Raw genomic sequence first — 144,179 nt, forward strand, 5'->3', positions numbered from 1 at the left:
CACCCAATGAATCAGCACAAGGGTCTCAGGAGGTTTTTTTTGTTTTGTTTTGTTTTGTTTGTGGTATGCGGGCCTCTCACTGTTGTGGCCTCTCCCGTTGCGGAGCACAGCCTCCGGAGGCACAGGCTCAGTGGCCATGGCTCATGGGCCCAGCCGCTCCGCAGCATGTGGGATCTTCACGTACCGGGGTACGAACCCGTGTCCCCTGCATCAGCAGGCGGACTCTCAACCACTGTGCCACCAGGGAAGCCCTCTCAGGAGTTTTTGAAGGGCTCTCTGACAAGTACTCACTCAGACCAACAATGCACAGCTCGGTGGATCTGACAGGATAAGAGGACAAGCTGCTTCCCATGTTAAAGCAAGCATAAAAATAATGAGCAAAGAGAGTTCATAGATACCATTATGATAGTTGGAGCTAAATAATGTATGGCATTAATGGCTTGAATTTAGCACAGCTTCCTATTAAAACCTCTTCTTTCCTTGAGGGATCCGGAAACAATAAATTATGAAACCTTTGGTACATAAAGCATTAAAGGCAGATGGGTGACTTTACTTTTAATTTGTGGGTGGATGAAATTCTATCAAAAATCTAATGAGCTTTAACCATCCAGATAGTTGTAAATTAAAGAATTTTTAACTTGGCTTTTATAACTTTACAACTTCAGAGCCCTCTGTTTTTGAATGTGTAAGCTTTTTGTGAAATATAACTTTGAATAATTGTCTTTCTTCATAATTATATCATGTGATTTCATGGATAATCAACAACTGGAATGCGAAACACTCACTACAGTCAAGTGAACTAAACATTTTTAACTTCTTAGGCCCATGAAGCACTCCATCACAGTGTACCTAATGGGTAGCGTAAAATATCTGAACAAGGATGTATATTATGGCTAAATTTTTTATTTTTAAACCTCTTTTGTGTTCATGGTGATTAACAAAATGCCTGCTAAACAAATGGACACTCAAAATGCAAATTAACAAATAAAAGAAGGAAATAAAAAGAAAATGTTTTTTTTTTTTTTGCGGTACGCAGGCCTCTCACTGTTGTGGCCTCTCCCGCTGCAGAGCACAGGCTCCGGACACATAGGCTCAGCGGCCATGGCTCACGGGCCCAGCCGCTCTGCGGCATGTGGGATCTTCCCAGACCGGGGCATGAACCCGTGTCCCCTGCATCGGAAGGCGGACTCTCAACCACTGAGCCACCAGGGAATTTATTTATTTAACAAATATTTATTGCATACCCAGTCTGTCACATTCTCTTCAAAGCACTTTGGGTATATTAGGGAACTGGCAAAGAGTCAATGCTATGTTCCTTATTTTGATACAGATAGTGTCAATACTGTCAACAAAGTAATGTTTCTGAGTTTTTAGAATGAATTCCATGGTCCTATGGAAAATTTACTTTGTTACCCATGGAATGGGAGGCGTTAGTTTACAAAGCTACCATATAATATAATGCAAGTGTGACTTTTATGAAAAAATGGACAATGTTAAAGGAATTCCTGTTATGTAAATATGGCTAAAAGATTGAATAAATGACTAAGCTTCACAGTCACTAGCAGAATTAAAGCAGTAGAACTACACTAATAGGTTAGGTAGGGTTTAAAATAAAAGTAAGAAATGTTATATAACTTTAAATCAAAGAAAATTTTGAACATAGTCATAAATTCTCATATTACTTTCTTTAAATCATTATAAAATTCTACTTACTGTGATGGTTATGTGCATATTTATTTGAAGGGTTTTTTTTGCTTTTGTTTTTTTTTAGTTGTAATTAGGTTTCCCATTCCTAGGTAAGTATAAAGGTAATTAGAGTAAAACTAAAAGGGTTATACTAAGTCAATAACTCTATGTAAAATAATTTAGAATTTGTGAAAATATAAAAATATTATGATCTGATGCAAAATCAGGTATGGCTCATCCAAGCTATTTAGTTTATACCTCAATATAATAGAATATCAGCATGTAAATATCATAAATATAAAATAACTGAGTCATTGAATTCAAATTAGGATTTTTAAATCCAAAAACTGATAATTATGAAGCTGAATGGTACACCTCCATGTAAAATTCTAAGTAAATCCTAATCTCTGAGTACAATTTTGATAGAAAATAAAATTGGGTTAGCACAAGGTTTCAGACATGTGATAGTGCTTCTATAATCTTTTTTATCTCCTCTTGATGACAGAGAAACCCTAAGATCATCACTTTGTCATAATTCAATTACTCTTGAAACTCTTTCTTAAAATCATGAGTTACCTGGTCGGGAGACTACAACTTTGAATAGTTCGGTAAGCAAAGCCAAGTAACTTGCTTTTGCTATACACTAATTTTTCTCATTTATAAAATACATACTAAATAGAACTTAATTTAGAGGTTTCTATTGGAATTACATAAATAAATTCTTAATACAGTTTCTGGAAGTTAAAAATGGGTCAAGAAAAGGCAATTATTATTAAAATTATTTACATGATCATTATTGTTAGTATTAGTTTTATCAATTTACTTTTTCTAATGAAAACCTTAAGGCAGAAGCATATTGAATTATAATCCATAGAAATTGTTTTAAAAATATAAGAATTGTTAAAACCATAGGAACTGCTTAAAAACAAGTTCATATATTAGCGAGTCTTATCTATTTACTTTCTTGAAACCTAATGACTCCTAGCCATCCTGAAATTTCTATCACCAAAAATAAATAATAAAAATGCAAGACAGCAAAGTCCTGCAATATATTTGAAAGGAACACTAGAAAATTAATTGCATGTGCTTCTACCTTTTATTCCCACCCCTTCAAAAAATAAAAAGTTTTAACAGAATTGTTCATTTTATATAATATTTTCATGAATTATTCCACCATTTTTTTTCCTGATCTCAGTGTATTTCCTGAAAAAGAGTGGTTTTATAATTTTTTAAATGAAATGGACATTTGTTGGTCATAAATTTAATCTCTCATCCCATTAGAAACAAAATTTGGTAGGTTTGAGATATGAAAGTTAGACTGCATGCATACTGGAGTATTTATAAATACAGAATAGCTAGTAACAAAATCGCCATAATTATGTTTCCAATTGCAAACTCATAGATCCTTTTTAAATGTGCAATCATTGGTTCAATCAATGTTTTTAAGCAATTTCTATGTGACATACCTTTTTCTAGATTTATTACTTTCTTATGTATCAATTTGGAAGTAAGGTGAAAGAAGTAACTTTGGTCTTGATGGGTAAAAGAACGGTTGGTAATGATAATCCATGGTTAGTGGATTTTAATGTCAGAGTTTGAGTTGTCTTTAACTTCAAAAAACAATGGCCAGATTTATAGTGTTTCTAACTCTATAGTCTAAATTAAAACTTTAGTATTCCTTTTATTGATCTTTGTATTACTTTATATCTACACTTCATGTTATAGACCAAAAATCAACTCCTTCATGGGAATTTCTCTGGTCACATTGCTCACCTCTACAAGCTGAATCAACCTGCTCTTTCTCTCATGATACATATCACTTCCAATACCAGAAACTTTCAAAGACAGCCAGAAGAAGCATACTAATGGGGATTTGAGGTGGGACTACACCATATAGTCAACATCATTTTTTATTTCTTTTTAAATTATTTTACAATATTTAAGACATAAGAGATCAGATCTTACTTCCTCCTCCTTACAGGCCATGATGCTTTGATGGGGTTCAGAAATGTATATGACAAAGGGGAAAAAAACACTAAAAAATGATGAGAATGCATCACTTATTTTTTCCAGAATCCATACAGTGAATCATTTTATTGCACTGAAGAGTCACAGTACCACCAGGTTTCGCCAGTGTTAATACCTTTTATTAAAATTGTCTGAATTGACTCTAAAACAACTTGAAAGTTTCTTGATTGTGTTACCTTTGTTTTTCTTTGCTAAAGATAGCTGCTTTGGAGCACACAGAGCTAGGAAACAAAATACCTTAGATACAGTTTTTACATCTGTTCTGGAATGCTCAATTTATAGATTTGCTCTGTTCCTGTTAGTAGTGTCCTTCATACTACCCCCTCCCCATGTGTTTATGAGAATGAATCAGCACATGAATGTTAAAGTACAGTTGATACATTTTCTGTCAGGAAAAAATATTAAGCACTGGAGGTTCCCAATAAATTACTATTACATGTTATTTACCATACAAAATAAAACAAAACAAAAAACTCTCAAGTACTCTAATTCTGCCTATTAAGGAGTCATTTTTTAGAGATGGTAGTGAAGTATGTAGAAGAAAAGTAAATAAAAGACATATAAATGGAAAATCTCAGAGAAGAGCAAAGAAAGTCACAGGTACAGCAGCAGAGCGCTAAAAATGATAATGGTTGCCAAAGACTATAGAACACTTTGATATGCTGTCTTTTTAAAAGATTATCTCTCTAGTTACCCCTTGTTGTGATGTCACTGGGCCAGCCTCGTCACTACTCATCTCAAATTATATTTTTATTTAGCCACTTTGTACACAATGTGGTATAAGAAGGACAGCCATACTTTAAAAAATAACCAAACAAACTGAGTTCCTACAGAGATTCTTAAGTAAAATTTATTAATGTAAAATATAGGCTATATATTTGTCTATTTAGCCTTCTCCCTGGACTTTTTTTTCCACTTAATATCTTATTCTTTCTTTTTAGAGTGTATCTTATATATTTCAATTTGTTCTTGAATTGATTTTATGGAATAGAAGATTTTTTTTTATTGTGCAGAAGTCATCACCTGGAATCGTATTGATATAACAAAAATAATATCAGCTGTTAAGCAAGCACCTAATTTTATTCTTCCCAAGAATTCAGTGGAGTAGATATATTTACTTCCATTCAACGAAGAATCTGAGGCTTAGATAGCTTAAATTCCTGTCCAACATCTCCCAAGTGTTAGTGGTAGAATTTAACTGTAGAATTTAATTAGAAGAGAATCTGTTTAATACATAGGTGCTTATTAATGTTTGTTTAATAAGTGAAGTACTGAAAGAATGAGCGCTAATCTCACATATCAGTTTTACTTTGATATTTGATTTTTTGTTACATTTTGATTACTAGTTTTTTTCTGCCAAAGATGTGGTATGGGAAACTGCCCAATGCCACAGCCCATGCTTTCACTCAGATGCTACACTTTGCACATATATGAGTTGCATATATATGAGTTGATACTGTGCAATTATTTTTTCTAGCAGAAGTTCTGAAATTCAATGCAATAAGCTTGAAATGCAGTGTTTAATTCTTGAAAAGTTTAGGGACATGCCTTGCTGAATTTCAATAACTACAACACAGTATAATTAAAATGGCCATAAGGTTTTAAAAAGCCATTGTCTAATTACAGGAGTGTAAATCTAATTCAGAAAGTAATGACTAAAAGGTGTCATCAATTTTATATTACTTTTTAGACTTCAGAACCGTAGAAATGAATGCGATCTTAGAGGACAGATATTTCAGGCTCCAATACAATGGACCAATCCTTCTAAAATACTCTTGACAGGTCCAGTTATACACTGATTGAAGGCTTCCACTGATAAGGAACTCACCACTTTGCAAGGCATCCTATGCCATTTAAAAAGACCTTAGCTCAATTAGCGAAGGAAACATCTCAACAACGTCATCATCATTATTATTATTATTCTATTTTTTAAAAAGTAATCTCAAGGGCATTTGGGGGATAAAAGTGTCTAGATAAGTATTAAAAATTTCCATTCCCCCCCCAAATTTTTTTAATTAAATAAATAAAAAGACCTTAGCTACTGTCCTTAGTTTTTCATAAGCCTATACCCATAATATGAAATAATGGAATAAAGAGTATGAGTTTCACTTATCTATCTATTTATAATGAATACAAGATATAGCTCTGGACAATTATGCAAGTTGTGGAATGATGTGTGCATTATGATAACTTTTTCACTTTTCATTGTGGTAAAATATACATAAAATAAAATATACATTTTAACCACTGAGAGTACAATTCAGTGGCATTGAATACATTCAAAATTTGTGTAACCATCAGAACATTAATATATTTTATGTTGTGGGGAAAATGTGATAGATGTGTCCTTGTACTTGAATAGTTAAATAGTAAGCGGGAAGGTGTAGTAGCTTAACATTCTCCTAGAATACAGGATAAAAGAAAAAATATGTGAACAAATTGAAACATAACAATACATCTAGAAATCCTTACTTCCAGAAAAAAAAATTATGTAGAAATTTCCCTTTGTTGAAGAAGAAGCCAAGTCCACAACTGAAAAGGCCTATGGAATAATGAACAAGATAAATGAAAAACGATATCTAGAATGACTATGATAAAATTTCAGAACTCTAATAAGGCAAATGTAGCATCCCCAGAACAAAAAGTTCACAACGGCTGATACTTTCTTTTTATTGTTCAATTCTCTCTCCAACTTAAAGAGGAGTACACATAATTTAAGTGCTTATTAATAACGTTTGTTTAATGAATAAAGGAATAAAGAAATGAGTTCCAATCTCACATATTAGTTACATTTTTATATTTGATTTCTGACATAGTTTGATCATTGATTCTTTAGGCCAAAGACATGATGTTGGAGGGTGGGGTTGAATAATGGAAGCTTCTAACAAAGATAAAAAAAAATCTAAAAATTGAACATTCCTATAACTTATCTGTATTGCTTTGGTAAATACTCAAAATACTGTTTTTAAATTGAGTATTCATATGGTAGAGCAGGGTGGTGAAATGGGGTGAGGCAAAAAGTATCATTTGAAGTCAAACCGTTTCACTACAAAGATCCACTTAATTCCACATTAAGTACACTCTAAGTTGTAAAGGGACAATTTTGAAATGGTAGTGAAAATATCTGTAACTGAATTTTAGTAATGATTTCACACCTTATCCTATGGGTACAAGGATATTTCAATATCCACAAATCAATGTGATATACCACATTTACAAATTGAAGAATAAAAAACAAATGACCATCTCAATAGATACAGAAAAAGCTTTAGATGAAATTCAGAATCCATTTATAATAAAAACTCTTCTGAAAGTAGGCAAGAAGGGAACATACCTCTGCATAATAAAGGCCATATATGACAAAACCACAGCTAACATCATACTCAATGGCAAAAAGGTGAAAGCATTTCCTCTATGATCAGTGGACAAGAAAAAGATATCCACACTCACCACTTTTATTCAACATAGTTTTGGAAGTCCCAGCCACAGCAATCAGAGAATAAAAAGAAATAAATGGTATGTAAATTTAAAAAAGAAGAAGTAAAACTGTCACTGTTTGCAGATAATATGATACTATACATAGAAAATCCTAAAGATGCTACCAGAAAACTACTAGAGCTCATCAATGAATTCGGTAAAGTTGGAGGATACAAAATTTATATACAGAAATCTATTGCATTTCTACACACTAACAACAAAATACCAGAAAGGGAAATTAAGGAAACAATCCCATTTACCATCACATACAAAAGAATAAAATACCTAGGAATAAACCTACCTAGGAAGGCAAAATACCTGTACTCCAAAAACTAAGACACTGATGAAAGAAGTTGACAGTGACACAAACAGATGTAAAAATATATCATGTTCTTGGATTGGAAGAATCAATATTGTTAAAATGACAATACTACCCAAGACAATCTACAGATTCAGTGCAATCCCTATCAAAATACCAATGCCGTATTTTATAGAACTAGAACAAAAAATTTTAAAATTTGGATGGAAACACAAAAGACCCCCAAAAGTCAAAACAATCTTAAGAAAGATGAACAGAGCTGGAGGAATAGCACTCCCCAACTTCAGGCTATATTACAAAGCTACAGTAATCAAAAATGTATGGTACTAGAACAAAAACAGACATATATATCAATGGAAAAGGACAGAAAGTACAGAAATAAACCCACACACTTATGGTCAATTAATCTACAGCAAAGGAGGCAAGAATATACAATGGAGAAAAGACAATTTCTTCATTAAGTGACGCTGGGAAAACTGGGCAGCTACATGTAAAATAATGAAATTGGAACATTCTCTAACACCATATACAAAAGTAAACTCAAAATGGATTAAAGACCTGAATGTAAGAATGAAAACCGTAAATCTCCTAGAAGAAAATATAAGCAGAATATTCTTTTAACATAAATTGTAACAATATTTTTTTTAGAATTATCCCCTAAAGCAAAGAAAATAAAAGCAAAAATTTAAAAATGGGACCTAATTAAACTTAAAATCTTTTGCACAGCAAAGGAAACCATCAACAAAACAAAATGACAACCTTCTGAGTGGGAGAAAATATTTGCAAATGATATGACCAATAAGGGGTTAATATTCAAAATATATATATAACAGCTCATACAACTCAATATAAAAAAAAAAAACCTGATTAAAAATGGGTAGAAGAACTGAATAGACATTTTTCCAAAGAAGACATACAGATGACCAACAGGCAAATGAAAAGATGCTCAACATTGTTAATAATTGGAGAAATTGTGAAAATGAAAACAACAAGATGTTACCTCACACCTGTCAGAATGACTATTGTCAAAAATACCACAAATAAGGAATGTTGTCAAGGATGCAGAGAAAAGGGAACCTTCATACACACTTGGTTGGGATGTAAATTGGTGCAGCCACTATTTAAAATAGTATTGAGGTTTCTCAAAAAACTAAAAACAGAACTACCATATGACTCAGAATTTCCACTCCTGGGAATTTATCCAAAAAAAGAAAACACTAATTCAGAAAGAAAAATGCAACTCAGTCTTCGGAGCAGCATTATTTACATTAGTAAGATATGTAACCTAAGTGTCCATCAACAGATGAATAGATAAAGAAGACATGATGTGTATATATACAATGGAACACTACTCAGCTATTAAAAAATAATGAAATTTTGCTATTTATAACAACATGGATGGACTTGAAGGATACTATGCTAAGTGAAATAAGTCAGACAAAGACAAATATGGTATCATTTACATGTTAAATCTAAAAGATAAACTAGTGACTATAACAAAAACAAAACAGACTCACAGATATAGAGAACAAACTAGTGCTTACCAGTGGGGAGAGGGAAAGGGGAGGGGCAAGAGAGTGGTAGGGGACTAAGAGGTACAAACTGCTATGTATAAAATAAGTAAGCTACAAGGATGTGTAATGCAACACAGGGAATATAGCCAATATTTTATAATAACTATAAATGGAATATAACCTTTAAAAATTGTGAATCACTATGCTGTACATCTGAAACTTTCAGAAAATATTGTACATCAACTATACCTCAAAAAAAACACACGACCAGGATTGACCCTCACCCAGGACCCCAAAATTCTTGTACCCTCAAGCTCACACATTCACATTAACAATAATGCACAAATTCCAAGCCCATTTGCCCTCACTGGAGCCCCAACATGCATATATTTGCACAGCCCAGGGATAACCCCCCCACCATGCACACATACATACACACTCAAGTACACACATTCCAAAAACTAACCCACAAATATCCATATGCACACACACCTCAACCCATACACACACTCACACTTAAATTCCCATGAAGCCCAGGAAATGACCCACAAAGAGCAATACATACCTAAACCCCCTAGAGGCCCCCATAGCCACCCCTCTCCCTCCTCATCCCCTAACAGAACAGTCACTGCTCTTCAATCCCAGTCTCCTAGAAACTGCTGGAAGAACACAACTCTGAAGACAGGCAGCCCCAGGTTCCAATCTTGATTCAACCAAGTCTGCTTCTGTCCAAGTCTCTATTTCCCTAACTGAAAAGCAGAGAAGATGATAAAGCCAACCATGCAAGATTGTGGTGAGGATTATGGAAAGTGGCTAGTGCCCAGTAGGCACTGAAGAGTTATCAACTATTTATATGACTGTTTGCTCTCTTCTTACTTAGTTGTCTTGTGTGAGTAGATAGGGTTAGAGATCCAAATGCAGAGTATGGAATCTGGCTGGGACCAAAGCAGTTTACGTGGCAGAGTTCTCCAATAGAGGTAGTATATAATGAAGTACTGTGGGCAGTTGGGTGGGGTAAAACAGGCCCATGCTGAACTAGCCTTAGTTGGGGAACTTTAGCCCCCAAAGCCCTCACTCTTCCCTCACTATCTCTTCCGCATCCTCCCTAGTTTCCATGTTCTCTCCCATATATATTATATTTCTTCAGAGGACATCACATGTTCAGTGTACCTGATCTTCACATACCTCCACTGGCAGTGTAGGGCATCTGCCCCTACCCCTCACCAACCTCTCTCCTGCCTCTTGAGGACAGCCAGCTCCCTAAGGGTAAAGTCAGTTGTCTATCTACCTGAATCAGTGCTCAGGTGCATAAATTTAAAGCTTTATAAATGTCTCTTTCATCTTTAAAATATAAACCCTTAAAAGTTACAGTAGACCAGAGATTTCCAATTCTAGTTATGATACTCCTGAATAGGCCCCATGTGATACACAGATCCTCAGTGGATTTTCATGAAAAGTGATTCTAATTAACTTTAGTTTATTATGTCTAGCTACCTTACCATGTGGTGCTTCTGCAGGAAAGAGGGGTAGTACAAAATAAACTCTATCTTAAGATAATAAATTCACCTTTAAAAGACTTAATGGTGAGAACTGGATGCTTTCCTTGGAGATGAGAAACAAGGCAAGTATTATCCCTCTCAACATTCCTACTCAATATAACACTGGAAGTCCCAGTTAGTACACTAAAATAAGAAAATGGAATACAATGTATACAACTGTAAAGGGAGAAGTAAAACTGTCTTTGTATACAGATGACAGTTATATAGAAAATCGCAAAACAAAAATTCCACAACTAATTAATAAATATATCAAGATCACAGAACACAAGTTTAATATCCAAAAGTTTATTGCTTTCCTATATGTCAGCAATCAGCAATTGCAATTTGAATTTTTAAAATGCAATTGACAATATCACAAAAATGCAATTCTTAAGTATAAATGTAGCAAAATAATCCTGATAAAATAAAAACAGACAAATAAATAAAGACAGTCTCATTTTCATGGACTGAAAAATCCAATATTGTTAGGATGTTAATTCTTTCCAAAATAATCTATAGATTCAACTAAATTCCCAATAAAGTCTCAGTAAGCTGTGTTTTATATGTCAACAAGCTAATTCTAAATTTTATATGGGAAGACAAAAGACCTAAAATAACCAGCACATTACTGAAGAACAAAAAAAGTTGGGGAAATCACATCACAGAATTTCAATATTCATTATTTCAAAGCTACAGTAATCCAGACAGCATGATATTGATGAAAGAATAGATACACAGATAAATGGGACAGAATAGAGAGGACAAAAATAGACCCACACAAATTCAACTTTTCTTTGACAAAGAAACAAAGGAAAACCAAGGGACAAAAGACAGTCTTTTCAACAATTAGTGCTGAAACAATTGGACATTTGTATGAAACAAAAGAGAATCTAGATACAGAACTCATCTCTACACAAAAATTAACTAAAAATGGAATATATACCTAAATAAAAAACACAAAACAATAACATTTCTGGAAGATAACAGGAGGAAATCTACATGACCTGGTTTGGTAATGAGTTTTTAGACACAACAAAAAAAAGCATGGTCTACGAGAGAAAAAATGATTAAACGGACTTTATTAACATTAAAAACTTCTCATCTGCAAAAGACATTGTTAAGGGAATGAAAAGACAAGCCACAGACTGGGAGAAAATATATCTGATAAAGGTCTTGTATTCAAAATGTATGAAAACCCTTAAACTCAACAGTAAGAAAACAACCCTATTAAAAAATAGGCAAAAGATCTGCACAGACATGTCTCCAAATAGGATATAAAGATAACACACATATGAAAAATTGTTCAGTATTATTTGTCATTAGGGAATTATAAATTAACACTAGATAATAACTAGTAGAATGACTGAAATATAAAAATACAAATTGCTGGTGAGGATGCAGAACAGAAACCTTCATTAATTGCTGGTGGGAATCCAAAATGTATAGCTAGTTTGGAAGACACTTCAGCAGTTTCTTGCAAAGCAAACATTGTCTTATCATATGATCCAGTGGTTTCACTCCTAGATATTTACCTAACCTATTTGAAAATTTATGCCCACACAAAAACAGTACTAAAATGTTTACAGCACCTTTATTCATATTTGTCAAAACTGGAAGAAATCAACCCAGCAAACTTCACCTTCAGTGATATTATTCAGTGATAAAATGAAATGTTACCAATACACAAAAAGACAGGGACTAATCTTAAGTGTATATTGCTAAGCAAAAGAAGCTACTGTATGATTTCAGCTGTATGACATTGTTCAAATGCAAAATTACAGAGATGATAAAAAGGTCAATACTGACAATGGTTCAGGGGGAGAGCTGGTGGATTGAGTGGGTGAAGCGTAGGTAATTTTTCAGTGTGGTGAAATTATTCTGTATGATACTTTAATGGTGGATACATGACACTAGGTATTTTTCAAAACACACAGAACTTTAAAAAAATTATTGATGTAGAGTTGACTTACAATGTTGTGGCAATTTCTGCTGTATAGAAAGTGATTCAGTTATACATATATATATATATAATTTTTCATATTCTTTTCCATTGTGGTTTATCCCAGGATACTGAATATAGTTCTCTGTGCTACACAGTAGGACCTTGTTGTTTATCCATCCTGTATATAATATTTTGCATCTGCTAATCCCACACTCTCTTCCCTCCCCCACCACCCCCTTGGCAACCACAGGTCTGTTCTCTGTCTGTGAGTCTGTTTCTGTTTCATAGATATGTTCATTTGTGTTGAATTTTAGATTCCACATATAAGTGATATCATATGGTATTTGTCTTTCTCTTTCTGACTTACTTCATTTAGTATGATAATCTCTAGGTCCAATCATGTTGCTGCAAATAACATGATTTCATTTTTTTATGGCTGAGTAATAATTCATTGTGTGTGTGTATATATATATATACACACATATAGGTATATATATGCCACATCTTCTTTATCCATTTATCTGTCGATGGACATTTAAGTTGTTTCCATGTTTTGGCTATTGTGAATAGTGCTGCTATGAACATAGGGGTGCAAGTATCTTTTCAAATTATAGTTTTGTCTGGATAGATGCCTAGGAGTTGGATTGCTGGATCATACAAAACATACAGAGTTTTATATCACAGAGAGTAAACTATATTGCACATAGGGCCTTCATTCCAAAGAGTATGGGGTGGAAAGGCAGAAAAAAGGAATAACTTTATCATGTAGAAACCTGACAAACACTACTTCCACCAGGTAAACAAGATTCTCATTAGCAGTGATAAGTCATGTAGATAGCACGTTCCCTGATATGCTGCAGTGAGAATGGAACTTTACCTCTGTAGTCTTACTTCCAAAAACTCGTAATTTGAGGCTAATCATGAGAAAAATATCAGACAAATCTCGAAGGAGGGGCATTCCACAAAGTACCCTGACTCCTCAAAACTGTCAAAGTCATCACAAATAAGGAAATTCTGAGAAACTGTTGCAGCCAAGATGAACTTAATGAGGCACAACAACTAAATGCAATCTAGATGAAACCCTGGAACAAAAAAATGATGTTAAGTAAAAACTAAGGAAATCTGAGTCAATTATGGACTTTAATTAATAACTGAGCATCAATATTGATTCATTAATTTTAACAAAATGCATTAATTTTATTAACAAAGATGTTAACAGTAGAACAGATGAGCTTAGGGTATATGGAAACTCTACTATCTTCTCAATTTATTGTAAACCTAAAACAGTTCTGAATGGTAAAGTCTATTTTTAAAAAAGACAGTTACTGAATATACTTGTAGAAATCATATATAAAATCTAACAGATGAAATTATGCATTATAAGACTATTCCATCATTATTTTTAAAAGTTTATCCTAGGACTACAAGAATAGTTAGCCAATAAAAATATATTGATATTACAGATATAAGCATATCTAACATAAAGAGGAAAATTTATTATTATTGCAATAGATGCTCAAAAACATTTACCAAATTCAAAATTTTCCTTAAAAGAATCTGAATGGTCTAGTAATTCTCTTTTGACAAGATTTAAAAATAATAATAAAACAAATGAGCAGCCTGTGCAACACTAAATGAGTCTCATTATAGTGAATATCAAGGGAAGTACAGTATCACTGTAATGTCAAAGTTTGTTTTTGAAGTACTAGCTAATATGCTCAGACACATACATTAAAAGTTAGAAAATAAACTTCAGTTGTCTAACAGAAAATAGAGTTGTCTAAATATACTAAAATCAAATGAAAATTATTAGAACTAATATGATAATTTCATGGTTATATTGATTTCCTAGGGCTGCTGTAACAAAGCATCACAAACTACGTGCCTTAAAACAACAGAAATTTATTATCTTAAGGTTCTAGAAGCTAGAAGTTCAAAATATGTAAAAGTTTTGGCAGGGTCATACTTCCTCTGCAGCATCTAGGGAAGGATTCTTCCTTGCCTCTTGCATTTCTGCTAGCCTCACATGTTCCTTGGTTTGTGGCAGGGAAATTGCAATCTCTGTCTCTGTTTTCACGTGGCATTCTCCTCACTGTGTCTGCTTTCTGTTCTTATAAGGGTATCAGTCATACTGGATTCGGTCTCCTAAGCTAGTATTAACTCATCTTAACTTCATTACACCTGCAAAAACCCTATTTCCAAATAAGTCACATTCACAGGTACAGGGAGTTAGGACTTCAACATATCTTTTTTAGGGACACAATTTATCCTGTAATAGTGGTATAAGAAACAATAAATAACACAGTTTTCTTATACACCAAAACTAAACAATTGAAAGCATATTTGTATGTGAGTATATGTATCTGTGTGTGTGTGTATATATATCTATGTATGTATATAGAGCATATAAAAACAGATTATAGGGCTTCCCTGGTGGTGCAGTGGTTGAGAGTCCGCCTGCCGATGCAGGGGACATGGGTTCATGCCCTGGTCCAGGAAGATCCCACATGCCGTGGAGTACCTAGGCCCATGAGCCATGGCCGCTGAGCCTGTGCGTCCAGAGCCTGTGCTCTGCAATGGGAGAGGCCACAACAGTGAGAGGCCCACGTACCGCAAAAAAAAAAAAAAAGAACATATTTATATATACATTTATAAATATGCATCATAGATAATACATAACATATATTTATATGCTATGTACTTTTACTTAAAAATATAGTGTCTCCATCACTCCATAGCTCTGTGTCCTCAGATGTTCTCAAAAATCTCTCAGTGCTGTTTTCACAGCTATAAAATGAGATAATAATAATATAAGCATCAAGGGGCTATAGCAGTGATTAAATGTGTTACATTTAAGAACAGGGCCTAGCATAGGGCAAATTCATGATATTATCTAATAATTAATTATAAAAAATGCAAGCCCTATATACAAGATCATACAAAATTTTACCACAGTATATCAAGGAATAATTTATTGAATAAATGTTCTTGTTTAGGAAAAATAAAATTGTGAAGATAAACAATTTCCTCAAAGTACAGATTTCTAATGAAAATTCAATTAAAACCCAGCTTCTATTTATAGAAGAACCTGGTAATGATGATCATTATGTCATTTGACACAAAACTGTGTAAGAACTATATAGAAGTTTCTGAAAAATAAAAATAATAAGAGCAGTACTGTAAGAAATTAAAACCTAATTTTTAAGAACTATATAAATTAAGCAGCATGATAACAGAGTATGGATTTATCAGACTTTTGTACTTAAGTCTCATTTGGATCAGTGGATGAAGAATTATACAATATTGCTTCTGAGAAAATCAATTATATATTTGAAAAACATTAAGTTACAGTATGAACTAACATTCAATGGGAAAATAATTTTCAGATGGAAATGACAGCTAACTATATGAAAATAAAAACCCTAACAAATCAAAGACAAACATTAAATTCTCATGGTGGGAAAATATGTGATAAAGTAGTTTAAAAATATTTACCCAGTAATTCCAACTTTTATAAATTTAACAAAGAGAAAAAATACTTTTGAACTAAAATATTTATTGAACTTTAAGAGAAAATAAGTAGAAGTACAGTAAATGCCTAATAATGAGGAAAAGTTTAAATAAATTTAGTACATTAATATAACTGAATTACATTGAATATTACATAACCATTGAAATACATTTTATAAAATATTGAGTGAATAAAAGCATCTTCCTCATACAATTGTAAATGAATTAATGAGAATTAAATTAATGCATTAAAGTTTTCTTTCCATTCTTCACAAATAAATATATAAATAGGTTTGGAGAAATACCAATATAAATATATAAATCAATGTAATTATTTGTTTTAACTATATTCTATAATAAACTTCCATTATTCATATAATCCTAATATAAGAGTAATTTTTTGAAATTTAACATAAGCAATAAAAATTTGATTTACCAGTTCAAGACCCCTTTCAAAAATATACCGCAATTCATGTTCATCTATACCAAATGCGTTAGAATGGTTCTTTATGGCAGCACCCTATAGGCAATCTGCCCTGTTTCCTTTAAAGGGTAATATTTTTCCTCCACTAAATCACAGGCTTTTTACATGACTAGATATGCCATCTGAAATTATGCCAATTTAAATGTTTCTTCATAAAGTCCCAACATTCTGTAGGAATATCAGACAAGAGTAAGTAGAGCTCTTTCACTGTATAACCAGCATTTTATGCTGTATTATAGTGGAGAGCAATTTCTGTCCTTCAGTGTTGAACTTTATGGACCAAAGTCAGTTATGAGCCAAATCCCGTGAGCTCAGTATCAATCTCTAACTATTGATGCTCATCCAGATCTTACATATAGCCACTTATTCTCAATAATGAATAATCACTAATGAAAAACAAATACAAAAAGTCTGCAGAATTCAACAAACTTGAAATAAAGGTAAGGTTTGACAGCTGGTTTATGTCCTTAATACATTACTAGTTTACTGTGGGAGAAAAACATCCTAGCACACAAATTTTATGAAATGCAATATACCTGGGGTAGTAAATAAGAAAACAAAACTGGGGAATTCCCTGGTGGTCCAGTAGCTAGGACTCTGTAGTTCCACTGCAGGGGAAGGGAAGTAATCGATCCCTGGTCAGGGAAGTAAAATCCCACAAGCCACTTGGTATGGACAAAAAAAGGAAAAGAAAAGAAAAATGAAAACAGTACTAGCAGAGAAAGTGTCAAAATATAAATTAATGAAATGTTATATAGGAAAGAAAAATAATAATATACCTATTTTAGGTCATTTCTAAATATCATGTACTTTCAGATCAGAGAAAGTAAAATATGACAATACTGCCTCATGAAACATGATTAAAAATACATTATTGGCTTAAGCAGTGCTTAAATCAAACATGTGAGAAGAGTCTTCAAAGATTTGCTATTACCAAAATGGGAAGACTTTATGGACCCTAATTTAGAAGAGAAGTGAGGGAATTAATTTTTTCGGTACAAGTGAAAATACTGTTTACTGAATTAAATATCATAGAGAAATGAAAGGGGTCAGAGATTAAAAAAAAAGGATAAATATTACATTAGACATTTTTAAAGTATTTTTTCACAATTCAGTTGAAAATTAGTATCTGGAATAGGGGTTTGTTTTTCACCTCAAATCTTTTTCTACAAACAATTCGTTTTCCATTACTTGCTTGGTGAACTTAGTCAATGATAAATTTTCAGTTTCTTCATCCATAATAACTATTGCCGAGTCACTGTCCTGAGGTGGGCACTACTGACATTTGAGGCCAGACAGTTCTTTAAGGGGCTACTCTGTGCATTTTATGATGTTTACCAAGAGCATCTTGGTTTCTACCCACTAGAAGCCAGTGCACACCTCCCCGTGTATTATTCTATTATGTGGACTCTCAATTACAATTGTCATTAGTAAATTTCACAGAACATAAAAGTTATATGACAAGGCACTTCTAGAAGATGAGCAATATTAATCTGGAAAACCAGAAATACAAAGTGTATAATATTTACCCTTAGAAACACAGCATTATCTTTACTTTGTTTCACTCTACATACAATTGTACCTTGGACAGGGGCAAGTTTCTTATATCACACGCATTTTTTATTCAACATTAAATAGGGAAATGATCCAACATACACTTTTCTGCATTTAAAATTATCTATTAAATACAAATTGGCAGATTGTTTTATTTACTTTTCAAAGACTGAAAAAATAATTACATGGAACTTTCAGTTATTCCTTATCTGGCTGGTTTAGTTTTTAGTATGTTGTGCTGTATTAAATATGTAAGAATATTGTGTGATATGTTTTTTCTCGTTTGCTAACATTTACTTATTCTGTTTGATGATTTTCTGTATCTGTTTTCTAAGTGACATTTAATAATATTCTATATTCTTCTCCATGTCTCTGCTGCAGAGTATATTTATCCTTAATTATTTCATAATTCTTTCCTACAATTATGTTGAATGTTCTGTGTTCTTAGAAATTGCTTTTTGTAGGAGAAGAACATTCTTCTCACTTTTAATTATGTTGTCTCTTAGAAGACTATTTCGCCCTCCCTCCAACAGTTGGAACACTTGTTCTCAATGTACCATATGGTTGTCACTAGATTTTTTTTTTATTTCTTCACATTTGATTAACATTCCTGTAGTGTTATGATTAGTAAATACATTAGCTTCTGTCATGTTGTAAGTTTAAATTATTGACCTCTAAGCAAACACTTATGAAAGTCCCTTTATCTTTCTTTTTGATATAAAATAAACAACTCTCCTAAGGAAATGCATACTTTCTCTGTAAGTGTCCAAGAATAAAGCAATTATTTTGGAGGTATTTTAGTTACAACTTCCAGCACTAATTAAGAATCTATATTAATGAAGAATTCCAAACCCAGAATAAGAGACTTAGTTTTTTTCTTTCATTAACTTTTTGGTATTCTTAACATTAATTATGGTTGCATTTATGTGTGTGTGTATATATTACATGTTATATATATATTATATAAATGTTGATTATTTATATGTATATATTTATATATAAAGGACTTTCTGTAACTATGTTTTTTATTTAAAATCACCAGGCTTCCCTGGTGGCGCAGTGGTTGAGAGTCTGCCTGCCGATTCAGAGGATACGGGTTCGTGCTCCAGTCTGGGAAGATCCCACATGCGGCAGAGCAGCTAGGCCTGTGAGACATGGCCGCTGAGACTGCGCTTCCAGAGCCTGTGCTCCGCAATGGGAGAGGCCACAACAGTGAGAGACCCGCGTACCGCAAAAAAAATAAAATCACCACTATTCTGAGTAAATTCTTTACGAGAGTACCAATTCACACTTTCTCTCTCGTTTTCCCTCTCTCTCTCCCCACCCCTCCTGCCCCCCTCTTTCTTTTATATGCTCACAGATATGTATATATACCATTAATTGATTTGGGGAGTCAATTTTTTTTGTTATACAAGACTTCATTTTCTGATTACTTTTTTCAAGCATGAGTTACTTTGTAATCAGGAAACATATTACCTTAGATAAAAATGTGAAACATTTTCATTGCAAACAACAGAAGTTTAACCGAAACTAGTTTAACCTCGTCTGGGAATTTACTGGCTCACACAATAGGAAAGTCCACCTACACAGTGTGGCTTCAGAAATGGCTAGATTTAAGGTCACAAATGATGGGTCAGTTCCCTGTTTCCCTTAGCTTACTTCTCCTCTCTCATAATTTGATTTTCAAATATGCCTGTCCCATGCTCTATGTAATAGGAATTCCAGTAGAAGACGATGTTGGCAAGCATCTTCTCAGATACCCCTAGGATACTTAGAACTCATTGGAACTTTCCATCTGCCAAAGAATTGGACCACCAAACTATCCTCATTCTGTCAGATATACTAAGTCTTGCAAACCTGTGGTACTCAAACTGTGAAACTGATGATGAATAGGAGAATGTCATCACACTAATATCTTACCACTCCTCAGAATCATTAAATCTCAATGTACTCTGCTGTTTTGTGTTTATAATGTGTAAGTTTGATACTTTGCATGCAAAACCATGGATCTTCCTTGCAAAATGTTATGAAATACATCAAGGTAGATTTAACAAAGGATTTCATTCCTAAGACTTTCCCTGTTGTTGAGTGAATGACTAAGTGAATGGATATAAAAGAAAACTTCAATCAGCTGGAATTGAATTTGAGTGAAGATCCTAGTTTCCTTATAAATTAACCAGAAATCCTTTGGTTTTGATACTTTGTGAAACTAAAGTGAATGTAATTAATAACTTTATAAACTAAAATGTATTACTGTCTTTCTGTTTAATCAGGGATTAAATAATGAGACTGAATCTCCTAGATGTTCATAGAACCTTTCTGTGTGCATTACCATGAATCTGAGAATCTGTGATTAGCATTCACAATTTACATGTAAATGTAGAAACTGTTGGATGTTGTGTAGCTCATACAGTAAACACATACTACAGAGATCACACTCCTATAGACAAGTGGTTATATCAGTTTTAAAAATTCTTGTAATTTAAATAATTCTGAAGTCTTTTTTTTTTACCTGATAATAGCACTTTAATAGTCTCCTTATATCAACTTCTGGGTGGGAGTTTTAGTGTAAAATGCAATTAGAATTCAGGGAATTATTTAGAGTCTCTAAAAGAGCAAATGGAATAGAATGTGAGAACTCTGAATAATTAATATAGAAGGATAAGCTATCATATGACTATAATAATAACATAATGAACTGGATAGGACTCAGTAAATTATAGAAATTAATTGAATCCTACATTTGTGTACACAAATGGAATCAGCACATGTCAGACAGGCAAAGTAATTAATGCCTTCTACTTGAAACTGATTAATCCTCTTTTGAAGCTGAAGAGAGCTCAGAAGAGAACAAATAAAGTGTTCAAAGCATTTTAAAAATAAATTGCAGAGTAATTTTTTTTTGATTAATGAAAAGATATTTTACAGAGGAACTTCAGTTAAATGTGCAACAAAGAAGTGTCAGTATTAAAAGTAGATGCAAAAAAAAATCAGAAAAATCTCACTTCAGATATGACAATTAAATTTCAAAATGGGAATAAAGTACTGCACTATTAATGAATGGAAGGAAAATCAACAAATCAGAAAAAAACAAAAAAAAACACACAGTGTTAAATGGTAGGAGGCAAGAAGACCTGTCCTTCATTAGATGACATCATTTTATGTTGTAAATATATATGAAATTTGGGTTAAAACTGTTAGAACTAAGTTTTGTATGGCAGTCAGTGCTTGAGAAGTCTGGGGCAACATAAATTATTCTAATTTAGAAGGGAGGCTTTGACCAAGATCCTGTTTTCTCCAGAGTTTCTGAGATGCTGACTTGATAACACCCATTAACATTCACACAGAGATGCTGTCTGATAAATGTAATTCATGTTCAGTAACTACTTCCAGATTAGGTCTGAAAGATGAATGAAAAAAAATCGACAAATCTTTGGTGTCTTAAAAATCCAAATTAAAATTTGGCTGATTTTCCTAACTTTTCCATGCTAAGTAATGGTTCCTAGTTTTTATTTTATTGCTAGCATTTATTATTTTTAAATTAATGACTAAATGTCCTTAAAATGTCTGAAGGTCAGACATCTAATTTTGATTTTTGTCCTTGTTCTTGCTGTTAAAGGCTAGAATTATATTTGCTTCAACTCAATAATTACTGCTTTCCCTCTCTAAGGAGCTCTTAAAGCTCAAGGCCCTGGACCTAGTTTTTTATTAGGATTTAACAGAACAATGGCCATGGAAGTTTTTTTGCATATCTTCAAGGACTTTAACTGTAAGTACAGAGAAAATCCCTCAGTATTTAATGAAATTCACATATTTAGAAAGGGGCAGGAGGGGAATATATTTTATACTAAACACAATTAATTGCTTAGTTCATCTTCAAAAGTTTGAATGAAATATCTCCATAATTTAACATTTATTTTCATTGGATGATGTAATAAATAATGTATTATGCATTATTAACTAGTTATCTTTTGATCCAGATAAAAATGTGCAAGAACTAGAGAATAAGGTTTATCCATAAAGTTGACTATAGAAAAATAAAAATAATCTTCACATAGAAAAATGGCATAAATAATTCAATTAATACTCTTAATAATGTTGCCTAAGAAATATCAGGGGTGTTAATTGTTTTTTCTGAGCTTAAATATATCACATCAAATTTTATTTCTTTTTATGTCCTTTTGTAAATACCTTTCATGTATGACAAAAAGTTATATAATATCTTTCTTTATAAAAAATAATATCTAGGGCTTCCCTGGTTGCGCAGTGGTTGACAGTCCGCCTGCCAATGCAGGGGACACGGGTTCGTGCCCTGGTCTGGGAAGATCCCACATGCTGCGGAGTGGCTGGGCCCATGAGCCATGGCTGCTGAGCCTGCGCATCCAGAACGAGAGAGGCCACAACAGTAAGAGGCCCGATATCGCAAAAACAAAACAAAAACAAAACTAATACATTATGCAAAACACAGGTATAATACCTTTATTAAACCAAACAAACTACAGTATTTGATATCCTTTCCTCTTACAGCCAACAATTCAGCCCAGTAATTTTTAAGGTATTAGCTTTTATGTCCTAAATGGAGAGTTCTAAGACTAGTGTATTTATTGGTATAGAGAAGAGCTATTTGGCAGTATTTAGAATATTACAGGTTTTCCCTTCTGCAGATATGAAAACAATCACCTATAAAAGTTACTGGAAGAAAAAGAGCTCACTATAAATAATACAGTATAAATCTTAATATTTATCAGATATACTATATTTTTGTACACTTATAGGAGGAGATATGCCATTTAAAACTTTTGTCATCCTTGTTGATTTTACTTAGGCACTCTGTGGATACATGAAACAGAAACATGATTCCAAATAGCTAAACCGTAGAAAAAACACCATTCCATTATTTAAACCCCATTTTCACCTATCCTCTCATGGCTAGAAAAACATCTCCGTAGTTCCTGATTCTCCTTACACAAATAAATTACATGTGTATTTTTTAAATTCTCTTTTTTCACATAAAGAATGTTATACTGAAGATATTCTTTTACACATCACTTTTTTCACTGAAAAATGCATCTAGAAATCACTCGACTTTTCTTCATTAAGGTGTTTATTATTTTCTATGACTGTCATACCACTCTTTTGTATGGATGTATCATAATTATTCAACTACCCTTTTATGTAAGGGCATATGGCATTAACTTGTTCGCAATGTTCTGAAACTATAAATATAGTAATGAATAAGTATGAATACATTTACTTTTTCATGTTGGATATCTATAACAGTAAATTTCTATGATTTTTTGGGTCAAATGTAAATGCACATGTAGTTTAATAAGATGTTGCCAAATTCTCCTTATAAAGTTTATACCCACCTGCATTCCTAATAGCAGTGAATGATAGCACTTATCCCCAGATGTTTGCTAAGAGAGTATTTTATTACACATATCAAATTTGCCAATCTTGTGAGAAATGTTATTTGAGTTACTTGAAATTTAAATTTCTTTTATTGTGAAATTGAACATCTTTTTCATATGTTTAGGGGTCATTTTTGTATCTATTCTGTGGTTAGCCTCTTCATTTCTTTTCTGAGTTTTGGTCTTTTTAAAAATAATTTAATTATTTAAGTATATTAATAATTCTTTATGTATTATTAGTACTAGTTCATTATATCTGACATTATCTTTCAAACATAGTCTCAGTTTTCAAGTATTTATTCTATTTTTTATATTAACATACAAAAATTGAGATTTTTTGGTATACAATTCTTAGAATTTTAATATATGTGTAGATTTGTGTAACCACTATTGTAACATACAACACTTTCATCAGCACCAAATCTCCCTTGTGTTGCCTCTGTAGTCATAATGCCACATAAATGGAGTCATAAGCTTGGTAACTATTTGAAACTGGCTTCTATCACTCAGTATATTTTTAAAGACTTATCCAAATGAATTATGTATATTGAGATCATTTTTATTACAGATTAGTATGGGTGTACCATGGCTTATCAATTCAGGCACAGAAGAACATCTGCTTTATTTGCAGATTTGGGTGATTATGAACAGGGCTGCTATAAACATTTGGGTAGAGGTGTTTGTGTGAACATAGGTTTTTTATTTTTCTAGGGCAAATATATAGGAGTGAAATTCCTGGGAAATACAATTAATATGTTTAACTATGTCAGAAACTGCTATATTACAGTCCAAAGTGGCTGTACTATTTTGCATAACCACCACCAATTTATGTAAATTCCAGTAGCTCTGCATTCTCACTCATAGCTGGCATTAACAATATTTTTCATTTTAACATTCTGATAGGTGTGGAATAGTATCTCATCATGGTTTCAATTTGTGTTTTTTTAATAGCTAAGGATGCTGAACTTGTTTCATATGCTTATAATTGCTTCTAGTATACCCTATTTGATAAAGTATACCAAGTTGTTGATCTTTTTTTAAATTGGGTCCCTTGTTTTCCTACTATTAAATTTTGAGAGTTCTTTATATATTCTGGATAAAAGTCTTTTTCCAGATATGTTATCAGAAAATATTCCCTCCCAATTTGTGTCTTGATTTTTAAACTACTTTAGTATCTATTTTCTTTTACCTTTTTCCACGGCATTTCTTGGCATGTATTTTATTTTTATTAAGTAAAATTTATCAATCTTTTCTTTTATACATTTTTATTCATAATTAGAAAGCATTTCCATATATTACAACTAAGGAGGAATTCACCTACGTTTTCTTCTAAAACTTGCATTAAAAAAAAAGTGAGGTAGTTTTGATTTGCATTTCTCTAATAATTAGTGATATTGAGCATCTTTTCATGTTACCTTTTGGTCATCTGTATGTCTTCTTTGGAGAAATGTCAGTTTAGATCTTCTGCTCATTTTTTGATTGGGTTGATTTTTTGATATTGAGCTTCATGAGCTGTTTGTAAATTTTGGAGACTAATCCCCTGTTGGTTGCATCATTTGCAAATATTTTCTTCCATTCTGTGAGTTGTCTTTTCATTTTGTCTGTGGTTCACCTCACATCTCTCAGAATGGCCATCATCAAAAAATCTACAAACAATAAATGTTGGAGGGGGTGTGGAGGGAACCCTCCTACACTGTTGGTGGGAATGTAAATTGATACAGCCACTATGGAGAACAGTATAGAGGTTCCTTAAGAAACTAAAAATAGAGCTACCATATGATCCAGCAATCGCACTCCTGGGCATGTTATCTGGAGAAAAATATGGTTCAAAAGGATACATGCCAAAAAAAAAAAAAAAAAAGGATATATGCCCCCCAATGTTCATTGCAACATTGTTTCCAATAGCCACTACATCGAAGCAACCTAAATGTCCATCAACAGAGAAATGCATAAAGAAGATGTGGTACATATATACAATGGAATATTACTCAGTCATTAAAAAGAATGAAGTAATGCCATTTGCAGCAACATGGATTGACCTGGAGATTATCATATTAAGTGAAGTAAGTCAGACAGAGAAAGACAAATACCATATGATACTGCTTATATGAAGAATCTAAAAAAAATGATACAAATGAACTTATTTAAAAAACAGAAACACTCACAGACTCAGAGAATTAACTTATGGTTACCAGGGGGAAGGGTTGGGGAGGGATAGATTGGGAGTTTGGGATTGACAGGTACACACTACTGAATTTAAAATGCATAACCAACAAAGACTTACTGTATAACACAGGGAACTCTACTAAATATTCTGTAATAACCTAAATGGGAAAAGAATTAGAAAAATAATAGATACATGTATATGTATAACTGAATCACTTTGCTGTACACCTGAAACTAACACAACATTGTTAATCAACTATGCTCCAATATAAAATAAAAATTTTTTAAAATTGGGGTATAACTGACATATAACATCATACTAATTTCAGTTATAAAATGTAATGATTCAATATTTGTATACACTGCAAAATGATCACCACAATAATTTAGTTTCCATCCATCACCATATAAAGTTACAATTTGTTTTATTGTGATGAGAACTTTTAAGATTTACTCTCTTGGCAACTTTCAAACATGCACTACAATATTACTGACTATAGTCACCAAACTGTACATTACATCACCATGACTTATTTATTTTATAACTGAAAGTTTGTCCCTCTTGACCCCCTTTTACTATTTCCCTACCCTCAATGTCCCTTCCCCCATAGAAATCACCATTCTGCCCTCTGTATCTATGAGTTTTGTTTTATTTATTCATTTATTTTGTTTTTAATTGTACATCTAAGTAAGGTCATATGGTATTTGTCTTTCTCTATCTGACTTATTTCACTTAGCATAATGCCTTGAAGGTCCCTCCATGTTGTAGCAAATGGCAACATTTCATTATTTTTTATGTCTGAGTAGTATATTTTTATATTTAGAGCCCTGAGCTCTTTGGTGTTTACCCTTGTATAATGGTCTGAGATTTGGATCTAATTTTATCTTTGCCAAATGGCTAACCAGTTATCCCAATAACACTTATTAAAAAGCTTACTGCTTCTCAAAAAGATTTGAGAAACCATCCTCATCACATACTAAAGTTTCATATTTTTTAGCATAATTCTGGGTTTCTATTTCCCTTGCTTGCATGTCTATTCATGCATCAGAACCATATTTTTTAATATGAAGGGTCTATATTTTAATCCCTTGTATGCTTATTCTCCTTCAAAGATTTTCTTTTTTTTAAATTGTTTTTAGGTCTACTTCTGCATGATTCTTTTTCCAAGTATACTTTAGTGTCAATTTGTCTATGCTATAAAAAAACTTTTTGGTTCTTGGGTTATCAGTGTGTTTCTGTCTTTGTTTTCTTGCATCTCTTGCCAATTTTGCTTTATAAAGATTGCTGTTGTGGTATTTGATGCACAGTTATTTTACATTTTCATTATGAATTTTGGCTTTAGCCATAAATGACGCCCTTATTTTTTGTTTAATGGTTTTAGCTCTGCATTCTACTTTGATATCAGTATATCTACACTTGCTTTACTATGGTTTCCCTTTGCCTGCTATGCATCTATTTATTCAGTTTTATCTTTTTGGGAAGCCTTTTTTAAAGTGTTGTTCTTCTGAGACATATAGTTGTTTCTTGTTTCGTGAATCAAACTGAAAATATTTTTAATAGGTGAATTAGTTTATTTCCATTTATTGATAAGTAGTGTATTTGTCTCAACTGTCACATTGTTTTGATATAATTATTATATATTTTGTTATATTTCTATTTATTTTTCTATATAATGTTTTCCTTTGCTTTTTTTACTTACTAAATTTGTTTTGGCATTTAGCCGGGTTTGTACTTTTGTTCTATTGGTTACCCTTGCATGAACACATATTTAATGTTCTTATTTTTCCATTTTCTTATTTAACATTTTACTAATTTTTTGTTGGTTTATAATAGTAAATTAAATGGTATATACTTAAATGGTATATCTAATACCAGTATGGCAATCATTAAGCATATGTTAATTTTATCTTCCCCATTTCCTTCCATTCTTTTGTTGCAGTATATTGTCAGATATACAACACATGACATCCATCATATAAAATATTTTATTCCATCCTCATCTATGCATTCATTTTCATCTTCAATCTAGAATTAAATATATAAAATATCCACTGTCACTACTTTTGTAGCAAATAATAGGTTCCTCAGGAATGGCTCATGGGTGCACAACTCTCTAAGCTCTTGTGTATTTAATCCTTTTATGCAACCTTGATAGAAAAAAACCTTGGCTGGTATAAAATCCTTGGTTCACAATTATACTTCTTTAGTTTTTTGAAGATGTTGATCTGTTTCTCAAACTGCTCTTGCTGTCTATAAACACATGTGCTGGAACATGGCCAATAGCTTGATGGGACATCTTATTTATATTTCCACTTAAAGGAAAATTGAATTGAGGATGTTCTAAGTCTTCCATTTATGCTAAGAACATGGATATTTATAGTTTTATTTGTCGTTTTTACTTTTCTTTCTATTTTGGCAGTGTAGGGAGGACAAGTTGCACGATCTCTCTTCACACCATCACTATTACCTCAATCATCTATTACTATTATAAGAAGACAGAAAGTATATAACTGGTATTATTTTAGTAACAAATATAGAGATAGATATAAAATTTCTAGGTCTTTGTCAAATGAGCAGAGTGTTTCTTATTGTGACTTGCTGGAGATAGTACCACCACTGGTTGTTTCTTGCACTTATACAGCAATAAGAGCAATGCATGCCTGGTAGCTGGGCTTAATAAATGTGTACTGACTGAATAAATCCTATCTGTTGCTACATTTTTAGTCGAAGGCATAAACCTAGGGTTTATTCATGTGACAATAATTCAGAACACCAGAACTGATGCTTGGAAAATGTTCTGTCTTTTTCTTGGCTGTGTGCTATCAGATATATGCCAAAAGCCTAACAGTCACTGAGAAAAGGGAAACATGGAAGTCAATGGCTGATTCTGTTCCCAGTTTGTGCTATATAAGGGTCTTTTTTTTCACAATGATGCATAAGCCTTCATTATACAACTAAATGCTTTAAGGCAACATCCCTCAATTTGGACTATTCCAAATCCCAAACTACTGCAAGCAGTGGAAAGACCACACAGCATTTAAGGTAGAGGAATAACAAATTTCTATCATATTGCTCTTTCAAAGCCTTGTTACTCATTAAAGAATGGTGTTCAGATGAGCAGCTTAGTAATACCTAAGGATTTATCAAAATCACAAAATTCAGGTTGCTTACCAGACCTACTGAATGAGAATCTGCATTTTACTAATACCCCAGGTAATTTATATGCTCATTGAAGTTTCAGAAGCACTACTTTATATGGATTGAAAATTTTTTTTCTAAAACAAGAGAAAGAGGGAAAGAAAGAAATTGGGATTGTTTAAAACAGAATTGAATCTTGTCAAAGTATATTTAAACAACAGCAATCAAAATGATGACATGACCAAGGTAGAGCAATTCAGGCACTATTTGCATCCTCAAAAGTCAGGCAGCTGAAAAAGAAACAAGTTTTTCCTATCTACATATTATTTCCTACCATCTATAATTATACATTCATTGAGACTCTTAGAAATACATAGAAAACATGAGATTTTTATTTTGGACTTACAAGCAGCAAGCCGTATGCACTTGAAACATTTACTTTTTGTCTCTGAGCATTAATTTTCTTATGTGGGAAATAAAGTGGCTGACTAACACTTATTATTTTGACACAATATGAACCTTGTCCTTCACACACGAAAAAGTACTGCCAATTCAGACCATATTAGAAATGGTAAAATTCTTCCTTTCTTCCCTCATTCCTTCTTTCCATATCTATCAAAACAAATTCTCAAGGGTAGTGAACATCTAATTTATCTTTAAATCTTCAGAACCAAGCATAATAATGACTCATAGCAGGTTCTCAAATGATGCTGGTTCATTGAATTGATATCAGGCAATCGCTAATATTGGAGAATTTAGGCCTTCTTATTCAGTAGATACCTGGTGGTCTCTTTTTAGTGATAACTTTTTTCTAGGTGTTAATTCAGCTCTGGATGTTTACTAATAGTTTACAAGAGAAGATGTAAAAGAGACATCGTTTTAGCTTAAAATTATTCATGCACAATTCATTCCATTAATTTTTGTTTTCTTTTAAAGAATCCTTCATTTTGTGCAAATGTACAAAAACTGTCTTCAATGAAAAATATTTATAAAAGACGCAACTTTGCTAAATTATGTTACTTGCCTATATTTAGACAGTGCAAATACATTTCCATTCCTAATTGATTTGCTAAGTCTTAAATAAAAATAAACATTACTTGAAGAAACCACTACATAAACAGAAATCTTTAAGATGCTAATTGTTGAACTCTATCCAAATATTTGCTAGTATAGATTATTTCTGGAACCTAGATTCAGCTACATGTAGAATGGTAAGTATCAATACCTTGGGACCTATAGTCACACTGAAGTGTTAAAGAGATATATTACACATCCAGAAAGCAAACTACTTTAAATTTACATGTGTATGCATCTGTATTGATATTTCAGGGTTATATGGAAAATGCCTAACTTAATTCTAATATGGACACAGATACTAAGACATAGAGATTTAATATAATGAGTTGTAGGGTCATCAATTGAAATAACCTAGAACCACTAATTATTCTCTCGTGGTTGTAGGCTTGAGGTCCATCTGCTTCTTAATATTCTGAAAATAGGTAAAAATACAGCAGCACCTTCATTTAATCTTAAAAACATCAGATTTCATTTTTCAACACAAAAGTAGGACACTCAGAGTAAAGGATAAATTATTTGGAAATTTACAAATTATTTATTATTTGGAGAAAGAGAGGAAACTACTAAAATACACTTTTTCTCCAACTTTGCAGTCCATACCAATACCTCTAGTAGTGTTACTGAATTTGATGGTTCAAACAGACATAATCAGAAATGCTAATGAGGCAAAAGGAAGAAAAACTGGATTCTTAAGTAATAATTCCAATGTATTTTTATAATATAACCAAAATCAGCATTCAAAAATAATTCACATTTTAATTAAGTTCTTTAATATTTGCATGCAAGTCCAGTACAACTTGATCTTCAAAGACATACTGCATCAGTATTCTCTAAACATTACTGAGGAGAGGTTTAATAATTTTATGGTTATTATAAGGCTGGAAGTTATAGTTAATTACTTTTTCTCTCTTGCAAACTATTAATCGTCTTCATGAAAATAAATTAGCCCTTTTCCATATGCATGTATTATCACCAAGCCCAGAGATTTACTGATTACAAGGATAAAATTGAAAGGATAAGAACTGAAGCTCACATTAGAAATTCAAACGTTTCTCCTACCTCCACTTTCCACCTCTTTTTCCTGAATCTTTTACTAGGTAAAAAAGTTTAAACCTTTGGGGGATTTGTTGTTTTGTTTTGTTCTCACTGGTATCTGAAATCTCACAAATGGAGAAACTAATGATACCAGATTGAATGCTTATGTTTAAGTAACACTTTAATTTTTTTACTATAAATTTTAAATCATGGCAGAAAAATTTTTATGACTTCATCGAGATTGAAAATGCACTTCTCCTTGCTCTCAGCTTTTCACCATAACTGCTATATTTTGGCTTCTTCTGACTGCTTTATTATTTCACTTTCTTTTGGCTAACTTAATATGTGTGCATGCATGTTGGTGCTTAAACAACAAAATAATCAAAAGATGAAAATCAAGATTGAGTTGCCTGAAACTACTGCTCATCTTAAGTTAGAAAGTCGTGAACAAGCATCCCATCTCTAAATGTGTTGTGGGGCTCCTACTGAGAGCAAAGAAAAATATGCACCTTTGAAAAGGCAACTAAGAGTCTGGACGCAGCTGGAACAACATGATTATTCTAATGAAAACCATGAAAAAAAGGAGATGAGAGAAAGAGAATACTTTTTGTTGTTGTTTTCTTTAGTCAAAAAGAACATGGCTCATCCTGCAATGTATAAAGCAGCCCATTTTTTTTAATATATATTTTGAAAAATATATTTCAATGTAATTGCTTTCCTTAGCAATATATGGACTTTTATTCATTTTATTTATTCATTTATTTTTTAATGGAGTATAGTTGCTTTACAATGTTGTTAGTTTCTGCTGTACAGTAACTTTAGAGTAGAGTTCCCCGTGCTTTACATTTGGTTCTCATTAGTTATCTATTTTATACATAGTAGTGTATATATGTCAATCCCAATCTCACAATCCATCCAACCCCCTCCTTCTGCCCTTGGTATCCATATGTTTGTTCTCTATGTCTGTGTCTCTACTTCTGCTTTGCAAATAAGTTCATCTATACTATTTTTCTAGATCCCATATATACGTGTTAAGATAGGATATTTGTTATTCTCTTTCTGACTTACTTCACTCTGTTAGTAAGTCTGCAAATTCTTCAGTATATATAAATCAATCAATGTGATACACCATATTAACAAACTGAAGGGTAAAAACCATACATCATCTCAGTACACGCAGAAAAAGCTTTTGACAAAATTCAATACTCATTTATGATAAAAACTCTCCAAAATGTGGGCATAGAGGGAAACTACCTCAACGTAATAAAGGCCATATACGACAAACCCACAGCAAACATCATTCTCAATGGTGAAAAACTGAAAGCATTTCCTCTAAAGTCAGGAACAAGACAAGGATGTCCACTCTAGCCACTATTATTCAACATAGTTTTGGAAGTCCTAGCCACAGCACTCAGAGAAGAAAAAGAAATAAAAGGAACCCAAATTGGAAAAGAAGAAGACTGTCACTGGTTGCAGATGACATGATACTATACATAGAAAATCCTAAGGATGTCACCAGAAAACTACTAGAGCTAATCAATAAATTTGGTATAAAGTTGCAGGAAGCAACATTAATGCACGGAAATCTCTTGCATTTCTATACACTAACAACAAAAGATCAGAAAGCAAAATTAAGGCAACAATCCCATTTACCATTGCAACAAGAAGAATATAATACCTAGGAATAAACCTACCTAAAGAAGCAAAAGATTTGTAGTCAGAAAACCATAATATAGTTATGAAAGAAATCGAAGTTGACATAAATAGATAGAAAGATATACCATGTTCTTGGAATGGAAAAACAATAATGTGAAAATGACTATACTACCCAAAGCAACATACAGATTCAATGCAATCCCTATCAAATTACCAATGGCATCTTTCACAGAATTAGAACAAAGAATTTTACAATTTTTATGGAGACACAAAAGACCCCGAATAGCCAAAGCAATCCTGAGAAAGAAAAACAGAGCTGGAGGAATCAGGCTCCTTGACTTCAGACTATACTACAAAGCTACAGTAATCAAGACAGTGTGGTACTGGTGCAAAAACAGAAATATAGATCAATGGAACAGGATACAAAGTCCAGAGATAAACCCACAGACCTATGGTTAATTAATCTATGACAAAGGAGGCAAGGATATAAAATGGAGAAAAGATAGTCTTTTCAATAAGTGGTGCTGGGAAAACTGGACAGCTACATGTAAAAGAATGAAATTAGAACACTCCCTAACACCATACACAAAAATAAGCTCAAAATGGATTTAAAGACCTAAATGTAAGACCGGACACTATAAAACTCTCAGAGAAAAACATAGGCAGAACACTCTTTGACATAAATTGCAGCAAGATCTTTTTTGACCCACCTCCTAGAGTAATGGAAATAAAAACAAAAATAAACAAATGGGACCTAATGAAATTTAAAAGCTTTTATACAGAAAAGGAAACCATAAACAAGATGAAAAGACAACCCTCAGAATGGGAGAAAATACTTGCAAACAAAGCAACTGACAAGGGATTAATATCCAAAATATACAAATAGTTCATGGATCTCAATATCAAAAAACAAATAACCCAATCAAAAAATGGGTGGAAGATCTAAATAGACATTTTTCCAAAGAACACATACAGATGTCCAACAAACACATGAAAAGATGCTTAATATCACTAATTATTAGAGAAATGCAAATCAAAACTACAGTGAGGTATCACCTCACACCAGTCAAAATGGTCCTCATCAAAAAATCTACAAACAATAAATGCTGGAGAGGGTGTGGAGAAAAGGGAACCCTCTTGCACTGTTTGTGGGAATGTAAATTGATACAGCCACTATGGAGAACAGTATGGTGGTTCCTTAAAAACTAAAAATACAATTACAAGGCAGAAATAGAGACACAGATGTAGAGAACAAACGTATGGACATCAAGGGGGAAGAGAGGGGATGAATTAGGAGACTGGTATTGACATATATACACTAATATTTATAAATTATAAAATAGATAACTTATAAGAACCTGCTGTATAAAAGAATAAATTAAATTAAATATAGAATTGTATAAAAAGTAATAAATGTATGTTATAATACATGAGATCCCAAAAGACTAAAAAAAAGAAAAAACAAAACAAAACAAAACTAAAACAACTAACAAAAAAGAAACCAAAAAAAAAAAAAAAAAAAAGCTAGGACCAACATCAGAATGAAACAAAACATAATAAAATTAATAGTAATAATTATGTTTCCCTGGGCTCCCTGCTGTAAGTGTCCTTGCACACACTGTGAGCCACAGCCCACCTCCACCTACCCAAGAGGCTCTTCCCTGCCTCTGGGCTGGTCTCTGGACCTGCTGTGGGCCCTGTGGGGACCACTCAGCCGCTGATCTGGCCCAATTCCTGCGTGTGCTGCCCCCAAATTCCACAGCGGCCAGAGTTAGATCGTTTTCATTGTGGGAATGCTCATTGTCTACTCAGATATTCCACAGATGCAGGGTCTACCTAGCTGATCACAGAGATTTAATCTGCAGCTTATACAGCTGATGGAAAGATTTTCAATCTTCTTCCTTAGTCACCCCATCCCTGGAGTTCAGCTTTGGTTTTATCCCCACCTTTGCGTGTGGTCCATCCACAGGAGTCCGGTCCTGAGGTTGCCTTGGAGCTCTAGGGTCTGCCCCTGTGAGGACAAGGCGCAGAGATGGTATGACTGCTTGGATCGTGGGAGCCCTGGCAGTGCCAAATGTCCAGGGAAGTCAGTGGCCACAGATGCAAGAGATATGGCCCAGCTTAAGGCCAGCTTAAGGCACGTGAAGGCCAGCCCTGGCCGGGGCTTTTTTGGTGCCTGGCAGGAGGTGTACAAGGGCCAGGCCTGAGAGGGCTTTTTTTTTGGCCCTGCAGCCAGCGTGTGAGGGCCAACTCTGAGGAGACTTTTTTATTGCCTAGCAGCCAGCACACAAGAGCCAGCCCTGAGCAGGCTTCTTTTATTGTCGACAGCAGATGCCGGCATGTGGGGAGAGAAAGGAAAGGCTACAATAGTGGCTCCTCCCCCTACGTGTGACTCAGCAGTAGCACCTGCTTCCATGGCAGTCTAGTCTTCCTCCATAGGCATTCCCTGCTGCAGATTTCCTCCCTCCCATCCCTTCAGTTCGTCTCCCCACAGCCAACAGCAGTTCTCGCTCTGGGCCTGTTCTCCAATCCCCATGCACCAGCTCCCAGCCTCCTTGCACACCTTTGAACAAACATCCCAGTCCAGGGCATGTAGGGCCAAGGTATGGACCGTCTGTGTATTTCTCACTGTCTTGTCTGCCAGAGATCAGCCACTTCACCCTGTTCCAACAGCCTCAAATGCTTCCCTTCTGTCCCAATCAATTTCCCCAGTGGAGAAGGGGTTTCCCCATTGGGGAGGGGGCTTCCCTGATTTCAGGAATCTCTCCTTTGCTTCAGCTTCCCTGCCCTGGGGTGCAGGTCCCGTCCCACTTTCTCTTCTCCTCTTTCTCCCTTCTTTTTTTCCATCCTACCCAGTTATACAGGGATCTTTATAGCCCTTTCCATTGTCCAAGGTCTTCTGCTAGTTTTCAGCCCGTGTTCTGTGAGAATTGTTTCATCTATAGATGTATTCCTGATGCATTCGTGGAGAGACATGTGCTCCACTTCCGCCAACTCCTCCACCACCTCAAATCTCAGTTTCATAGTCTTTTAGTAATAATTTTCCTTCAGCCAAAATCTAGCCTTAACACTAAGGTTATGCCAGTAACCTTGAAGGAAGAGGCTACACAATTCTTGAACTTCTTTCAAGCCATCTCTAACAAAATGAATCAAAACTGAGCTGCATTAGGTCCATCCACGTCTCTGCAAATGTCAAAATTCCATTCCCTTTTATGGCTGAGCAGTATTCCATTGTATATATGTACCACATCTACTTTATCCATTCCTCTGTTGATGGACATTTAGGTTACTTCCATGTCCTGGCTACTGTAAACAGTGCTGCAATGAATATTGGGGTGTGTGTATCTTTTTGAATTATGGTTTTCTCCAGGTATAAGCCCAGGAGTGGGATTGCTGGGTCATATAGTAATTCTGTTTTTAGTTTAAGGAACCTCCATACTGCTCTCCATAGTGACTGTCAATTTACACTCCCACCAAGAGTGCAAGAGGGTTCCCTTTTCTCCACACCTTCTCCAGCATTTGTTGTTTGTAGATTTTCTGATGATGTCCATTCTAAATGGTGTGAGGTAATACCTCATTGTAGTTTGGATTTGCATTCTCTAGTAATTAGTGATGTTGAGCAGCTTTTCATGTGCCTCTTGGCCATCTGTATGTCTTCTTTGGAGAAATGTCTATTTAGGTCTTTCACCCATTTTTTGATTGGGTTGTTTGTTTTTTTAATATTGAGATGCATGAACTGTTTAAATATTTTGAAGGTTACTCTTTTGTCCATTGATTCATTTGCAAATATTTTCTCCCATTCTCAGGGTTGTCTTTTCATTTTGTTTACAGTTTTATTTCCTATGCAAAAGCTTTTAACTTTCATTAGGTCCCATTTGTTTATTTTTGTCTTTATTTCCAGTACTCTAGGAGTTGAGTCAAAAAAGATCATGCTGTGACTTATGTCAAAGAGTGTTCTGCCTATGTTTTCCTCTAAGAGTTTTATAGTGTCTGGTCTTACATTTAGTAATTGAATCCATTTTGAGTTTATTTTTGTGTAGGGTGTTAGGCAGTGCTCTAATTTCATTCTTTTACATGTAGATGTCCAGTTTTCCCAGCACCACTTATTGAAGATACTGTCTTTTTTCTCCATTGTATATTGTTGTCTCCTTTGTTATAGATTAGGTGACCATAGGTGCAGAGGTTTATCTCTGGGCTTTCTATCCTGTTCCATTGTTCTATCTTTCTGTTTTTGTGCCTGTACCATACTGTTTTGATTACTGTAGCTTTGTAGTATAGTCTGATGTCAGGGAGTCTGATTACTCCAGCTCCATTTTTTTCCCTCAAGATTGCTTTGCGTATTCAGTCTTTTATGTCTCCATACAAATTTTAAGATATTTTGTTCTAGTTCTGTAAACAATGCTATTGGTAATTTGAAAGGGATTGCACTGAATCTGTAGATTGCTTTGGGTAGTATAGTCATTTTCACAAAATTGATTCTTCCAGTCCAAGAACATGGTATATCTTTCCATCTGTTTGTGTCAACTTTGATTTATTTCATCAGTGTCTTATAGTTTTCTGAGTACAGGTCTTTTACCTCCATAGGTAGATTTATTCCTAGGTATTTTATTCTTTTTGTTACAATGGTGAATGGGATTGTGTTCTTAATTTCTTTTTCCGACATTTTGTCATTAGTGTATAGGAATGCAAGAGATTTCTGTGCATTAATTTTGTATCCTACTACTTTCCCCAATTCATTAATATGCTCTAGTAGTTTTCTGGTGGCATCTTTAGGATTATTTATGTATAGTATCATGTCATCTGTAAACAGTGACAGTTTTACTTCTTCTTTTCCAATTTGGACTCAATTTATTTCTTTTTCTTCTCTGATTGCCACAGCTAGGACTTCCAAAACCACGTTGAATAAGAGTGGTGAGAGTGGACACCTTTGTCTTGCTCCTGAGTTTAGAGGAAATGCTTTCAGTTCTTCACCATTGAGAATGGTATTTGCTGTGTGTCTGTCGTATATGGTGTTTATTATGTTGAGGTAGGTTCCCTCTATGCCCACTTTCTAGAGAGTTTTTATCATAAATGGGTGTTGAATTTTGTCAAAAGCTTTTCTGCATCTATTGAGATTATCATATGGTTTTTACCATTCAGTTTGTTAATACGGTGTATCACACTGATTGATTTGTATATATGGAAGAATCCTTGCATTCCTGGGATAAACCCCACTAGATCATGGTGTAAGATCCTTTTAATGTGTTGTAGGATTCTGCTTGCTAGTATTTTCTTGAGGATATCTGCAACTATATTCATCAGTGATATTGGTCTGTAATTTTCTTTTTCTATAGTATCCTTGTCTGGTTTTGCTATCAGGGTCATGCTGGCCTCATAGAATGAGTTTGGGAGTGTTCCTTCCTCTGCAATTTTTCAAAGAGTTTGAGAAGGATAAGTGTTAACTCTTCTCTAAATGTTTGATAGAATTCACCTGTGAAGCCACCTGGTCCTGGACTTTTGCTTGTTGGAAGATTTTTAATCACAGTTTCAATTTCATTATTTGTGACTGGTCTGTTCGTATTTTCTATTTCTTCCTGGTTCAGTCTTGGGAAGTTACACCTTTCTATGAATTTGTCCATTTCTTTAAGGTTGTCCATTTTATAGGCATAGAGTGGCTTGTAGTGGCTCTTATAATGCTTTGTATTTCTGTGGTGTCCACTGTAACTTCTCCTTTTTCATATCTAATTTTATTGGTTTGAGTCCTCTCCCTCTTTTTCTTTATGACTCTGGCTAAAGGTTTATCAATTTTGTTTATCTTTTCAAAGAACCAGCTTTTACTCTTGTTGATCTTTGCTACTGCTTTGCTTGTTTCTCTTTCATTTATTTCTGCTCTGATCTTTATGATTTCTTTCCTCTACAAACTTTGGGTTTTGCTTGTTCTCCTTTCTCTAGTTCCTTTAGTTGTAAGATTAGATTGTTTGAGATTTTTCTTGTTTCTTGAAGTAGTATTTTACTGCTATAAACTTCCCTCTTACAACTGCTTTTGCTGCATCCCATAGGTTTTGGATCATCATGTTTCTGTTGTCATTTGTCTGTAGGTATTTTTTTAATTTCCTCTTTGATTTCTTCAGTGAGCTCTTGGTTATTTAGTAACATATTGTTTAGCCTCCATGTGTTTGTGTTTTTTTATGTTTTTTTCCCTGTAACTGATTTCTAATCTCATGGTGTTGTGGTCACAAATGATGCCTGATAAGATTTCAGTTTTCTTAAATTTACCTATGCTTGATTTGTGACCCAAGATGTGATCCATGATGCAGAATGTTCTATGTGCACTTGAGAAGGAAGTGTAATCTTCTGTTTTTGGATGGAATGTTCTACAAATATCAATTAAATCTATCTGGTCTATTGTGTCATTTAAAGCTTCTGTTTCCTTATTTTCTGTCTTCATGATCTGTCCATTGGTGTAAGTGAGGTGTTAAAGTCCCCTACTATTATTGTGTTACTGTCAATTTCCTCTTGTATAGCTGTTTGCATTTGTCTTATGTATTAAGGTGCTCCTATGTTGGGTGCATATATATTTATAATTGGTATATCTTCTTCTTGGAATGATTCCTTGATCATTATGTAGTGTCCTTCATTGTCTCTTGTAACATTCTTTATTTTAAAGTCGTTTTTTCTGATATGAGTATTGCTACTCCAGCTTTCTTCTGATTTCCATTTGCATGGAATATCTTTTTCCATCCCCTCACTTTCAGTCTGTATATATCCCTTGGTCTGAAGTGGGTCTCTTGTAGACAGCATATAGATGGGTCTTGTTTTTTGTATCCATTCAGTGAACCTCTGTCTTTTGGTTGGAGCATTTAATCCATTCACATTTAAGGAAATTATTGATATATATGTTCCTATTACCATTTTCTTAATTTTTTTTTTGTAGGTCCTTTTCTTCTCTAGTGTTTCCCACTTAGAGAAGTTCCTGTAGCATTTCTTGTAGAGCTGGTTTAGTGGTACTAAATTCTCTTAGCTTTTGCTTGTCTATAAAGCCTTTGATTTATCCATCAAATCTGAATGACATCCTTGTCAGGTATAGTAATCTTGGTTTTAGGTTTTTCCTTTCATCACTTTAAATATATCATTCTACTCTCTTCTGGCTTGTAGAGTTTCTGCTGAGGAATCAGCTGTTAACCTTATGGGAGTTCCCTTGTATGTTATTGTTTTAACCTTGTTGCTTTTAATAATTTTTCTTTGTCTTTAATTTTTTTCAATTTGATTACTATGTGTCTCGGTGTGTTTCTCCTTTGGTTTCATCCTGCTTGGGACTCTCTACACCTACTGGAGTTGGGTAGATATTTCCTTTCAAGTGTTAGGGAAGTTTTTGACTATAATCCCTTCAAATATTTTCTTGGGTCCTTCCTCTCTCTCTTCTTCTGGAACCCTATAATGCAAATGTTGGTGTGTTTAATGTTGTCCCAGATGTCTCTTAGGCTGTCTTCATTTCTTCTCATTTTTTTTTCTTTACTCTGTTCCACAGCAGTGAATTCCACCATTCTGTCTTCCTGGTCATTTAACTGTTCTTCTGCCTCAATTATTCCTTCAAGTGTATCTTTCATTTCAATTGTTGTATTGTTCATCTGTGTGTTCTTTAATTTTTCTTGGTGTTTGTTTTTTAATTCTTCTATGTCTTTGTTAAAGTTTTCTTGCATCTTCTCAATCTTTGCCTCCATTCCTTTTCCAAGGTCCTGGCTCATCTTCACTATCATTATTCTGAATTCTTTTTCTGGAAGGTTGCCTATTTCCACCTCATTTAGTTGTTTCCTGGTGTTTTATCTTGTTCTTTCATCTGGTACATAGTCCTCTGCCTTTTCATTTTGTCTATCCTTCTGTGAATGTGGTTTTTATTCCACAGGCTGCAGGATTGTAGTTCTTTTTGCTTCTGATGTCTGCCCTCTGGTGGCCGAGGCTATCTAAGAGGCTTGTGCAAGCTTACTGATGGGAGAGACTGGTGGTAGGTAGAGCTAGGTGTTGCTCTGTGAGGCAGAGCTCAGTAAAACTTTAATCCACTTGTCTGCTGAGCTCTGTAAAACTTTAATCCACTTGTCTGCTGATGGGTGGGGCCCTCCCTGTTGGTCGTTTGGCCTGAGGCAACCCAGCACTGGAGGCTACAGCCTCTTTGGTGGGGCTAATTGTGGACTCTGGGAGCACTCACACCAAGGAATACTTCCCCGACGTTCTGCTGCCAGTGTCCATACCCCCATGGTGAGCCACAGCCACCTGCCTCCTCTGCAGTAGATCTTCCAACATTAGCACGTAGGTCTGGTTCAGTCTCCTATGGGGTCAAATGCTCCTTCACCCTGCGTCCTGATGCACACACTACTTTGTGTGTGACCTCCAAGAGTGGAGTCTCTTTTTCCCCCAGTCCTGTTGAAGTCCTGCAATCAAATCCCACTAGCCTTCAACGTCTGATTTTCTGGGAATTCCTCCTCCCATTTCCAGACCCCCAGGTTGGGAAGTCTGATTGGGGCTCAGAAGCTTTATTCCATGGGTGGACTTCTGTGGTATAATTGTTCTTCAGTCTGTGAGTCACCCATGCAGCGGTTATGGGATTTGATTTTATTGTGATTGCGCCCCTCCTACCATCTCACTGCAGCTTCTCCTTTGTCTTTGAGCATGGGGAATATTTTTTGGTGAGTTCAAGTGTCTTCCTTTCAATGATTTTTCAGCAGCTAGTTGTGATTCTAGTGCACTCGCAAGAGTGAGTTAGCACACATCCTTCTACTCTGCCATCTTGAATCAATCATCTACATTTCTATTTTTAGTTTGCTTTTCTTTTGTGTTCTTTTCCCTTAATTTTTTTCTTCATCTTTTCTGTTAACATATATATATATATATATATATATATATATATATATATGTCCATTTCTACTTTGCTTTTCTGTTGTCCTGTGTTTTTTCCCTTTTTATTTTATTATTATTTTTTAATCATTTTTATTGGTTTGTCCTGTTTCCTTGCTTTATGCTTCAGTTGGCACACTGTTTTGGTTTTGTTTTTAGGTGATATGTTTTTGTTAGCTTTAATCCTAATTGTTAGATTCCATTTTTGAGTTCTTCTATTTGTCTGGTTTTCCTCTTGCTTTTTGTTTTATTTGACATCGTTTCTGTTTCTTTTACATTTGTGTGTGTTTCATTGTTTTTGTTTGTTTAATTTTGTTTTTACCATTTCTCCAGGGCTTTGTCTTTTCTTTTCTTTAATATATTTTTTGTTTTATTCTTTGCTTTTTATATTTCTGTTTCTATGTTGCTTTTGTCTTGTCCTGTGTTCTTTCCCCTTTCTCTTTTTCTTCCATTTTAAAAAATACTTTTGTAGGTTTGTGGGGTTTTATTTTTCAGTTGGCACTCCGCTTTGGTTTTGTTTTCCAGTTGTGGGGTTTTGTCAGCTTTCTTCTTAATTGTTTAATTCCATTTTTGGGTTGTTTTGTTTGGTTGTTCTCTTGCTCTTTGATTTATTTGGTTCTGTTTTTGTTTCTTTTGTGTGTGCATGTTTCCTTGTTTCTGTTTGTTTGATATAAATTTTTTACCATTTGTCTGGGGTTTTGTTAGTCTTTTTTTCCCCTAATTCTCTAACTGCTGGGACAAGTGACTTGTGGGGTGCGGGTCCCACAACCAGAGGTCAGGCCTGAGGCTCTGGAGTGGGAGCACCAAGTCGAGGATGCTGGACCATTAGAGAATTCCTGGCTCCAGGAAGATTAATCACTGAGAGCTCTCACAGAGGCCTCTATCTGAATCCAGGACCCAGCTCCCCCCACTGCCAACAGCTCCCAGCACTGGAAGCCTCACACCAAACAACGAACAAGACAGGAACACAAACCCACCCATCAGCACAGAGACTACCTAAAGTCATACTAAGCTCACAGACACCCCAAAAAATAACACCTGACACGGACCTGCTCATCAGAGGGAAAACTCAGCTCCACCTACCTGAATGCAGGCACCAGTCCCTCCTATCAGGAAGCTTACACAAGACACTGGACCAATGCCACTGCAGGGGGAAGAAAACAGAAGCAAGAGGAACTACAACCCTGCAGCCTAGGGAAACGAGAACTCAAATACTGCAAATTAGACAAAATGAGAAGACAGAGAAATATCTTACAGGCAAAGGAGCAAGATAAAAACCCAAAAGATCAAATAAATGAAGAGGTAACAGGCAAAGTACCTGAAAAAGGATTCAGAGTAATGTCAGTAAAGATCCAAAATCTTGGAAATAGAATAGAGAAAATACAAGAAATATTTAACAAGGACCTAGAAGAACTAATGAGTAAACAAACAGTAATGAACCACACAATAACTGAAATTAAAAATACTCTAGAAGGATACAATAGCAGAATAACTGAGGCAGAAGAATGTATAAGTGAGCTGGAAGAAAGAACTGTGGAAATAACTGCCACAGAGCAGGATAAAGAAAAAAGAATGAAAAGAATAGAAGGCAGTCTCAGAGACCTCTGGGACATTAAGAAAACCAACATTCGAATTACAGGAGTCCCAGAAGAAGAAGAAAAAAACAGTCAGAGAAAATATTTGAAGAGATTAGAGTTGAAAACTTTCCCAACATGGGAAAGGAAATAGTCCATCAAGTCCAGGAAGCAGAGAGAGTCTCATAGAGGATTAACTGAAGAAGAAACACGTCTTATTATTCATACTAACACAAATTAAACACAAAGAAAAATTTTTAAAAGAGGCAAGGGAGAAGCAACAAATATCATACAAGGGAGTCTCCATAAGGTTAACAGCTGATCTTCCAGCAGAAACTGTACAGGCCAGAAGGGAGAGGCAAGATATATTTAAAGTGATGAAAGGGAAGAACCTACAACCAAGATTACTCTACCTAACAAAGATCTCATTCAGATTCAACGGAGAAATCAAAAGTGTTACAGACAAACAAAACTTGAGGGAATTCAGCACCACCAAACCAGCTTTACAACAAATGCTAAAGAAACTTCTCTAGGCAAGAAACATAAGACAAGGATAAGACTTACAATAAGAAACACAAAATAATTCAGAAAATTGTTATAGGAACATACATATCAATAATTACCTTGAATGTAAATGGATTAAATGCCCCAACCAAAAGACAGGGACTGGCTGAATGGACACAAAAACAAGACCTGTATATATGCTGTCTACATGAGACCCAGTTCAGACCTAGGGACACATACAGACTGAAAGTGAGGGGATGGAAAAACATATTCCATGCAAATAGAAATGAAAAGAAAGCTGTAGTAGTAATACTCATATCAGACAAAATAGACTTTAAAATAAAGACTGTGACAAGAGACAAGGAAGGTCACTATATAAATATCAAGGGATCAATTCAAGAAGAAGATATAACAGTTGTAAATATCTATGTACCTAACATAGGAGCACCTCAATATATAAGGCAAATGCTAACAGCCACAAAAGGGTACATCAACAGAAACACAATAATAGTGGGGGACTCTAACACCTCAGTTACACCAAGAGACAGATCATCCAAACATAAAATAAGTAGGAAACACAAGCTTTAAATGACACATTAGACCAGATGGACTTAATTGATATTAACAGGACATTCCATCCAAAAACAACAGAATACAGTTGCTTCTCAAGTGCACACGGAACATTCTCCATGATAGATCACATCTTGGGAAACAAATCAAGCCTCAGTAAATTTCAGAAAATTGAAATTGTATCAAGCATCTTTTCTGACCACAACACTATGAGACTGGAAATCAATTACAGGAAAAAAACTGTAAAAAATACAAACACAGGGAGGCTAAACAATATGCTACTAAATAACCAAGAAATCACTGAAGAAATCAAAGAGGAAATCAAAAAATACCTAGAAACAAATTACAATGAAAACACAATGACCCAAAACCTACTGGATGCAGCAAAAGCAGTTCTAAGAGGGAAATTTACGGCAATACAATCCTACCACAAGAAACAAGAAAAATCTCTAATAAACAACCTAAACTTACACCTAAAGCAATTAGAGAAAGAAGAAAAAGAAGAAGAACAACAAAAACCCCCAAAGTTAGGAGAAGGGAAGAACTACTAAGGATCATATCACAAATAAATGAAAATAAATGATGGAAACAATAGCAAAGATCAATAAAACTAAAAGCTCGTTCTTTGAGAAGATAAACAAAATTGATAAAACTTTAGCCAGACTCCTCAGGAGAAACAGGGAGAAGACCCAATTCTACAGAATTAGAAATGATAAAGAAGTAACAACTGACACCGCAGAAACACAAAGGATCATGAGGGACTTTTATAAGCAACTGTATGCCAATAAAATGGACAACCTGGAAGAAATGGAGAAATTCTTAGAAAAGCACCACCTTCTAAGACTGAACCAGGAAGAAACAGAAAACATGAACAGACCAATCACAAGCACTGAAATTGAAACTGTCATTAAAAATCTTCCAACGAACAAAAGCCCAGGGCCAGATGGCTTCAAAGGTGAATTCTATCAAACATTCAGAGAAGAGCTAACACCTATCCTTCTCAAACTCTTCCAAAATTTAGCAGAGGGAGGAACACTCCCAAACTCATTCTACGAGGCCACCAACACACTGATACCAAAACCAGACAAAGATGTCACAAAAAAAGAAAACTACAGGCCCATATCACTGATTAATATAGACGCAAAAATCCTGAACAAAATACAAGCAAACAGAATCCAACAGTACATTAAAAGGATCATACACCATGATCAAGTAGGATTTATGCCAAGAATGCACGGATTCTTCAATATACGCAAATCAATCAATGTGATACACCATATTAACAAACTGGAGGGTAAAAACCATGATAATCTCAATAGATGCAGAAAAGCCTTTGACTAAATTACACACCCATTTACGATAAAAATTCTCCAAAATGTGGGCCTAGACGGAACCTACCTCAACATAATAAAGGCCATATATGACAAACCCACACCCAACATCATTCTCAATGACGAAAATCTGAAACCATTTCTTCTAAGATCAGGAAGAAGCAAAGGTGCCCACTCTCACCACTCTTATTCAACATAGTTTGGGAAGTTTTAGCCATGACAATCAGAGAAGAAAAGGAAACAAAAGGAATCCAAATTGGAAAAGAAGAAGTAAAACTGTCACTGTTTACAGATGACATGATACTGTACTTAAAAATCCTAAAGATGCCACCAGAAACTCCTAGAGCTTACCAATGAATTGGGTAAAGTAGCAGGATACAAAATTAATGCACAGAAATCTCTTGCATTCCTATACACTAACAATGAAAAATTAGAAAGAGAAATCAAGGAAACATTCACATTTACCATTGCAACAAAATGAATAAAACACCCAGGAACAAACCTACCTAAGGAGGCAAAAGATCTGTATGTAGAAAACTATAAGACTCTGATGAACAAATCAGAAATGATACAAACAGATGGAGAGATATACCATGTTCTTACATTGGAAGAATCAACATTGTGAAAATGACTGTACTACCCAAAGCAATCTACAGATTCAGTGCCATCCCTATCAAATTACAAATGGCATTTTTCACAGAGCTAGAACAAAAAATTTCACAATTTGTATGGGAACACAAAAGACCCCAAACAGCCAAATCAATCTTCAGAAAGAAAGATGGAGCTGGAGGAATCAGGCTCCCTGACTTCAGACTATACTATAAAGCTACAGTAATCAAAACAGTATGGTACTGGCACAAAAACAGAAAGATAGATCAATGGAACAGGATAGAAAGTGTTAATAAACCCACGCACATATTGTCACCTTATATTTGACAAAGGAAGCAAGAATATACAATGGAGAAAAGACAGTCTCTTCAATAAGCGGTGCTGGGAAAACTGGACAGCTACGTGTAAAAGAATGAAATTAGAACACTCCCTAACACCATACACAAAAATAAACTCAAAATGGATTAAAGACCTAAATGTAAAGGCCGAACACTATAAAACTTTTAAGAGGAAAACATAGGCAGAACACTCGTTGACATAAATCACAGCAAGATCTTTTTTGACCCACCTCTTAGAGTAACAGAAATAAAATCAAAAATAAACAAATCGGAACTAATGAAACTTGAAAGTTTTTGTGCAGCAAAGGAAACCATAAACAAGATTAAAATACAACACTCAGAATGGGAGAAAATATTTGCAAATGAAGCAACTGACAAAGGATTAATCTCTAGAATATATAAGCAGCTCATGCAGCTCAATATCAAAAAAAACAAAAAACAAAAAAACCCGACTCAATCCAAAAATAGGCGGAAGACCTAAAAAGACATTTCTCCAAAGAAGACATACAGATTGCCAACAAACACATTAAAGGATGCTCAACATTGCTAATCACTAGAAAAATGCAAATCAAAACCACACCAGTCAGAATAGTCATCATCAAAAATCTTCAAACAATAAATGCTGGAGAAGGTGTTAAGAAAAGGGAACCCTCCTGCTCTGTTGATGGGTATGTAAATTGATACAGTCACTGTGGAGAACAGTATGGAGGTTCCTTAAAAAACTAAAAACAGAATTACCATATGACCCAGGAATCCCACTGCTGGGCATATACACTGAGAAAGCCATAATTCAAAAAGACACATGTATTACAATGTTCATTGCAGCACTATTTAAAATTGCCAGGACATGGAAGAAACCTAAATGTCCATCAACAGATGAATGGATAAAGAAGATGTGGCACATATATACAATGGAATATTACTCAGCTACGAAAAGAAATGAAATTGAGTTATTTGTAGTGAGTTGGATGGACCTAGAATCTGTCATAGGGTGAAGTAAGTCAGGAAGAGAAAAACAAATAGTGTATGCTGACACAGATATGTGGAATCTAAAAAAATGGTACTGGGCTTCCGTGGTGGTGCAGTGGTTGAGAGTCCGCCTGCCGATGCAGGGGACACAGGTTCGTGCCCCGGTCCAGGAAGACCCACATGCCGTGGAGCGGCTAGGCCCGTGAGCCATGGCCACTGAGCCTGCACGTCCGGAGTCTGTGCTCCACAACGGAAGAGGCCACAACAGTGAGAGGCCCGTGTACCACAAAAACAAAAAACCAAAAAAAAAAAAAACAATAGTACTGATGAACCTAGTGGCAGAGCAGTAATAAGACGCAGACATAGAGAACGGACTTTAGGACAAAGAGGGGAAGGGGAAGCTTGGACGAAGTGAGAGAGTAGGACTGACATATATACACTACCAAATGTAAAATGGATGGCTGGTGGGAAGCTGCTGCATAGCAAAGGGAGATCAGCTCGATGCTTTATGATGACCTAGAGTGGTGGGATAAGGAGGATGGGAGGGATGCTCAAGAGGGAGGGAATATGGGGATATTTGTATACTTATAGCTGATGCACTTTTTTGTACAACAGAAACCAACACAACATTGTAAAGCAAGTATACTCCAATAAAAAAGAAAAAAAGACTATGAAACTAAATTTTGTAATAGGGGATTGTCAGTGTGGTAATGCAGCCCTGAGTTTGTACAGCATCCAGTTTTCATTAAGTAAACTCACAGGAATAACCTTGTATCAGCTAATTTATATTTTAGATATACTATGTATATCGAATACAGAAGGATATCCTCATGGATGATGAAAATAGACTTCTTTTATATTTTTTAATTCAGATACCTTTTCACTTTAAACAAGTCACCTCATGGTATTTTCCAAATTTGTAAATTCAAGTGCGGCAACATTCATTTACACACACACCCGACACGTGAGTATAGATTGGTTCCTTTTCCCAACACTGATCACTTAATTCTTTATGGATCTTGAGGAACATTGTGTTTAAGAGATTCTGTAGTTCTTTTCTAGATTTTCTTTTTTACTTAAATAAAGCCTTAAACAGTGATGAACTTACTTATGGGCAGAAGTTTCCCTATTCTCTTACCAGAAAACTAGGTTCAATTATTTTTCTTATTCAGTCATTTACCAGAAGGAGAGTTTTCTGGACATGTTTGTTTGAAATCTATAATGCTGTCATCTACATCTACGTCTTTACCCTGGGCATATACCATATTCAAAGGCATTGCTGGCCAAGTAGATGAGGGAGAATAAAGAGGTACACGGGTGAGTGGACCCTATTCCTCAAGCTGATTGTAGGAGTTTTTTAAGCTGTAACATCATTGCCCAGCTTATACACATCATATTGCATGTGAAAGGAAAGGAAAAGAGCACTACAGCCTGTGCCATAAATACTCCTCTGCTGTAAGGATTTATGCCTCTTTTCTCTGGAAAAGGATATGTAGGGAAAAGTATTTGATGTTTATTAAGTACTAGATAGTAGCTAGGAAATGTGCTAGATACTTTCTCTAGTTTATAAACATGTACTTTAATATACAGGGAAACTCAATAAAGCAGGATTTTTAATACTAATTTTACCATTGAAGAAACTTGGGCACAGAGAATGTTAAAGGTTTTTTTGCCCATACTCAAATAACAGAAACTCTTCAGAGTTACTGCATGAGTGTGAATGTATGTACACTGAATTGTAATGAATTACAGAGAGAGTTACCATGTCTGGGCATTCCCAACAAATTGTACAGGTTGAATCTTTATTGAATGCAGGTGGCGTTTCTGTAGTTGTCTTATATCTTGAGAGATACTCAGTGGGAGTCACTGCCTGGTGCAACAAGTGTTTATTTCTTCGGGTTCTCCTCAAGGACTCTTTTTTTGGGGGGTATGCGGGCCTCTCACTGCTGTGGCCTCTCCCGTTATGGAGCCCAGGCTCCAGACGTGCAAGCTCAGCAGCCATGGCTCACGGGCCTAGCCGCTCCGTGGCATGTGGGATCTTCCCGGACCGGGGCACGAACCCGTGTCCCCTGCATCGGCAGGCAGACTCTCAACCACCAGGGGAGCCCCTCAAGGACTCTTAAGATGGTTAAATCCTTGCAGCAGAGGAGCATAGTCTTGTATATAGAAAATCATAAGGAATACATTAGAAATTATTACAAATAATAAATGAATTCAGAAATTTTACAGAATGTAAGATCAAGACACAAAAAGTCAACTGTATTTCTATACACTGTTAGTGAAAAACCTACAATGAAATGAAGGAAATAATTCCATTTACAATAGCACCAAAAAGGGTAAATTATTTAGAAATGAGCCTACCCATGAGGTATAAGATTTTTACACTGAAAACAACAAAAGATTCTTGAAATATACTAAAGGAGACCTAAATAAATGGAAAGACATCATGTGTTCATCATAGATTGGAATTAATATTGTTGAGATAACAGTACTTCCCAAACTAATTTATAGATTCATTGCAATCTCTACCAGAACCCCAGTTTACATTTTTTGTAGAAATTGACAAGCTGATTATCAAAATACAGAACTACAAAGGACCCAGAAGAGCAAAAAATAGTTTTAAAGAATAAGAACAAAATTGGAGGATTGTATTTCTCAATTTCAAAACTTACTACAAAATTACAGTGATGAAAATTGTGTAGTACTGACATAAAGATAGCTATAAAGATAAATGAAATAGAATTAAGAGTCTGAAATTCTTAAGTTTATGGGCATTTTTGGAGAAAGAGTGCAAGAAAATTCAATGGAAAAAGAATATTCTCTTCAACAAATGATACTGAGACAAGTGGATATCACATGTAAAGAATTAAGTTCAACCCCTACCTTACATCATACACAAAATTACTCAAAATGCATCAAAGACCTGAATACAAGAACTAAAACTATTTTTAAAAACTATGACATTCTTAGAAGAAAACCTATACATTAATCTTCCTGACCTTGGGTTAGGCAACAGTTTCATAGATATGATACCAAAGTGTCAAGCAACCAAAGAAAAAGTAGATAAACTTCATCACAATTAAAACTTTGGTGCTTCAAAGCACCATCAAGAAACTAAAAAGACAATCCACCAAATGACTTAAGTAAACTCCATGTAGTGACAAAAGATAGCACTTCAATGGGGTATCCCATTAGCAGCAGCCCCTTTTTTCCAAGTTAATATATACCCTGGAATTAACCACTAAAATCGTAGCATAAGGCAAGGCCTTTTGAGCTTGGGGTGACATTTGGTTATCAAATTTAGGTAGTGGTTTGTATGAAAAGAATACCTGGAATAATTAAAGATGTGAAAATGCTGCCTTTATAAAGTTATGGATGCTGACTGAGGGATGAAGTAAAGGGAAATATATTCTTTCTCTTCACTGTGATTTTTTTTTTTTTTTTTTTTTTTGCGGTATGTGGGCCTCTCACTGTTGTGGCCTCTCCCATTGTGGAGCACAGGCTCCGGATGCGCAGGCTCAGCGGCCATGGCTCACGGGCCCAGCCACTCTGCGGCATGTGGGATCTTCCCGGACCGGGACACGAACCCGTGTTCCCTGCTTCGGCAGGCGGACTCTCAACCACTGCGCCACCAGGGAAGCCCTTCACTGTGATTTTAAAAAGTCCCCTTTGAGAATATGGAGTGGAGAAAGTATTCTAAGTTTTGCTAATCAAAGGTATACGAAGTATAAATCTTAAGATTCATGGATTTCTATTCAGTGAAGCACATAAACAAAGTTAACAGATGGGGTGACAGTCTGAACTTTAATATTTACAACATCTACAACTGACAAGGGATTAGGATCAGGAACTTAGGAGGAACTTCTGCAAAACAACTGAGACACAGAAAACAACAGGAAATGGAGCAAAGAACATGATTCATAATGAGACATTAAACTAGAAAATTCAGGTTAAGTTAAAAGTAATAAATTCAAAGTAATGGAAATTCAGATTAATATAATAAGATAATAATTTCAGATGACCTGGCTGGCAAAAATTAAAAGATAATACCAATGTTAGAGATCTGGGAAACTTCACTGGCTCATGGCAAAATTGAAAATTGGCTATAGTCTAAAAAATTAAAAAAGAAAGATTCAGAACTTGGTGAAATTGAGAAGCACATATTAAGGTCCCAGAAATACAGTCCTCGGCAACTACCACCAGAGAATACCTTTTCTTGGTGCATAAGGGAATAAGAATACACTCATTTTCAAGGTGATAGAACAGAAATATAGAGGAAACCTAGATATCCATCTTTAGGGGAAATAAGTAGGATTTTATGGATATATCCTCTGGAATTCTATGCAAGAGTTAAACTATAGCAATGAGTACATACCTTAAACAGGTGATGTTGAATCTTTTCTTTGCCAATAAAGTAGAAAACCTTGTTTTCATTTGTTTTTTTAATTTATTTTGTTTTGCTTTTTTGTGTTCCTTATCTTCAACCTAAAACACTGAATTGTTTTATTGTTATATTTGACTGGCATATTTTTCATAACTATTTTTACTGTCTTTATGTTTGTCTTCATCTTTATAGTGCAATAAAATATTGCTAATTTTATAAATTTTTCCTGTTTTTAATAATTTAATTACTGTTAAATGCAAATTTATTAATGCCCTTTAATTTTATACTTTCTATTTTACCTGCCTTATTTTTCTATCTTTTTCTAAACTTTTGCTATATGCTTCAATTTTTCTTCTCTTCTGCATATTTTAGTTGACTTTCTTACTCCACTTTTTCCTCTCCTAGGTTGAAAGCTATATACTCCATTTCTATCAAATGTGCTGTTAAAATTTTAAAATGAATATTCATTCACCCAGGTTCAAACATAATTACTATCACTTCCCTCCTCTTGAAAAATATAACAATCTTAAATGCTTCTGTGAACTATGCTTATTTGTATCCTGTGTTAAGTTTATCTTGTTTGCTTTTTTACTTCAATAGTTACACATAATTATGATAGTGTTTTACTGTTTATATTCAATCCATGTTTACTCTTCTTTCTTACCATTTATCATGCATTTCAGAAGTATTGTAGGTACCTCTTTCCATTTGCCTCTTTCCTGAGGACATGCTTTAGAATTTTGTTATTGTTAGTTTTTAGTTTGTATTTTACTTTTGACCATAAATAACACTTTCTTGTCTAGAAAAAATAAATTGGTAATTATTTTCTTTGAGCATTTTGAAGCTATTACAGTAAGTCCCCTATATACATACGAGTTCTGTTCCGAGAGCACATTTGTAAGTCAAACAAAGTTAGCCTATGTACCCAACTAACACAATCATCTATATAGTACTGTACTGTAATAGGTTTATAATACTTTTCACAAAATAATACATAAAAAACAAACACAAAAAATAAAGAAAATATTTTTAATCTTACAGTACAGTACCTTGAAAAGTACAGTAGTACAGTACAACTGACATACAGGGGCTGGCATCAAGTGAACAGGCAAGAAGAGTTACTAACTGGAGGAGGGAGAGGAGGTGGGAGATGGTAGAGCTGAAGGATCGCCAGCAATAGGAGATGGAGGGCAAGCTGCAATTTCACTCACGCTTGACATTGATGACACAGGTTCTGGTTCCTTGATGGATTCAATTCTATCTAACCTCCTGATAAAATGATCTAGTGGTGTCTGGATAGTAGCTCTTTTTTTCGTGTCATAGATGACACAATAGCACTGGATTGCATTCTGAATGGCTGCTGCAACTTTCATGTATCATTCTATGTTCGGGTCCTGTGCCTCAAAAACTAACAGTGCCTCCTCAAATAAAGAAAATCCACTTGCTATTTCCTGCAAAGTGAATTTCTTCGGTTCTTCACTTACTTCTTCCTCTTGTCTCTCTTTGTCCTTTCTCTCGGCCTCCAATTCTATCAGGTCTTCATTAGTAAGCTCGTGCTGCACAGCAAGGAGTTCAATGAAGTTGTCCTCTTGCAGATCTAGCTTGAAATAAAGATGCTGTACTACTGTACTCTACACAGTACTGTACAGTAAAGTACAGAAAAGCACAACCACTTATAGAGGATGCATGCACATGACAATGTACGCCAGACATTTAAACTAATTTATGTGATTGGACATGCATACACGTGTACATATCTTTGAAAGTTCACAACCTGTAGGTTCATATGTAGGGGACTTATTATATATATATTTTTTTGTATACTAAATTGTCTCTTCATTATGTCTAGCTTGATATGGGATTAATTTTATTTATCTTTGTTGGGATAAATAGTGATATTAAAAACATGAATATTCACAAGGATAAAACCAAAATGGTCATCTCAATATATTCAAAATATTCAACACCTATTTATGAATTGTTTACAAAACAGCAGTAACACTAGGGAAGGAGTAAAAGTCCTTAATCTGAGAAAGAACATTGTGGAAAAAAATATAAAAACAAAAAAGAAAACTACAGCTAACGTTATCCTTAATAGTGAAAGATTACATGCTTTCCCTGTAATATTGGGAAAAAGAAAGATATCCACTAACACTACTTCTCTTTAACATTTTTCTGGAGGCTCTAAAAAGTGCAATTAGGCAAGGAAATGAAATAAAAGACTTGCACTTTGGAAATAAAAACAAAAATCTTTTTTTGACAAATGAAACAATTATGCACACAGAAAATAAGGAATCACAAAACAACTTGTAGAACTCATATGTGAGTTTAGTGATACAATTTATTAAAAAATAATTGTTTCTATATACTAGCAATAAAAATTGTAATATAAAATTTAAAATAATACCACTTACAACAGCATCTCAAAATATGAAATAGCAATAAATTCAGCAAAATCTATGCAAGACTCTTTGCACCTAAACCTATAAATATTGCTGAGAGAAATTAAAGAAAACCTACATAAATGGTTAAGATCTATCATGTGTTTGGATTGGAAGTCATAGAATAATGTTTAGGTAGAAATTCTTCCCAAACTAATTAATACATTAAATATAATTCCAAACAAAATGTAAGAAGAAATTTTGGAGAAATTGAAAAGCTTGCATTAATATTTCATATCAATATGCAAAGAACCCAGAAAAGCCAAAACAATTTCAATTTGGTGGGGAGAATAAACTGTAAGACTGACATTACCTGATTTTGAGACTTACTGGAAAGACAGAGTAATAACAACAACTCACTTAAGGATGCACATACAGAACAGTAGCCTACAGTAGAGAGACTGAAGATAAACTTACACATATATGGCCGATTTATGATTTACAATGATGTTGAGGTGTTGGAACAAATGAATATCCATATTTTTTTTAAAAGCCTTAATTTTCATCTCACACCAGGTACAAAAATTAAATTTAAGCCATTCACAGACCTAAATTTAAAATGTAAAACTATGAAACTTCTACAAGAAAATAAAAGTATTCCATAAGAAAATCTTTGTGACCTTGGAGTAAGCAAAGATATCATGCATAGGACAGATAAATCACAAACCATAAAAAGGAAATTTATAAATTGGACTTCATCAAGATAAAACCTTTGATAGACAGTGATAAATAAAGGAAAAGGAAATCCACAGACCAGAAGTAAAATAATATTGGTTCATATAGATATGACAAAGAATCATGCTCAAGAATATAAAAAGAAGCCTTAAAACAATAATAAAGAAAGAGAAATAAACTAAAAATGACCAATTTAAATTAGAATTTAAAAATGACTAAATTATCTTAAGACATACTTTACAGAAGATATAAAGTTAGCTATTAAGCACATGAAAAAATGTTCAGCATTATTAGTCATCAAGGGAATGAGAATTAAAATCATAGTAAGATATTGCTACAAACACACTATAATAGAAAAATTTAAAGTGATTGATAATATCAAATGCTGTCAAAGATAAGGAGTAACTGGAAACAAGCCTCTGGAAAACAATTTGTCTGTTTCTTACAAATTTATATGTACAACCCAGCAACTCCATCCAAGAGAAGCTAGAACATAAATTGTTTTTTATTCTTGATAGCCAGAAACTAAAAACATCTCAAATTTCTATCAAAGGTGAATATGTAAACAAACATGTGTGTCTGTATGTATGTTTGTACACTCACAGTGGACTCCTACTCAACAATAAAAATTTAAAATAACCAACTACTCATACATATAGTTTGGATGAATCTCAGAAATAGTATGCTAAGTAAAAGAAGTCAGACACAAAAAGGCACAATATCAGCTTCAGTTTTTATGAAAACTGAATTTCCATAATATACCTGCTTGTTTATTGTGAATGGTCTGCTTGTCAGATAGCTGCTGTTATTTCTGCTCAATTTCAAGGAGCACTACTTAGCTCTGTACCTGCTTCCTAGATTTCTGCTAATACACCCTACTAACCTTACTAGAAGGGCCTACACAAAATATGTTTAACTTTTTATTCCCCTTTAGTCTTGATGCTTTGAACTTGGATATAGACAGACCAATGACCCTACTCTGTCTCATTTTCTTTCCTTAGCAATCTAAAACCAGGTACAAAGACCCTTCATAAGCAAGCTTGTTAGAGTTTTTGCACACATGTCTGATTTAACAACAACAAGAAAAATCTGACTTTGAATAAACATTTATTATAAAAGAAACAACTAAATTTTAACAAAATGATTCATTCTGATTTTCATAAATATTTAGTAGTAAATTAGTAATAAAAATTAAATATCAATAGGTTATTGAAAATATACTTATGGCAAAATAGCTGTATCATGAAAAGCTCTCCTATGCAGAATTAATTCTATTATACAAACTAATCATTTTCATAGATTTTTTAGTAATGTGAGTTGAATTTAGATAACGATGCATAACAATATAACTAATGCAGTATATTTAAGGCTACAGCTTCCGAAACTTTAAATTTAGCAAACTGACTGAACTAAACACTGAAGACTCAGAACTATAATGGTAACAGGTTTCTCTCAGATAATAGAAGATTGAAGGGAAAATGAAAACAAATGTGTAACACTTCAAAAAATTCCTCGTTGACACAGAGCCAAACACTCCAGAATTTAGTGACTACTGTCATATCCAGAATCAGTCTCATTTGCTTACCTCTGAAATATTAACCCCAAATTTACTACAGCTCTCCGAAAGTAACTGAGAAGACATAATTAGACTATATTCTACATAGACACATAGATATATTTGAAGTTGATAGGGAAAATAAAAAGTAACTAGTAAAATCAACCTTCTGATGTAAGATAAATGTATCACGTGGTATATGAATATGAGCATTTGAAAGAACACTAAAAATAGATCTTTCTTCACATATAAAATCTATTCAGTCTAAATAGAAGTGGGATTCAAAAAGATGAGTTGTCAATAGAAAGAACAGAAGACACAGTATGAGGGGCAAGGGATTCAACAGTCAGAAACTGAAGGTTTTCCAGACTGAAATGTAGGATAATTTTGAATCCCTAGGTGTTATGTCTGTGGGAGGCACCTAAGTAAAAAATACTCAAAGCAAGTTTGATAAATAGAGGGAGAGATTGTAATGATCTAACCATATCATTATTAGAAGACCAATGGTCTTCAGATCCAGAAGAAGGTGAAAGTGGATGGGGAACTTCAACATTTCAGTAAAAGCAGCAGCATCCAGAGTAAGCTACATACAGTAAACAAAAAAGAGAACAGAGAGTAGTGGCAAGAAATTTAGGAAAACCCAGAATCTTCCTAAATTTTCCTAAAATTTTTTTAGGAAAAAAATTTTTTTTAGGAAAAAAAATTTAGGAAGATTCTCCTTCCTGGAGCACTTGCATAGTAAGGGTTGTGTGAGACCATCTCTTGAAGGGGTAGGGACGTCAAGACCTAGCACATCAAACTGAGTAATACCTGTTCATCACCTCTAACCCCACCCTACTCTGTCTCAGCCTGACTACATCAGTAAAGAATGAACACCCAGGTATTAGTAGATTGTCATTCCTCTTCTTGAATCCATGCATTTTATAAATGTTCCATTATCCAGCATGAAGCATGAAAATACAAACAAACAGGCAAAGAAACACACAAAAACAACACCAACAACCAAACACAAAAGACCAAAACTGCAAATATGCATTGTGAGGAAAAATAAAAACAAACCTTCAAACACAATGCAGGTTGACCTTACTACCAGGAACTTAGGATATTTTCACATTCCCATCCTACCCCCTTCACTTTGTTCTGCTAGTCCTTTGCTTCATTCTGCTAGTTATATGGGTCCTTGTTTCTCTCCTTCCCACTTCATTTTCTGTGTTTCCTACTACCACCCACTCTGTGTGATAGATGTCTCAGGAGTAGAACTCCTTCCTTCCAATAGATGACTACCTGGAAATGTAGTGAATTCTCTAAATTTGCATTTAGATGTAATCTCTAGTCATTAAGCCACAGTTTAGGCTGCAATTTTGCCCCAAATACCTAATAATTTCCCCTTTCTTTAAGATAGGTTTACCTCTTTCTCATCATTCCACAAGCTTTTAAAAGATAAAATCTTCTTTAAAGATAATGACACCCCACCTCCAGTCATTATGTCCTCTTTCTGTTATGGTAGCAGTGCAGAAAGCAGATATCCAAGCTAGCCTATCTTTCCCAATCTAATGGAATAGAATTCCATAAATAGAATTCATCCTAATTTAGTTAATAATCCACTATTCAATACTATATATTGATGCTTATTCAGCACCAGGCACTCTGTCAGGTATTGGAAACACATTGTAATGAGATATGTACAATCCTTATATTTAGGGAGTTCCATATTTTAAAAGATGAATAGGCAATAAAAAATAATAACCAAAAATATTTAAGGGACAATTACAGTGGATGATACAGAGAAACAAATACAGGATGGTGAAAAAATTATAGATGGTAAAAATATATTTTCTAGAGAGATAACATTGTTGAATCTAATTTTTAATTCTATAACATATATGTTTAAATTACTTACAAAAATTAAGTATGGCTAGTCAATAGCAGTATACTTTTGCCATATTTACATAACACAGTGTGAACTGAAGAGACAGCAAGTATGTGGTAAAGCTTATCAATATATCCTGTAAAATTGGAAAATTTAGCTCTAAAATAAATGTATCGAAACTGCTGGGAAATTTGTCAAATATTGTTTTTGTTTTTTGTAAATGTAGATAAAATAAGAGAAATGTAAATCCCCTATTTGGTGCATAATATGTTATCCAAATTTTATCCAAGCAGCAATTTTCACTGTTCCCCATGTTGCCATCTATAGTAGTATGGAGTCTAAATGAAAATTTGAAACAATTTTGATATTGTTTGCTCGTTGCATCAATTTATCCCTATTATTTATCTTCTAGTATAAAACATGTTGGTAGATACAAATTCCTGATGACAAACCTTTTTATTTCTTTAGGCAAAATTTAAAATAAGTTAATTAAGTGACTTTTCTAAAAATTCTATTCTTCCTCTATATTGCTGCTTGTTTTTTAGATGTAAAAATTGCTTTCAATTATGGCTTGTATATCACAACAGTACATAATGTATAGTTATAATGAGGAAATGATGGCCTTGCTAACAGAGCCTGAAATCTCCTAGTATTAAATTTCACACTCTATCCTTTATAGCTCTCATGTTTAAAAGATGTGACAAGACTCCATTCTTTCATGTTTTTCCCCCGTAATGGTTATATGGTTTAAATTTGTTGTTTAAGGGAATATCTTAGTTGCTGTTTATGCTATTTATCCATGTATATGGATATATACATACACATATATGCTAACTGTACCCAAAACACAATTGCACAAATACACAATGTATACTTATATACTTTATGTGTTTAGAAACCAGGATTTGTAAATAATAAATGTATTTGATAAGAACTTACAGAAGAGGCAGAATTTCTTCTGTAGGTGTCTTTGTTTCCTCTTGTTGTCATCTAACCTATGAATATATATGAAAATTATTCAAACCAAGCAAACAAAGGGATTCAACAATATTGACTAATAGAAGCATACAACAAGAGCCTCATTTAATAAATATATACAGTGGTTATTATCTCTGCTTATACATCTGCCAAAATAAACTTTGGTATCTCCTTAGAAATAAGTAACAGAACATTTCTAGAACTATATTTTAAAAGCCTTCCTACATTCCAAGTTAAGCTCATTACATTGTAAAGCAGTTTACTTGATGAAGCATACTGTACGTAACTCTAATGTCCTGTATTTACAATTTTCAAATATTTTATATATGTTATTTCATCTAGTCTCTGCAGACGTATTAATAAGTGAGAAAGGATTTGCTATAATTCAGTTATCATAGATCTCAACTGAGATAGCTAATGTCCAGTTATTTCATCCTTTGTTTCTCTCTTAATTTCATACAGAAAGTTCTTAATTTGCTCGTCAGTATATCTCTGGTGCCTGAATCAGGCCAGGAACATCACAGAAACTCATATGCTTGTTGAATGAGTAGATGAATGAGTCAAAAAGGTCTTTTTAATGTCCCACAACTAATTGCACTATATCAGGGCTCTCTGTGCAGTATGACTGATTATCTACTGATCTATTCACCTTCTATATAAACAAACAGAAAAGTTGATTGAGGCCAAAAATAAACATAAATAAAAATAGTATTCCAGTATTCTTAAAAAGTAATAAACTTGGAGGGCTTCCCTGGTGGCGCAGTGGTTTTGAGTCCGCCTGCCGATGCAGGGGATACGGGTTCGTGCCCCGGTCCGGGAGGATCCCACATGCCACGGAGCGGCTAGGCCCATGAGCCATGGCCGTTGAGCCTGCGCGTCCGGAGTCTGTGCTCCACAACGGGAGAGGCCACAACAGTGAGAGGCCCGCATACCGCAAAAAAAAAAAAAAAAAAAAAAATGTAATAAACTTGTTCGATCCAAAAGTCATTTCCATACAGCTAGTTAAGCAGTTGTTTCCTGAGTAAAGTGCTGTTCTATTTTGCTGCCGCCACATTTCACAGAACAGTTTGAAAAGTGTGGCTGAAATACTCATATGGCAATGTCAAATATATTGAAAAAAAACAGGTCCATATGGAGGTAAAAATACCCCACTCCTTTTGCTTTATTGATGAAAATAACTTCTACAGTTTTACTCAGGTAAAATTTAAACACAGTGAAATATAGACATTTTATTTCTACAGTTCAACAAGATTTAATGACTGCATACACACACCATCAATGACCTAATTAAGAGGCAGACCATTTCCATCACTCCAGGGAGTTCCCTCATGATCATTCCACTTAGCTCTCATCTCCCTAGGATATCAATGTGATGATTTCTATCAACAGAAATCAGTTTTAAGTTTTGTTTTTAAATTTGGTATCAGTGAAATAGTATATTACATATTAGTATGTGTCTTATTTTTCTTATTCAACATAAAGTGTTTGAGATTCATCATTTTTCTGAATTTGGTAAGTATTTTTTAAATTGGTGAGCAGGATTCCATCATATAAATTTAGAAAAATTTATCTTCCCATTCTCTTATTGATGGACATTTGGGTTGTTCCCAGTTTGAGGCTATTAAAATAAACTTATAATGCATATGCATTTATAATTTTACTTCTTACTTAATTTGCTTTTAATTTTTTACTCTATTTAGTTTTTTAATTTAGAGATTTAGAAAATTAATTTAAACTTTTATTATCTAATAGAAAGATTTAAACCAAAAAAAAAAAAACCCTTTAAACACTGCTTTCACTACATTGCACAAATTGTAATACATTGCATTTTCATTACCATTCAATTGAAAATAATGTCCATTTTAAAAATATAAGATATATTTAGATATGTGTTGTTTAATTTCCAAATACATGGATATCTTCTAGATAACTTCTTGTTACTGATTACAGATTTTCTCCTGCTTGGTCAGTAAATATGTACTCTGTAACATAGCAATTGTTTTCTGAAATTTATTGAGACTAATTATATGGTCCACCTTATGTTCACTTTTGTTGAAAATTTCATGTTCACTTAAAAAAATGATTATTCTGCTGTTGTTGGGTGATGTGTTCTAAAAATATCAATTAGGGAACTTGTTTTTAGTGCTACTGAAATCATCCTTACTGATTGTTCTGAATGCTTTATATGGCTACTCATTTTTAATAAAGTATGCATGCTTTATTAAAAATAATTTCCATAATTTAGAATTATGTGGATTATTTTTTATTGGTTTTTGCTGTTTGTATTTTTCTAATTTTGGTATTAAATATCACCTGTTTTATTCCTGATATTGGTTATTTGTGTTTTCTCTCTTTTTCTGATATGTCTCAATGTTTATCATGATCTTCTCAAACATGTAACTACACTGTTCACTACTTTTCCTTATTATTTTATCTTTTCTATTTCATAGATTTCTTCTCTAATTAATTTTTATACTTTGGAGTTTCTTTTGTTTTTATTTAGCTTCTTTAAAAACTATTTTTTGAGCAGTTTTGGGTTCACTGTAAAATTGAGAGGAAGGTACAGAGATTTCCCACATGCCATGAATAGCCTCACCCACTATTAGCAACACACCTGCCACAGTGGGATAACTGTTAAAACTGTGAACCTACACTGATAGATCATTATCATCTGAAGTCAACAGTTTATATTAGTTTCACTCTTCATTCTATAGCTCTGAAGAAATGTATAATGAATGCATCCACCATTATAGTATTACACAGAGTAGTTTCACTCCCCTAAAAATCCTCTGTGCTCTGCCTATTATCCCTTCCCAATTCCAACCCCTGCTGACCACTGATCTTACCATCTTCATAGTTTTGCCTTACCCAGAATGTCATATAGTTGTAATCATACAGTATGTAGCGTTTTTAGATTAGCTGCTTTCACTTAGTAATATACATTTAAGTTTCCTCCATATCTTTTCATGGCTTGATAGTTTATTTCTTTTTAGCACTACCATAATACTCCATTGTCTGTATGTACCACAGTTTTTCCACTCACCAACTGAAAGGCATTTTGGCTGCTTCCAAGGTTTTGCAATTATAAATAAAGATGCTCTAAATATTTGTGTGCAACATTTTTCATGAACATAAGTTTTAAACTCCTTTGGGTAAATACTAAGGAGCATGACTGCTGGATCCTATGGTAAGAGTATGTTTAGTTTTGTAAGAAATCTCCAAACTGTCTTCCAAACTGTCTGTATCATTCGACATTCCCACTGGCAATGAATAAGAGTTTCTGTTACTCAAATCCTCTCTAGCATTTGGTGTTGTCAGTTTTCTGGATTTTGGCCATTCTAATAGGTACATAGTGATATCTTATTATTGTTTAAATTTGCAATTCTGTGAACACATGTGATGTGGAGCAGCTTTCCATGTGCTTATTTGACATCTGAATATCTTTGCTGAGGTGTCTCTTAAGGTCTTTGGTACATTTTTAAATCAAGTGTTTTTTTGTTAAGTTTTAAAGGTTTTTTTGTATATTTAACAATCCTGTATCAGATATATCTTCTGCAAATATTTTCTCTCAGTCTGTGGTTTCTCTTCATTCTTTTGGTAGTATCTTTTGCAGAACAGAAATTTTTAATTTTAATGAAGTCTAGCTTATCAATTCTTTCTTTCATGGATTGTGCCTTTGGTGCCTCATCCAAAAGGTCATTACCTAACCCAAGGTCATCTAGATTTTCTCCTATGTAATCTTCTATGAGTTTTTATAATTTTGTGTTCTACATTTAGGTCTAGAATCTGTTACAGGTAAATTTTTGTAAAGGGCAAAAGTTCTGTGTCTAGATTTATTCTTTTTTTAATTTACATATGTGTGTTCAGTTATTCCAGCACCATTTGTTGAAAAGACAATCTTTGCTCTATTGTACTGCCTCTGCACCTTTTTCAAAGATCAGTTGACTTTGATCATTATGGGGATGCTATTCTGTTCCATTGATCTATGTTTCTATTGTTCCCCAATAACACACATCTTGGTTACTGTAGTAAGTCCAAAAGTAGGATAGTGTCAGTCATCCAACTTTGTTCTTCTCCTTCAAAATTATGTTGGTTATTCTGCATACAAATTTTAGAATCAGTTTGTTAATAAGTAAAAAATAATTTACTTGGATTTTAATTAGGAGTGCATTGAATCTATACATCAATTTGGGAAGAACTGGTATTTTGACAATATTAATTTTTTCTATCAGTGTAAATGGGTTATCTCCCCATTTATTTAGTTCTTCTTGGATTTCTTTCAACTGAACTTTATAGTCTTCCTCATATATGTCTTGTACATATTTTGTTGGATTTATACCATAGTATTTCATTTTTTTGATGCTGGTGTAAATAGTATTGTGTTTTTTATTTCAAATTCCACTCATACATTGCTGATATATAGGAAAGTGATTTTTTTTTTTTTTGGTATATTAACCTCATATTCTGTAACCTGGTTCTAATTGCTTATTAATTCCAGGAGATTTTGTTGTTGATGCTTCTGGATTTTCTACAAAGGCTCTCATGTCATCTGTGAACAAAGACAGTTTTATTTCTTTCTACCCAATCTGTATATTTTTTTCTTTGTTTTGCCTTATTGCATTAGCAAAGACTTTGAGTTCAATATTGAAAAAGTGTTGAGAGGACATTCTTGCTTCATACCTGATCTTAGTGGGAAAGCTTCAAGTATCTCACCATTATGTATGATGTTAGCTGTAGGATAATGTTCATCAAGTCGAGAAAGTTCCCCTCTATCACTAATTTACTGAGAAATTTTAACATGAATGAGTGTTGGGTTTTGTAAAATACTTATGCATTTATTGATATGATAATGTGATTTAATTTTAGCCCATTAACATGAGAATTACATTAATGCATTTTCAAATGTTGAACTAGTCTTAAATACCTGGAATAAATCCTTTTTGATATGATGTACAATTATTTTCATAAATTTTTTGAATGGGGTTTGATAATATTTGTTTCAGGATTTTTGCATCTATGCTCATGAGAGACATTGTTTTGTAGTTTTCTTTCCTTATAATGTTTTGTCTGTTTTTTGTACTAGGCCTCATAGAATGAGTTAAGAAGTACTCCTTCTGCTTTTACCCTTTGAAAGAGAATGCAGAGAATTGCTATAATTTCTTCCTTAAAAGTTTTGGAGAATTTGCCAGTGAATCCATCTGGGCCTGGTGATTTCTGCTTTGGAAAATTATTAATTCAATTAATTTAACAGATTTAGGCTATGCAAATTTTCTATTTCTTCCTATGTGAATTTGGTAGATTGTTTCTTTTGAGGAAGTGGTCCATTTCATCTAACGTACCAAATTATAGGGATAGAGTTGTTCCAAGTATTTATTATACTTTTAACATCTATGGGATCTGTAGTGATGTCCCCTCTTTTATTTCTGCTATTAGTAAGTTGTGTTTTCTCTTTTTTCTTAGCCTTGCTAGAATTTTATTGATCTTTTCAAAGAGCCAACTTTTGGTTTCATTGATTTCCTATTTTCAATTTTATTGATTTTTGCTCTATTTCTTATTATTTTTCTTCTTTCTTTCACTTTGGATTTAATTTGCTCTTCTTTTTTTTTTTCCTAAGGTGGAAGTTTAGATGATTAATTTTAGATCTTTATTTGTCTCCAATATATGCACTCAATGCTATAAATCTAAGTATAATGTTGGCTGCACCCCACAAATTTTGGTAAGTTGTGCTTTCATTTTCATTTAGCTAAAATATCTTTTAAATTCTCTTTAGACTTTTTTTTCTTTGACTCTGTGTTATTTAGAGGTTTGTCATCTAATCCCTATGTATTTGGGGATTTCTTAGTTATCTTTCTGTTGTTGACTTCTAGTTTAATTTCATTGTGATCTGAAAGCAGACACTGTATGATTTATTGCTAAGGTATGTTTTATGGACCAGAATGTGGTCTACCTTGGCGCACATTCCTGTGAGCCTGAGAAGAACCCACCCCTTTATTATTATGTAATGCCCCTCTTTATCTCGGATAAATTTGCTTTGAATTTTGCTCTAAAATTCATATAGCTACTCCTTTGATTAGTGTTAGCATGGTGTATCTTCCTCTATCCATTTACTTTTAATCTATATGTGTCCTTAGATTTAAAACAGGTCTTACAGACAACATATATTTGGTTATTGTCTTCCAAATCACTCAGAAGTTCAAGTGATTATTTATATATCTGGATTAATACGTACCATATTTGTTACTGTTTTCTAATTGTTGCTCTTGTTCTTTGTTCCTACCTTTGTCTTATACGTTTTCTGTTCTTTTTTTTTTTGGCTGTGTTGGGTCTTCGCTGCTGAGCATAGGCTTTCTTTTTAGTTGTGGCGAGCGGGACTACTCTTTGTTGCAATGTGCAGGCTCCTCATTGTGGTAGATTCTCTTGTTGTGGAGCATGGGCTCTAGGCACAAGGGCTTCAGTAGTTGTAGCACATGGGCTCAGTAGTTGTGGCTCATGGGCTCTAGAGCGCAGGCTCAGTAGTTGTGGCACACAGGTTCAGTTGCTCCGTGGCATGTGGAATCTTCCCACACAAGGGTTCAAACCCATGTCCCCTGCATTGGCAGGTAGATTCTTAACCACTGCACCAACAGGGAAGCCCTGCCTTTCTGGCTTTAATTGAATGTTTTATATGATTCTATTTTCTCTCTTATCTTAGTATATCAGTTAGACTTTTTTTAAACTTTTTTTAGTTGTTGCCCTACAGTTATATACATTTACAACTTATCCAAGCCATCTTTCATATAACACTATGCCACTTTGTATGCAGTGTGAGCACTTCATAAGAACCAAATGATTCTAATTCTTCTCTCCCATCCCTTGTGTCATTGTTGTTATATACTTCACTTATATATAATCATTCATAAGCATACATAATCAACTACATTGTTGCTATTATTATTTTGAACAAACTGTTACCTGTTAGGTAAATTAAGAATAAGAAAAATATAAGTTTTTATTTTACTTTCACTTATTCTTTCTTTATCATGTTTCCTTTCTTTATGTTAATCCAAGTCAGACCTATATTATTTTCCTCCTCTCTAAAGAACTTCTTTTAATATTTCTTGCAAAGCTATTCTACTAGCAACAAATTCCTTCAATTTTCTTTTTTTTTTAATCTGAGAAAGTCTTTATATCTTGTTCACTTTTGAAGCAAAATTTCACAGGGTACACAATTTGAGGTTGGTGATTTTTTTTCTTATCTCATCTATTTTATCCATTAGAGCCCTTAGCATATTAATCATAGTTGTTAAAATCCCTATCTGATAATTCCAACATTCCTGCCATGTCTAATTTTGATACTTGCTCTATCTTTTGAAACTGTTCTTTGCCTTTTAGTATACCTTGTAATTTTTTCTTGACAGTCAGATATGATGTACTGAGCCAAGGAACTACTATAAATAGGTCTTTAGTAATGTGGTGCAGGGGGAAAGGGAAGCATTTCATAGTCCTATAATTAGGTTTCAGTCTTTTAGTCAGTCTATGCCTACAGACTGCAAAATTTACAAGTGTTTCTTAGTTTTTTTCTCCTCCTTTATAGGCGGTACTGAATCGCTAGAGTGGGCTGGAATTGGATATTTCTCCTCTTCTAGCTGATTTAGTCCAATAATACCCCAGCAAGTTAGTTTCTGGTTAACTAGTTTTTCCTGAGGGTATTTCTTGTTAAGAAGAACTGAGTTCTCTGGTTTATTTCAAAATTATCCAATTCCCTCCCCACCCTAATATTTATTGTGAGAATCTGGTCAAGCTCCTGGTGGTAAAATTCACAAAAGCATGCCCTCTCCCCTCCCATGACTGGGTCCGCCTGGAGTTTTTAAATCTCAGAGTTGCCCACACTGAGCCTCCAGTTTGGCTCAGCTGATTACAGTTCAGGTTTCCCGCTGGGCACTGTTCCTACAGATGTTTCTACTACAGTATGTTGTCACTCTCTGTAACCACTTGTCTTTTTCACCAATACTGGGAGTTAGTGGCTTGCCCTGTGACCTCACTACTCTTAAGGATCTAAGAAGAGTTGTTCATTTTTCAGTTTGTTTAGCAATGTTACTTGTTAGGAGGGAGTGTTTACTTCCAAGCTCCTTACACACTGAACTGGAAAGCTCTTCCCCTTATTTAGTTTCTTAAAGTGGGTGCCAAAGTCAGAGTCACTTATTTGAAATATTTCTTTCTTTCTAATTAATATACATCCTTAGTGTTATATGTTGCAATCTAAGTACTGCTTTAGCTACATCCCACAATTCTCAAATGATTTGAATCCTCTTAAATTGTTTTATAGCCCAGAATATGTTCTATCTTGGAACGTGTTCTGTGTGCTCTGGGAAGAATATACATTCTGCTGTTGTTGAGTGCAGTGTTCTAGAAATGTCAATTAGATCAAAGTATTTAAGTTTTACTCAATTTCTCTCTAATGTCACTGATGTCCTGTCAACTCTTTCTATCAATTATAGAGACAGGTGTTGAAATTCCTGGCTCTAATGTGGAATTCTCTATTTCTCTTTATGGATCTATCAGATCTTGCTATATGTATATTGTAAGTGTGATATGATATGCAAAAAAGGTTCAGCATCCTCTGCCATCCTGATGAATTAACCCATTTATCATAAAAAAATCATTCTCTTTATCTGTGATATTCTTTCCTTGAAAATTATTTTGCCTGATATTAATACAGCCACTCCGACTTGTCATCAGCATCATCATGGTGTATTTTTTGCTTTATTCTTATTTTATTTGTGTGTTTATATTTCAAGTTTACATAAAATAGGCAGCATATAGTTGGGTCTTGGTTTTATATACAATCTGCTAATTGCTTCTGAAAATGACATTGTTAGATAATTTACACTTATGAGATTATTTTTATGGTTGGGTTTAAATTTACTATCTTGCTATTTGTTTTCAATTTGTCCCTCTATCTTTTTTTCCCTGATTTTGTATTAATTATTTTTATGTTTCTATTTTATTTCCTTTATTGGCTTATTGTCTGTAGTAGGCATAAATCTTTTATGACAATGAGCTATGCTCTTGCTTGACACTTGCCCCCTTGAATAGAGGCAGGACTTGGGAATATGCTATCCCTCCCATGATTATGATACATTATAAGGAACATGTGAAAGAACTGTGCATTTTCTAACTAAGTTCTCATAATCAGTTGACTTTGAGTTAATCAAAATGAACTCCTCCTGGGTAGATCTGACCTGGGTAATCAGATGGACTCCTTAAATGATGGTCTAGAGGTCAGAGAGATGCTCTCCTGCTGGCTTTGAAACAGCAAGCTGCCATGAGTTCTGTTGCTGTAAAAAATGTTTCTGGAAACAACCACATGTTCTTGAAGGAGGATCTTGGGCCTCAGATGAGAATGTAGTCCCAGATAACATCTTGAATGCAGCCTTGTGGGACCCTGTGCAAAGGAACCAGCTAAAACATGCCTAGACTCCTAACCCAAGGAAAGTTGATAAGCGAGTGAGATAATAAATACATGTTGTTTAAAGCTACTAGATTTGTGGCAATTTGTTATGTGGGAAGAGAAACTTAATACACTGATTTTAACTCTGTTTTATTTACAGGTCTAATTTAGGGCTTAGAATATGCATTTTTCACTTATCACAGTTTATTATGAAATGATACTTTATCATTTCATGTAGTATGAAAGGACATTATGACAGTACATTTTGGATTTCTTCTTTTCTGACCTTGTTCTGTTGTTGTCCGACATTTTACTTCTCTATAACGTCCACAATACAGATTTATTACTTTTGTTTTAGACAGTCAGTTATCATTTAAAGAGCCTTAAATGATAATTTTAATAAAAATCTTTAATAAAAATCTTTATATTTACCCATGAGTTTACCATTTCTGGTGCTTGTCATTCATTGGATTTAAACCATTTCCATCTGGTACTATGTTCCTTCTACATAAAGGAATTCTTTAGCATTTCTAGTAGTGCAGTTTGGCTGGTGATATATTTGTTTAGCCTTCATATAACTAAAAAAAACATTTATTTTATCCTCACTTTTGAAATATATTTTTCCTTGGTAAAGAATTCTAGGCAGAGATTTGTTTTTTTACTACTTTAAAGATATTTTCCATTGTGTTTTTGCTCGTATGATTTCTAAAAAGTGATCTGCTCTCATTCTTATCTTTGTTTCTCTGTATATAGCAAGTCTATTTTCCTCTGGATACATTTACAATTTCCTATCTTTTACTCTTGTGCTTGGGTTTGTTTAGCTTCTTGTGTATGTATGTTTATAGTTTTCACCAAGTTTGAAAAATGCTAGCTGTCATTGCTTCAAATTTGTGTCTGTCTGCCCTCTCTTCTTCTCTCTTTCAGGGTTTCCACTGATATCTGATGTTATCTCCCAGGTCACTGATACTCTTCACTTTTTAAATTTTCTGTATCTCTTTCCCTGTGTTTTATTTTGTATAATATTATTGTTTCATCTTCAGGTTCACTAATCTTTCTTTCTACAATGTCTAATCTTCTCTTAATCCCATCCAGTGTATTTTTCATCTCAGTCATTGTAGTTGCCATTTCTAGAAGTTCAGTTTGGATCTCTTTTTTTATCTTTTATGTCTCTACAGGTCTTTCTTTCCTCTATTTTCTTGAGCATATGGGATACAATTATAATACATCTCTTAATATCCTTATTTTGTAATTCTATAATCTATTACATATGTGGGTCAAATACAGGTGATTAAATATCTTATTACAGATAATATTTTACTGCTTTTTATGCATGCCTGGTAATTTTTTATTGGATGCCCAACATTGTAAATTTTATCTTTTTGAGTATAGGATTTTTTTATTCCTATAAATATTTAGAAATATGCTGAAATAATCCATACTTTTTTTTTTTTCTGTAAAAGAACCTTACCTCTTTTAAGGATAATTAAGCAGAGTAAAATATATTTAAGTGGCAATCATTTTGGTGTTATTCCTAAAACTGTCTACTGCTTTACAAAGACAAGACCTAAACTCCTTGAAATTAATTGTTTTGGGTCTTTTGAAGAACCTACGTTTCATTGAAAATGAGTAAATTGTTCACAGTAATAACCATGAGAATTAAGATGCATAGGATGAGATTGACACAGGTATCTTTGATTTTACTCATTGATATTTTAACTTTTTCAGTGGTAAAATCATTTTTGTATATTATCAAGTACAATATAGTACTCATTTTAGAAATAAATTAATTTTTACAGTTTATCAAACAACTTTCAACTGCACATCACAGAAAATACAGCTAAAAATGGGTTAAACAAGAAGGAAACTTGTTCTTTCATATAAAATAATCTCATAGGTAGTGTGTTTCTAACATTAGTTATTTCAACATCTCCACATCATCAATACGCAGATTCTTTCCACCTTTTGTTCTCCATGTTAAATGTGTTGATGATGCTCTTCCTCATAAGCACAGAAACAACAGCTCTCCGCTACTGCACCAATCATGGCAACATCATTTACAAAAAATCCATTTCTCTGTTTTTCTCCCTCCTCCTACTCCTCCCTATCCCTACTGCATCAATGAAAATCTCATCTCTGGTTGACCCTCAGTCTCTAGAGTTCCTATTATTCTTGTTTACCCTGCTTCTGCTTAAAGGTAGTGATCATTATCTGGTTCTCTACTCCCACTACCCTACATTTCTATTTCTCCATCTATCAAACCTTATCCTATCCAAATTTTATTTTTTCCACTCTACACTCTTCAGCTGAATTTCTCTACACACATAAGCATGACATAAAATAGCAACAAAATAGTTCTTTCAAAGTCCTAAGACTTTAGGGGGCTGTAAGAAATTAAGTCAAACTTATAGTTCCCTCCTTAGGATTGGGTTGCTTGAAAGAAGACATTTGATAAGCCAAATGTCCAAGTGACAATTAAAATAACTTGCCAATGACATCACTGAGTCCATAAAGTGTCCTTGGATGACACTAAGACAATTCTTAATCATATGTTATAATGATGCCTGATGGGTCAGATTTGACATTTATATTAATGGTTCAGAGCATTGAAACGTTCTTCTTCTTTGCTATGATACAAAATAGATAACACACTTATTTAGAATATATGAAATAAGTGCTTCATACATTTTTTGAAGGGATTAATGAGCTTGATGTTTTCCTACTCTTCTAGTAAAATGAATGAGGAGACCAAAAGAGGAAGTGAAAATTAATGATGTTACTGAGGATAACCTACAAATGTTGCAATGTATAAAATCATTTACACACTCTGATTATTAAGAATTTGGTGATAAATTATTTGTTTGATTTCAATAAGTCATCACACTGGAGCAAGAAACACTTATCTAAATAATATATTCAATATTGGGCACTTAAGTGAAAGTTGAAAAATAAAACTAATTTGGCAGATTACATAAAATTTAACTACATAAGTTAGGATTTGTTATTTATATAAGCCAATTACTGTATATTAAAAATAATAAAATTGCTACAACTTTGTAATGAGATAAACTTGAAATAAATTTTCTATGAAAAATAAATAAATAACCATGAGCATTCAGCAACCTAAAATAGGGACTGCACTTTAGGAGCAATTCAGCTAATAGATATATATGCTCACCTTTATGTTTACTCTTCCTTCAAATGGTTGCTTTTTTGAAAAAATTAGATTTAATGATTGATTTTATTATATTTTGACTTCAATAATTATCCATACACCTATCACAAAGACATTTTAAGATATTTAAACAAAACAAAGACATATTTAAACACTAATTTTAAAATATTTGTACTCCTAGTCAATCATTGAAAATGAAAATGCCAATGTACTTTTAATTCCTCACAATTAACTTTTAGGAAACCATGTGCTTTCCATAAACACTATTGTTGCAGTATGTTCTTGTGAAAAAAATTCTTCTAAAAAACAAATAACCATCTCTCCAATTTAATTCTTTTGAGAGAAATAGAAAATGACATAATAAATATGTGGGAGGTAAGTGTATAAACAGAGGGCTGGAAAAGGTACAGTTTTGAAGTCTTAGGAAAGCAGAGTAAAAATAATATTATATAATAGTGAACATTAACTTTATCACATTTACAAATAGTATTACTCAATATTGCAATTCATATTTGTTTTCTTCTGCAGGTAAAGTTGATTTATACCTTTCTTTTGATTATACCCATATTTCTACAGAAATCTTATACACTGGTATGCTTTACAGAAAATTACACACACAAGTCAATTCAATAAAAAAGTCATATGTTAAAATGGTGATTATAACACAATAATAAACAAGTTGAAGCAGACATTTAATATAATTTTATCAAATATGAAAAGCAAATTGTTCAAATATATACAATCACAAACATGCACACTTTAAACATTAATTATATAAAATGAAATAAGATACGTTTTATGTTCAAAAATTTAGAAAAACTTAAATTTGAGCAACATAAGAAAGTACTGCAAAAGTCAGTGAAATTAAAAAAAATTAAATTGATGAGATTAAGCAAAAGTTTAGAGATTTGGGGGCATAAAGGTGCAATTTTCAGATATGATAAAAACAGGTTTTATTTTACTGAAAAAATGCTAATGTTTGAGAAAATTATTAAATATGTAATACTTTTTTACTCTGTATAATCCCATATATTCAATGAAAAAGATGTTTGTAAAAATAATAATTTAGAAACAACCAAATTCCTATTTCAAGTCATATAAGCTTCTCATGGCAAAGTGGCATAATGAATATTACATTTGTTAAGATTTTTATTGAATATTTATTGGTTACTTGTTATACTTCAGGTATTCTTCCAAACTTTGAATGACACTGGATACAACAATAAATAACCAAATACCTGCTCTCACGGACTTTACGCTCAAAAGAGCAGACAAATATATGAACAAAAGAAAAAACAGATAGTTAAAAGCAGTGTGACAAGTTCTAACTATGCATTCTAAAATGATAATATACGTCACTGTGAAACAATAATGTGTTCATGAACTGATATAATATGAAGTTGAAAGGCAACACAGTCTAGAATTTCTCAGAGATTACTATTATGTAATATGATATGATACTGAATTTGAATTTCATATGATATTGAATTTCAAGTGATATGAATGGCTTTAGTGTTTATTACATTACTTATAAATAATTGCTTAAATTCACAGTTGAATATTGAAAATGTGGAATACATATAAATGTTAAGATTGTAAATGGTATGATAGATTACTGAACATGTTATTTAATTATCATTGTGGGCATTGTAACATTACTAATAAAGCAAATTCTCGTTAAGTAATCTAGCCATGTATATTAACTGGGAATTTGGGAGAAGTATCCTTATGCATGCACTGCTCTATTAACATGTTATGACAGTCTTTTAATTAAATTCAAAGACAACTTGTATTTTTACTATTTAAATCCTAGTATGTGTTTTCTGCTGTTGGCAACACAATGATGTCAAACAATGAAATGCCTTGAGAAGTGTTAAGAGGTGGTAGCACTTTACAGTTTGTCAGACTGTAAACACACTTAAACAGCGAGTTCATGGAAGCTGCCCCGTGAGGACAGCAGGGGAGACATTGTCATTCCAGTCCTTGCTTATTAGCTTCACAACACCACCTGCCCTGAACATACCTGCTAAGAATGCTGGGGTCATGGAGGAATCAAAAGGCCACGCTTCTGGTTTCGGTACAGCTTTAGAGGAGATAAAGAACTTGGATGGAAATTTGCTCTGTATATTTTCTCAGCAAAAGAAAAGCAAATCTTCTAAAACCCTGTGTAAGAAGTGGAAAAACAAAATAAAAAAGAACATTTAGTCTGCAGCTAAAGTAGAACAAAAGCACAACTTATAGTCATAAGAGTTGAACGTCAGTAAATATATTATGGTTCTTTTCCAAAGAGCTCAACTGGGATAATGGTTCTTCAGTAATGTGTAAGAAATAATAGTACTTATGATTTTTAAAAGCGTCATTGAAGGTGGTTAGAAAGCAAGGTTATAACGTTGAATTAAAGAATAAGACAAACAGCAAGCTTTTGAAATCATAAATCTAGGATACAATTTTGAGGGGTGAGGTTGATTTGTTTTGAGTGGGCTATTGGTGAGTATAGGCACAGCATCCTTAGGAACTGAAACCAAGGCTCATAAGACTTGTCATAAATTTTATATGTTCCAAACCTAGTGGGGTCCAAAGTGAGGAATTTGTTTGCATTCTGTTGCAATACCAATTATATTAACAGATGTTTAAGGATGAATGTTCCAAACCAAAGGCATTTGTTTTATATTTTCAGCATCATTTTTTTCTACCCACATATGTCAAAACATTTCTGAACAGCATGCTTTACAAACTGCTAGTAATTTCTTTAGAGAAATAACTTCAGAAGCAAAAGTAATTAACTAATCAAATAAAGTTTGTATAAAATTAGAATCTATTCAAGTAGAACAAAATTTTTTGTTAAAAGCTAGTAAAGAGGGAGCACAGTTAATTTGTTTAAATTTCTTTCCACAAATATTAATGTTCTTTGTACTAAAATGGCCTATGTATTCTTATCCAGATATTAATAGTTGTCAGAGTAGAACTGTTTCTGTGATGGAGAATAAAATTTTCACCTCTTGTATCACGTTTTTGTACGATTTTTAAGTTTACAATTTTTTAAAAAATAAAGAAATAGACTCAGGTATCAGCATGCCATACATGTAGAACCAATGCAAAATTATTACTCAGCATTCTCCAAGGCATGTGATTTTCCTCTATTTCCCCACAATGTAAACTAAACTGCCAACGTGCAGGGCCCAGGGAACAGGAGCACTATTCTGTGGACAACTGTCATCATACGTACTTATTAGTGGAAACTCACTAAAATGGGTCATTCTCTCCACACCCAAATCAGGAGATCCAGATCATGTTAAGCTGCTGAGTCCACATTTTAATGCTTTTAGAGATCTGTCCAACATTTGGAATCCTCTCTTTTCTAAATAGGCTGATTTATAGTCATTGACAATTATCCAGTGAAAAAGTCTTCTAGACCATGTGGTCATCTGTTTCCTATCCATCTCCCCTTTAAGACTCCAGGTACCTCTGGGAATCTTGAGGGAAAATCCTGGAAAAGAAACAGACTCTTGACAAAAGAAATTGACTGGAATTGGTCTTTGTTGTTGTTAATTAAATTCTATTTTTTATTGAAGTATAGTTGATTTACAATAGCACATTAGTTTCTGGTATACAGCACAGTGATTCAGCTATATATATACACACACACATATGTAAATATTCATTTTCAGATTCTTTTCCCTTATAGGTTATTACAAAATATTGAGTAGAGTTCACTGTGTTATACAGTAGGTCCTTGTTGGTTACCGATTTTATATATAATAGTGTGTATATGTTATCCCCCGCCCTTTCTCCTTTGGTAATCATAAGTTTGTTTTCTATGTCTGTGAGTCTCTGTTTTGTAAATAAGTTCATTTGTATCTATTTTTAAGATTCCACACTTATACAATATCATATATTTGTCTTTGTCTGGCTTATTTCACTTAGTATGAAAACATCTAGGTCCATTCATGTTGCTGCAAATAGCATTATTTCATCATTTTCATGATTGAGTAATATTTCATTGCCTATATATACCACATCTTCTATATCCATTCATCTGTGACAGACATTTAGGTTGCTTCCATGTTTTGTACTGTATTATAAATAGTGCTGATATGAACATTGGGGTGCATGTATCTTTGCGAATTACAGTTTTGTCCAGATATATGCGCAGGAGTGGGATTGCAGGTTCATATGGCAACTCTATTTTTATTTTTTTAAGGAATCTGCATACTCTTCTCCATAGTGGCTGTACCAATTTATATTCCCACCAACAGTGTAGGAGGGTTCCTTTTTCCCCACACCCTCTCCAACATTTATCATTTGTAGACTTTTTGATGAGGGCCATTCTGACCAGAGTGAAGTGATACCTTACTATAGCTTTTATTTGCATTTAAATCCATTGCATTGTTATACACTAACAATTAAAGATCAGAAAGAGAAATTAAGGAAACATTCCCATTTGCCATTGCATCAAAGATAATAAAATACCTGGGATTAAACTACCTAGGATTAAACTAAACTACCTAAATCCTAAAATAGCTAGGATTAAACTAAACTACCTAAATCCTAAAATAGCTAGGATTAAACTACCTGTACTCCAAAAACTATAAGACGCTGATGAAAGAAACTGAAGACAACACAAACAGATAGAAAGATATAGTGTGCTCTTGCAGTGGAAGAATCAATATCGTTAAAATGACTATACTACCCAAGGCAATCTACAGATTCAATGCAATCCCTATCAAAATACCAATGGCATTTTTCACAGAACTAGAGTTGACCTTTGAATTATCCAAACACCACACTTGCATAGCAAGGAACTTGGAAGGGAACCTCCACCAACTAAGTCTATAGAGGTGGTCATTTTGAAATACCTATAACAAATTACACGATATAAATGAAATTAATAACTTAAACCTAAAGAGCATTTTATATTTTATTAATTAATAAATACAGTTTGCACCATGTTAATCCACTGTAGCCAGTGATGCAATGAATGTCATTTTTTGAGATATAGAAACAGACCTATATGATTATAATATAGTATTTGTATTACATCATATAGAGGAATAGCTATTTGACTCAAAATATATATTACACAAACAGAATCTAATACAATACATTGACAAGTAGAAACTCGGGTATTGTATAATTTGATTATCCTTGCAGCCATTCAGGGAACATAAATGGGCATGAAGTCAATAAAGTGAGTAACTTTGAATACCTTGAATACCAATGATGTAAAACCCCAAAGATTTTCACAGTATAATTGAGATTTTTAAGTGATACCAAAATTTTTGTTACAAGTTACAAAAAACTAAGAATCTATTTTAAAATGTACTTATAAGAAGTTTATGAGATTTTTGAATTAGTGATAATCAATTTTATTCAATATTATTTTATCTGTGATTATATACTCTAATCTCTATCAATCACCCCATTCTTTCCATTTTTTGTAAGTGCAAAGGTAGAGTATGTAGGAAGTATGGAGAAATTTTATAAAAATAGAATGCTCTTTTTAAGGAATCTTGTTAGCCTTAGGAAGAACTGGTGTGGAGAACAGAAGAAATGCAAAAAGAGTAGCTAACAATCTAGCTCCCAGATATGTATTTTGATGTCTATTTGTCTTTTACGTTAAAAATACATTGAATGGGGGCTTCCCTGGTGGCGCAGTGGTTGAGAGTCCGCCTGCCGATGCAGGGGATACGGGCTTGTGCCCCGGTCCGGGAGGATCCCACATGCCACAGAGCAGCTGGGCCCATGGGCCATGGCCGCTGAGCCTGCACGTCCAGAGCCTGTGCTCCGCAATGGGAGAGGCCACAACAGTGAGAGGCCGGCGTAACGCAAAAAAAAACTCCAAAACATTGAATGTTATTTTTAAATTACAGTTTTCAATCTATTGAACATTTTATTTTATTCCAAGGTTTTAATTTTGACATAATACTAGACTATCACCAAATATTTGTTCTAGCTAATATCACAAAGATGGTGGTTAATTATAGTTGATAATTGTCACACATTTATAAAAAGAAGTTTTAAGATTCATTTATTTTAGTTCAAGTCTAATTGGTTATTAAAAATCACAGGTATATTTTTATTTTTATAGTATTATGCATTATCTACATGTAACTTCAGCCTTTTATGGTAATTTGGCCATAATTTCCCTAAGTATTCAATAGTACTTGTCTAAAGCAAATACTATTACTTTTATCTTCAAATTCCAAGTTGCAGATTATGTTTTTATTCCAATCCTATGCAATGAAATGAGTAGCAATTTCTATTGCTAAAGAGTATTTGTAGATTATGAAAGAGTTATAATCATATTAAATTCTCAAACTGTCACAAATGTTTAAAAGATGTAGAAACCTCACATAGTCTCAGAAAAGATAGGATTACCTCTTTTTTTCTCATACAGAAAACATTTCTGTAAATAAACAAGACTTTCGTAATGTCAAGCAATTGCTTTGGCAAAAAATTATATTACAGCATAAAAATTTAATTCAGTTCATAGAAGACTGTTAAGCTTGACAAGTTTTATTCCAAAAATAAAAAGAGGTCTGTCACTGTAGATTTCCCAGACTCCAACAATCTTTCACACAAGATATTATCTGTAATCTCATTGAAAATAACCATGACTACATTCTACCATGCATAAAAATATATATTTATGTTTATACTTTATTCCTATATGCCAAGTGAATCATTCTGTTTGTGACTTGTTTAAATTATGTAATTTGTGAGAAATAAGGAAATCCTGCAATAACATAGTGCACAGATTGTTTTAAAACTGAAATGCTGCTATAAGGAGGCTCACACAGCAAGATGTCTTTCCTTGCACAGTAAGAGACCCACATTTTGTGAAATACACTCTTGCACAGGCTTCTAACATCATGATCTCTTTTATTTTTAACCTTTCAGAAAGCCACTCAATATCTACAGATTCTATGAAGCAGAAGTCATGCTGATTTCTGAAAGGTTCAAAAAAATTGGGGTCCAACAGGGTTCTTCTCTGACCAAATTTTGTGCTGAATCCACTGCAGCAAATTCCTGTGTGTGTGAAGTCTTTAGTGAAGAATGAATCCAGTTTACTGCTAAAGCAGCCCCTCCTTTCCCCACCATCCTCTCTAACCCTTCTTCCACATGTTAGGGAAAGGAAAATTTTTCTTTTCTATCATCTTTAGCAGAATAACAAATTCCCCAATCCAGTGGAATCTACTCTTTCATTTAACTGTTTTAAAAACATATTTGTTGTGTTATATAGGCTCAGGGCCTCAGTAAAACAGAAAATCACACAGCATACTAAAAGCTTCCCTTCCCTGATCTAGGAGTTATGAGACCTGCTATTTTTATATAGCTCTGATACTATCCGTTTATCTCTCTGGGTCTCAGTTTTTTCACCTGTATAATTACATAGTTGAACAAGATAATTTGTCAGCTCCCAAAAAGATTATCTGATTCTAAAATAGAACAATTTTTAACCTGAATCATTCAGTATTTTCTCTCTGGTTTCCTACAAACTAAAAGAGTTGATATACCTGCCAAAGCCTAATTTACCATGAAACACATTACTTATTGACCTTAGCAACTTAGTAATCACAAACCACTGAATATATCTTCTACTAATATTCTATTTTTTATGTGAAATAATCTTATTTTGTTTTTGGCAACTCTGAATGTGTTGTTCAAGAAGATACCTTCATTGAACAAAAATGCCTCCCAGTGACAATGGTTTCTGTTCTTTGTTTTCTTTTCTAAATACTAATTTTTAATATATTCAAGAAAACGGTAAAATACGTTGATCCTGTACTGATATGGTAGTTCTCCTCTTCCCTTTATTCCCATCAAGGTATCTTTATTCTTCTGATTCATATAAGCTCACAGCTTCCTCAGATACTACCTAAGAAAACTATCATATCCTCATCCATAGCCTGTGTTTAGATTCACACATCTCACACTCATCATTTCAAAAAGCTGTCCAAAGAACTACTACTGTTAATAAAATCATGCTTTGTAACATTACTCTTCCCACCAACATTATGATTTAGTAAAGATCACTGGATTGATTTCTTGGGCAAGTTAGGAAAAAAGTCCAAATCTGAATAAAGCATAGCATTCTATAAACAGATATTGCAGACAGTAACACAATGGATGACAAGGAGGGGAAAATGCAAACTAGATGTTTAGAATCAGCAATACAGAAAAAAAAGGAAGACTAGAATGCTATTTTAAAATTCAACAATTGAGTGATACTCTGTAAATATTGGATACAAAATAATACCGATGAAAAGCAGGGTAATTTAACATGCAATAATTAAAAAGAAGCTAAACTGGTACGTGGAGAAGGGTAAAGTAAGTCCCCTTACAAACCTTCAAAGTGCGAACTTTCAAAGATGCGAAAGTGCATCTGTATTTCTAATCATGTAGGTTAGTTCAAGTGTCTGGCGTACATTGTCACGTGCCTGCATCCCCTACAAGTGGTTGTGCTTTTGTGTACTTTTCTGTACAGTACTGTATAGAGTACAGTAGTACAGTATCTTTATTTCAGGCCCAGGATGTCTGGAAGCATGCATAAAAGCAGCGGTGATGTAGCTGGCACAGTACTACCCAGACATCACTGGATCACTTTTGCAAGAGGGTAGATAAAATTGAATCCAGCAAGGAACCAGAACCTGTGCCATCAACCTCAGGCGTGAATGAAATTGCAGCTTGCCCTCCGTCTCCTATTTCTGACCATCCTTCAGCTCTACCATCTCCCACCTCCTCTCCCTCTTCCAATTAGTAACTCTTTTGTCTGTTCATTCGATGCCAGCCCCTGTATGCCAGTTGTTGTACTGTGCTACTGTATTTTTCAAGGTACTGTATTGTAAAATTAAAAATGTCTTCTATATTTTTTTGTGTTTCTTTTTTATGTATTATTTGTGTAAAAAGTATTATAAACCTATTACAGTACAGTACTATATAGCCTATTGTGTTAGCTGGGTACCTAGGCTAACTTTGTTGGACTTATGAACAAATTAGACTTACAAACGCACTCTCAGAATGGAACTTGTTCATATGTAGGGGACTTACTGTATTCCTGAAACAATGAAAAAGAAATGCAGTAGGTGTTGGTTTTGCTCAATTAATAAGGGACATAGCTTTCAATAAATGTATACACTAGCATTTTTCAGTGTAGGAAGTACACACTTCAGAGAAAAACTGCCCAAAGCATTTGAATTGAATAGGCAATATTATATTTCAGGAAATGGAAAGGTCACTTAGTCAAAGACATAAAATAAAACTGCATTGATGGCTAAATCTAGGATGCTATATAGTCAGAAAATTGTCATATTAGATTACTGTTAAACACATACAGCTCCCCCCTACACACACACACACATGCATGCTCAAATGGACAAATGCCAGTTTGCAGATGGAGTTAATAGCAAAACTAGAAAAAAAGCTTAAATGAGAGCTTGAGTTATAATAAAATTAACTTTTTTTTTTTTTTTTTTTTTTATGCGTTACGCGGGCCTCTCACTGTTGTGGCCTCTCCCGTTGCGGAGGACAGGCTCCGGACGCGCAGGCTCAGCGGCCACGGCTCACGGGCCCAGCCGCTCCGCGGCATGTGGGATCTTCCCAGACCGGGGCACGAACCCGTGTCCCCTGCATCGGCAGGCGGACTCTCAACCACTGCGCCACCAGGGAAGCCCTAAAATTAACTTTTAAAGCATATTTTTAGCTTCAAATGCTTGCTAGTATTTAAAATTCTTTACTTTTATAAAGTTAATAAGAAACGTTAGAAAAGATTTGAATTTATATTTCCTTTTGTGGAAAATGTCTTTCACTAACACTGTTCTTTAAACTACTTTGCACCTCAATAAAAATATCTTATGCAGAAACTGTATTAGTGTTTTAAGCCCTGAGAATACAATTCTCTTCCTTCTGGCAGTTACTCCCTGACCACTCACAGATGACAGCTTCATTGTGCCTCATCTGACTTACTTAACCAAGAGGATCAAATTATAAATAGGCTTATATTGATAAATTCTACTCCTTTTTAATGTTACATTTGTCAAAGGGAGTTAAATTAAATAAAAATGCATGCCAGATCCAGTATAGAATTTTTAAAAATATATTTACTTTATTATTTATATTGCTTCCCATATAACTCAGCCATATTATAAAATAAGTAGTGTAAATGGATTGATTAGTGTTTCCTGTTCATTGAGAACATGAGCAAAAATAATATCCATTACACCTTAATATCACAGATTAATTGCTAATATTAACCAAGATTCACCCTGGTTCACATTATCTTCTTTACTTGATTTCCTTGATTTCAACTTATATCCTGTCAACTTCCTAATTATATTTTAACACTAACTTCTTTTTGAGCATCTTCGAGTATTATCTATTCTTTACTTAACATCTTGACCCAGAATACCCCTGCTACTGTACCCACACATATTCAACACTGACCTTCTCACTTTTCCATCAACTCATATATGTTTACTTCTTTGTATTTCTCATTTCACTTTCACTCTTATCATCCACTTGTTTTTGCATACCTGTTTGTAGTCATGACTCTCTCACTGAACTTTAAATTTCCCAAGGGAAGCCTACCTTATTCATTTCTATGTTACTCATTCTATTGCATAGTAAAGAACACAGACTCTGGAACCAGATTGCCAACGTTCAGCTATGTATTTTAATAGGGCTGTGATATCTGACAAATTATTAGCCTTTGTGTTAGCTTCCTGATCTGGAAAATGGGAACAATAATAGTTCTACCTTACAGGGCAATATTCAGGGTAAACTGAGATAACACATGCAATATAAACAGAAAGCACTCAGTAACTGTTAACCACTAATTATTATTACATTTAGTATTATTATTCTAACTCCATACCTGACTGAGTGACTAAACTATATGTATGGAATGACTAAATCCATTAATGCAGGCAAACAAGAACTGATTTACAATATCCTTAAAATGTCCTTGACACATTACTGTAAAAATCTGTGTTTAAAATGAGAGATATGTGTTACTTCAGATGTAAAATTATTGAATTATCAATTGTTTACAAATACTTTACAGTATAGATGTTCTCTGGTATAAGAAAATTATTTGGCCAAATCCTAAAGGTATTAATCATATATTTAGCGGTTACTGAAACTATAATCTTTACAATTCCATCTAGAATAAGAATTAAGTTAAAAATTAGCTTGGCATACAATTTTCCCAAACATATTTATTGTTTACATCAAAAAGTTTCTTGGGATATATTCTCTAAAATATTGGTACAACCAGATAGCAAGGACTTAGAAAATAGAGCTCTCTGGCCAGTAGTTTTGAGAGATTAATGTGTTACCCAGGTAAGCAGATATCTTCACTGTAATACTAATCAGAAATTTTAATATAGTAATTTGCATTATGAAGACCTAGAAAGAGATATGCATGAAATAGTTTTTCCTAAATTTATTTAGCCTTTATTCTGAGAGCATCACTTAGGACTAGCAATCTGTCAAGGAAACTAAAAAAACAAACAAACTAAAACCCAGTTATTTTAAACTTTTATTTATTGCCTGTTGCTTTAGTTTGGTTTGGTTTGACTTCCACCTGCATAGTTGATTCAATTCTTTACATAAAAGGGAACAGAATAGATAGGAACACAATTCTCCTAATGGCATTGGACTGTCTGTCACCTATCTATTCTGCTAATATTCTTTCTTGGATTTTGTAGAGTCAGTCAGTGTCACAGTCTTGATTTAGGAAGGAATAAGAAAATGAAAAGTTGAAGAAGTAATGAGAAATTTTCTAAGGATTTCTCAGTTTCTCTCCTTTCTTCGTATATTATAGATGAGACTGTGTCTAACAGGATTGTCAAAATATTTTGTGTGGGGTCAGGTGAGAGAAGGGTCCCTTAGAGAACTTGGAGTGAGGAAAGTAAAGTAGTTTATTTTCCTTAATAATTAAGATAGTGTCATTTATATGTCTTCTTTTGTTCAAGGAGAAAGTTGGATTCAAAACTTAAACACATGTTTATTCAAGTATACCTCATAAAAATTCAAGAATTAAACTCATCTGCCTTATGTAATTAAAATTCTAGGGGTACTTATAATATAACTGAATTATAAAGTGCCCTGTGAGCTTTACCACCTTGAGGGAGAAAGCCATAAAACTAAATAGCTCTTTGGCTGACTGCAAAATGAATGAGGCCTCGATAATTCATTAATAGATGATCCCAGGATCCTTAAAATTGAATAAACAGTCAGACTTCTTAAGAATCTTTTTCTTTTTTAATCTAAGTAAAACACATGCTTAACTTCCTTGTTTTCTTTGGAAAAAACTGTATGAGCTTTCCAAATGACCCACATTATTTGTATCTTATTTTTTAAAATTATTTTTCCACTTCAGCTCAGATTAGCTTGTTTTCCGTTTTTACTTTTTAATTACCTTTTTCACATTTATGAATATCTCTCCAGGAAATTTTTAATAACAGTAAAAATATAAACCAGTGTTTATTACACCATAGGTGTGTGTATGCACAAATGCTTATGTGTGTTTAATACAATATTTTTCTGAAGGTATATTAATAAGGACAAAAGATGAGAGAGAAGTAGTGAGAGCAAGAGAAAGAAAGAGAACAAAAGTAAAACACACAGGACAGAACTGAATTGTGGTCATTTTGAACCTTACTAGATTCTCATTCTTGCATTTATGTGTTCATTTTGTAGGAAGCAGACAGCTAACAAGATTCCCTGTGACTGTTAATCAGTGTGTACTGCTGTAGCTCTAAGAGGAGAAGGAAAATGTCACAGATATTTACTCACTTGATGTATTCTATCTTTATCACCAGAACCATTTTTTAATTAACATAATACTTCACTGCAACATGACACATTCAGTGTAGGTACTGGAGACTTAAATATACCAATGGAGAAGAAAGATTGATTTCAGATGATTAAAGGAATATTCTTTAAGAAATAATGGATTTAGTGAGTAAGCATTGTGAAAACTATATTAGTTCTTTCATATTATTAGGTCAAAAACAAATCACCCTTACTATTATATTTCAATTTCTATTCTCTCCTTTTCCATTCTTCATACCTCAAATGGATTAACCAAATGAAACTTTCACAGTCACTAAGGCACTCCATCAAGATTCCATTTAACAGTATCAATGCTCTGTTTTGTTTCTTGGGGAATCTGGTTAGCTTTCAAACAGGCCCTAATAATCAGAATGAGGTTTACATGTGGGCAGATTCAATTCAACATTTTATACACCAATGACAATACTAACTTGCTGTAGAAGTCTCCATAGACCTTTTATTCAGATGTGGCACACATTTATTTTCATTTTAATTGTTTTATAATCTTAATTTTCTAATGTATAAGTGCTTGCAGCTCTATTTATTCCAAAGCATCATGGATCTATCTGTGCTAAATAAATAACCAATATGCTGTAACAGAGAAACAGCAATGATCTTAGAATTCCCAACGCAGTGCCTTTAAAGAGATTTTACAAAGAAAATGATAATCTTATGCCTGGTCTATATAATGAGTAACTGCCAGAGTTATCAAATTTGTCATAGGAAGTTCTTTTTTAAAAAAATTAACAATGTACGAAAACTGCAACCTAAGTGGAATTATACAGCATTAAAAAATGCACATCTTACTTTTTCCTGGTCTTATACTAGCTCATTTGTTTAAAGTAAGGTGAATTCCTTTTAAACTTGTTTTGCTTAATGCAGGTATCAGTTAAGTTTCTCTTTTGGTTATTGTGAATAGAGGTTATTTTAATTGAATCTAGAGGAACATCCTTGATACATATAATCTTATTAAATAATATCCTGACAAAAGACTAGTTTTGTGGCAGAAATCATGACCTTAACTTTCTGAGTGAAGTAATACATACACAGATAGATAGATAGACAGACAGATAGATAATAAGCAGGCAGATACCAAGTGTAAATTCAGTTTACTGGATTAGCACAAAGTAAGCATCTATTACAAATATTCAAAACTCTCTAGAAGCACCCCTTTTGCTTTCACTCAGTACATCCACCATTTTCTCCAGAGGGAAACCAATGCTTTGGTTTCAATTTCTTTTACTATTTTTTGTTATAGTCATCCATGTTAGAGCTCATGGTTATAGTTTTTTTTTATTTTGGTATCCTATGATACATACCTGTATGCACATCTTAATATAAATAAGATAAATAAAATAAATTTCTTTGTTTATTCTGATGTTGGACATTTGAGTTGTTTCCAATTTGAAGTGATTATAAAGACTGTTATGAACATTTTTCTACAAGTCTTTCACTGAACATATGGATACATTTCTGAAAATGGCATAACTGAGTCTTACAGTATATACGTTTAAGTTCAGTAGCTGTTACCAAACTGTCTTCCAAAGTGGTTCTATCAGTTTTCTGGTAATAGCATGTATGAGAGCTTCCATTGCTTAATATCCTTGCACATTTTTGGTATTGCCAGTGTCTTTAATTTTAGTCATTTTAGCAGGCATACAGCAGTATCTATTGAGTTTAATTTGCATTCCCTTAAGAAAAATGAAATAGAGCACTCTTTATATACCACTTTACCACTTGAATAACATGTTTCTTCCACATCATATTTGGTTGTCTTTTTATTTTTTTTTGACTGATTCATCTGCTTGCTTATTCGTTTGTATTATATCCTTGAGAAGAGTCATTTGTCAATTATAGATACTGCAAATATCTTCTCCCATTTTGTGGCCTTTTTTTTCTTTCTTTTAGTGGTATCTTTTGATATACAGATGTTCTTAATTTCAATGCAATTCAGTGTATTAAATTTCTTTTTTTGTTGTTGTTTATTCCATTTGTGTCCTGTTTAAAACATTCCCAACCTCACGATTGCAAAGATATTCTGTTCAGCATATTTCATTATCTCAACTTTCACATTTTTATCTATAATCAAATTTGAAATAGTTTCCTGTAAGGTATGAATGGTCAAGCTGTGATTTTTACAATAGATAGTCAGCTGAAACAGCATCATTCATTGAAATGACCATGCTTTGCCCCACTATACTATGATGTGATTTTGGTCATAAATTTCATTTAACTATGGATCTATTTATTGATTCTCTTCTGTTTCCTTATTTGTCTATTGTTTCACTAATACCACACTTTCTTAATTCTTAGGGCTCTGTAAGTCTTCATATTTGATAGTCAGTATTCCCACCTTCTTCAATAATGTCTTTTGTTTTTCTTGTCACTTTGTATTGTATAAGTTTTCCAACTTTTTATCAATGTAAATAGCACATAAGTGTACAGCTCAATAAATTTTCTTAAATGAAACACACACCTCTTACCATACAGAACAAGAACAAAAATACTGCCAGCACCTCAAAACTCCCTGACTTGCTTCTGATCATTCGTTATACTCTCTTGCCCAGAATAATCATTACTCTGACTTTTAGCAGTATAGTTTAGATCTGCCTATATTTTTTCTTTATATAAATGGAATTATTCAGAACTCTTCTGTGTCTGGCTTTAATTGTAGAACATTATATTTGTGAAATTCATTCAACTAGCTGAATGTAGCTGTTTACTTGTATTGCACTATAGTGTTTCAAATATACCAAAATGTATTATCCCCCCTACTGCTGAAGGATATGTGGGTGTTTTCCAGTTTTTGTCCAGTATAAATAATGGTTACTAGAAATATTCCAGCACATGTATTTTCATGACCTATAGATTCATCTTTGTTGTATATGTAAGAGTAGAACTATTCAGATATAATATACCTTATTGCTCTGCTTATCCACTGTTGCATGACAAATCACTGCAAAGTTTGAGATTTAAACAGAAACCATTTTATTTGCTCATTATTCTGAAGTCTGGACTGGATACAGATGGGCAACATTTCTGCTAGTGTTTCTTCCTCATGTAGCTGCATCTAATTGGTTGGTTGGGGCTTGGTTAGCTAGAATAATGGAACAGCATGCCTACTTTCTCCATGTTACAGACTTCTTTCCATGTAGCCTCTTCATATGGTCTCTCTACCCATAAAGATAAATGAATTTCTTAAATGTTGCTCAAAGTTCCCAATAGTGCAAAACACAGGAGTTGCCAGACCTTTTTAAAACCGAGGTCCAAAACTAGCACTGAATCACTTTTACCACATTTTATTGGCAAAATCATTTCATAGGTTCAGGCCAAATTGAAGAAAATGGAACTCCACAAGAGCATGAATACCGAGAGACATGGTTCATTAAAGGCCATCAATATAAAATACTACTCCATCTACCATCGCAGTTTTTAATGCAGATTGCTCTGTAATTTCCCATTCTTATACTGTGCTTGTTAGGTATTGAGATTGAGGTTATGCTGCATTCATAAAAAAGCAGGAATGTGCTCTCTGTTTTTCTATTCCCCGGAACTGTTCACACAATATCGTTGTTTTTATCTTTCTTAAATATTCAGAAAAATTCACCAGTAAAGCCATATGAGCTTGGGATTTTCTTTGTGGGAAGATTTTAGATAAAAGATTCAATTTGCAGGCTAAATATTGGCCTATTTCTTTGTCAGTTTTTGCAAAGTTACAGTTTTGAAAATGATGTTCACTTAGTTCATGAGATTTATGCATCAATTTTTATCTTCTCTTTATGCTGATGTCTAATGGAAGTCTATTAATAGCTCCTTTTTCATTTATGATATTGGTAAATTTTTATTTATGTCTTTTGTATGGTTCGCTAAGATTTTATTAGTTATTAGTCTTTTAAAAGTACCAACTTTTGTTTTTATCAATTTTTTTTTCTCTTTTTTTGTATATTCATGGATTTTGGCTCTGTCATTATTATTTGTTTTTACTTTCTTTGAAGTTGAAGGACGTGATTTTATTAGCTTCTTGAAATGGAAATTTAGTTGACTGATTTTAAGCCTTAAGTGCTTTCATTTTGATGACTTACTATTGTTTAATTGCATTTATTTGGGGTTTCTAGTTATTCTTCTCCTTATTGATTTTAGCTGAGTTACATTGCATTCAAACAACATAGGCTGAATTATTTCAAACATTTAAGGATTCTGAGGCTTTATTTATTGCCCAGCATGTGGTTTACTTAATTTTTTTTTTTTTTTTTTGGTAAATGTTCTAAGTATACTTGAAAAAGCATAAATTCTCCCAATTTTGGGTGTAATTTCATATACGTGCTCATTGATGAAGTTTGTTTTCATCTTTAATACTGTTTCTGTTTGTTTGTCTATTTCCCTAGCAGCTACTGAGAGAGGTTTCTTAATATCTTCCATTATCTTGGCAATTTCTCTATTTCTCTTTGCCATTTTTGAATTTTTGCTTTCTGTATTCTGAAGATGTTACAGGGTGCATACATAAGTGGGATATATTTCTGATGGCTTAACCTCTTTATCATTATGAAATGCCCCTCTTTATCGCTAACAAAGTCTCCTGCTTTACAGACTCTTTGATAAAATTATAGCTTCATCAGCTTTCTTTTTGTGATTACATGGTAACTTTTTACTTCCTTTTAGTTTCAAACTATCTGTGTACTAATTTTTATGGAGTCTGAAGATCTAAGTTTTGTATTTGGATCAGACACCCCTGGGGGGAAAGCAGCCCTCAAGAGTTAAGCCATTTTTCTGGATTTTTCTCTTCTCCTGAAGATTGGCTACGATTTTTACTAAAAAAATTGTATTGATTTTATTCTCATGGGGGAGTGTTTCCAAATTACTTAGGCAACAACTACCAGAAATAAATTTTATTTTAATCTTTGCAAATATAATACTTTACTTAGTTGGTAATCTAATGCTATTTTTTTTTAAATTATAATCAGTTTCTATTCTTTTTTTTTTTTTTTTTTTTGTGGTACGCGGGCCTCTCACTGCTCTGGCCTCTCCCATTGTGGAGCACAGGCTCAGCGGCCATGGCTCAAGGGCCCAGCCACTCTGCAGCATGTGGGATCTTCCTGGACTAGGGCATGAACCCATGTCCCCTGCATTGGCAGGCAGACTCTCAACCACTGCACCACCAGGGAAGCCCAGTTTCTATTCTTTAAAAAATAAATTCAAAGGATAGCATACACACAGAAAAGTATACATATCATAAATTGAGTGAATTTGCACATTGTGAATACAACTTGTAATTCCACCCAGATTAAACAATAAAACATCACCAGTACCCAGTATACAATCCAAAGTCCATATGCCCAACTGAAAATATTATATTTTAGAAGAAGCATATTTCTATCTCATATTAATATTAAAAAGTACACAAAATAATACATAACAACAACAAAAAAAACAGTTGCACCTATAAACTGTTTTTGTGTTCTAATATCCATTCTTTCCTTCTGCAACACATAAATACAAAGAAACACAAATGCCCACATTCGTACATATTCAAATTTAAAATTTTGCCACATGATAATTCAATTAGTCAATAGTCACTTTTCTTTTTCTCAATTGACACAGTTCTAAGATTTAATTCATAATATTTACTAAATTGATTAGTTTGGACATTAGATTAACAGGCATTACTAAAATAGACCAACATTGCTAATTTTTTTAAAGCACTTGAAACAACTTAATACCGACCCTCAAAATTTACATTGTAAGGATCTGCTCCAAATGCCTAAAAATCACCTATTTTTATGAGAATTTAAGGGAGAAATTAATTTCCATGCATGGTAGAGTGAAGACTATGTGCAAGGACATCCTAACCTAAAATAATGAGAAGAGCCAGTATCAAATTTATAATCAGACATCCAAAGCAATATTTTAGAAAAAAATTTTAATAGTAGAGGCTGATTCTTTTTTAAAGGAAACATCAAAATTCATCATTTACTAACATTTAGAGATTTGCATGTTAAGGGTAAGTATTAACTCAAGAACAAAGACTTTCATAGTGTCTAAAAAGTTTATCAAAAGTCATAGAAAAAGACATAAGGGTATTCATTTCTAGTATGCATATTATGATAGCAGATTTTGCACTGACCATACATCTTAGCAGTTATCATCAGGAGAGCTTATCCTCATACTTGTTAAAATAAGAGTATTGATTTTAGAGTATTGTTATTGACATACATAATTGTTCAAGAAGAAAGTTAATGTTATATGAAACTAACTATAGAGTTACAAAAAACTATATCATAGCAGATTCACTAATAAACACACTAAGTTAGGTAGCTACACACTTATACTTTGGAGCTAAGGAAAATTTCAAAAGAAATGAAAAAGTACGAAACTTTAGGAAACTAAAGTTAGGATTCACAGTAGCATGGCCCAAATCTAGGAGAGTTGAGATTTTCTAAAACTTGGAGATCCTGGCATAACAAAACATACACACACACACATAAACACATCCATACACACACACACACACACCAAAATATTATAAAGACATTTACCTAGTATCACTAGAAAGTGAGTTACAGCTAAGTGTGTCAGTAAGCTATCATTGTCCTGGTAGTCATGATTGAAACGTTTTCCACTGGTCTTTTTCATTTCCTATGCTAGTTTCCAGGACCCCAACACATTTGAAAGGCAATAACAATGCAGAAGATGCAGGCAAACCACTGAACTCTGTAACAAACTCGGGTTTTCTTGGACCTTATTGTTTAGCTTTGAAAAAATATTTATTCTTGGGGAGAATACTTTTTCTGCTTTTATTTAGTCTGTGTATATGTCCAGTAGGATGTCACTGCTAATCTTCCCAGGGTGAAGCATTCAAGCAAAATCTGGATATATATCTGTGAAAGGGAGTCTCAGTGAAGTCAGATATTTGATTAAAGGACCTTTAAGATTTCTCCCCAAACTAAGTTCCATTTATTTCATGAGGTGAATGTAAACAAATCTATGTTCTCTGTAACACTGTATTTTACTCAGCAGTCAATAAATAAAGTCCCACTATTTACCTGAAATTGTGTGATATCAGAATATCATACATGTAAGATATACTTGGATGCCATCATCACTGACTTTGTATTATAGCCAGGGAGAAAAATTAAAAAGTAAAATTAAGTATTTGCAATTACAGTACTTGTAATAATGGACCGAAATTAAGAGATGGAGATGGAAAAAGTATAAAATGGTATAAAAAACTCACTCTATAGGGTGGTTATTTGAGAAAATCTCTCAGAAGTAACATTGAAGTTTATGTCTAATGGATAAAAAGTCCATTAGAGTGGACGTAGAACAATCCAGGTAGAAGAAAAAGCATTCAGATTGGCCCTGTGTCTGGAGAGAGTTTGATGTGGTTGATGAACTTAATGATCAGTTGGGCTCAAGCACAACACTTGAGGACAGTCATAAATAATTAAGGTGAAAATTGTGTAAGGGTCAAATTATGGCAAGCCTTAGTGAATCATCATAAGGAGGCCAGATTTTGTTTTAATTTCAGTTTCAATGGAAATTTTTAAAAAATGAGAAACCTACACACCTATCAGAACAGCCAAAATCCAAAACACTGACAACACCAAATGTTGATATGGATGTGGAACAACAGGAAGTCTCATAAATAATGGGAAGGCAAAGTCGTTCACTACTTTGGAAGACACTTTGAAGGTTTCTTACAAAACTAAACATACTCTTACCACACAATCCAGCAATCGTGTTCCTTGGTATGTATCCACAGGAGTGAAATACTTATGTTCATATAAAAACTTGCACACAGATGTGTGTAGCAGCTTTATTCATAATTGCCAAACTTTGGAAGCAAACAAGATATTCAGTAGGTGAATGGATAATCTGCGGTATATCCAGACAATGAAATATTTAGCGCTAAAAAGAAATGAGCTGTTAAGTCATGAAAATACGTGGAGGAACCTTAAATGCATATTAGTAAGTGAAAGAAGCCAATCTGAAAAGGCTATATATTGTATAATTGCAACTATATGACACTAGAGAAGGCAAAACTCTGGACATAGTAAAAAGATCAGTGGATGCCAAGGGCTTGGAATTAGGGTGGGGGAGAAGAGGGAGGCATGAGCACAGAGGATTTTTAAGGCACTGAAAATGTTCTGTTTTATATTATAATGATGGCTACATGTCATGATACATTTGTCTAAACCCATAGAAGGCACAACACCAAGAATGAACCCTAATGGAAACTATAGACATTGGGTAATTATGATATGTCAATGTAGGTTCATTAATTGTAACAACTGTACCACTCTAGTGGGGGATGTTGATACAGGGGAGTCTATGCATGTGTAGTGGCACAGTGTATGTGGGAAATCCCTGTACCTTTCTTTCAATTTTGCTGTGAACCTAAAACTACTCTAAAAATATCAAGTCTTTAATTTAAAAAACTGTAACTAAAAGCTGAAGAATTTTAATGGAGACATTAACATGATCTAATGTACATTTTAATGGCACTTAAGCCTATCTGATTCTAAGAATCTCTTAGAAAGTGCCAGAATTTTATAAGCATTTTATATTTTCCTGCTTCCTCAATCTTTCGAGAATGGTCTTGCTAACATAAAATCATGAAAAACCGCATCACTTTCTTCCTTTTCATATGCTGATAAGACATGATTGGAAAAAATTATGCAATTCTGCAATTTTGGCTTCATTTCATAGCCATGCTACAACTTCAGGTGTAGCTCAAAATTGCTTGACTTTTATTCATTTTAGGTTACATTTTATTCAAGCCTTTTAAACTTAAGTAAAGCACAGATAATGAAAACAAATTCTAAACTTATAAGACTTTTTCTAATTAACCCTAGGATTCCACAGATACCAGTTTGAGAAATATTTCTCCAAGAAACTGAAGTATGTATTCCATGATACAATGTCACTGGATAGAGGAAACAGAGATCACAGTCCAGGGCAGCTGAGGAGGTTGAAATTTGAGGGTTAGGTTAATGGACAGGAAAGCATTACAAAGAGAAGAAGCTGGACAAATCTGCATGTGGCCCTTTCTGTCTTTGGCCAAATCATAAACTCTCTATATGCAGGGTGAGACCCTGCAAGGTCTGGAAGAAAACATCAACTGAAGACCAATTCTTCAGATTATAACTACTTTACTCCTAGTGAGAAAGCTACTCTGGAACTTGTCCCAAGTAGGCCCCAAATAAACCTTGACAGAACAATCTGATCCAACAGTAAATATATTGCCTATAAGAATAAAACTCTACAATCTTTAAAAAAAGAAACCAAAACCTAGTATCTCAATAAATAGGCATAAAAAGGTCACAAATTTTCAATGACAAGTTCACAAGACATATGAAGCAGAAAAAAATGAAAACCATATTGAGGCAAAATCTGTCAATAGGATGAAACCAAAGACAACTTATGTGTTGAAATTAACATCCAAGGAATAAAGATCAACCTAATGAGTGAATATATGGGCAACATTATAAACTAAACAGAAACTGTTAAGGTAACCAAATGAAAATTCTAGAACTGAAAAATAAAGTATCTAAAATTTAACTATATGCATTTAACAACATATTGAACACTACAGAATAAAAGATTAGTGAACTTGAAGATATAGCAAGTGAAATTATGGAATGTGGAAAAAGAAAAATAAACGAAAAAGAGAACAGGTCTTCAATGACCTGTGGGATAATATTAGATAGTCTAATATGTGTATGTGGAATCCCAGAATTAGGGGAAAAAAATTGTGGAGGAGAATAATATTTGAAGAAATAATGGCTGAAAATTTTACAGAACTAACTATATGGAACTTATTCTACATTTTAAAATATAAATACCTATTTCATATTTAAGTATAAAATATAAAAAGTATAAACATAGATTAAAGTAAATGTGAAGGTACAACTATATTAAAATCAGAGTAGATATTTATAAAATAAAAATACACAGACATGTGATAGGTAAAATTAAAAACTGGAAAAATATACAATATGTAAACAGTAAATATAAGAAAACTTATTTGCCTATTTTAAAATCAGGCAAAGTATAATTCAAGAAAAATAATATCAGAGATAAAAAGTACATTCCATAATGATAAAAGGCCTTTTCATCAGAAAGATATTAATCTTAAATATGTGTAAGATTAAATACAGACCTTCAAAATAAAGAAGTAAATCAGATAAAGTTGGAGATTTCAGCAAAACTCTCAATAATTACTAAAAGAAATAAACAAAATAATCCTAGAGTTTAAAAAAAAATTGAAAAAGATAACCAACCTAACCTTACTAGTATTGTAGAGCAGAATGCCAAAAATACAACATTCTTTATAAATGCATATAGAACATTCACCATGATATATCATTTGTGGAACCGTATAACAAGGTTTTTTTTTTTTTTTTTTTTTTTTTTTGCGGTACGTTGGCCTCTCACCATTGTGGCCTCTCCTGCTGTGTAGCACAGGTTCCGGACGTGCAGGCTCAGCGGCCATGGCTCATGGGCCTAGCCACTCCACAGCATGTGGGATCTTCCCGGACTGGGGCACGAACCCATGTCCCCTGCATCAGCAGGCGGACTCTCAACCACTGCGCCACCAGGGAAGCCCAACAAGTTTTAATAAATTCCACAATCTTAAAAAAGTTATTTAACCCTAATAAAATTAAACTAAAAATCAATAGTAAAAGTCATCTTTAAAATCCCCAAATATTTGCAAATTAAATATCTCTAAAAACTTTTGTTAAAAAAGAAATTAAAAAGGAAAATATAAAATATTTGAATTGAATGAAGTATAAATATACCACATCAAACTTTGTAAATTCCAAATAATAGAGTGGCTTGAAAAATTATTGTATTAGAAAATAAGAAAGGCTTAAAAAAAAAAAGAAAGACTTAAAATCAATGATGTATTCTCCACCTTAGAAAAATTAGGGGAAAAAAAAGACACATTAAAAACAAAATGGCTAAATGAAGTCAAATTAAAATTATAAATGTGGAAATGAATAAATTAGAAAATGGACAAGGAGAAAAAAAAGGAAAACAATGTGTTCTTTAAAAAAGATTAAAGCAATTTATAAACCATTATAGGAATTATTAAGACAATAAAAGAGAAAAAAAATTACCAATAAAGGGAAACAAAGAGAGGACATCACTTCAGATCACTAAAAGTATAACAAGTGATTGTAACCAATAGATATATGCCAAGAACTTGCATCTTGGATAAAATGGAAAATCTCTAAAAAAGACAAATATTGCAAGACTGATGCAAGAAAAGAAAAATGTAGTCTTTCTCTGCAAAATAATCTTGGAAAAGAAGGATTATGGAGGAAGGATAATACTACCTGATTTTAGATATTCTACCTCATTTCCACTCACTCTAAAGCTATGGGAATTGAGACAGGCTGGTAATAACAGAAGCATAGGCATAAAGACCTATGGCACAGAAAAAAGATTAGAAATAAACTCATCTAATCAACTGATTTTCAATGAAGTTATTGAAGAAATTCATAGTATTTTTGCCAAAAATGGGGCTAGAACAACTTTATATCAATGTGAGATAAAATAAATTGATGCTACCTTCAAACATATATAAAAATTAATCTGAGATGGACCACAAACCTAAACGTTAAAGCTAAAATTATAAACCTTGTAGATTAAAACATACGAAAATATCTTCATAACTGGAGTTAGCAACATTTCTTAAAAATGGCACAGAAAGCAAATTTGTAAAACAAAAATGCTAAATTGTATTTCAACAACACCAAATCACTTTTCTCATCAAAATAATATTTTAGAAAATAAAGCGATATAGAGAAAATATTCACAGTAAATATATTTGACCAAAAAACAAACCCCTGTATACAGAACATATATACAACTCCTAAACTCAACAGTCAAAAAGACAAAAAAATAAAATAAAACAAGATCACTTGCCATCCTGTTTAAAAAAAGATGATACAGAAATGGACAAATGTTCAATACACATCAGGAAAAGTGTTCAATATCATTAGTCAACAGAGGAATAAAAATTAAGACTACAGTGATATACCATTACAGGTCTGCCACATGGATAATTACAGAAAGACCAAAATGACCAGATGTTGGCAAGTATGTGGAACAACCAATGGAAGTGTAAAATGATACAAAAACTGTGACAACTGTCCTAGCAGTTTCTAATAAAGTTATACATTCACCTATCCTGTGATCCAGTGAGTCTATTCCTACTTAACTAACCCAGGATAATAGAAATGTAAGTCAACAAATATATTCTTATATGAAGGTTCTTAAAAGCCATATAATCAGAATAATCAAAGTTGGAAACAAACCCAATATCCTTTAACATAAATGGATATTATAAAAAAAATTAAATATTATACAATGCCAATAGAAAAGAGCTACAAATATACCCAATAATATGGATGAACTTAAAAATATTTTGCTAGAAATACATATGCTACATTTATGACTCTACTTCTAGAATAACAGGCACACAAATCATTTGTGTTTAAAAATCAGAACAGTGGTTTCTTCTGGGGAGTGATCAGAATTGACTGGGAAGGAGCATGAGGAACTTTCTGGAAAGATAACTTTATCTTCATAGGGCTGTAAAATTCATCAGTGTACACATGCATGTATTTGTCAAAACTTGTTAAACTATACACATAAGATCGGTTCATTTTAATCCTTGTAAACTATATATATAAATATATAAAATTATAAAAATATAAAATTCCTTGTGGGACGATTTATTTACCTCCCCAGTATATTTTGTGAGTATGTGCTTGTTGTGTTTCCCTATATAATTGGTGTTTACTTATTTATATTTGTGAGCTCTTCAGGGACAGAGATGTTGTGTTAGTGCCTAACACACTGGATAACTGGTGCATGCTTATCAAAAGAATAATTAGATTTAAACTAGAGAATTCAGAAAGGAATACCTATTACTGAAAGAATGAAAAGAAAATCAGGCAGGTAGTCCTTTAAATAGCATTCCTTAAGCACACACTCAGAATCATGACTTGCATTTTTCTGGGTATCAGAGGTTAAAAAAAAAAAAAAAGCTATAGGTTGTGCCTTAATGAGTTTATAATCTAGCTGGGGCTACTAATTACAGCAAACAAAACTGTAAGATAAGAGCTATACAGTGGTCTGCACAAAGCATAATGAATGCAGATATATAAGCTTATCAGTCTCAGAGGGAAAATGCAATAGATTTTGCAAGTCTTATTAGAACTATTCACTGATGTTGCAGTTCTTTTTCTGGGAGAAGGCCACATGAAAGGATTGCATTTCTTTAATCTCTTGAAGGTAAGTGTGGCCATGTCAAGTATACCCATGTGCTTGATGGTGCTGCTGAGTCCCACTATGTCCTTACTGATTTTCTTCTTGCTGTCCATTTCTGACAGAGGGGTGTTGAAGACTCCACCTATGATAGTGGACTCATCTATTTCTTTTTGCATTTCTATTAGTTTTTGCCTCAAATAGTTTGAGGCTCTGTAATTAGGTACATACATGTTAAGGACTGTTATGTCTCCTTAGAGAACTGACCCTTTATCACTATGTAATGTCCTTCTTTATTCCTGTTACTTTCCTTGCTTTGAAGTCCACTCTGTGAAATTGACATAGCGCTCCTGCTTTCTTTTGATCAGTGTCACCATGGTATATCTTTCTCTAACCATTTACTGTTTATATGTGTCTTTATATTTAAAGTGGGTTTCTTGTAGACAACATATAACTGGGCCTTATTTTTTGATCCACTGTGAATCTTTGTCTTTTAATTGGTAGATTTAGGCCACTGCTACTGAAAGTGATTATTGATAGATCTGGTTAATATCTACCACATTAGTTACTGTTTTCTATTTGTTGCCCTTGCTCTTTGTTTCTATTTTCCATTCTTTTTCTGCCTTTTCTGGTTTTAATTGAACATTTTATATAATTCTATTTTCTCTCCTTCCTTAGCACATCGGTTATACTTTTTACTTTTTTAGTGGTTGCCCTAGAGTTTGCAATATACGTTTATAATTAATCCAAGCCACCTTTCCAATATCACTATACCACTATATAGATAGTGTGAGTACCTTATAATAACCAAATAATCCTGATTCCTCCCTCCAATCTCTTGTATCATTGCTGGCATTCATTTCACTTATATATAATCATTTATAAGCATATATATATATACACATAAGGTGCATACATAATTGAATACAGTTTTGCTGTAATTTTGAACAAACTGTTATCTGTTAGTCCAGCAGTCCCCAACCTTTTTGGGACCAGGGACTGGTTTCGTGGAAGACAATTTTTCCATGGACAGGGGCAGGTGATGGTTCAGGAGGCAATGTGAGCAATGCAGGGGATGGTTCAGGCTGTAACACGAGCCATGTGGAGCGATGGGGAGCGAGCGGCAGGTGAAACTTCGCTTGCTCTCCCGCCTGCTGCTCACCTCCTGCTGTGCAGTCTGGTTCCTAACAGACTGCAGACCAGTACCGGTCCACAGCCCGGGGGTTGGGGACCCCTGTGTTAATCAACTAAGAGTAAGAAAAATAGATGCTTTTATTTACTTTTGCTTATTCTTTCTTTGATGCTCTCTGCTTCTTTATGTAGATCCCAGGATTCTACTGACATGTTCTCTAGCTCAGAGACTCTTTCCTCAGCCACCATTCAGTTTACTGACAGGTCATCACAGGGATTCTTCATTTCTGTTACAATATTTTTTAATCTCTAGAGTGACTTTTTGGTTCTTTCCTAGGATTTCCGTCTCTGCTTACACTGTCCATCTGTTCTTGCATGCTGTCTATTTCATCCATTAGAGCCCTTAGCATATTAATCATCATTGTTTTAAATTCTCTGTCTGAAAATCCAACCATCCCTGCCATATCTTTTTCTGACAGTTGTTCTGTCTCTTCAAGCTGTGTTTTTGTTTCCTTTTGGTACACCTTGTAATTTTTTCTTGATAGCCAGACATTATGTAACAGATAAAAGTAACTGCTATAAATAGGCCTTTAGTAATGTGGTGGTGGTGAGGTGTTGGGGGCCAGGAAGCATTCTATGGTCTTATGATTTCAGTGAGCCTATGACTCTGGTCTGTGAATTCACAAGAGTTTCCCAGTTCTTTGTTTAATCCCCCCTTGGAGGACAGGATAGCTAGAATGGGTTGGAGTTGGGTGTTCCCCTTTTCCCATGGGGAAGGCTAGAGCTGGTTGGAGATGGATATTTCTCTTCCCCCAGGTCAGTTAAGCGCTGATAACTTCCCAGCAGGTTAGGCTCTAGTTATGTTGCTTCCCCTGAGTTCAGGCCTTGTTAAGAAGAGCAGAATACTCTGGCATATTTCAAAATAGCTTCTTTCTCCCTCCCCCTGCTAGAAGCATGAGGGGATTTTTCTCAGATTTTGACTTTGGGAAAATGGTCAAGTTCCTGGAGGTAAATCTACAACATTGTGTCCCCCAACTCCACAACCCATGAGTTTTTAATCTCAGACTTGTCCAAACTGAGCCTCCAGCAACTTGTCAATAACAGTTCAGGGTTTCCTATTCTGGCACCGGTTCCCACGGTAGTTTCCACTTTGAGTCTGCTCCAGTAAGCTGTGACTCCCTGTATACATTTGTCTATCTCTCCAATCTTGGGGGCAGCAATTTTCCCTGTATCCTACTAACTCTTAACGTATCCAAGAAGAGTTGTTAATTTTTCAGTCTGCTCAGCTTTGTACTTGTTGTTAGGACAGAGTGGTGACTTCCAAGATCTTACATGCAGAACCAGAATCTTGTAAGTATCATGTGTGGCTTTATGAATTGTTTTGCCAATGATATTAAATAAATAAATATATATATATATTATATATATATATATATATATATACACAAATATATATATGTAATTTCCTGGTAGCATCCTGGTTCAGGCAGAGTGTGACTCATCAAGCTTACTCTGCCTGTCCAAGTGATCATGAAAGCCCACGTTCAGTCGGGAATCCAAGAAAAGATTCTTTGAGTCTCTGTATTAGTTTGCTGTAACAAAATGCCACCAAATGGGTGGCTTAAACAACAAATTTTTTTTCACACTTCTAGATGCCAAGCCTGTCTAAAATCAAGGTTTTGACAGGTTTGGTTTCTCCTGAGGCCTTTCTCCTTGGCTTGCAGATGGCTTCCATCTTGTTGTTTCTTAAGATGGTCATCCTTCTGTAGATGTACACCCTTGGTGTCTCTTCTTATGAGAACACTAGTCCTGTAGGATTAGGACCCACCCATGTGACCTCATTTAGCCTTAGTTTCCTCTTTAAAGGCCCTATTCCAAATACAGTCATATTCTGAGGTGTACCTTGAACATATGAACTTTTGGGGGACACAATTCAGTCCATAAAGTCTCCAAAGTGGTCAGGGATTCACTGCCAACCCATAATAGATAAGCAGCATATAAGAGAAATAAAAATATGTTTCATTAAACCACAAAGATTTTAGAGTTGCTTTTTAAACTGTAATATAAACTAGCCCATTTTGTCTCATGTAGAATGTAGTATACAGAAATCGAGTGGTATCGTACAAAAATCTAAAATATGTGGCATTGGATTAGCAATCTTCCCACAGACAGGAAAAACTGATATCCAGAACCTAGAAAGATAGTGCTCTTGATTAATATGGTGGCAAAATATTTTGTAAAATTCTCATCTGCCATGATTTGAATAATAGATAATTAGTTTGAATTTCTATCCAAGTTTGCTCAGTACATTTTTAGTCTGTATCCATTGACCCAGTATTACTCTTAGTGGTCTTCCCTTTCCTCTCAAAAGGGTCTTGGTTTGAGCAGTATATCATATAATCACCTTACAGAAAATTTACTTCATAAATGTTTAGCTCTATTAGACAAAGTTAGAAAATAGAATATTAGTTCCTTACTATGTAGGAATTATAATAAACAAATGTATTCAGAAAGGAATCACTTACTTTTCAAGCAGAAATGAAAGAAATTAGACTGATTCCAGAAATTCATGGCCTTGAAATACTGGAAAATCCAGTTATTTTAGACCCATTCAAGAATATATACATTGGAGAAATGCCTTGATTCACTAAAGCCCAATGGAAGGGTCAAATTAAGAGTAAAAACATTACAACCATTCTTAAAAACTGAATAAATAAATAATATTCCTGAGAGAAAAGGCCTAACTGTGAGTGTGACATTGAGTAAAATCTTTCAATTGGATTATCAAATGAGAGAAATGAAACTAAAATAATGGCTTTTTTATAAAAGCCTTATAGTCTCAAGTTAACCAATCTAACTTAAGAGAGAGAAAGGCAAAAGCATAGGGTCACAAAACCTCAACATATAGCAAATGTAAAAAAAAAAAAGAGGGGAAATGACTGGAGTTAAAGAGAGGAGAAGCCTACTAAGTATTTGAGAGATGTGTTCTGCTAAAGAAATCAGAAGTAGAGAATAAAAAACAAGACCTTCCAAGACCTAAAATAGCCCTGGGATCCGCAACCACTTTTTGGCATGACAAACCAATGATGGTACATGCTTCAAAACTCATTTTTTAGGTATCTAAGGAGGATGTGGAAAAGAAGGAATTCTACTGGGTATAGAGCCTAGGACCATATTTGAAACTTATGTGGAAACTACATTGCATCCCTATCTTTGAGTTTGATGCTGTGACTAGAATAAAACTTTAGTCTGATACCCTTTGGAAGAAGGTGAGTATATTTTTCACAAGCAAAAATATATATTGAATATATGATGATACATGGTCATCCTGTGGTAGACATTAAGGCTCATTCTAATGATCTTCCTCCCCAGTATTTGATGGCATTGAATTCTGTCTATATGAATTTTGGCATACCATATAACTTTCATTGGCCTATAAAATATTATTGGAAGTGACAAAGCATTTTAAATATCCATACACACTAAGATTTGTGTGCTTGTGAAATTATCTACTTATTATAACTTCCTTGAACAGTAATTGCTAGATCTGAGGGAATGCACATTTTCATGGCATTAAGTAAATACTGTCAAATTACTCTCCATAAAGAGTATACTAACATAATACCACATGCAGTGCATGACTACCTGTTGCCCTGCATTATACCTAATATCACTTTGTGTGTGACTGTGCGTGTACACATATCTTTATCAAGATAGCAGGCAACACCATGATCTAATTTTTCCTAAGTATTCATTTTGTTTTTACTGAAGTACACATTTATATATATAAATATGTAACATATATATATATATATATATATATATATATATATATATATATGGGGCCAATTGTATTTATTCTTTTGTGAATTGTTATTCCTTTGCTTTGTCTACTTTTCTATTGTAATAGTCTAGTTAACAGCACACACTTTTACTATGATGACAGTCAAGTGTTTAATTCTCATATCTGTATTGTTACAGATTATGTGGCCTTGGGTATTTTACTTAAAAGTTCTATAAGCCTCAGATCATAGTCACTCAGAGACCCAGGATGACAGATGTTCAATCTTAGTACATGATTCAGAGTCAACAAAGCAAGGAAAAGGAAAATGGCAAATTGTATATTAGCTCTTAGAGCTTCTACCTGGAAATGTATTTATTACTTCCATTCATATATATAGATCAAATCCACATAGAAAGCCAAACTTTCTTTCAAAGTGGGGGAGGGATGTACAATCTTATCATGTGTGAGGATTATTTCTGATCAGCCCTCATTACTACCACAATCTGCCTTTGTAATGTTCAATCAGGCTCAAAATCCAGGGTTTCTGGGTGATGTGCTATAGTCTTTTGATAGTAGGGTAGCAGCTTAGTATCTACATCAGGTCTGGTGGTGGACTCTCTGGAATAAGATACCTATTTACTAAAATGACAAGCATCACTGCAAAAAAAAATGTCTTAGATCTTTCTACTATCCCAATGAGACCAAACAGTATAAAGCAGAAAGATACAAAAAAACAGAATTTTTTTCTAGAATTAGAAATATTATGTGGGTCTATGGGTTTACTGCTCTAAGAGTAGAGAATGTTTCTTGACTAGCCTTTTATCTGTTTCCTGGGATCAGTGTCGATTTTTATTTGGGACCCTGGCTCCTCCCTCTCAAAATTTTTTCCTTGGCCACATCCACGAACAGCACTTTCCAACCCTCATCCTGCACACAGATATGGAATAATCCAAGTTTCATTTAGTCTGGGCTAATGTTTCTATTGACACCAGGATTCAAGCGCTCTCAAACTTTGCTGGCTTCTTAGATATTTGATTCTAGTTAGCTGTATATGCCAAAAGACAACACACAATTTCTTTCTAGACAAAATTCTCATATTTTCTGTATTTTTCTTCCTTAGCTTTATCTTACTCTCCTCTCTCTCTATGTACTTTTAGTTAGCATTTCAGATTTTGATCACACACAACACATATATGCACATATATTCTCTTTTCCTTAAACCTTTTATATAACTGAAAGGTGCCACAATCTGAGTTGGATCGTTACTCTGAAATTCATTAGTCCATTCAGAGTTTTTAAAAATTAGTGTGAAGGCCTTATTCTTGATTTAATCCTTCTGTAAGATTTAGTCTTAATCAGATTTTATAGCTCAAAAGCCTATCATCTATCTATGTATCTCTGTACTTATTTATTTTCCTGATTGTGGTTGAGAAGCAATTTCCTCTTCCATGCTGGCAAGTGGCTTTTCTCCCACACTCAAATAAGATTTAATAAGGGAAACTGGGCACAAGGTATATGGAAACTCTATGCTATCTTTGCATTTTCTGAAAATCTAAACATGCTCTAAAATAAAAATGTTATTTAAAAAAATATATAATTTTGGACTATGTAAAAAATTACATTCTATTGATAGAATTCAGAGGTAAGAAATGAAACCTGTTTTTCTGCTAGTGAACTCAACTTATTTATAAGTTCTTATATCCACTGATGTCAGTGGAAAACATTGGCCTTTTAAGTAAGTTGGAGTCTTCTTTTAAATTTTAGTTTCTTTTGGGTTAATTGAATCAATTCAAGATTCTACCCCTCTCCTTTCCTTTTGCTTTCCTCCTTAGATGGCTCTGGATACTGAGTTTATAATGATAGTGGGGTTTGAACTCTGGTTAATGTAAGGATACCTAGGATCTCACTGGCTTTCACCAAGAAAATACCTCCTTCTGGGTTTAAGTCATGAAGTCTTCTTTGTAATTATGAAATGGCCCCCAAATCCATTTTCAAACCATTCGCTATGCACTTTGTATTTAAGTCAGCTTTATCTGATATAAATACAATCACATCAAATTTCTTACACTTTTATATTTGTATCCTTTTATTTTCAACTTGGGTCTTTAAACTGCCTCTCTATATGATATATGTAGAGAGAGAGAGAGATACCAACCACTGCCTTATAATCAAACATATTAATCTAATTACATTAAATGTAATTACTAATATGTAAGGTCTCAATCATCAGTATTGCTATTTGTTTTTTATACATCTCTTCTGGTTTGTTCCTCCTTTTCTTCTACCTTTTGTTTTTGTTGTTAATCTTGGTTTTTTGTTTATTTGTTTTTGTTTGCCTGCTTGTTTTAATATTTTTTCTAGTTTCTTGGCTTATCAGCTGTATATTTTTAATTACTTTTATGCTTACTCTAGTGATTCCAATATATATCTTTAATCTATCACATTATACTCTATATTAATATTACCCTCCTTCTCTCCAATATAATAACAGCACTATAATTTAACCAGCCTCCCTTATTCTTTGTGTATTATTTTTATTCACTTTAGTTCTATTTCAATACATTGTTAATATATTTGCTTTCATCAAACAATTAAATTTGGGGGGATTCAGGACAAACATTTTTTATATTTATCCACAAATTTATCAATTCCAGTGCTCTTGGTGTATGTGTGTGTGTGTGTGTGTATGTGTGTGTATAACTGTCTTCCTTGATTATCATCTAAGAACCAGCTAACAGAATATATTTACAGCTTCAGGCCCCATAGCGTTCTCTTAGGGAACTCTGAGTCCGGTTTTTATCGTCAATGAAGATAGCTTCTGGGAAAATGGAGATAACTCTCTTATATTAGTTTGGGGTCTCCTTTTTTTAAAAAAAAAAGATAAGTTTCCCTAAGTTTTTCAAGTAAGTCTAGTGAGTCCTGCATAAGACAAAAGTATGCCTTATGCAAATAATGTCTCTCTGGATTTTTAGAAGTGTAGACCTATTTAAATTTAAGATTGATAAGCTATTCTATGTTGAACTGAATATCTACTGGTAGACATTAGTTCCATTATCTAAGTGTAATTTAACTCCACCACTACAAAATCTGTGGGATACCAAAATAATACAATTTCAAAAATCATAACTGGAATGTGTTAAATTATGTTCTCAACTCTGAGAACAATGATTGTCGTAGGAACAGATTCATGTGGTGCCATTTTCTGTTTCATTACAGTCTCTGTCATAAGAAGGATGTGGTAGAATTTTAATGTCTCGTATATTCCTGTAAATTACAGGATTCTACTATACAGTGTTGACCTTTTCAGTGTTCTGTGATTTGATTGGCTACTCATTGCATTTTTCCCTTGCCTGGTGTCCCACTAACCTGTAGGGAAGAGATAGAATGAATAGCCAGTTAAAGTGTAGAATATTGAAAAGGTCAAAACAGTACAATATTTTATTTCTACTCTGAATATATCAGATACTAACCAGATGTTGTAGTTGTTCTATAAGGACAAGGAGAAGTATAGTTGCAGGGGAAAAAAGGAGCAAAAGACAATCACTTTACATTTCAGTCGACAAATTACCAAAGACATGTTTTTCTGAATAACTCAAATAATTTTCAAAATTAAAAAGTTAAACCCCATTTCAAAAGCAAATACAAAGTATATTTAGTTTTGACATTTAAATCAGTCTCATTGGAAGCTGTTTAAGTATCTGTCACTAGATACCTGAATAGATGCAAAGAAAACATCACTTTCCAGCACCTTTGGTCTTCTTTTTTTTTTAATACTATGTAACTTTTAATTTGTTCTAATATTTCATTGGTATTAACTATTACGACTGTATAATCTTTAGGAAAGAAAGTATAAGTAACAATATAGGGACCATCACATATTTTAAAAATTTAGTCATCTTCCTTTTTCAGAATTTTTCCACTGCCAGAATACTAAATTCTAACTTTTAAAAGGATATGTAACTACCCATCATTATGATAAAAACTCTGATTGTTGGTTTTTTATATCATGGTAGCATTGCACTCCATGTACACTTCTGCTACTTATCTTATGATTTCATTTATACTCATTTAGTGTCCCCAGAAATAAACTAGCTTTAAGTTGATAGTTATGATCCAGACTTATGGATCTCCCATCCAAAACAACAAGTATCAGCCAGAGACTCTACTTCCCCCAAATAAATTTACCTTGAATGTTTACCATCTTTAGTCCAACTTTATGACTCTTTTAGTCAATTTGTTTAGACGTTTAAGTGCACTCTACTCATTACAATTTTATTTTACACAGAAATCAATTATTCCAGAATGCGGTAGAAACAACCTAATAACACCTGGTGTTGACAAGTTAGATCAGAATTTGTCAGCAATAGCTTTACCCAGATGTAAATTGAATATCTGTTCCAGCCAGATAAGCATTCAGGGGGAAAACATTAATCTTACAGACTTTTAGTTTCTTTTATCATTTTTCTATGGTTATCTTTTAAATATAAATTTTATTTATATATATATACATATATATATATATATATATATATATATATATATATATATATATATATTCAAATATACAGACCCATCCTTCTACTTGGCCAGTCTCTTTCTTAGTCTTCCTTTCTATGATTTACTAATTTTTACTTATCACACAATAAAGGGATCTTGGTATGACTGTTCCAATACCACATCTGCACCATGTCAGAAAACTGTATTTAAAAATATGGGCTTCCCTGGTGGCGCAGTGGTTGAGAGTCCGCCTGCTGATGCAGGGGACATGGGTTCGTGCCCGGTCTGGGAAGATCCCACATGCCGCGGAGTGGCTGGGCCCATGAGCCATGGTCATTGAGCCTGCGTGTCCGGAGCCTGTGCTCTGCAACGGGAGAGGCCACAACAGTGAGAGGCCTGCATACCACAAAAAATAAAATAAAATAAAATAAAAATAAATATTTCATTGTCAACTCTTGGAGACTTGTGTTTTTCAAAAAAGTCAGGACTTATCTCCATAGCAATAGTGGGATAATCAAATTATTAAGTTTTAAACACCAGGGCTTGAAGTAAGTTTCTATGTTAGCATTTATATTTCTAAGGGGTAAGGGTAAGGATTTAGAATGAGGAGAATACTAATCATCAATAAAATATGTACTACCATCACCTACATTAGTAAGATATTATCAGACGTAAAATATTTATTTCAGGAGAGAACACTGGAAAATGAAGTGAACAGGGAAAACATCAATGGAAGTACATCATGAATTGAGTATTGGAGGAATGATAGATGAAATGAAAGAGAAAAAAACCAAGTTATGCCCAGTGAAAAGAAACTAAAACACATAAAGTTGAGAAATAGCAAAGCCAACAATTAATAACATTGATAAAGGGTAGTAGGGGATAGTGAGGGAATGGTGCGGGAAAAGCAGTAAAGTTTGAGATTTAAATGTTAAAATAGGAAGTTTGGCATCCATTATATAAGTAACAGGGATCACAGGCATGGGGTAATTATTGGTATGTAACATCTATTAGGAGTTAGTTTTATAGTATAGGTATGAAGTAAACAGAATCCTAATCTTAGTCTGGCAAAAGTATGATTGGAGAGGCAGTAACATGTAATACTAATACAAAAAAAGTACTAATTGATGACTGAAGGAATACAAAAGTTGAAGGAGAAGATTAAAAATGGATTCATAAGAATGGATGAGTAATGTGGCAGAAAGGAGAGGTTGGTATGCAAATTGTTTGATGTGTTAACAATATTTTGGCACTCTTTCAGAATTGTTTGGCGAAACCCACTCTATTCTTTCATTCATTCATTTAGATTAAGTGGCTGAGGACCTTATCTGTGCCAAACAGTACTACACAGATCACTGGACAAGGGAGAGATCACAGACAGTATTGCAGGAATAGCATCATGAACTCTACCTTCAGTCTACCTTCAGGTATTTGGAGAAAACACCTGTTCCTATGGAACTTACCTGTTAGTAGGGGAAACTGACACCAAACAACTATAGAGATAAAGAAGCAATTAATATAATGCCAAGACAGTACTGAGAAGAAAAATGAAAGCAAGGGATAGACTGAATGGGGAGGAGATTATTTTAGATTAAGTGATCAGAGAAATATCTCCAAAGCAATGTTATTCTAACAAAGACCAGAAATGTGTGGAACATTAGTAATGTGAAGATTTATAGCAAGAGATTCCACAGAAAGAGAAAAGCAAATAGAATGGTCCTGGAGCCAGAATGAGTTTGTGTGATAAAGAAACAGCAAGAGTCTGTAAAAGGAGCACTAAGAGGGATTAATACTGGATGCTTTGGAAGAAGAAAATACAATTATTTCATTTGTGATAAAATAATTCTGTTAATTTTTACATACTAATATGCAAGTGTTAAGTTATTCCTAAAACAATATTTGTAGCATTATAAATTCTATAAATATTCCCTTACCAACTTTTTGCTTATGGGAATATATTTTTATTTCCTCCTAAGTATTTCGGTGTTTAATATTCCTCTTAGATTATTGAAACAGAAATAATGTCATCTGTCACTGACCTGGGAAACTCATTCTGGAGTTTCTATGTTCCTGAATGGAACTGTATACTTTCTTAAACTATACTTAAATCTGATGTTAAGATTGCTGTTGCGTGTGGAAAAAAAATTAGTCAAAAAAAAAAAATCTTTGGAAAGTGGACTATTTGATTCAACCAAAATAATACAGTTTAGCTTCTCATTTAGTCACTCAGTTTTCCAAGTGATAAAAACATAATTTTATCACAGAGGTTAACAATTTAATATAGAAGATATTTGTGATATATGGAGGTACTTTACTATTCCCTTACAGATCAGCTTCCAGCTTATACAATTTGGTTAATGGCATCATAATTCATCTAAGTTTTAAATTTTCTTATTGGATATTGTGCCCAGTTTCCCATCTTCCCTCTCCATATATATATATATATATATATATATATATATATATATATATATACACATACACAGAAACACACACACACATTTATATATATATATGCCTTTATAACTTTTTATATTTTAAATAATGCAAACTTCATTGGCTTCCCACAGCCTAATAAACTGGTTCCAAATTTTAGACATGTAAGAACTACCTGTCAAAACCAGATTTTAATCTGTTCTACTGTGTGAGTATCCCAGAATTTGTATGATATATTTCAAATAAACTGGATGGATTGCAAGTCCCCAAGCAGTGTGTGATGTTTTTCCTCTAGTTTTGTTTTAACACAATATGAATTTCCTTCCTTTTTTGTGAATGTTAAATTCTTCTATGCCTTTGAAGATATAGCTTGTCTTTCAGTACATCCACCCCTTGACATTAGGGGAGCCTACAACATCAAAGTAAAGTAAATTCTGAAAGTATAAGAAAACGACACTTAAAATAAAGGGATAATTAGAAAGTAGTTATTGGAAATTACAAATACTATTGCCAAAATGAGAAATTGAATACAAAGGATAGCTGATAAAGTCAATATCTTCCTGAATATCAAGCAAAATGGCAGAAAATATGAGAGAGTGTAAGAGACAGTACAATCCTGGAGTTACAAAATATGGTTAAAAACGATTCCATTATGTAAGAGCAGAGAAAACAAAAGACAGTATTTATTTTAAAAAATAATAAAAATGCACAGAGTTAAAGAAAGAAGGTCATCAGTGTTTAGTAGAGCTCACCTAGTTCCTATAGCAGAAAAAAGATGAAGTTCAAGATACCTTTCTGAAATTTCAAAGTGCCAAGAATAAAAGAAAACAGATTTTTAAAATTTCCAATGACTAGGAAGAAAAGTTCATCAAGAAAGTAATGAGTATTAGATTAGCAATGCACTCATCATTACACTGATCATAAAGGCAAAAGAACAATGTTTTCAAATTATAAAAAAAACAATAAAAAGAATTTAGAATTCTCTACCCATAAGCAAACATAAGGAAAAAATGAAAATATTTGCAGATACATGGAATGTGATAGCATCTGGAAGAATTCATTTGTGCATTTTACTTTTCTACACTTCCTAGGAAGTGATCTTTCTCCTAGTAAACCAGAGACATTCAGGTTGTCTCAGTAAAAACTGTGATTGTATTGCAGAAATGCAAATTTTTGCCAATATGATAGATATGGTATCTCAAGGCTGTTTTAATTAACATCTCTTTTATTAATATATGATCGAGTATATCTTCTTTTACTTGAATTCATTTTGAGTCCCTTATTTTTCTGTTAAGTATTTTGTTGTTGTTTCGTTTTCTATTTTGACTTCTCCAAACTCTAGTTATACTCTAGATTTTAATTCTGTTTGTAGGTTTGGATATAGATAGTCCTCTCTATTAACCATGATTCCTAAATGTTGACGATAAAAATCTATTGCTTTTGCCTTATTTTTTCTTCTTAAGATTTTATCTAACGATTCCTTCCTATTCTATGATCACAAAGACATCCCTCTATTTTTTCTATTAATTACAACACTACTATTATAACCTCTAAATCTCTTCCACATGGACTCCTTTGTATACTATATTGATTAGGTATCCAACTATAACTGTATCTGTATACCAAGCCATTTTTTCCATTATTATCAATCAGGCTTTTTATGCAGTGCCACATTTACCTTTTATCATATATGAAACTTTAGTTTATTGCTACGCTTTTTAATTAACATGGTCTTGAGTTATGCCTAAATATTTCGTAAGTTGAATCTTTTTGTACCAAATACAGTCTTTGCTGTAGTTTTACAAATTTCATTACCAATTCATGTATTTTCAAAATTAATTTTAGAATCTGTCAAATTCCTCAAAGAATACTAGTAGAAGTTAATTGAATTCCATTAATTTATGGTTTAATTTGAAGACTCATAATGTTACATTACTTCTGTTGGTTAATATGTTATATATTTTCATTAGTTTATGTATTATTTTACATGTAATGCAAATTTGATGGTCTTATTTTGGATAATATTCATCAGTTTACAGATCCATTAAACAAGTAGTATATGATTCCATATACCTTGCAAATATAAGGTACACCTTTTTCTATTGATGCCTCAACTAGATGAACGTAGCTGACAATTTCTGTCAAGATACTAGAGCACAGAAAAATCTGGTTAATCAGCAGCATTTTTAGACTTCTTCAATTCCAGAGAAATCTATTCACATCTGGGTGTGTTTCACATTACATAGACCTATAAAGTGATCTGTTGACAGAATTAATGAGCAAAAGAAGGTAGCTTCAGGAATGTAATTATTTATTAGTTTGATAATAGTTTTGTCAAATCGTTCCAAACATATCCTAATGATTAGTGAAAAATCAGTTGTACAAAATATAAGCATTTTCTTTTCTATAGTGCAATTTTTACAATAAATAATGTCTAGTTCCAGCAAATCTATGTTAATGTTGAATTTGGAAATAAGGACTAGGGCATTTATTTTGCCTTTTGCTAGAATAATTATATCACCTGTCTTTATTTTGTATAACAAATTGATACAATGATTGTCTCACTGTGATAAAATCTCATGATTATCTCAGTGATAATCACTGACAAAAAAATTACTAAATGAAAAATCTAGCTGTTGCCTTGCAGACTTATAGAACAGTTATAATCCAAACAACATAAAACAACTACTCTTTCTGTTACTGCATTAACTTATACAGGCACAATATTATTATTCATTTACTGAGATAAATTAACTATGACTGCATGTTAATAAAATTTAATTTTAAAATACTAGGAACAGGAATCTAAAATATGTTTTGAATTCCCTCTGAGGGCACCTCTCACTACAGTAGATAACTTGGAATCACAGAGCATGAGATTAATACGTTTTCATCTTTTAGACTGCGATTAGGTAACTGAGATGGCTGTAACGGTGGCATTTTATCAGCTAATAATTTCTTTGATCATGTATATTTTTCCACATCAGCTCCATAGGGTCTTTTGGTCTTTGTTTTTTTTCTTTGTTTTCTTTCTTTTTTTGGTAATGCTATATCTGTACAATCATGTTTCCTTTAATTCTTGCTCATGTTTAAAGTGGACAGCGCAGTGCAAACCATTCATTTACTTTTATATGATGCTTGGCTTTCTTTGCACCTTATCCAATACTTGTTTGTCTCCATATCTAAGCTGTAATTTGAAAGAAAGTTGTGTATTTGAGCCTTTTTCTGTAACATACCGAAGAGGGTAAAACTGGGCAAAAACAGCTTTTGTGAAAGAACTTAGTTTCACTTTCTTTTCTGAGGCCTTACTGAATGTTCTGTTCAAGGATTTGCTCTTTGGGTTGGGAGTTTGAATCATATTTACATCTGATGATTCACTTTGGATGCAGCTCATTCCCTGATTCTTATGTGAAGCATTGTAGACTTTATTTTTATCAGAGTGAGTTATCACTACTTGTCTAATGTCGCTGTTTCACATATATTTTCCTCAAAGCCATTTGGCTTCCCTCAAATGAAAATAAAAAGAATTTTCCTTAGCCCTCTACCCTCAAATTTTGGAGCTATTAATGAGAATTTTCAAGACACTGTCCATTCACATTGCATTTAGTTGCCACGTCTCCTCAGTCTTCTCCTATTGTGAGAGCTCCTCAATTATTCCTTGTCTTTCATGACCTTGATAATTTATGAGTACTGGACAGTTATTTTTAATATTTTCTATATAGGTTTGTTTGGCATTTTACATTATTAGAATGAGGTTTTGCATTTTGGGGAAAATAGCACAGAGGTGATATGCCTTCACTACATAATATCAGGAGGTACATGATACTATCATAACTTATTGCTGGTAACGTAAATCTTGATCACTTGACTGAAGTGGTAACTATCAGGATTCTCCAAGGCAAAATTTCTATATTTTTCCTTTTGTAATTATTAAATATTGGGGGAGAGATACTTTGAAACTATAGAAATATCTTGTTTCTGCTTAAACTTTTATCCACTAATTTTAATATCCATCAGTGGATCCTGTCTGTGGCAATTATTACTCTTATATTTTAATAATGATTTTCTAGTTCCTTATTGCTTCTACATTACTAATTAGAATGCTTCTGTAAGGAAGTGTTGTTCTTCCTCATTTAATATTTATTTGCAGCAATATGGACACATGGATATTTATTATGTTATAGTCCAATACTACCGCTATGTATATTTTTTAATTTTGTGGCCATTGAGAAGTCTTTCAGGTTGTCTATATGATGTTCTTTTTTTTTTTGTTTTTTTTTGCAGTATGCGGGCCTCTCACTGCTGTGGCCTCTCCCATTGTGGAGCACAGGCTCCAGACGCACAGGCTCAGCGGCCATGGCTCACGGGCCCAGCTGCTTCGCGGCACGTGGGATCCTCCCGGACCAGGGCACGAACCCGTGTCCGCTGCATCGGCAGGCTGACTCTCAACCACTGTGCCACCAGGGAAGCCCCTATGATGTTCTTTTAATAAGTTCCCATCTTTCCCTTCTCTCCTTCCTTCCTCCCTCCCTCCCTCCCTTCCTTTCTACCCCCCTCCCTCCTTCCCTCCCTCCCTTCTTCATTCTTTCCCTGCCTCCCCCTTTCTTATGGAGCAATTCCTTACTTTATGGAATTCAAAGGATGGTTCAGGTTTATCTTGTACTTCCCCTATACCAGCCCTGGAATGACTGTTCTTCAAGGTGCCCTGGTTCCTTTTATTAGAAAATGGTATTTAGAAACAATTATCTGGGTGCTACGTGGTGTCATTGCTTCAAACTCCTATGAATGAATAAAGCTAGGGAATGTATGAGTGTATACTAACCATGCACAAACACACAATTATATTTCTATCGATTTTTCCCTAAATATATATTTTAAATGAGTCCATAAAAATTACTCTGACTCTAATTCAGGAGCAGTGAGCTCAATCTAGCTTTCTCTATTTCATTATTTGTTAATTTCATTTTCTTAAAATGAGAAATGTAATTTTCATTTTCTATAATATATTACCTATTTGTTCAATCTTAAGATACAAACTATAGTTTCAGGACACAGAAGCCATACCTTTGTGAGGAAAAAATAATTTTCAACTAGAGTAAACTGTTTGCATAAATTTCTTTTTGTCTTTAGTCATATTGCATCCAGTCAAAACACAGTTTTCCCATGTTTCTTAGGTCAGCTCCTTTCTTTCCATCTCCTTCAATGTGGTTATTTAGCTCATGTATAATACAGTTAGAGTCACTTGTCCAGTCCTTGTATTAAATATTAGTCAGCTTGGGCTGCCATAACAAAATGCCACATACTGGGCAGCTTAAACAACAGAAATTTATTTTCTAACAGTTCTAGAGACTAAAAAGTCCAAGAACAAGGTGCTAGCCAATTCAGTTTCTGGTGAGAGCTTTATTCCTGGCTCACAGATGGCACCCTTCTTCCTGTGTCCTCACATGGTGATGAGAAAGAGAGTTCTCCAGTGTCTCTTCCGATAAGGACACTAATCCTATCAGATTAGGGCCCTACTCTTATAACCTCTTTGACCTTAATTGCTTCCATACTCCAATTACACTCACACTGGGGCTTCAACATAGGAAATTTGGGGGCATACAATTCAGTCCATAGCAATCCTAATATCCCCCAACATCCTAGTTGATATTTTAAAGACATTTCATACAACAAAATTCACATTTTGTGCTGTATAGTTCTATGGATTGGAGCAAACACATAGAGTCTTGTATCTGCCACACTAGTTACAAAGAGAATAATTCCCACAAAAAAATCCCCCCATGCTACCCACCTCTTCCCTACCAACCAGCTCTTGGCAACCACTGACCTATTTTCCTTCCTATAGTTTTACCAGTTTCCAGAGTGTCATGTCAATAGAATCATACAGTATTTAGCCTTTTATGTTTGTATAACTACTATAACTTAGCAATATGAATACGGTATATCTCCAATTTTTAAAAATTTATGTCAGTAACTTATAATTTTAGATATACCAGATCCTACATATATTTTGTTAGATTTTTACCCAAGTATTTCATCTTTTTTCTAGTGTCATTATAATGTTTTTTTCCATTGTGAATTTCACTTGTTTATTACAAGTACATAGGAATAGGGTTGATTTTTCTATGTCTGTATTGGGTCTTGCTCAACTAATTAATTAGTTTAGAGAGGTTTCTTTGTGAATTCTTTTTACATAAAAAATATTTTACCTAGAAAATTATAACATGAAAACAGATCAATTTAATTCTTCCTTTCTGATCTATATGCATTTTATTTATTTTTCTTGACTTAATGCACTGGCTTGTATTTCGAATACAATGTCACATAGTAGAGGTGAGAGGACATTTTTACTTTGCTCTGAATCTCAGGAAAAATGCACTCAGTCTTCCTTCATTAAGTTTGATATTAGCTATAAGTTTGTTTTGATAAGATTATAATCTTATCTTGATAATCTTATAAGATTAAGAAAGTTCCCTTTTATATCTACTTAACTGAAAGCTTTTATGATGAATATTTTCAAATTCTATCAAATGGTATTTCTGCATCTTTTAAGATTATCATATGTTTTTTCTCCCTAAGTCTTTAAATACGATGAATGACACAGATTATTGAGTGTTGAATGAGCCTTGTTTCCCTGAGGATACACTCCACTTGGCTGGATATTTTTATTTTTATATATTGCCAGATTAAATTTGCTAGAATTCTCTTAAAGATATTTGTTTCTATATTCATGAGGGACATTAAGGGTTGCTCAGTTCTTTTCTTGCAATATCTTTGTCTTGTTTAGGTATTAGAGTTAGGCTAAGCTTATATAATGTGTTGGAAAATGATTCCTTTTCCTTAATTTTCTGTAAGAAATTATGCAGATTTAATATTATTTTTACTCTTAAATATTTGGTAGAACTCAATACAATCAGTCTCCATCTGGGCTTGGAGATTTATTTTTAGAATAGTTTTAACTGCAAATTCAGTTTCTTTATTTGATATAAGACCATCCCTATATCCTATATTTTTTATTTTTTCTTAAGTGATTTTTGGAAATATGTACCTTACAAGGAATCAGTCTCTTTCACCTCCATTGTTCAACTGATGGACCCAATCTTTCTTATTCTCTTTTAAATGTATGTAATATATGTAGTATTATCCCTTCTCACGCTCAATATTGGTAATTTCTGTCTCCTCTATTTCTTGCTAGGTTAGTTAATTTAAAGGTTATCAATTTGACTGATATCTTCAAAAGACCAGATTTTAGATTTATTTTCTTTATTAGTTTGTAGCTTTAATTATTCTCTGCTTTATGTTTATTACATTCTTTGTGTCTACATATATTTTAAAATTTCCTGTAGTTTATTTGTTGGCAATAAATCCTTAAATTTTTGTTTGTCTGAGACAGGCTTTATTTAACCTTCATTTTGGAAAGATATTTTCAATGCATGTAATTCTTGCTTTTTCTTTTGCATTCATCACTTTAGAGATGTCACTCCATTAGCTTCTGCTTTATGTGGTATGAACAAGAAGTCACCTGTAATTCTTATCTTTGTTCATCAGAATTTAGTGTTTCTACAGTATGGTACTGGCACAAAAACAGAAATACAGATCAGTGGAACAGGATAACAGGATCCAGAGATAAACCCACACGCCTGTGGTTACCTGATCTATGACAAAAGAAACAAGAATATATAGGGGAGAAAAGACAGTCTCTTCAATAAGTGCTGCTGAGAAAACTGGACAATTACATGTAAAAAAAAAATGAATTACATTCTTTAACACCATACACAAAAATAAATTCAAAATGGATTAAAGACCTATCAATAAATATAAGGCCAGATACTATAAAACTCTTAGAGGAAAACATAGGCAGAACATCCTCTGACATAAATCACAGCAAGATCTCTTTTGATCCACCTCCAAGAGTAATGAAAATAAAAACAAAAATAAACAAATGGGATCTAATTAAACTTAAAAGCTTTCACACAGCAAAGGAAACCATTAAAAAAAAAAATGAAAAGGCAACCCACAGAATGGGAGAAAATATTTGCAAATGAAGCAACCAACAAGAGGTTAATCTCCAAACTATACAAATGGCTCATGCAGCTCAGTTTCAAAAGAACAAACAACCCAATCAAAAAATGGGCAGACGACCTAACTAGACATTTCTCCAAAGAACACATACAGATGGACAAAAAGCATATGAAAAGCTGCTCAACATCACTAATTATTAGACAAATGCAAATCAAAACTACAATGAGGTATCACCTCACACTGGTCAGAATGGCCATCATCAAAATATCTACAAACAATAAACACTGGAGAGGGTGTGGAGAAAAGGAAACCCTCCTACACTGTTGGTGGGAATGTAAATTGGTACAGCCACTATGGAGAACAGTATGGAGGTTCCTTAGAAAAAGTAAAAATAGAGCTATCATATGATCCAGCAATCCCACTCCCCAGCATATACCCAGAGGAAACCATAATTCGAAAGGATACATTCATCCCAATGTTCATTGCAGCACTATTTACAATAGCCAGGATATGGAAGCAACCTAAAAGTCCATCAACAGAGGAATGGATAAAGAAGATGTGGTACACATATACAGTGGAATATTGTTCAGCCATACAAAAGAACGAAATATTGTCATTTGCAGCAACATAGGTGGACCTAGAGATTGTCATACTAAGTGAAGTAAGTCAGACAGAAAAAGACAAATATCATATGATATCGCTTATATGTGGATTCTAAAAAAGTGGTACAAATGACTTCTCTACAAAACATAAGTAGAGTTACAGATGTAGAAAACAAAGTTATGGATAATGGGGGTAAGGGTGGGGGGAGGGATAAATTGGGAGATTGGGATGGACATATACATATTACTATATATAAAATAGATAACTAATAAGGGCCTACTGTATAGCACAGGGAACTTTACTCAATACTCTGTAATGGCCTATATGTGAAAAGAATATAAAAAAGAGTGGATACATGTATATGTATATGTATAACTGATTCACTTTGCTGTACACCTGAAATTAACACATTGTAAATCAACTATACTCCAATAAAATTTTTTTTTTTAATTTTTAGAAAAGGAACTTAGTGCTTCTGTTTTCTCTTGCTGTCTTCTTGATTTTCTTCTTGTATTTTCTTAGAAGTTTAAATATGATATGATTAGGTTTGTTTTGTTTTATATTTTTTATCCTATCTGATATTCTCTGAATTCTCTGCAACTGAAAATTTGTGTTTATTATTAGTTTTGAAAAATTTTCAGCTAATATTTCTTCAAATATATCTTCTTTCCAGTTCTATCTTCTCCTGGGATTATTACACTTATGTTACAACATTTTATATTGCCCCATAGACTGGTTATTTTGTTCTTTTTTAAACTATTTCTTCTCTTTTGTATTTATATTTAGTACTTTTTAAAGACCTATGTTCAAGTTCACTGATTTTTTTTCCTTGTCTGCATTGAGTCTACACATTGAAGACACTCTTCATCTCTGTTGCTATTCTTTTTAATTTTCAGCATTTTCATTTTACTGTTTCTTACTACTTTCAAAATACTATTAACATTTTATTACTATTTTCCTTTTATAAATCTCCTTACATCACAGAAAATTTTTCATAAATAAATTTTAAAAGAAGAATACAATGACAAATAGTATCTGTGTCAGTTCTCTGAAACTGAAGGTCTTCATAGAAAACTGGTCCCAAAGTTCTCAAGGATTTACTGAAGAAATTTTTGTTTATTATTATTATTATTATTATTTTGCAGTACGCGGTCCACTCATTGTTGTGGCCTCTCCTGTTGTGGAGCACAGGCTCCGGACGTACAGGCTCAGCAGCCATGGCTCATGGGCCTAGCTGCTCCACGGCACGTGGGATCTTCCTGGACCGGGGCACAAACCCATGTCCCCTGCATCGGAAGGTGGACTCTCAACCACTGTGCCACCAGGGAAGCCCTACTATTTTTTTTCATCCTTTTAGTATGCAAAAATTCTAGTATGACTTCTTGCCATTTTCAGTTTTTAAATAATTAAATCTCCATCTCCCCTATAAAGATATTCGTCTGGTACAGATTCATCAAAACAGGAGTGGAGGAAAGGACCACTGGGGGACAGCCTGACATTTCAGGAAGGAGCTCCACCTATACAACCACAGGAAGAAAAGGAATCAAACCAAATCTAATCTTGCATGTTTTCTATCTTTAGCATGTTTGTCATATTAACTATAGTTTTTTAAAATTTCCTGTCTGACAGTGTCCTACCTGTGTCTAGTTTTGATGATTGCTTTGTCTCTTATGAGTGTGTTCTTTCTTGCTGTTTTATATGCCTTATAATTTTGTTATTATTTTTGTTGCTGTTGAAAGCCAGTCATTTTACATAGAATAGTAGAGAATAAGATGAATAGTTTTCATGCTTGGAAATGGACAGGCCTTTGCTTCTGCTCATTTAGCGTAGGGAGATGTTTAGGTGAACTACTTAGGAATTGGTCTGGGTTTAAATTTGTTGCTGCTATTGTTACCCTCAGTGTACCACAACCTTTAAATTCTTGTAGGGATATCTTTTTTTTTTTTACGGTGGGGCTTGGTTTACTGGAGCAATGAGTATTTGCTTCTGATTTTTGTATCTACCTTTTGCATTGTGCCTCAGAAAGGGCCTCTTTGATTGCTCCTGCTCTTCTCTCTCTCTCCCAGCAGTTTTCTACTGCTATTTGTTATTCAAAGCATGTTACCTACAGAGGAGTTGGTGATGAAGGGGAGGGTGCTTTTTCTGTTGCTTTAAGCCTGAATCTTAGGTAATCATGTGTCTGGGTTTTAGATGTGTGGCCTTTTTGTACCCCCTGCCCCTTCTCAAACTTTAATTTTGGGCCCAACATATTATTTCACACTTCTCCTGAAGTAAGGTTTATTTTTTCCCTCTATTCCCTTTCCTCAAATGTAATGAATTTTCATAAAGGCACTAAGGGAAGCAGTGCTCATTGCCCTTTCCTCCACATTTTAAGGCTCTTGTTGAGAAAGGATTGGGCAAAATTTCCTGTACCTTCTAGAGGGCTTCTATTCCTCTTCCCTAGATCTGCATCAGAATGCTCATTTCTTACGTTTTTTAAGATCTTCTCTGTGACTCCTCAGTGCGGTCTACAGAGAAAGAACCTCCAAGATGATATAGACTCCCACAGTTTTTTGAGCCTCCTATAGGTTTCATAATGTCCTACTAACTCACGCTTGGTCTTGGATGAATTGTCAATTATTTTAGCTGAACTTTTTTTTTTTTTTTACTGCCATCTAGCTGAGTCTACCCAAAGGGAACCACTTCTCACATCTTTTCTCTGCCTGCCAGTGTCATCTCTCTTTAAATTTTTGGTCAATTGATTCCTCTGCAACTTCAGCAATCCAATGGGTTAAAAAAATCATTTTTCATTTTGAGACTGACAGCCATGTTCCTTCTGTATCTTGAGACTCCAAAGCTGCAGCTATAAATCCTGTGCTGGAATTTTTTTTATAGTAGGAACTGTCTTGTTTGGTTGCCATCCCTTATTTCCCACAATTCAGTTGACTAAAGCTAATTAACTCTCATGGTTACGGACATGACACAGGATATTATTTATATTTTATGGCAAACTTACTAAGATATTGAAGAAAATAGCCAAAAATCTAGCTTATATCAAATTCTTGAAGATGTTAAAGTTCAGAAAATTGAATTTATATTGCTTTTTGCCACATTCATGCTTTTTCAGATTTAATAAATGTGTATACAATTAAATGCAAATTTGCAGTAAAGATTTACTATTATGTTCTTTAACTTTATTGAACAATGGTCACTCCTCCCCTTCCCCTTAAAAAGAAAAAAAAAAAGTCCTAGTGAGAACTGGCCCCTGTAATTCAACACTGAACAACTTTATTTCATACAGTCCAACAACCACCTAGCTCATATACTGTTAAGATTCGCTCATGTCAAATTTATAACTCAGGAACCTTGAGACACTGTTCTAATAGCTCTAAGAAGCTTCCAGAATTTGTAGCTGTGGCAGAGTGATGTTAAACAAACTAGTATCTTATAAAGGGAAAATGACTGTAAAGTGACAGTACAATGTATGCAAAGTCCAGAAAAGGAAAGGATTATATATTCAGAAAGCCTCATTTTAGGATCTGACAAAACAATCCAGAAAGCAAGAGAATTATATTTACACAACTTGTATGTTCAAAAGAAATTTAATGCTTGATTTTTTCTTATGGTTCTTTTTTTTTTTAAGTCTTTATTGAATTTGTTACAATATTGCTTCTGTTTTATGTTTTGGTTATTTTGGCTGCAAAGCATGTGGGACCTCAGCTCCCCAACCAGGGATTGAACCTGCACCCCCTGCACTGGAAGGTGAAGTCTTAACCACTGGACTGCCAGGGAAGTCCCTCTTATTTGTTCTTGATCATGAAGAGTTCTCCTATCTTATAATGTCACTCAAAAAAACAAAAAAATACTCTGCATGTATTTTTGTACACACACTCTGTGTGTACACTGGTACATCACTGATACTGTACTTGGTTTCTTTTCAGAAAAGAAGAGTAATTCCTTCACTTAGGTATTCTGTTTTCTCTAAGACAGCATTTTTTTCAAATTTTTTAAATATAAAATTGCTTTTGTGTTATTGAAAACTGCATTTTGAAAATACAAAAACAGCACAAGAAGTCAAAAGACAGCACTGATATGAACATTTGCTTCCCTAATATGCTGGAAAGATATAATAAGCTAGGTGACTGTGAAAATTCCTAGATTCAAAAAAAGTAGTTGACATTAAAAGATGAATGATTTATTTTATATTAAAATTAAATTGTACTTTACCACCTGCATTATTGAGTTCATGTAGAATAGCTTATTATTCAATATATTCAGTCTACATAATTGTTATATCTATATCTAGATTTTATTTATTTCTATGACTTTAATATCAAGTTCTCAAATTAAACATCAGTTTTTCTGCCTTTAAACACTAGTAATTCTTTCTTGGTTCTGTTTCCTATTCATGATTACCACATGCAAGTATTTGTTCCTTGTGTTTCAACTGGTGGATTTTGTTTGTTGGTTTATTGATATATCTATAAAACTTCTAACTCTCAAAAAGAAGTGCCTGTGAAATAAAAACAATGTTATAAAGAACGGAAATACAAAAGACCCCAAATGGCCAAAACAACCTTGAGAAAGAAGAACAGAGCTGGAAGTATCACACTCCCCAATTTCAAACTATACTGTAAAGCTAGAGTCATCAAAACAATATGGTACTGGCACAAAAACAGATACATAGATCAAAGGATCAGAATAGAGAGCCCAGAAATAAACCCACACACATATGGTCACCTAATTTATGACAAAGAAGGCAAGAATAACAATGGAGAAAAGACAGTCTCTTCAATAAGTGATGCTAGGAAAACTGGACAGCTGGAAAAGAATGGAATTAGAACATTTTCTCATACCATATACAAAAATAAGCTCAAAATGGATTAAAGACCTAAATGTAAGACCTGAAACCATAAAACTCCTAGAAGAGAACATAAGAAGAATGCTCTTTGACAAATCATCACAGTATTTTTGTGGCTCTGTCTCCTCAGGCAAGGGCAAAAAAGCAAAAATAAACAAGTGGGACCTGAGTAAAATTAAAAGCTTCTGCACAGCAAAGGAAACTATCAACAAACCAAAAAGCAACCTGCTAAATGGAAGAAAATATTTGCAAATGATATGACAAATAAGGGGTTAATACCCAAAATCAACAGCACATATAACTCAATATAAAAACAAACAAACATCCTAATCAAAACGTGTGCTGAAGACCTGAAAAGACATTTTTCCAAAGAAGATATACAAATGGCCACCAGGCTCATGAAAAAATACTCAACATCCCTAATGGTCACAGAAATGCAAATCAAAACCAAAATGAGATATCACCTCACACATGTCAGAACTCCCATCATCAAAAAGACCACAAATAATAAATGTTGGAGAGAATGTGGATAAAAGGGTGCACTGTTGGTGTGAATGTATATTGGTGCAGCCACTATGGAAAACAGTGTGGAGGTTCCTCAAAAAATTAACAATGTAACTACCATATGATCCAACAATTCCACCCCTGGGTATTTATCCAAAGAAAACAAAAACTCTAATTAGAAAAGATATATGCACTCTATGACCACTGTAGCATTATTTACAATAGCCAAGATATGGAAGCAACCCAAGTTCCCATCAAGAGATGACTGGATAAAGAAGATGTAGTATATATGTATATGATGGACTATTACTCAACCATAAAAAATAATGAAATCTTGTCATTTGCAACAACATGAATGGACCTAGAAGGTATTATGCTAAGTGAAATAAGCCAAAGAAAAACAAATACTGTATGATTTCACTTATGTGGAATCTAAAAACAAAAGAAATGAACAAACAACAAAAGGGAAACAGAGTTATAGATACAGAGAACAAACAGGTGGTTGTCACAGGGGAGGCGTGTAGACAAGGGATATTAAGAGGTACAGACTTCTAGTTGCAAAATGAATGAGGCATGGGTATCAAATGTACAGTGTGGGGGATATAGTCAATAACTACGTAATAACTTTGTATGGTGACATATTGTAACAAGACTTACTGTGGTAATCATTTTGAAATGTATAGAAATACCAAATCACTATATCTTGTAACAGAAACTAATATAGTGTTGTAGGTCAATTATACTGAAAAACAAACAACCAAACTCATAGAAAAAAAGATCAGATTTGTGGTTACTAGAGGTGGGGGATGAGGGAAGGGGAATTCAATGAAGGCAGTCAAAAGGTACAAACTTCCAGGTATAAGATAAATAAGCATTTGGGATGTAATATACAACATGGTAAATATAATTAACACTGTTGTGTGTTATATATGAAAGTTAAAAGAGCAAATCCTAAGAGTTCTCATCACACGAAGAAAAAATGTTTTTCTATTTCTTTAATTTCGTATCTATATGGGTGACAGATATTTACTAAACTTATTGTGATAATTATTTCATGATATATGTAAGTAAAATCATTATGCTGTACACCTTAAATTATGTCAATTACATCTCAAAAAAACTGGAAGAAAAAATACCAAAAAATATAGTTTTAGTTTGAGAAAAAATTTTCTGCTTTAAACTTGCCAAATGAACTATATTTGGTTTAGCAAATACTGAAGAATTTTATTCCCTGAGCACATTGAGCACTACCATGGGTAATGATCTTCATTAAATAAAAAAAGAGAAAGCTATTCTGAGAGAAAAATGAATACTTTCTAAAATGTTGATTTCATATCCTGAGTAGATTTTTCTTATCCTTAAATAATTGTTAAACGTTTAAAATACAATGTCTAAGTTCAATGTCCAGAAGTCTCAAGAAAATGATGCTGATGTATGGTGGATAGAGCATGAAAAAAAACCCACAATATCCTCTCTCTCCAGGAAAATTATTGCTCCAGGCACCACCCTGACCTTTTCCTAAAGTATGTGCTGTACTTCTATTAACATCATCACTTGCGTCATGACTGAGGATTTGTGAAGTAGATATAAGTATATTTAATTAAAATAAAACCTTGTTCAAAGAAATGATGATTTTATCACCTTTACCCAGTGTTCTACAATAAATAACATGCTATTTGGATAACTCTACATAGCTCTTCATATCTATACATATTTAATATTCTGAAGCTTCTCTTAGTTCCCCATGTCCCTCATATTTCCATTCTTTTTCTTAAATATTTCCTTGGAATTCTAGGATTATTTTTCAAAAGTTCTGTACTGAACTAATTATGTTTTCTCCAATAACAATATACTACTCAGTGCTTCTTTTACAACTTTTAATTTAGAAGTTAGTAATCTTACTTTGGTATGATATGTTGTAAGCTCACTTTATCTCCCTCTCTTTTCATTCCAGCATTACAGATATTCTGCTCTCAAAGTGTTCTTTGGAGTATAAACCAAATAGTGATCTTCCTTCACCTAAGTCATATCTTCATCATCTCAAGCAGAGAGTCATTTCATGTTCAATAAAACTGACATACTTAGGAAGAGGGGCCCCCATCATGGGCCATGCAGGGGACACGGGTTCGTGCCCTGGTCCGGGAAGATCCCACATGCCGCAGAGCGGCTGGGCCCATGAAACATGGCCACTGAGCCTGCGCGTCCGGAAAGATATCTTTTTCTCGCTCTTCTCCTCTCTCTTCTCCTCCTCTCCTCTACCTTCCCCCTACCCCCTCCTCCCTCCCTCCCTCCCTCCCTCCCTACAGTAGCAGTGGCTGCAAAGTTTAGTTACTTTTGCATAAATGGAAGCAATGGAAACCTGTAGCATCCAGTTGAACTCAGCAACAATATTTTTCTCAAAGATATATTTTTAGTGTTGCTTTGGAAATTTTTTGAAAATGTAGCCTTGGGCCTTTTTCTTCAAGACTCTCAACAAATCTGTGAGATATCCTTTCAAGTTCTTTTTCTGCTTAATCACCCAGTCAGCCTTCAGCGATTGCAAATATGAATCCTAATTGCTACAAGATTGTAAAACAAAGGTGAAACTTAAGGATTGTTCTTTCTTTATTAGACAGGATTAAGTGTTGTCTGGTATTAGCACACTACAATTTATTCTGAATCAGTAAAAGAGACAGACAGCTAGTGGTATTAATGCCCACACTGGTTTTAAAACTAGTGGACAAATCTACGATAATTTGGTACAGCAATGCTTGCAGTGTCCTCCAGTACATTTTGGTAGCAGTGGCAGTTCCTGGGAGAGCCTTTTGCTCTAAGAAGTTTTAGGGAATCCCGCACGAATTGACACCAAAAGTAACAGGCAATACAGGTGGCTTTGAAGGCAAAGGGAGATGGTGCCTTTGTTTTAATGGGTACTAGTGGCACTGAGATACCTTTCTGTGACTTCCAAAATGCCCGCAGCTAGAGTAAAAAAGGAAATTGCCAAAAAGTGGATGGAAGTTAACAGAACTTGTTCACCATTAGAGATATGCTGATGAATCCCTGAAATATGTGGATATGAGGGTGAGTGGGACTTTGAAGAAACAAAGAGTTCTACTGGCTTCTCTGGTGGGTACTGGACCTACAAAAATACTCTTTATTACCAAAAACAACCTGATTTTTTATTGATTATAAACCCCCTGTAATTAACATATATATATAGAGAGAGAAATTTGGTTGGGAAATAAAAGTCATTAAAGATCTGAAGGATGTCTTCCAACAAAAAATTGCTTCTGAGCAAAATTTTATTGTGCTAAAGGGCATTCATTTCCTTTAGAATTATTTATTAACAAACTTTCATATCTTTGTGCTACATACAAAGTGTACAAGGATGCACATAAACATGTGTGCTAAATGGGCTGTCAAGAGATGGTAAGAGAACTGAGGAAGTGAGAACTCTAGGAAACATTCAGGAAGGTAATCATATAAAAGAGTACATGATGGAAAACTGAAAATAGCTAGGTGGACAAGGAAGAGTCTTAAAACTAAAAAAGAGAATACAAACCTTCAAAAGCCTTGATTGATTTTGTCGTCAAAATGATTCTTGAATGCGGAAAAATTCATAATTGTATGAACTAGAGAATACATTACATTACATTACATTGGGGATTTTATATAAAGGTCTAACACAGATTTTTTATTGTTCTATTCTGCAAATCGACTTTCATCAGACTTGCTTCTCATATGAATAATCTTCCTGTCTCTACTTGCTATTTATTGGATTGAATAATTGGTATTTTGATGACTATTTTGAAAGTGCAAGTTCTAGGGCTTGACCGAGCTGTTCCTACTGCATTCAGGCACTGAATTTCTGTGGAAGCCTTTCCCATTTCAGATTCTAATTCAGATTACAAATTTAAGTTTTGATATAAAGAATTATGAATAAGACAGCTCTGTATAGATTCATAACAAGGTACCCCATAGGCTAGAATGGAAAGCTAACAATATCTTTCAATTAGAACCAATTGGCTATTAAAATTTTGGCAGCTAGAGAATACAAAGCAGACTGTAGAAAATAAGCCCCATGAGGGCTTTATTTGACATAAACACAAGTTTCTCATGTCATTCTTAGTGTGTAGCTATTGTGATTTCCATTACTTTTTAGTACTTGCATTTTTTCCACAAATTTTCTATTTAAAAACTGACATTTTCTTAAAATTTAATGTGTTATATTGTATTTTAACTTTCTATACATTTGGGACAATGTTTTATTTTATGGCATATGCCTAAAACTGTATGCTAAAATAAAAATATTTTCTATCTTTTAGCATTTATCATATAATGCTGAAAATTTAAAAGAATTTTTCTTTTTAAAAATGTGTCTAACATATGCAATTTTTGTAATAAAAAACTGTCCTCAAATGTAAACTTATCAAAATTTCCCTCAAAGTATACCCATCTACTAGTGCAGTATTAATTGCTGAGTTCTTGTGTACTTTATAGGTGTACTGGAAGAAAGCAATAAAAGAAAATGTATTTATCAGTGAAGGGATGTCTCATTTTTAATGAAGGGATGTCTCATTGTTCTTCTACTGTTGGAATAAAGAAATGTTTTCAATCATGCAAATCCTGCATGAAGCTAAGAAAATTTTTATATAAAGGTGTCAAAGGAGGTTATCAAGAAGACAGTGACTGCCGGTATGACTTGCGTGCTGGACCCAGACAATGGGAAGCACCTCACCCTCTCCCTGTCCTTGGAATATGTGCTTCATTGCCTTCCTCTTGATAAAAGCTGCCCAAGCACACAGCCCTGAGATAGCAATGTGGTGTGGAGACCATATGGACTGTGAACATGACTGAAACCAGTTAAGGCCTCAATATAAACTTTTAAGATCTGGCAGATGGTTACAGAAATCTACTAGTGTTGGCGGTGCCCAAGACAAGCCACTTAAGTAAGTTCCCTTGCTTATTAAACCTGCCACCTACCAATCTGGAGGGGTCTTCCTTTTTCTTCAGTCTTTCCCTGCCCTCTGTACAAAGGGAAAGTTTTAGATCACACTGAGGAAGCTCCGGAGGAGGTTGCAAAGCAACGAAAGGATAGAGAAAATAAGCATCTTTCTGTTCATTAATTCATGTGGTCATTCATTCACAAAAAGAGGTATTGAGGACTTGCTAGGCAATTGTGCTAGAACTCCCCTGGAGTCTGTGTTTATTCCCATGACTCTAAGATAACAAGGCAAGCATCAGGAATAACAAAGGAGAAAGATAAAAGGAGTCTGGGTCCTTAAATTATGGAGATCCACGATTGCAGTGGTGAATAAACAATCCCTAGACTTTTTTTCTGTAAAAAAAAAAATAAAATTCTATCTTGTTTGAGCTACTATTACTTGGCAGGTGAGTTGTGGCAAACAACAAATGCTCTCATATGCAGACTACTGTAAAATAAAAACAAAAATTAGGAAAAGTGTTGAATAGGAGGAAAAAAGTGAATCTATGGAGTGATGAGATGAAACAAAGAGAGTAAAATTTTAGAGAAAGAACTAAAAAAACCCAATGACCTTGACATTTTTGTTATCTTTTTCCTGCCTTCTGGGCAAGTAAGGGGATATAAGGAAAAGAAGCTTTGGAGTGAGGGGACTAGAAAGCCCACTGATTGAAATATTAGAGTATATATTCTACTGAGAAGATATAGCAAAGTGGAAGTCAGATCTGCTTATTTTCATTGCTGGATAAGGGCAGGCTTGATCATCAGAGAAGAGCAAAGACTGGAGAAAGACTGGAGAAAGAAGAGACCTTCTGCCAAAAACCAGTGATCCTGAGAGAGGATTCTGAGTGACAGATGAGAATATCAGCCCCAGCTACAAACACCTCAGTCTATTAAGACCTAAGCTTGGAACAGCTAACCTGTACTCTATTCCTGACCTACAGAAACGGTAATATAATAAATTTGTGCTGCTTTAAGCTGCTAAAGCATTAAGCTGTGGTAATTTATCAGATAGCAAAGGAAAACTAACATATTAAACAACTAGATCTAAACAAACAAAAATAACATTCCAGAAAAAAACATGCTAAGTAAACTTACTCTTATGAAATTTAAACTGATTGAATAATATGAAATTTTAAAGATTTTCTTAGTCTCTTTTTGCAAATAAATAATCTGTACTTCATTTATTTCAAAAGCATGCAATACTATATTGTCTTTTATCAAAGAATCATAGAAAATTGAAATGCATTTAGTGAAGATTTAGCTTTACTGGTAGATCTAAATGAATCTAACAAAATTACCTGTCTTTCTTAATATATTGCATGTCCCTCATTTCCATCTACACTTGGATATACTACACTATATAATATCACTCTTCGACTTCGAGAACTACACTTTAGTGAGCCACCTTACTAGCTAAAGGGAGAGTATATTATTCTCAGAGGTTTTGGACCAAGAAAAGATGCTGCAAATCACTGAAATTAAATTTAATTGGAATCATACGTAACTTATTAAAGTAATTTCATACTTTCGTTCTTTCAAAATAATCTCAAAACAATTTGGATATATAAAAAATTTAGAGGTCAGATTGGTTCAAGATGGTGGAGTAGAAGGATGTGTGCTCACTCCCTCTTTTTTTTTTTTTTTTAAACATCTTTATTGGGGTACAATTGCTTCACAATGGTGTGTTAGTTTCCGCTCTACAACAAAGTGAATCAGCCATACATATACATATGTTCCCATATATCTTCCCTCTTGCGTCTCCCTCCCTCCCACTCTCCCCATCCCACCCCTCCAGGCTGTCACAAAGCACCGAGCTAATATCCCTGTGCCCTGGGGCTGCCTCCCCCCAGCTATCTACCTTACTACGTTTGTTAGTGTGTATATGTCCATGACTCTCTCTTGCCCTGTCAAAACTCACCCTTCCCCCTCCCCATATACTCAAGTCCATTCTCCAGTAGGTCTGCGTCTTTATTCCTATCTTACCCCTAGGTTCTTCATGACATTTTTTTCCCTTAAATTCCATATATATGTGTTAGCATACGGTATTTGTCTTTTTCTTTCTGACTTACTTCACTCTGTATGACAGACTCTAGGTCTATCCATCTCATTACAAATAGCTCAATTTCATTTCTTTTTAAGGCTGAGTAATATTCCATTGTGTATATGTGCCACATCTTCTTTATCCATTCATCCGATGATGGGCGCTTAGGTTGTTTCCATCTCCGGGCTATTGTAAATAGAGCTGCAATGAACATTTTGGTACATGACTCATTTTGAATTTTGGTTTTCTCAGGGTATATGCCCAGTAGTGGGATTGCTGGGTCATATGGTATTTCTATTTGTAGTTTTTTAAGGAACCTCCATACTGTTCTCCACAGTGGCTGAACCAATTCACATTCCCACCAGCAGTGCAAGAGTGTCCCCTTTTCTCCACACCCTCTCCAGCATTTATTGTTTCTAGATTTTTTGTTGATGGCCATTCTGACTGGTGTGAGATGATATCTCATTGTAGTTTTGATTTGCATTTCTCTAATGATTAATGATGTTGAGCATTCTTTCATGTGTTTGTTGGCATTCTGTATATCTTCTTTGGAGAAATGTCTATTTAGGTCTTCTGCCCATTTTTGGATGGGGTTGTTTGTTTTTTTGTTATTGAGCTGCATGAGCTGCTTGTAAATTTTGGAGATTAATCCTTTGTCAGTTGCTTCATTTGCAAATGTTTTCTCCCATTCTGAGGGTTGTCTTTTGGTCTTGGTTATGGTTTCCTTTGCTGTGCAAAAGCTTTGAAGTTTCATTAGGTCCCATTTGTTTATTTTTGTTTTTATTTCCATTACTCTAGGAGGTGGGTCAGAAAGAATCTTGCTGTGATTTATGTCATAGAGTGTTCCTCCTATGTTTTCTTCTAAGAGTTTGATAGTTTCTGGCCTTACATTTAGGTCTTTAATCCATTTTGAGCTTATTTTTGTGTATGGTGTTAGGGAGTGATCTAATCTCATACTTTTACATGTACCTGTCCAGTTTTCCCAGCACCATTTATTGAAGAGGCTGTCCTTTCTCCACTGTACATTCCTGCCTCCTTTATCAAAGATAAGGTGTCCATATGTGTGTGGGTTTATCTCTGGGCTTTCTATCCTGTTCCACTGATCTATCTTTCTGTTTCTGTGCCAGTAGCATACTGTCTTGATTACTGTTGCTTTGTAATATAGTCTGAAGTCAGGGAGCCTGATTCCTCCAGCTCCTTTTTTCGTTCTCAAGATTGCTTTGGCTATTCGGGGTCTTTTGTGTTTCCATACAAATTGTGAATTTTTTTGTTCTAGTTCTGTGAAGAATGCCAGTGGTAGTTTGATAGGGATTGCATTGAATCTGTAGATTGCTTTGGGTAGTAGAGTCATTTTCACAATGTTGATTCTTCCCATCCAAGAACATGGTATATCTCTCCATCTATTTGTATCATCTTTGATTTCTTTCATCAGTGTCTTATAATTTTCTGCATACAGGTCTTTCGTATCCTTAGGTAGGTTTATTCCTAGATATTTTATTCTTTTTGTTGCAATGGTAAATGGGAGTGTTTTCTTGATTTCACTTTCAGATTTTTCATCATTAGTATATAGGAATGCCAGAGATTTCTGTGCATTAATTTTGTATCCTGCTACTTTACCAAATTCATTGATTAGCTCTAGCAGTTTTCTGGTAGCATCTTTAGGATTCTCTATGTATAGTATCATGTCATCTGCAAACAGTGACAACTTTACTTCTTCTTTTCCAATTTGGATTCCTTTTATTTCCTTTTCTTCTCTGATTGCTGTGGCTAAAACTTCCAAAACTATGTTGAATAAGAGTGGTGAGAGTGGGCAACCTTGTCTTGTTCCTGATCTTAGTGGAAATGCTTTCAGTTTTTCACCATTGAGGATGATGTTTGCTGTGGGCTTGTCATATATGGCCTTTATTATGTTGAGGAAAGTTCCTTCTATGCCTACTTTCTGGAGGTTTTTTATCATAAATGGGTGTTGAATTTTGTCGAAAGCTTTCTCTGCATCTATTGAGATGATCATATGGTTTTTCTCCTTCAATTTTTAAATATGGTTTATCACATTGATAGATTTGCGTATATTGAAGAATCCTTGCATTCCTGGAATAAACCCCACTTGATCATGGTGTATGATCCTTTTAATGTGCTGTTGGATTCTGTTTGCTAGTATTTTGTTGAGGATTTTTGCATCTATGTTCATCAGTGATATTGGCCTGTAGTTTTCTTTCTTTGTGACACCCTTGTCTGCTTTTGGTATCAGGATATGGTGGCTTCGTAGAAGGAATTTGGGAGTGTTCCTCCCTCTGCTATATTTTGGAAGAGTTCGAGAAGGATAGGTGTTAGCTCTTCTCTAAACGTTTGATAGAATTCACCTGTGAAGCCATCTGGTCCTGGGCTTTTGTTTGTTGGAAGGTTTTTAATCACGGTTACAATTCCAGTGCTTGTGATTGGTCTGTTCATATTTTCTATTTCTTCCTGATTCAGTCTTGGCAGGTTGTGCATTTCTAAGAATTTGTCCATTTCTTCCAGGTTGTCCATTTTATTGCCATAGAGTTGCTTGTAGTAATCTCTCATGATTTTTTTTATTTCTGCACTGTCAGTTGTTACTTCTCCTTTTTCATTTCTAATTCTATTGATTTGAGTCTTCTCCCTTTTTTTCTTGATGAGTCTGGCTAGTGGTTTATCTATTTTGTTTATCTTCTCAAAGAACCAGCTTTTAGTTTTATTGATCTTTGCCATCGTTTCCTTCATTTCTTTTTCATTTATTTCTGATCTGATTTTTATGATTTCTTTCCTTCTGCTAGCTTTGGGGTTTTTTTGTTCTTCTTTCTCTAATTGCTTGAGGTGCAAGGTTAGGTTGTTTATTCGAGATGTTTTCTGCTTCTTAAGGTGGGCTTGTATTGCTATAAACTTCCCCCTTAGAACTGCTTTTGCTGCATCCCATAGGTTTTGGGTCGTTGTGTCTCCATTGTCATTTGTTTCTAGGTATTTTTTTATTTCCTCTTTGATTTCTTCAGTGATCACTTCATTATTAAGTAGTGTATTGTTTAGCCTCCATGTGTTTGTATTTTTTACAGATCTCTTCCTGTAATTGATATCTAGTCTCATGGTGTTGTGGTCAGAAAAGATACTTGATACAATTTCAGTTTTCTTAAATTTACCAAGGCTTGATTTGTGACCCAAGATATGATCTATCCTGGAGAATGTTCCATGAGCACTTGAGAAAAATGTGTATTCTGTTGTTTTTGGATGGAGTGTCCTATAAATATCAATTAAGTCCATCTTGTTTAATGTATCATTTAAAGCTTGTGTTTCCTTATTTATTTTCATTTTGGATGATCTGTCCATGGGTGAAAGTGGGGTGTTAAAGTCCCCTACTATGAATGTGTTACTGTTGATCTCCCCTTTTATGGTTGTTAGTATTTGCCTTATGTATTGAGGTGCTCCTATGTTGGGTGCGTAAATATTTACAATTGTTATATCTTCTTCTTGGATCGATCCCTTGATCATTATGTAGTGTCCTTTTTTGCCCCTTTTAATAGTCCTTATTTTAAAGTCTATTTTGTCTGATATGAGAATTGCTACTCCAGCTTTCTTTTGGTTTCCATTTGCATGGAATATCTTTTTCCATCCCCTTACTTTCAGTCTGTATGTGTCTCTAGGTCTGAAGTGGGTCTCTTGTAGACAGCATATATAAGGGTCTTGTTTTTGTATCTATTCAGCCAATCTGTGTCTTTTGGTGGGAGCATTTAGTCCATTTACATTTAAGGTAATTATCGATATGTATGTTCCTATTCCCATTTTCTATATTGTTTTGGGTTCGCTACTATAGTTCGTTTCCTTCTCTTGTGTTTCATGTCTAGAGAAGTTCCTTTAGCATTTGTTGTAAAGCTGGTTTGGTGGTGCTGAACTCTCTCAGCTTTTGCTTGTCTGTAAAGGTTTTAATTTCTCCATCAAATGTGAATGAGATCCTTGCTGGGTAGAGTAGTCTTGGTTGCAGGCTTTTCTCCTTCATCACTTTCAGTATGTCCTGCCACTCCCTTCTGGCTTGTAGGGTTTCTGCTGAGAGATCAGCTGTTAACCTTATGGGGATTCCCTTGTGTGTTATTTGTTGTTTTTCCCTTGCTGCTTTTAATATGCTTTCTTTGTATTTAATTTTTGACAGCTTGATTAATATGTGTCTTGGTGTGTTTCTCCTTGTATTTATCCTGTATGGGACTCTCTGTGCTTCCTGGACTTGATTAACTATTTCCTTTCCCATATTAGGGAAGTTTTCAACTATAATCTCTTCAAATATTTTCTCAGTCCCTTTCTTTCTTTCTTCTTCTTCTGGAACCCCTATAATTCGAATGTTGGTTCATTTCATGTTGTCCCAGAGGTCTCTGAGACTGTCTTCAGTTCTTTTCATTCTTTTTTCTTTATTCTGCTCTGCAGTAGTTATTTCCACTACTTTATCTTCCGGGTCACTTATCCGTTCTTCTGCCTCAGTTATTCTGCTATTGATCCTATCTAGAGTGGTTTTAATTTCATTTATTGCATTGTTCATCGTTGCTTGTTTCATCTTTAGTTCTTGTAGGTCCTTGTTAACTGTTCCTTGCATTTTGTCCATTCTACATCCAAGATTTCGGATCATCCTTACTATCATTATTCTGAATTCTTTTTCAGGTAGATTGCCTATTTCCTCTCCATTTGTTAGGTCTGGTGGGTTTTTATCTTGCTCCTTCATCTGCTGTGTGCTTTTCTGTCTTCTCATTTTGCTTATCTTACTGTGTTTGGGGTCTCCTTTTTGCAGGCTGCACTTTCGTAGTTCCCGTTGCTTTTGATGTCTGTCTCCAGTGGCTAAGGTTGTTTCAGTGGGTTGTGTAGGCTTCCTGGTGGAGGGGACTAGTGCCTGTGTTGTGCTGGATGAGGCTGGATCTTGTCTCTCTAGTGGGCAGGTTCACGTCTGGTGGTGTGTTTTGGGGTGTCTGTGGCCTTATTATGATTTTAGGCAGCCTCTCTGCTAATGGGTGGGGTTGTGTTCCTGTTTTGCTAGTTGTTTGGCATAGGTTGTCCAGCACTGTGGCTTGCTGGTCGTTGAGTGAAGCTGGGTGCTGGTGTTAAGATGGAGGTCTCTGGGAGATTTCCACCGTTTAATATTATGTGGAGCTGGGAGGTCTCTTGTTGACCATGTCCTGAATTTGGCTCTCCTACCTCAGAGGCAGAGCCCTGACTCCTGGCTGGAGCACCAAGAGCCTTTCATCCACACAGCTCAGAATAAAAGGGAGAAAAAGTAGGGAGAATTAGTAGAAGTATGAGGAAAGAAAGAAGGAAAGGAAGAAAGGAAGGAAGGAAGAAAGAAGCAAAGAAGGAAAGAAAGGAGGGAGGGAGGGAGGGAGGGAGGGAGGGAGGAAGGAAGGAAGGAGGGAAAGAAGGAAAAAAGACAGAAAGAAAGATGATACAGTAAAAATAAAATAAAGTATAATATAGTTATTGAATTAAAAAATATTTAGAAAAAAAAAAAAAAAGGGACGGATAGAACCTTAGGACAAATGTTGGAAGCAAAGCTATACAGAGAAAATCTTACACAGAAGCATACACATACACCTTCACAAAAAGAGGTAAAGGGGGAAAAATCATAAATCCTGCTCCATGAGCCCACCTCCTCAATTTGGGGTGATTCGTTGTCTAAAGGAGGGAAGGAAGGAAAGAAAGAAAGAAAGAATGAAGGTAAAGTATAATAAAGTTATTACAATTAAACTTATTAAGAAAAAGAATTTTTTAAAAAAAATCATGGACGGATAGAGCCCTAGGACAAATGGTGGAAGCAAGAGTATACAGACAAGATCTCACACAGAAGCATACACGTACACATTCACAAAAAGAGGAAAAGGGAAAAAAATCATAGATCTCGCTCCTAAAGTCCACCTCTTCAATTTGGGATCATTCCTTGTCTATTCAGGTATTCCACAGATGCAGGGTATATCAAGTTGACTGTGGAGCTTTAATCCGCTGCTTCTGTGGCTGCTGGGAGAGATTTCCCTTTCTCTTCTTTGTTCTCACAGCTCACAGGAGCTCAGCTTTGGATTTGGCCCTGCCTCTGCCTGTAGGTCGCTGGAGGGCGTCTGTTTTTTCGCTCAGACAGGACGGGGTTAAAGGAGCCGCTGATTCGGGGCCTCCGGCTCACTCAGGCCGGGGGTTGGGGGATGGGGGAAGGAGGGGCACTGCGTGCGGGGCGGGCCTGCGGCTGCAGAGGCAGCGTGACGCACCAGCCTGAGGCCCGCCGTGCGTTGTCCCGGGGAAGTTGTCCCTGGATCCCGGGAACCTGGCAGTGGCAGGCTGCACAGGCTCTGCGGAAGAGGGGTGTGGAGAGTGACCTGTGCTCGCACACAGGCCCCTTGGTGGCGGCAGCAGCAGCCTTAGCGTCTCCCGCCCGTCTCTGGGGTCCGTGGTTTTAGCCGCGGCTCGCGCCCGTCTCTGGGGTTTGCGCTTTCAGCCGCGGCTCGCACCCGTCTCTGGGGTTCGCGCTTTTAGCCGCGGCTCGCGCCCTTCTCTGGAGATCCTTTAAGCAGCGCTCTTAAACCCCTCTCCTCGCGCACCAGGAAACAAAGAGGGAAGAAAAAGTCTCTTGCCTCTTCGGCAGGTGCAGGCTTTTCCCCGAACTCCCTCCAGGCTAGTCGTGGTGCACTAACCCCTTCAGGCTATGTTCAAGCCGCCAACCCCAGTCCTCTCCCTGAGCTCCGTCCAAAACCGAAACCCGAGCCTCAGCTTGCAGCCCTGCCCGCCCCGGCGGGTGAGCAGACAAGCCTCTTGGGTTGGTGAGTGCTGGTCGGCACCGATCGTCTGTGCGGGAATCTCCCCGCTTTGCCCTCCGCACCCGTCGCTGTGCACTACTCCGAGGTCCCAAAACTACCCCCTCTGCCTCCTGCAGTCTCCGCCCCCGGAGGGGCTTCCTAGTGTGTGGAAACTTTTCCTCCTTCACAGCTCCCTCCCACTGGTGCAGGTGCCGTCCTTATTCTTTTGTCTCTGTTTTTTCTTTTGCCCTACCCAGGTACGTGGGGAGTTTCTTGCCTTTTGGGAGGTCTGAGGTCTTCTGCCAGCCTTCAGTAGGAGTTCTGTAGGAGTTGTTCCACGTGTGGATGTATTTCTGGTGTATCCGTGGGGAGGAAGGCGATCTCCGCGTCTTACTCTTCCGCCATCTTCAAGGTCCCCCCCCACTCCCTCTTCCGAGAGCACCGGAATTACAGCTAACAGCTGAACAATCATTGACAGGAAGACACTGAAACTCACCAAAAAAGATACTCCACGTCCAAAGACAAGGGAGAAACTGCAATAAGACAGGAAGAGGGGTGAAATCACAAAAAAATCAAACCCCGTAACTGCTGGGTGGGTGACTCACAAACTGGAGAACAATTATACCACAGAAATCCACCCACTGGAGTGAAGCTTCTGAGCCCCACATCAGGCTTCCCAACCTGGGGGTCCAGCAATGGGAGGAGGAATTCCCAGAGAATCAGACTTTGAACAACAGCAGGATTTGATTGCAGGACTTTGACAGGACTGGGGGAAACAGAGACTCCCCTGTTGGAGGGCACACACAAAGCAGAGTGTGCATCAGGACCCAGGAGAAGGAGCAGTGACCCCATAGGAGACTGAACCAGACCAGCCTGCTAGTGTTGGAGGGTCTCCTGCAGAGGCAGGGGGCGGCTGTGGCTCACTGAGGGGACAAGGACACTGGCAGCAGAAGTTCTGGAAAGTACTCCCTGGCATGAGCCCTCCTGGAGTCTGCTCTTAGCCCTACCAAAGAGCCTGTAGGCTCCAGTGCTGGGTTGCCTCAGGCCAAACAGCCAACAGGGAGGGGACTCACCCCACCCATCAGATGACAAGCAGATTACAGTTTTACTGAGCTCTACCCACCAGAGCAACACCCAGCTCTACTCACTACCAGTCCCTCCCATCAGGAAGCTTGCACAAGCCTCTTAGATAGCCTCATCCACCAGAGGGCAGACATCAGAAGTAAAAAGAACTACAATCCTGCAGCCTATGGAACGAAAACCACATTCACAGAAGGATAGACAAAATGAAAAGGCAGAGGACTATGTACCAGATGAAGGAACAAGATAAAACACCAGGAAAACAACTAAATGAGGTGGAAATAGGCAACCTTCCAGAAAAAGAATTCAAAATAATGATACTGAAGATGATCCAGGACCTCGGAAAAAGAACAGAGGCAAAGATCAAGAAGATACAAGAAATGTTTAACAAAGACCAAGAAGAATTAAAGAATAAACAGACATGAACAAAACAATAACTGAAATGAAAAATACACTAAAAGGAATCATTAGCAGAATAACTGAGGCAGAAGAACGGAAAAGTGACCTGGAAGACAGAATGGTGGAATTCACTGCCGCAGAAGAGAATAAAGAAAAAAGAATGAAAAGAAATGAAGACAGCCTAAGAGACCTCTGGAACAACATTAAACACACCAACACTCGCATTATAAGGGTCACAGAAGGAGAAGAGAGAGAGAAAGGACCCAAGAAAATATTTGAAGAGATTATAGTCAAAAACTTCCCTAACATGGGAAAGGAAATAGCCACCCAAGTCCAGGAAGCACAGAGAGTCCCAGGCAGGATAAATCCAGGGAGAAACATGCCAAGACACATAATAATCAAATTGACAAAAATTAAAAACAAAGAAAAATTATTAAAAGCGACAAGGGAAAAATGACAAATAACATACAAGGGAACTCCTACAATGTTAACAACTGATTTCTCAGCAGAAACTCTACAAGCCAGAAGGGAGTAGCACAGTATATTTAAAGTGATGAAAGGGAAGAACCTACACCCAAGATTAAACTACCTGGCAAGGATGTCATTCAGATTTGACTGAGAAATCAAAGGCTTAATAGACAAGCAAAAGCTAAGAGAATTCAGTACCAACAAACTAGCTCTACAACAAATGCTAAAGGAACTTCTCTAAGTTGGAAACATAAGAGAAGAAAAGGACCTACAAAACCAAACCCAAAAGAATTAAGAAAATGGTAATAGGAACATACATATCAATAATTTCCTTAAACGTGAATGGATTAAATGCTCCAACCAAAAGACACAGGCTCACTGAGTGGATACAAAAAACAAGACCTCAATATATGCTTTCTACAAGAGACCTAATTCAGACCTAGGGACACATACAGACTGAAAGTGAGGGGATGGAAATAGATATTCCACACAAATGGTAATCAAAAGAAAGCTGGAGTAACAATATGCATATCAGAAAAAATAGACTTAAAAATAAAGAATGTTACAAGAGATAAGGAAGGACACTACATAATGATCAAGGGATCAATCCAAGAAGAAGAAATAACAATTATAAATATATATGCACCCAACATAGGAGTACCTCAATACATAAGACAAATGCTAACAGCTATAAAAGAGGAAATTGACAGTAACACAATAATAGTAGGGGACTTTAACACCTCACTTAACCAATGGACAGATCACCCAAACAGAAAATTAATAAGGAAACACAAGCTTTAAATGACACAATAGACCAGATAGATTTTTTTTTTTTTTTTGTGGTATGTGGGCCTCTCACTGTTGTGGCCTCTCCCGTTGTGGAGCACAGGCTCCGGATGCGCAGGCTCAGTGGCCATGGCCCACGGGCCCAGCTGCTGCGTGGCATGCGGGATCTTCCCAGACTGGGGCACGAACCTGTGTCCCCTGTATCGGCAGGCGGACTCTCAACCACTGTGCCACCAGGGAAGCCCCTACCAAATAGATCTAATAGATATTTATAGGACATTCCATCTGAAAATAGCAGATTACATTTCCTTCTCAAGTGCACACAGAACATTCTCCAGAACAGATCACATCTTGGGTCACAAATCAAGCCTTGGTAACTTTAAGAAAATTGAACTCATATCAAGCATTCTTTCTGACTACAACACTATGAGATCAGAAATCAATTACAGGAAAAAAAATGTAAAAAACACAAACACATGGAGGTTAAACAATATGTTACTAAATAACCAAGAACTCACTGAAGAAATCAAAGAGGAAATTAAAAAATACCTACAGACAAATGACAACAGAAACACGATGATCCAAAACCTATGGGATGCAGCAAAAGCAGTTATAAGAGGGAAGTTTATAGTAATACAATCTTACCTCAAGAAACAAGAGAAATCTCAAATAAACAACCTAATTTTATACCTAAAGTAATTAGAGAAAGAAGAACACACAAAACCCAAAGTTAGCAGAGGAAAGAAATAATAAAGATCAGATCAGAAATACATGAAATAGAAACAAAGAAAACAATAGCAAAGATCAATATAAACAAAAGCTGGTTCTTTGAGAAGATAAACAAAACTGATAAAGCTTTAGCCAGAGTCATAAAGAAACAGAGGGAGAGGACTCAAATCAATAAAATTAGAAATGAAAAAGGAGAAGTTACAACGGACACCACCAAAATACAGAGCATCCTAAGAGACTACTACAAGCAACTCTATGACAACAAAATGTACAACCTGGAAGAAATGGACAAATTCTTAGAAAGGTATAATAACCTTCCAAGACTGAACCAGGAAGATATAAAAACTATGAACATACCAATCACAAATAATGAAATTGAAACTGTGATTAAAGATCTTCCAACAAACCAAAGTCCAGGACCAGATGTTTTCACAGGAGAATTCTATCAAACATTTAGAGAAGACCTAACACCCATCCTTCTCAATCTCTTCCAATAATTGGCGGAGGAAGGAACACTCCCAAACTCATTCTACAAGGCCACCATCACCCTGATACCAAAACCAGACAAATATACTACTAAAACTACAGACCAATATCACTGATAAATATAGATGCAAAAATCCTCAACAAAATACTAGCAAACAGAATCCAACAACACATTAAAAAAATCATACACCATGATTAAGTGGGATTTATCCCAGGGATGCAAGGAATCTTCAATGTATGCAAATCAATCAATGTGATACGCCATATTAACAAATTGAAGAATAAAAACTATATGATCATCTCAATAGATACAGAAAAAGCTTTTGACAAAATTCAACACCCACTTATGATAAAAAATCTCCAGAAAGTGGGCATAAAGGGAATCTACCTCAACATAATAAAGGCCATATATGACAAACCCATAGCAAACATCGTTCCCAATGGTGAAAAACTGAAATTTCCCCTAAGATCAAGAACAAGGCTGTCTACTCTTGCCACTCTTATTCAACATAGTTTTGGAAGTCCTAGCCATGACAATCAGAGAAGAAAAAGAAATAAAAGAATACAAATTGGTAAAGAAGAGGTAAATCTGTCACTGTTTGTAGATGACATGATACTATACATAGAAAATCCTAAAGATGCCACCAGAAAACTACTAGAGCTAATCAATGAATTTGGTAAAGTTGCAGGATACAAAATTAATGCACAGAAATCTCTTGCATTCCTATACACTAACAATGAAAGATCTGAAAGAGAAATTAAGGAAACAATCCCATTCACCATCACAACAAAAATAATAAAATGCCTAGGAATATAAACCTACCTAAGGAGGTAAAAGACCTGTACTCAGAAAATAAGACTCTGATAAAAGAAGTCAAAGATGACACAATCAGATGGAGAGATGTACCATGTTCTTGGATTGGAAGAATCAATATTGTGAAAATGACTATACTACCCAAGGCAATTTACAGATTCAACGCAATCCCTATCAAACTACCAATGGCATTTTTCACAGAGCTAGAACAAAAAATCTTAAAATTTGTATGGTGACACAAAAGAGCCTGAATAGCCAAGGCAATCTTGAGGGGAAAAAAAATGGAGCTGGAGGAATCAGAGTCCCTGACTTCTGGCCATATTATAAAGCTACAGTAATCAAGACAATATGGTACTGGCACAAAAACAGAAATATAGATCAATGGAACAGGAGAGAAAGCCCAGAGATAAACCCATGCACCTACCGTCAACTAATCTATGACAAACAAGGCAAGAATATACAGTGGAGAAAAGACAGCCTCTTCAATAAGTGGTGCTGGGAAAACTGGACAGCTACATGTAGAAGAATGATATTAGAACACTCCCTAACACCATACAAAACAAATAAACTCAAAATGGATTAAAGACCTAAATGTATGACCGGACACTCTAAAACTCTTAGAGGAAAACAAGAAGAACACTCTTTGACATAAATCACAGCAAGATCTTTTTTGACCCACCTCCTAGAATAATGGAAATAAAAACAGAAATAAACAAATGGGACCAATGAAACTTAAAAGATTTTGCACAGCAAAGGAAACTATGAATGAGACAAAAAAACAACCCTCAGAATGGGAGAAAATATTTTCAAATGAGCCAACGGACAAAGGATTAATCTCCAAAATACAGAAACAGCTCATGAAGCTCAATATTAAACAAAAAATATACAACCCAATTCAAAAATGGGCAGAAGACCTAAATAGACTTTTCTCCAAAGAAGACATACAGATGGCCAAGAGGCACATGAAAAGCTGCTCAACATCACTAATTATTAGAGAAATGCAAATCAAAATTACAATGAGGTATTACCTCACACCGGTTAGAATGGGCATCATCAGAAAATCTACAAATAAATGCTGGAGAGGGTGTGGAGAAAAGTGAACTCTTTTCACTGTTGGTGGGAATGTAAATTGATACAGCCACTATGGAGAACAGTATGGAGGTTCCTTTAAAAAAACTAAAAATAAAATTACCCTATGACCCAGCAATCCCACTACTGGGCATATATCCAGAGAAAACTATCATTCAAAAGACACATGCACCCCAATGTTCACTGCAGCACTATTTACAATAGCTAGGTCATGGAAGCAACCTAAATGCCCACTCACAGACGAAGGGATAAAGAAGTTGTGGTACATATATACAATGGAATATTAGTCAGCCATAAAAAGGAACGAAATTGGGTCATTTGTAGAGATGTGGATGGATGTAGAGACTGTCATACAGAGTGAAGTAAGTCATAAAGAGAAAAACAAACATTGCATATTAACACATATATGTGGAATCTAGAAGAACTGCACAAATGAACAGGTTTGCAAGGCAGAAATAGAGACACAGATGTAGAGAACAAATGTATGGACACCAAGGGGGAACGCTGGGTGGGGGGGTGTTGGTGGGATGAATTGGGAGATTGGGATTGACATATATATACTAATATGTATAAAATAGATAACTAATAGAAAAAAGACCAAAAACTTTAGAAAACTTTAAATGTATGTGTATTTTACACATAATTCTATTTCCTTAGAATCAGCAAGTTCCACCAAGAGGTTACATTGTTTTTTTTGTGTTTTTTTTTTTTTTGCGGTACGCGGGCCTCTCACTGTTGTGGCCTCTCCAGTTGTGGAGCACAGGCTCTGGACGCGCAGGCTCAGTGGCCATGGCTCACCGGTCCAGCCGGCATGTGGGATCCTCCTG

This window comes from Phocoena phocoena, chromosome 3, assembly GCF_963924675.1.
Source record: "Phocoena phocoena chromosome 3, mPhoPho1.1, whole genome shotgun sequence".
NCBI lineage: Eukaryota > Metazoa > Chordata > Mammalia > Artiodactyla > Phocoenidae > Phocoena > Phocoena phocoena.